General features: G+C 34.2%; 2 protein-coding genes and 2 non-coding genes across 4 annotated transcripts; 3 read left to right on the top strand and 1 right to left on the bottom strand.

Moving 5' to 3' along the window:
* The first annotated feature begins 82,930 nt into the window (after nt 1-82,930).
* On the top strand, nt 82,931-116,190 carry LOC119640512 (cytoplasmic dynein 2 heavy chain 1). The gene is given in 31 exon segments (XM_038038601.1): nt 82,931-82,967; nt 83,054-83,272; nt 83,333-83,439; nt 84,625-84,709; nt 85,163-85,423; nt 87,141-87,829; nt 87,886-88,052; nt 88,109-88,532; nt 88,590-88,822; nt 88,918-89,271; nt 89,333-90,655; nt 91,313-91,529; nt 91,607-91,861; nt 91,946-92,605; nt 92,782-92,964; nt 95,293-96,224; nt 98,530-98,655; nt 98,753-98,884; nt 98,967-99,483; nt 99,577-100,204; nt 100,569-100,738; nt 104,223-104,325; nt 104,400-104,635; nt 104,732-104,954; nt 105,030-105,376; nt 107,304-108,277; nt 108,684-110,014; nt 110,542-111,698; nt 111,758-111,967; nt 112,043-112,360; nt 115,693-116,190. Coding segments are annotated over 31 exon segments (12,915 nt in total). The 3' UTR covers nt 115,990-116,190.
* Nucleotides 116,191-117,135: 945 nt separating this feature from the next.
* Nucleotides 117,136-118,900, top strand: LOC119640511 (AP-2 complex subunit alpha-like). Its single transcript, XM_038038600.1, has 4 exons — nt 117,136-117,256; nt 118,326-118,443; nt 118,543-118,747; nt 118,823-118,900. The coding sequence occupies exons 1-4, from the start codon at nt 117,136-117,138 to the stop codon at nt 118,898-118,900; spliced, it is 522 nt and encodes a 173-aa protein (XP_037894528.1).
* A 9,568-nt stretch (nt 118,901-128,468) lies between these two features.
* Trnah-gug lies at nt 128,469-128,540 on the bottom strand. Its single transcript has one exon. It is a non-coding gene; the product is annotated as a tRNA-His (tRNA).
* A 336-nt stretch (nt 128,541-128,876) lies between these two features.
* On the top strand, nt 128,877-128,948 carry Trnah-gug. The gene has a single exon. It is a non-coding gene; the product is annotated as a tRNA-His (tRNA).
* The last annotated feature ends 15,231 nt before the right edge of the window (nt 128,949-144,179 follow it).

Genomic DNA, 144,179 nt, shown 5'->3' with positions numbered 1-144,179 from the left:
GAAAGTAAGCCCTTTCCCTTTGCTGTTCTAATTCATATACGTCTCCTAATCTCTCTCGCAATTTGGATTTGTTCATTGGACATTGACACACTAAATATCGATGAAGAAACCCCCGATAATAATACAAATACTGACGAATAATAAATGATTGGAAAGCAGTTAATGCATGAAAACTATCTTACACTTTCTATCTTTTATCTCTATTAATCCTGTTTGTATATTAAAAATTGCAAATTCTCTTACAATCACAAGAAGCATGCAGTCTAGTATGGTGAAAAACTTCAGTACATATGGCGCAATGTAAATCTAACGTGCTGATTAATTAATTAATAAGATGGAAGAAAAGAAAGATAATAAAGCATAAATTTGCCAAATCAAGGAAATGAAATATATACGATTCTTATTATTTTTTTAATTCCCCTACGGTCCCCGATAGTTGGCAAAGTTGAGCATTTGAGGGATTATAGACAAATCTATTTTATTTGTAAGTTCAAGATAAGCAAACAAATTTTATCGAAGGTCTAACGAGTGGGTAGCCAACAATGGCGCAATCCTATGGCTGCAAGGATTAGGGGAAATATGAGTCGGCCCATCCAAATGTATTTTATATGTTCATAAATAGGTACGTGCGGGAACAATGAAAATCTCTGATTTATAAAAAAAATTTGAAAGTGGCATCCCTTTTGCCAAGATCTCGATTCTTCCATTAGCTCTTCACAAAAGTTGTTACTGTTTTCTAGTTATGTATGGTCGGAGGACAAAGAGGTCGTTTGTTAAATGCAGATCCGTCTAACGTAAGTTTTATAGTTACAAAACGGGCTCTCCTGCGATTGGGGACTTTGGAGGCAGGCAATTATTATGCCGAAATGAAAGTAGTAGTTGAAACTTTAGATAAGTGGAACGCTTCCAAAGTGAATATTGAAGAGAAAGCCCTAGTTGTGCTATTAACACATTCGGAAAGTCGCGATTTTGGACATCCGGCCGCGATTGATGCTTTGGTGCAAATGGCAAAATCTACGGAAAGAGATAAAATTGAAACCAATGACCGGTAGTTCGCTTGTTTCCGGATCAATTCATTTTAATTTGATGGCATTTTTAAGAAAAATATTTCTATCATATCGCGACGTCCACCTCAATTAATTTAGACTTAACATCCTTAGATTGTCGTATTCTACTCTCCGAATGCTTTTCTTTGATACCCATATCCCCATTTTTAGGCAGACAATATATCATTATTTGAGGAATGTATGTCTTCTTTACCTTATAATTAACAATTATAAGACCTCAAATAGGTGAAAAAATAAAATTGAATCGCAGAGATTTTCGTCAGGTGAACGTGGTAAATGTCAGCCTTCTGTATTTTATAATTTGCGAGTAAAGGGCAGAAACATACAAATTTTTGTTCAGAGAAACGGAGTTGCGTTCAGTTTACGCTTTAATGTGGGCTCGTATTATAAGTCATTTTCAATACCAACCTGCGGGCAAAATTGACGTCGATATCTTCAATTTTGCGACCAGGAGAGTGACCACGCAGGCACACAGACGGACAGATACGGCTTGACCAATTTAGAATTTCATTTTGACCAAGAATATATCTACTTTATAGTGAGTAGAATGAATGAAATCTCGATAATCTTTATAATACTGTTACGAAAATCTCAAATCCAGTTAATTTCAGCTAAGGAATTTTCCCTAATAATAAATTCCCTTAAAAAGGAAAAACCAAATGAGCATTCGCAGGCGCGTCATGCAGGTGCAGGCCGATGAAAACGATTAGAGGAAAAGCAGGCTGAGATTAGAAATAAAACCATAAATTTAGGCATAGTAACACGTTTGTAAAAATGTATATAAATAGAATATTTGTGGAAGGGAGAGTTAGTCAGGCATGAACATACAAGTTGAGAGTACGGCCAAAATAAATTGAAAATATTCCTACATTTAAGGAACATAATTGTAAATAAGTGATCCTACTGTTAAGGAATATAATTGTAAACCAAAGAACTTTGAAGTGTATTTCTCTTGATCAAAATATCCACGATCGAGTGATACGGACTGTATCTTACAAAAGCGAAGTTCATAACAATACATTCAATTTTTGTACACATGTTGTAGAATGTACTTGAAAATATTTGCCGTAGTTTCTGCTGTGAGAGTAATGAACAAAAAAATAACTTGTTTTTGTACCAAGCACAGTGCAAAAAAGTTTTTTTTAAATCTATTTAGATCAGTGTGCAAATCGATCTTAAACACAAATTGAACATCTTCTCATGATGTTTTTTTTTCGTTTCTCTGATCAACTTAGCTTGCGGCTTGAGCCTTAGATTATCAAATCTCTCATACAATCCCGAGTAATAATAATTCACCCATGAAAATGTACCGTATGTCAATGTAAATGCCAATGTATTAGTTTGGGGAAAAAGAAATCCATTATTTTTATATGAAATTCAGGACTTTATTTAACGTGCTTCCGATTGTCCGATTTGGGTCAGATATGCACCGTTTTGTTGTACGACTTGTTGCCATTTTAAAGGTAACTTCAAAATGCCTCTCTCATAGAAGTCCTGGTCTTTACTTGCAAAAAACTCTAGTAGTCGATTTTCACAATCCTCCCTAGATTCCAATTTTTTATCATTAAAGAAATTTTGCAATGCAAGAAAAAGATGATAATCGCTTGGTGTCAAGTCGGGACTGTATGGCGGATGCATTAAAACTTCCCAACCAAGCTCCCGAAGTTTCTGGCGAGTCACTGTAGATGTGTGTGGCCTAGCGTTGTCCTGGTGGAACACGACACCTCTCCTGTTGGCCAATTCTGGCCGTTTCTGGTTAATCGATGCCATGTTTGAACTGATAAGCGGAAGTTACGAGTGGACTAGAATCATTTCTTTATTATAAGAAAATTTTATCTTGAAAAACCTTTATGCACGTTGAGCTCTGCGTAATCCGAAGGGTGTTTGAAAAAAAAGTCTTGCGGGATTTTTTTTTCGTTTTTGTGTTTACCCACTCAGGTTATGCCGCCTATCCCCGAGAGGCATGATGGAGGTCAGAAACGGTTGTCGGTTGAGAAGGATGGAAGGAGAGAACAATGTTTGTATACGTTTGATGTAAACGTGGAAAAATCAAGCGCGGCGGGAGGTAACCCTGCTGATAGATTGTTGCAAAGCCACGAATTGTAATTACAGAATGGCGAGTGGTTGTGGATAATTCTCTAACGAGTGAGCACGAACACGTGCAAAACTTTGTTGAACGACTTATTGGTGGGCAAATCCCTTTAACATCTGTAGAACATTTGCTGTCGATGTACCTGCGCATATATAGCCCACATTAAGCAGATGCTCGAGATTTTTGGACAGGCTTTTGGATACCATGAGCACCTGGGCTCTAGACGCTTGGCTACATCTTTCGAGACTCCGAATGCATGTTCTGTCTAACAAACATAATCCTGAGTTTTCATGGACAGAACATCAAGCCTTGTCCATTCTCCTGCGTTGACACCACCAAAGGAGTACGGTTTTTCGTCACATCCTCTATGCGTAGAAGACAACACTACGTTTTGGTGGTATTAAAAATTGTCTTATTAGGTGAACACCATTATGTTATTCTTATTAAATCTTGATTTAATGTATCATTCACTAGGTAGCCTATGTCGCATTTCGGTGCTGCTGGCTCTGCTGGTAAAAGGGAACGAATGACATAGGGGTTATGTTGTCGCAAAGTTGACGATAGTGTAGTGTGATGATTGCCTGACGCTGCTGGGTTTGTTTACTTTTCTTAGTGCAATAAAACCAAGGGAGAGAGTAATATGGGTGGCTTCTCTGGAAGTATGGAAAATCCAAAACGCAAATGTGAAATTATGAACATAACCACACGCGCTTTCCGATTATTCTAAAGCATGCTAAGACCTATGGAATCCGCGAGAGTCAGGTGGCTCACTCACAAAGTCACGAGTACCCCGCTTAAGCGGCTACAGAGAAGTACTTCATGGGGACGCTTTCACATTGACGTATCATGTGGAAGCTGGTATGTGCAATCACATTTTGAACGCAGCAGATTAACCAATGTATGAAGCCTGACCGTTGGCGCTGCCTTCTGGGGAGCACTCTTGGCGGACGTGGTTATGCCAAAAATGCGAGGGCATTAAATAATTAGAGGTGCTTGATAGTCCTCGCCTCCAAGAGGAGAATGTTTCGACCGCACCTAAACTTTCATTCTGGCACCCAGTGCTTGGAATAGGCCCTCTCTCTTGCAGGGTGGTCTTGCCTCAGCTTGCCTCAGGTGTCCAAATCATATATATTAATTGCCAATGGTTCTAGGGCACTCGTCTGATTAAGGCTCCGTGCCAGGTGCAGACGTTAAATATCGACATACCTGATCAAAAATTTATAAAGTTCAAATTTGGGATGAAAATGAACTTGTTCTCCATTCATTTTTATAAGAATTTTAAAAACATTCAGCCTAAACTATTTACTACTTTGCAGAGAATAATTGGGCCATATATTTACAATAAAATGTTTTATGAAAAGTTTCTGTGATATCGCGGCCCAAATAACGCGTAAATTCGCAATCAATGAAAAGAATTTTGCAGTTATATCCGATTGATTGTACTAGAATGAATTTCGCAGGGTAGTAGAACATATTACATATTCAACGAAGTAATCAAGTGTTAGCTTAAGTTAGTAGAAGGGTTACCTCAGGGCAAATATAGTTCTGTTAGTTTTATGAACCCATAATTAGGCACTTCACGGTGAAATAAATGCTCTCCAGCTGGAACACTACCCGTTTCTTGTAAATATATTTCCCAACTAAATGTATTAATGCCATAGCCATTAGGGGGCGTTAAAGGAATACTGTTTGAGGCACAAAAACCAACTGGAAAAATAACAAAACCTGACAATCATAAAAAGATGACATATGTTAGAAAGGCGGAAGCTTTTAATATCAAACCAACAGTTACTTACCAATCCGAACCTGTAGCGTCTGGTTGGTAGGAGTCGATGCGTATCATTATGTAAACAGCCATTACAGGTGCTGCACATATCGAAGAAAGATTTAAAAGGTCCAACGCTTCTAATTTGATACCTTCCATAAATCCATTGATTTTGCCATCCAAATAGTATTCCTCGAAGGTGAAATTCATGTTAAAAAGCTCAATGGTCGTAACCTTCTTCATGCACTTCAATCATGGCTTCGCGACCAGCTATATGAAGACGCAAAAAAAAACAAATAAGAAACCTACATTCGACTATGTCCGAATCTTCTATATCCTATTAGAAAGAGAAATTCGATACTACGTAACATTGTGTGAGTATGGGTGGTTTTTTCCATTCTTCTACAGGTTCTGCAGGATCATCCAAAGAATATATGGGAAAATTTTTATTGTTGGGCCTGCTGTAGCTTATAAGTAACAATGAGCAAAACGCGGCAAAGTAATTGGAACGACACTGGTAAAGAATGTGTGTTCTTTGAAGCTTTCTTCCGAGTGTCGCAAACGTTTTGGGAAAATGAATGTACCTCCAAACTTTCATGGTGGATATAAGAAATATTTATTATCGACCTTAAAGTATATTTTGGATGTACTCAAAGTATAATCCAATTCTGAATTTAATTCGTCATATGTATGAAATAAACTGAAGCAGCCTTAGTTTCTTCAGATTTTGGTTTCAAGAAAACCTACACCAAAAATTTCTAAGAAAAATTTCTCTGATTTTCGTTTGAAGAAACCCTACTCAATGGAGTATTGAATTAAAGAATGGTATGTGAGTATTTATATTTATGGTTTCGCAGGATCTCGGCCTATTTTAGTGGATGCCTAATTGCAACACTGCACAGGTATATCCAATATATCCAATATATGAAATCTTTCCAATCTTCTTACCTCATTGGATTCATGTAGTGCAAATATGTACATGATTACTAAGTTGGATAAGGTCTTGGGAAAATGTGTTGTCGAAAGTGTGAAAATGTGGATTTTTGTTGAATGGAAAATCTAGTCCAAATGCTTTCGTTTATTGTCTTCAAAAAGTATTTAGGAGAAAATTTATCTTTCCCTTTTTCTTCATTAAAACGCACTGTTGAGAAAAATTAATTTACCACTTCGTGACGTGGTCAATTCACAATTAACATAGCTTATCGCATTCTTTTCCCCAATCCCTTCAAGCCTTTCAACCGAAGGTCAAGATTATTTGAAAGCAATAGCCTTTCGCCTGGGTCAACCGCAATTTTAAGTCATTTTTAAACCGGCAAGTGTTTGCGAAATGTTTCGAACTATACGTGAAGATCTGGATATGCATGACGAAATGAATTGAATTTAGATTCAATTGAGCATAATTAAAGCAGCGAGTCTGTATTTGCTGACAATTAAAAATAACTGAAGGAGCGAGTTTGAAGTTTTGGTCAAATCTGAGAATAAGTCAAGGAGCCCGTCCAAATTTAGTAACATCTGAGAGTAATAAAATGAGCGAGCCCGAATTTGGTGACATCTGAGAGTAATTAAGTGAGCGACCCCGAATTTGGTCACATCAGAGAATAATTGAAACAGCTAATCTGTATTTGTTGACAATTGAGAAAATATTGGAAAAGTTGGTCTGCATTTGTTGACAATTGAGAATAATCGAAGGAGCAAGTCTGAATTTGGTCACATCTCAGAATAGTTCAAAGAGCCTGTTCGAATTTGGTAACATCTGAAAATAATTGAAGGAGCAAGTCTGAATTTGGTCAGCTGAAATCTTTTGTGTCCATTTTCCTGATAACATCGTTCAAAAACGCCTGATGATTGTTCACTAACTTGTTATATTTAGTAAATGAAAATGTATAAGAACGAAATAGATTCTTAAGTAAACTCGAACAACAATTTTTTAGTATTGTTTACAGTGCTTTTCAATCACTTTTTTAGGTCTGGAACCAATCCACTATTTTTTCATTTAGCCAATATCTTTTTTGCACGAATTTTTATATATTTTTAGTTGGAAAAATAGTGCATTAAATTAACCCAATTGAGTGAATAAACTGATGCTGATTTCAAGTGAGGTACGATTTAAGAAATCGTGTGGTATCGCATAAATAAGTAGGTTTGGTTAAAATGCAAAGCTTAAAGTATACCTGTCGTTAAATTCTATTCATCCGACAATATGATGTACGTTTCATAACAAATTTAGCGTTAACGAATAATAAATATCACGTTGTGTTTGCCAAATTTTTTCAAAATCATTTGAGGAGAAAAAGGAAATTAATTTTTAAATCAGTTCTCGGAAAACAGTGCTTTACTACATGGAACTTATTGTAACTCTATGGACCGCAAACATCTCGCCGAGAGAATATAGAGGCCATTTTGTAAATGTAAGACTTGAAAGCTACGAAAAAATGGTGACAACTGCGTTCTTTCTAAGAAAAGATTATAGAATCGACCATGTTTAATCTATCGAAAACGTTCTTCGATTTTTTATCATTGTTACCCGCGGTTTAATTTTAAAAAAAATCAAATCTTTTTAAATGATGTCTTGTTTGCGAGTTACATTCAAAACTGCGTTCTTGCGCTAAGGGAAGAAGGTTTAAATCAAAGTAAAATCAGGAAAACGCCACTAGAGTATTTCCGGGTTAGACGATGAAACTCAAAGTCAGTTTATTAAATTAAAGGGTTTTCTATTGTTATCTCTGCTTCTGGTAGATAAATGCGATATGCTCTAAATTAAAATGAAAGCTGCAAATGTATGCGATATTTCCCGACAAGAAACAACACGAGGCATTGAAAGGGCGAATACACAATAACTACATATACAGATTTTACAGAATTCTTTTGAACTAACGCGAAGTGAAATTTATCCGATATCTATTGAATGAGATAAATGAGAGAAATGTATGTAAATTTCTTGGTAAAAAAAAGTTTACACATTAAATCTTAAACCTAAAAGTCGAATAAAAACTTTATATCACATAATCTACTAAGCATAAAAGAAAGATTAAATAAATTTGTGCAAAAACTTTTCTAAACCTATTATTCACGTCATTGATATTCATGAAAATATTTATGAAAAAAAGAGGGAAAGAAAAAAAACCTTTCTTAAAGCAATTTTCTTTATTAGAATCCAAACAATACAAGAGTAAGTCACCGTTCAATAAGGAATGGGGAAGAAAGAGATGTTGTTTACTCAAGTGAAACCTGCCAGTAACCATATGCTTCTAATGCCCTTCAATCTCTCTTCCTCTCTCTCTTTCCCTCTCTCATTCACGTTTTATTTCCTTCTCCCCGCCTTATCTTTCGGCAATATCTTCTACACATCATTCAAAAACGATTAATTGAATTGTTTGAACACATGTTCGAGCACATATTGCAAAACGGGAAAAGAAAATACTTAACCGAATCACTGTTTAAACATCAATATCAAATATAAGAAAGATGTAAGATGTGGTTTTTGGCAAAACAAAAACAAACAATAAATTGGAAAAAAAAAAAAAACAAAGCTTTGAACAAAGTACGTTCGATGTGAGAGATATGGGGAAAAGAAAAAACTTTTGCCGATAACCGCATACAATACGTGACAATTTTAAATTGTCAAATAAAAAAAATAAATTTAGAAAGCAAAGCGATACGTTTTTGATAAAATTTGGAACAATTTTTAATAATGCATGTCTGGTTTCAGAGATGCGGACGCAAATGGGAAAAGAAATTAAAAAAAGTCACATCTGCACAATATGTTTACTGCATTTGGTCAGTTGTCAGATTAAAAGTTATTTGGTGAAGAGGTTCAATTTTGTATGAAGCAACACTGTTATAGTTTGGCAGAAAGCCATCACATTTTCTTTTAGTTATTCCGACTAATGTGTGTCCTTAAATACTTGTAATTAGAGAAGATAAGAGAAAGAAAAGCTTAACTTGATACGAATTACTTTATAGTCATCATAAGATGATTTCTCCGACTTTTTTATAAGTACAGCGCTTCTTTTAAAGCTTGCGAAAGAAGAAAGGAGCCAGTCGGCTAGTTTACAAATGCAACATAACGAGAACGTTTCTTCTCATAAGTAGTCTATTTTTGCTCAAAATAACATACTCAATACATATCACACCTACGTCAGAGAGGAACGTAATTGCTACAGCACATCTGATCTTGTGCTGGAAACAATATGAGGGGATTAAAGCTAACCTCGCCGAAAATTTTCAAGCATAATGTAAGCCACGGTAGAGTAACTGAATTATCATACTACTCTGAGAAGAATATTTATCTAGTTAAGATAATGAATTAATAAAAAAATTTTTGAAGAGCAGAAGGCGGATTACATCAGTAGATTTAAAAAAGCGATATTTAATTGGCATTTCTTAGAGAGCACAATTTAGGTCAATTTTGAGCGTGACTTGACACCAGAAAAAAAAAATATTTGCCATTGTAAGCACATGATTTTATAAAGAGAATGAACAAACCAGCTATAAATTAAACAAGTCAACAGTTCGAATATTTAATATAAAAAAAAGTTAATAAAAATCGTGAATTTTATTAAATGATGAAAGTTTTTAGTACATCGCGTCGAAAACTCAAAACGATGCCGGCCAAATTTAGCGTGCTGAAGTTGTTTTGTCAAAATACATTTTATTCTTCACTTGTTTCAAGAGAGCTCTTGCATGGAAAAGGGGTCCTACAAAAAAAAGGTGTGCAGTCCTTGTATGACATAACTTTTATGTGAAATTGATATTATGTATTATGTAAGATACTAAAAATAAGTGTTTGTTGCGGAGAAAAAAATTCCATCCGGTTAAAATTTTACGCAACCGTTTAAGGTGCCAAAGTGCAATTTTTCATCGATTTCTATTGAGAAATAGTAAAAATCGCAAATTTATTTTTTCAGATAAGGATTTTTCCAAAATGGATGTAAAGTGTTTTCATAGTTTTCATAGTTTATCAACTTCCGTCAAAGTATCTCGAAAATTGCGGCTACCAGGATGAACAGATTATGGGTCTTGCATTTGACCGGGCAAGCTTAACATGCCTTTTTTGTGTTAAATGTTCTAGGATGCAATAATTTTGTTTTCCACGGCACATATGCATCGTGTGGTATATCTAGTACGCGCTTTCTGACGTTAGGAGCGTAGTCTAATTTCTATTTCTATACGCTCTCACATTAACGTATTTTTTGCTATGGTATCAGAATTTCACACTGAACATTCGATTTTAGTAGTTATACTTTACAAAAATGCTCACCAGAAATATGTTCGAATGGGCCGTATTTGATTTTATTCGACGAAACACCGTAAGGTTTGATCTGAGTATAAGAAATGATCTTGGATGTTGCCAATTTTACTTGAATTTTCTGGAAACGTGTTTTGTATGCGGAATAAAAATACATTGGACCTGTGTATCTCACAAATTGTTTATCAGCTTGGTTGATCTCTTCTGGATATGGCTTAATCTGACTTGTATAAGCGACTTCAATATAAAAAACGTGAGATGGAGCTGCTTCGGGTAACGTTATAATAAAGTTCGTGTTTCCAGCCGACATTTTTCGCTTTGTCAATTTCTTAGATGTGTGCTTTGCAGATACAAAGGATACATGTTGAGCCAAATCGTGATGATAGATGCGCTGTTCGTATTCGTACTAGTGCCTTGATTGACCACAGTGTGTGGTGGCTATGGCATGGTAAATAAGTCTATAGGTTAATGAGCACAAATTTCCAAACAGACCTATATAAAAGAAAAGTAACTATAAAACGATTTTCAACATGCTAATGTCAGGCAGATTGTCTTACTTGCGCACAGTATCGCATTAAGTCCTGAGTAGCCCAAATTAGGGTGAACCAGAGTAATCATAAAATATTGATTAAGGAACAATAGACCCGGACCCAAAACAGAACAATCCAAACCAAACATTTCAGCTTTAGTCCTATGAGCAATCTTTTTAATGATACGAAAATTATGATAAGAAAGTTAACACATTTACAAAAACTATAGAAATTTTTTGTATTTTCTTTGCTTACTACTAATTTATTGGTCACTTTGGTCATATGAGCTTAAACCATGTAAAACAAAAACTTACCTTTTTTTTAATGAGTAATTGTGCGAACCTATGTGGCCCAAACTGTAGCCAAGGCACTTCTCCAATAAAATCGAAGGCATCCGCATCGTTCATACATCCGCATCAGCGTCATAGCCATATATCCTAATCAGTTTATTATCCAAGATATTACCGCAACCGGTGTATGACTTAATACTTTTACAAGTAAGAAAATTGTACTCAGCTCTAAACTAATCTTCTATACATTACATTAACGTAGAATATGCAAATATTTATTTACGAGTAACAAGCAAAACATCATTTTTTTTTCCTTTTGAAGATAAATGTGCTCTCACTTTATGTTTTCACTTTGTATAGTACGTTGCACTACGGCGCTTCCTTTAACCTATTTGGGAAATTATCGGCACCAAATGTATGCGAATAAATAAAGGAAATCGGATAGACGGACGGGCAAACATGCCTAGATAGATTAAAAATTCCACACTGATCTATATATATATTTTATATTTATATTTTATAAGATATAGAAATGTTTTTTATCCTATTGGAGTGTTGGGACCACTTGCTTTTGGAATGGAAAGAACATTTCTTGGCAATGAATTGTGTATCATCAAAGAGTGACTCTTCAAGCCCTGCGCAGTTTTTTAGATTTTGCCACAATGACACTTATACCGTTTGCGTACTTTTCCATTATTATTTTTATGCCCCTTTTTTGACTGATACTTAATTCCATTAAAACTATCCGATGCTATTAAATAAAAACATCTGTAGAATGTTTACAAATCAATAAGTGGTGTATTTGTGTACGCATGAAGGAAACACTTAAAATTTTTTCTGTTATCATTTTTAATTTAAATAGAAAAAAAAAACGGCATTTGCGGAAAACTCCACGAAGGATGTTCCCATTAAATATTTAAGAGCGATAAACAGAATATATTAAGATACCTAAGGCCAAAATAATCACGATTCACGATATTAACTATTCACGTCGATTATAAAACTGAATTTACATGGCGATTTACAGGTTGTGTTCATGGAAAACTATTAACAACACTGATGCACTTGGGATAGAAAGCCGCAGCAATATACCAAGAGTTATAATATCGTGAGTTTTTAATATGGAGAAGACCCTCTACGGCAAAATTGGCTGCAGATATTTTTGCATTTCGAAGGTGGCATCTACTGCCCTTTCTGCTGTTGTTCGTAGGCATTACCCATTTCGATTAACGCTGCGTTAAATAGACGATTTGTTGTCTCTTCGAGCGATACTTCCATTCTTATGACGATGCCCAAATATGGGTCCTTTTTTGATAGCCTTAAAGGACCAGATGTACGTTTTGCACCTTATTCATATTATATAAAATTGTTGGACAATACATCAGATACATCAAAGAGAGTAACTCTTAACATTTTTTTAAATACTCCCTCAATTTTATTAAAAACAATCGAGTCGACACCGATTCCCATATCTAATATGATATGCTGATTATTATTGTTTTTACAATAAAATTTTTGTGATATATGATAGAAGCATAGAAAAAATCATAAATTGAGGGAAAATGTATCTTCACAATATGCAATGGGTGCATTTTACACTGCAAGTTACACTAAGTCATCATCAAGTAAATGTTATAAAAGCTGCTATCACTACTTGAAAGTTAAGTAGTTAAATATGGAAATATTTATGTATAATAATAAGATTTTCCTTCTTATTATTCATGCACTATTCCTATGATGATAAATTAATATTGTCTCTAACACTCTTAACTATCAGAAGATTCCAAAGAGCGCTCAAAAAATATATTACACCGATGATCATAAAATAAAATGAATAAATAGTGTGTTAATCCAAAAAAAAAAAACCGAGACTGTCTTCCTCCAAGTGACGGGCTACTTCAGCACTAAAAATTTATAAAAGAAATTATTTTAAAAAGCTTCAGAACCATTTCAGTCTACCTACCTTGCTACTTGATTGTTCTCCTGCCTTTTTGTTATGGTAAAAGCGAACAAAGCACCAAAGTCTACAAAACTTACGTAGGAAAGGAAGGTGTTATCGCTTCGACAGCGTAATAAAATGGCTCCAACGATAACAAGACGGCTTTAAAAGTCGAGTATGCATGTAATCAGCTCCTAAAGCGAAAATTGCAGATAGAGCAGGAAGCATAACATCCACTGCTCCATTGCAAGCAATCTTCATATATATTAGAAATATAATACTTCACACTTGTAGTCTAATGAATTGAGAGCAACTTACTGAGGAGTCTGGTTGTATATCTTTCCACAAGACTTCTATATAGGAAATAACTTGGAGATAGTCACATAAAACCATTGCATACCATAAGGACGATTGAAGCAATTTTATGTTAGTGTAGGCATTGTCAAAATGCGACCATAACAAGATGGTGGTGGCTTTGAGAGGCATTAAGCGTTCATTAGCTTGGCTTTGTGACTTTGCATCACCGGCATATGTCGTACCATGATTTCGACTCTCTGTTGGAAACTGGCCGTCAAGATATTCATGTGATGAAAATAAAAACTATTAATTTTACTTCAATTTGCCCATAAAAAATAATAAAAATACTTAATTAACTTAAACTTTCTCATTCGTTTAACGCTTTCAATATAATTTTCAAGTATAATTATGCATTATTACTATTATTATAATGAAATCAGCTAGAGAGGTTTTTTGGTGTAGGTTTTTAGTTCCTTGGTGTAGGTTTAAGGAAGGATTAAACAGTTATAATTGTAATATTTTCTTATTGCTTCAATAAAATGCGTATTTTTGTGATATCATACACGCAACGTAAAGTGTGTACTATATTCTTCAAATATCTTAACATTCATCAATCGTACAATAAGATTTCACAAAAAATAATTCAGGAGCTCGATAAATTGATCATGTTTGTTTATATTACAACTTTTATTTAAACAATACTCCTTCCTTCTCTTTCCGAAAGAGAAATTTATTTATTTAGGATCGACGACCTGATCAGGTGGTGTGTTTTCTGAAATTTCGAAGGAGAATCGCACTCGATATGTAAATCATTTAGATAATAATTTTAATGATAACACATTGAATTTTATTGAAAATATTTTTATTGAATTTTATTGAAATATCTACCGTAGAATATCGTTTAAAAAATCACCAATATATCTTGTTGGTAATGACGCGTCTGCTTCTAGAGCCTTCGGGACTTCTACGCCCACGTCAGCTTCTCCGCTCCTCGCAATATTTTCTGTATTCCAATGGTGAATTTGAATTTATCTTTACTGATTGGCATTTATAACTTAGTTATTTATTTCTATTTAATTTCAGATTAAGACACAAAATGCGTCGGCACCAGAACATAGCAGCGAATATCCTGATTGGGACGTTTAACGCGGTAAATTTCTGATGCAATTGTATAATTTAATGCAATGCCCATTAGAAAAATTTATGAATGCACATTAACGATATACTAGTGCATGTTGGAGCTAAAGTTGTACAAATATGGCAACAAAGCCATAGTCTTAATTGAAAATGACGGAGTTCCTTTTAACCCACTTCATTTCCATAATTGGTTATATGGCTTTGAAGGAAATGATATTTCTTGACATAGATGTTTACATGAAACACCGCCAAGAGTTAACAGAGTGTAAATAGAAAAAAAGCCAGTCACCTAATCGTTGAAGCGTTTAAAAAGCGCGGCAGCCAACAGCAGAAGGTTAGTTTCCAAAAAATTGGAAATGAAAAGTAAGAATACTTATAAGATGCTTCTTTTTTACAGCCTGACGAAGACTTAGTAGAGACGAATAATGAATTTGCCACAATTTTTAATGCTCACTCTTTTGGGTTCGACAACGATTCTCTATTTAGTAGTGAAAGCAGCTTTCAGTTGTTGGAAATATCGTGATATACTGATGCTAAACCCAAGTGTTGGAAGTAAACTAAATATAGCTGATGTTTTGCGACGTTTCTACACCGTCTATAGTGGACAAGCACCATTTATCGGTTTTTACGCTTGGCTAAAACCGATAGTATTAATGTTGGGTCTTGATGCTATTCGTCAAATTTTGGTAGTAAATCTTGATCATTTACAAGATTGCGGTTTATACAATAATGTAAGCACCGATCCGTTAACACAAAATCTTATTCAATTAGGTGGAACAGCATGGAAAGAATTACATGATAAAACTAAACATTTATGGTTAAAAGATGTAAGTTGCGGCGGTAATTAAAAGTTATTTGGATGATCCCTTCTGGACTGGACCATCGCCAGTTAATGGCATAATTCACATTGACGAATATTCAGAATTTCATCGTTTATTGTTGGCTTTGCAATTTGTTTATTGTATGCTGATAAGAGGCACTGAGTATACCATAGAAGAACTTTTCGACGAAGGTCTCAATTGGGCCGGTTGTGCAATGATTGTTCTATTGGGTTAACAAAGACGATTTGAAGCTTTACACTTTTGTTATCACATCTTAAGAATGCAGCGTGTTGATGACAGAGATGACTATGTCAAAGGGATTGTAAACCTTAGTCTTTTAACATTTACATTAATTTTCTATACTATATTATCTATATCCCTATTTATAGAAGATATACCATTGGTATTGATAGCGAATAAAAGTGATTTGGAGGCTTTAAGAAGAGCTTCCACCGAGGAAGGTAAAAATCTAGCCAATCAGTTTGGTTGTCCATCTTTGGAGACTTCGGCGGCTTTAAAGCTTTATATTGACTACGCATTTTACGCTTTGGTCCGTGAGATTAGACGCAAAGACAAGGAAAGAGCTTCAGGCAACGAATATGAAAACAAAACACAAATGTACACTTATTTGCCAATTTACAAAAAAAAGTCACACCAGAAGGAAAGTTGAAGTAATTATCTATAGACTTATTGTTTCCCTTCAAAAGCATTCTACTCGTAAACGTAAATTAATTCGAATTAACTTATAATATATATAATATTTAATACAATAATATATGAAATTTTATAAATCATATTTAGCTTATGTTCGATTGAAGCTCAGATATATATATATATATATATATATATATATATATATTGCAGTCATTGTTAAAGTTTTGATGTTGCTCGTGGCTATTGGTTTCTTATTCCATTTGTCGTATCTTTGCTTTTTTTCACCTTTTCCGTTTCAGTGCGTCTTTTTTGTCTACATCGACAATCCTATAGTTCTCGATCTTCGCAGTTCGATGCAGAAGAAAACGCTTCGCTTATTGAAGGCAAAAGTATTACTGCTGTTGTGCTGTTGTGACATAGCAATTCGTTCCTTTAGTTTGACCTTTCTATTCGCTTAACATTCACGCTTTATACAACATGTCATCTCAGCAAACGGCAGCTGATAATTTTTGTGTTTTACTGGTGTTATTAAAAAAGAAAAAAAAATTTTACGAGAATTTAAATAAGTTTAAAAAAAGAAGGAGGGAGCGAAAAAAAAGGAAAAGAGGTTTAAGCAAGTAACCAAATTGTTTTAAAAAAATTTAAAGGAAGAGAAGGAAGAAGAAGAAACTGAGAGAAAAAATAAAAAGCAATATATATATTAAATTTTTTTATTTTTTCGTTCTAATTTTTTTTGGTGTTCTCCGTGATAACAACCAAAACAACATCAGCCCGTCTTCCTATGGGAATTGAGTCTGATCTTATAAATACTCATAGAGACTGTCTTGAAGACATGATCGCACCACGAGATTGAGGATGGGTGATAATGTATGTTTGCCGCCATATTAATTTATATGATATGATATTCGCTATTCTTCTTTTTTCTCTTTAAACGTCCATACATATACATAAATAAATATATTTATATTATATATACATACTTATATGAAATATATATATGCACATGTATGTAATATGACAAATAACGGCGTCAAGAGGCTATTTGTTGCAAAATTGAACTAACTGATTTTCATTGAAGTCAGGGTTTCTTCCCCAATTCCTAATGCATCATACTTTTTGATTATAAAACGCTTTAGTTGCTATTATATTCAAAATTAGCATTTTTTAATGGCAATAATACAGGAGATTCATTCGCCAGATCAACGGCGGAATTATCTTTAACAGGTGGATCGTAATAAGAATCGAAGTCCAAATCCGGTAACTGTGTTATAAAAAAGAATACAAATTTAATGCACAAAAACATTTTATAATTGAAAGGTCTTACATCAATTAATTCTTGAACACGTTTTATAGAGATCCACGATTCCACCAAGCCATTCAAGTAAATTTATTAGGGCCCTATAAGTAAATATATTAGGGCCACACTTGCATAAGTGGTAGTGGCGAGGCGAGAGCTTCTCATCCATACGGATGAGTGTCTATAAAGCTAAAGCTACAGCTCAATGTACACAACTACAAGATATGTCATTGCCATGGATAAGTATATGTATAATTCGATTGAAGAACTATTGATGTAACCACATTGTCCCGTAGTATTTCTAGTAATCATTTCCTGCTAATTGCATTTGAGGAATCATGAAAGGATTTGAAGGTCTGCGGTAAACCATGGTGTTCCAGCCAATAATGTCAAAATGCATGGTATTAATATAAAAATCTTCAAAACTGTAATCGGTTTATTAAAAGGTTGTACAATTGAGATCGAATGATTTTGTAAAGGCAGATTAGCAATTTTAACTTTAGACAGCCGAAGAGGAAAAGAATGGACGAAGGGTGAAGTGGGGTCTCTAAGTCTCTAAACAAAGCATGTAATACGGTTGACAATGCTTTAAAGCCTACTCAAGTTATACGACGAACAAGCGGAAAAGACTTCAATGCAGTGGTTGACATGCGACGTGAGAGGAGATTGCACAATAGTATATTTAACTGGAAGAACTGACTAAGAGCTGGCCCAAGACTTGGCATTAAGTGCACACGATCAATGGAATACTATTATATTTTTGTATGCGAGTTGTGAGACCCGGTTCGAGGAAAATAAGCCCTAAATCTTACTTTTGTTAATGCGCAGCCTGTTATGCATGGTCCAAGCTTTAATACCTGCTTAGCCTCGAACGTATGTGAGTCATATATTTAGTAGAGACAACAATATAAGTTTCCTTTTGCTAATGGCTTATTGAACTGAATTTTAACGAGTGAAGCACTGTTAAGTCATTTAGTGCATACTTCTCAAGAATCTTCTGATGCAAGCATTCTACGTCATACGAGTGTCCAGTCTGGAATCCATGTTAGAATCGCGTACTAAACCACCCAATTCAGAGTCAATTGACTGCATGGAAGATACACTGAGCAGCACTATAATACTTGCAGTAGTAAAAATTGCTATCCAATACACATATGAATGACTCCAAAATGTAGCCTGGACGGGTTTAAAAGATGATTGAGCACATACATAGTATATATATGTATATAAATAAGTATGTATATACATAAGCTGACAAACAAAAATTCAAATTTCCGAAGAAATTTGTTTTTTCACACACATACACAAAACAGTAGAATTTTTATAATAAAAACTGCCCGGGATTTGTGTATGAACCAAAAACAGTAAAATTGTTATAAGAAAAACTATCTGGGACTTATATATGAGAATTTTTTTTAAATCCGCGGTATAACACCTTGTAAAAGAAGTATAAGAAATGTAAAGAAGAGAAGGAAAAGGTGAAAGAAAAAGAAAGAAAGATATCATGTACACATAAAAGGCGTGGATGACGTCCTGTAGAAAGCAGGACATGTATAAAATAACAAGTTGATAATGTCATACAAATGTATTCCTCTTAACTCAGTAATAACAGCTGCTGCCATTTACATTCGAAGATTGCGCTTCCGGTAAATTTTTGAACAAAATACCCTGCTTTCTTTCAAACTGTTAAAAGCCTTTGTGTTTTTCTACATGATCCGATGGTACTTTACTTTACTTTCCTATCGGAGCCTGACCTGGGATCCTACAGTGTAATGAGTATTGACGAAGCGCATGAACAATATATACAATTTTTGTAAAATTTGATATTAATTGTTTCCATATATTCATACAAGTGCTTGAAATATAATATATAATCTTGTATATATAAATGTATAAAAAACATGCATTCATCTCCCCTTGTACGTCTCCTGAATAGTTTTATACAATTTTTATAGGTGTGGTATTCAATTTTCCCCTATTTTGAAAAATTTGATGTTAATTCTTTCCATATATTCCATATATATGTGCCGAGCCTTCAGATAAACGAGAGATGTATGTATGTCGGCTATACCTACCGTAAACGGTTGATGGTTACAAAAATACATTTAAGAACTAAGTCAAAGAACGTATAAATTACTTCCTAAAAAGATTCTAAAATTTTATTATGCGAGTCGGAGCTCTGACGGCAAATCGTTTAACTATTGCTGCAATTAAATTTAAATTTCATCAAACTTTATAGAATACCTTTTACATCTTCTTTGCGACAAAGTAATCTTGTTCGGCTTATTTTTATATCCACGACAGAGGATATTCGAGATTCGAGAATATGCAACGCTTTTGCTGTAAATAACTTTATCATTTCAAAACACGCCTAAGTACACAACTTTCTTATCGCCGTCATCAAATAACGTGCGAAAAGCAACTAAACTGATTTCAGGCAGCGACCATGATTATCAAGAAAATAGCAATTGTTCTCTTTATCATGAAACATGGTCCTGATGTTTTTAGGGTAAAGCTTTACGCCAATTCAGGTGAAGTTAGACAAATCAAGGGTCATCATACAAGTACAACGCAGTTTATGGGTATGTAATTTTTAGTTTTGCTACAAAAGTGAGTTAGCATATAAATAATATATGGAATACGGTGTATAATCGATGAGCAATCAACATGGAACAGATGCCATAGTTTGAATCGAATGAATAAATGAATTAATTAAAGTTCGTCAGCAAGCCAATGAAGGGTGTGTCAAAATTCTACTTAAGTCAAATATAATTTTTTCGATGTTTTTTTTGCTAATTTCTAATCTTCTTAACATCTTCACACTTTCTTAACGGAATTATGTTAATTTCTTTTTAAATACCCATTTCGTTTTTCTAGTTATTACGTGGTTTCAAAGGTTTAACATCAAACCTGTTTGCGTACTTACCATACTCGTTAACAATGAGAGAGAGAAAGAAATTGTAGCTTAGCATTGTTATACACAACTATTACAATTATAATCATAATAATAAGCACTTTATGTAGGTACTTTAAAAAAAAAAAAAAAAAAAAAAAAAAAAAAAAAAAAAAAAAAAAAACAGTAACTATAATAACAATAAAAACAACAAGAGGAATGGCATTTTATATAAATGCGGTTATTTAACTAATTTCCTTGTGTAACAATAGCATTAAAATCATGTTATAATAATTACTTAAATAAACCGACAAACCTAACATACGCACGTAAGTAGATATTCCTGCGTATATGCATATGATTATGCGCAACATATATGTATATCTATGAAGGCATATACAAATGTGTATGTGCAAGCGAGTGCCTACATGAGTTTGGTTTAGTCGCGTATTTTATTATTATTGTTATTCCTTTTGTAATGAGTTGCAGCAGGGTAGCAGCGACAACAATAACAACATGTGGGTAAGCAGTATCTGTCAACTCAACGGAACTTTAACAAAATTAACATTCATTTATTCATTCTTTCATTCATACGCTTTTGTTTTCGAACTTTAGTAGAACGAAAGTTACGAATTTGTTGCTGGTTATATACTATTTTATCCTTCCTTAACCAGGCAGCTTACGATTAACGCACAACTAATACTCTATTTATTTTTTGTTTTGTTGTGGCTAATTAAAATTTGATATCTTTCCCTTTCTTTCAACTCCACAGGTGAAGTATGGGTAATGTTTGTCAGATAAACAAAACAACAGCAAAATTAAATAAATGCTAGAAAATTAAAAGTTAATCTAAGCATTAAGGACGGAAGAATACGTTGATGGCTTGTCATCTAATTCCAACAGTTTTCTTTATCTTTCAAGATCTTGAAGGAGAGAGTGTTACATCAGATCACTTAATAAATCTTCGATATAATTTGCCTTCTTTTCTAATTTCGTCATGTAAATGCAGTTGTAATGTTTGGTAATATTCACCCTTGATGCTTTGCCCTTTTTCGAGATAATCGATCAATATTATTGCATTCGTATCCCAAAATACGGACACCATAGCCGTCCATACCCAGACTGCTTATTTTTGGTCGAAACTGAGCAATTGCTTCACCCACTTCAAACAAACCTTTCTTACGGACAAATAATGATGCTCACTATTGGGAAGGCTACCTTTTGGTATCTTTAGAGTATCAGCTATCTCAAGCATCTTTGCTTTCGGTCTTCCAAAACGATTTTGTACAGCTTTTTTATGATTTCTGGAACAAGCGCCAAGGTCGGGTAGCCAGAGCGTTCAACACCGTCGATGTCCACACAACTTTGTGTAAAATAAAAGCGAACCACCCACAAAGATATTTTTTCGACAGTCAAGAATCGCCATAGCATCTTACAATTAACGGTATTTTTTAATGCCAAAGGAAATTCAAAGCTTGGCGTTGTTTTGAAAATAACAAGAGCAGCGTCATTAAAACCACTATAGTCTTTAAACTGATTATCAGAATGTCATAAAATCATATAATGCATTATTCTTAAAGAACAAAGAGTATAAAGATGACTGAACGGCCGGCCAAAGCAGATAGCTTGGCACTCGCTTGTAGATACGTTAAACAAAAATTCGAAAAACTTGAAAAATAGTTAATCATATTTAAAGATAATTTTTCTCTATTTTTAAACGGTTTACATGTGCCGTCATACCATTCTTCTTACGTTCTATTAAGCTATTGATTATGTTATTTTTACAGCTTAATTTTGTTGTTGGTAATGTTGGTAGGAAAAAAAAACAAAGTATAACGCAAGTAAATAACATTGTACATGATGTAATAAAAGTATAGTCTGACCATAAATATGTTATCTGCGTAAACTAAACTAAATGTATGAAAATACGAAAGTATCATGAGTTCGCTTGAACAATAGCGTTATATGCCGCTTAGATGATTTACAATAAATTTTATCACATGTGTAAAATATATCGCATATGTATACTTGGTATATCTATATATATATGTGGCTTTGTGTGTTTTCGATTTATGGCTTTTTATATACGAAAACCATCAAAATTTGACATAAAGCGAGCATACAAATATTCTTATATTTAAACGCTTTTTCGTATACATAATCTGTCTACATACATTTTGTAAATATCCAGCAACCAAAAAAAAAAAAAAAAAAAACAGACTGCTACCTATAAAACTGTGTACACACGATTACATCTATGAGCATAGCGTGATCAGTTACCACAATTTATCGTTACTTTTATCTTAACCACGAAAACAATAACAAAGCACGAAGTATTGTCGTTGTTTATGTATATGCATGATATCATTCATTCATACATTCAATCATATTGTCTGCTCGTTATAACAAGGAATGTTGTTAGCTGTAAGCGACATATCAAACGAAGGGTGAAATAAAAAAAGGGACAGAAAACTGTAATTTAAGAACATTTCTTCCAAATATAAACTTTGTATGCAAATAAGTCAATATTAAAGTTGGAAGAGAACAAAAGTTGCGCTGAACAATCGTCTCAATGTAGAGAATATTAGCGACAATTTTTTTTGCGAAATTTATTTGAATTTTTAAAGAAATTTCTATAAATGTGAACATAAGTTGCTTGTTCTAGCGGGGAAATTGCAGCTAATTTCAAAAGAGGCAAAAATTTTGATGTTATTTCATAATTAATATATAACATAGCTTATAATCGATAGCAATCTTGAATTTCACACACACCATTTATTAAAAATATGTAAGTGAGAACTTGCAAAGCAATCGTCAAGATTTTAAAAAATTAAGTCGGAGCTTTCAAAACACATTTTTTTGAATAGCCGCAGAGCAAGATTAGAAAAGTAGTAGAATGCTCTCTCTTAGTGCGAGCTCTCTAAGTGTGGACACCAAACTTCTAAAAATTTCATGGCTTACAATCAGATTAATTTATTCTCTTATTCTTATGCACTCTTAATTATAGATGGAAATAATTATTAGATTCTTGAATTGTTTCCTTACATCTGCAGCAGTGTAAAATTTACTGAACTCCTTTGACGGCTTCCATATAGAAGAATCGGCAAATCGGCGAAGCGACGCTCGTTGACCATAACGCAATCAAAGGCCAATGTTTTTGAAAGGAACTTTCAAAAGAAAACCGTACTACTTGCGATATACGCAACATTACACCACCAATATTCGTCCAAAATTTCCATAAAATGCGCATGTTCGAGCCGGAGCGAATGCCGAGAGGCACTCACCGCGTACAGCAAAGAGCATGAACGTACAGCGAGCTCTCTTGCGTATTTATGTATGTGTACATCCAGGGGAAGAGTCCCACAGAAGCAAAAAAAGATCCTTCCACCAATCAAATCTTGTAAACCGATTACTCAACTTACGCAATTTTCCCATCAAATCGTCGTGAAATTACCCGCACAGCAATTTACCGTTACTCTTAATGTGTTGGGCGCACAGTCCGTCATTAGAGCAAAATATATTTAGTATTCCTTGCCACCGTTCCAAGTATTTTCACATTTAAGTTCTTCCCCCTTATTTCACTTAGTGTAGTTGCTCATGCGTGACCAAGACCCTACCAGGACGTTTAATGGACATCCCCTGAATGGTTGATCAAAAAAAAAAAAAATAAAAAATAAGCACAATTGGTATACCGTAAGTAGATCATCAACAGACAGTAGAAAGAGTTCATTGAATAAACGGCAATCAAGTCTAGTCACTTCCAGAGCTTTAATAAATAGTGCTGAACGACATAACATTACGATTTAAACAACCATAATATGCAAAATGTATTAAGTGCGCATGGATGTGTGCAAACTCCGGAAAAAATCAGAATCATTTTCTAAATCGTTTTTCTACATTTCCCGTTTTTTTAGACACTTTGCAGAAATTTATTACAGCGACATAGTTTGTTCCAAGCAGAAACACCATTGAACTTTTATTGTGATTATTATTATAGTCACTTATTTTTAGGCAATTGTTACATATTCTATTCTTAAAATATTTTAACCAAAATAATTAAAAGTTACTGAAGACATACGGAAAATTTTTATAAAAAGTAGGGACAATTTACGACATAACGGTTCCCATAAAATATGGATTTAAACGGCACAATTTTTAACACCGGGTGATGCAAACAGTGGACAATTGTGATTTCATGTATCAAATTGCGGTGGTTTTCTATTTGCACCATCTTGGTCTATTTTCACTTCCCCAGGACTCCCTTTGAGAAAAATATTCAAATACAAATGCAAAACGTAATTCGTTCATGACGGCGAATGCTTGAAAAATAATAAATTCTTCTAGGTAATTGTTTAACTTAACTAAATTCGGTTGCCGTTCTGCATTCCCCTCTTTCAAGGGTTCTAGTGGAAATTTTTACAGGGGAACAAGATCTGATTTTTGTTATTTTATAAAAAGAAGTAGAGAGTAATTATTTATTAAAAATTGGTTCCTACTATATTATGCGAAGTAAAATTTTCAAAACATTATACAAATCTTTGCATTAATGAACGATTGTTGAACAAGCATTAAATTGTCCTTGACTTAGTAATATCTGTCCTCTGTACAAGTTCTTTGAGCCTGAAATACACAGCCTAGAATACACGACTCTTTAATACTTTTGTAAATGAATTTCAAGTTGAGAGAAATACTTTTTATTATTATTAATCCCCTAAGATATGTTAAAATTTTTGGCATTTTCTTTAAATTATCCCAAATTTCAATGTTGCTCTAGTAATTTGCAGCAAAATTCAAGTACATTTGCATTTTTTATATCCCACATTACTTACGGTGCATTCTAAGTTAAGTTTCCGCGGACGTATGTAACAATCAAAATCGGAATAATTTTCTGAGTAGATTTCAGAATGCGTGTCCGTCCGCCTTAGGTCTTAGCAAATTTTGGAGATATTTTCACGAGACTTAGTACGTTGACGAGTTTTGGCCCAAGGACGACTGCTATTGGAAGTGGATTGGATCGGACGATTTGCAAGATCCCTTTGTTACCCCAAGGGTTCACGAAAAATTTTGGGGTAACATATAAATGTAGATTTGTAGAGCTTTTAAGTCGTATTGGATAATTTTTGTAACCACATTCCATATAATTGTTCTTTCGAAAATTAAGTCTTTATATGGCAAAAAGCTTAATTTTTGATGTTTTCGAATGAGAATGATTCATGACTGCAATTCGAAAAGTAAAGTTTATCAGATTTGTATCAAATTGGTCTCTAACAAAGATTTCGCAAAAAAATTAGCTATATGAAGTTTGGATTACGTAGCTCCAAAAGTAGGTTTGGATTCTATCGCACATATATTTCTCATGAAAAGCAAGCCTTTACTTGCCAACAAAGTCTAGTTTCTATGTAGCGTAGGCACGCAGCTTTTATTAACATAGGAAAACAGTGGTACGATTTCTGAGGGGAAAGCTAAATTTGTTAAATTTGAACTAAAATAATTTAGGCTTTGGACCCGCTCCCATGTAAAAGCTCCCATGAACCTATTGCTCTATAAGGCAATAAGATATAATTTCTAGTATTTCGGTCTGAAAATAAACAATGAATTGTAATTGGCGCAGCGGAGTAGGGTATTTAATAGTCACCTTTGCCCTTCCGCAACTACCACATCGATGGCTTGAAGAAATCATTTTCCTCCTTATATACGTATATGTATACTTTGTGCATCCGTATGCATAGAGTTATAAAATTTCAAAAGAAATACAAGAATCACCTAAAAATTCTGGTTTGCAATTCAAATGAACAAAAGTAAAACAAAAAAAGGAAAAAAATGAAGAGAAAGTTAAAGAAGAGAAAACTGGGACACAAAATATGACTTGCTAAACAAGAATTGTAAAGAAAGGAAGAAAAAATGTTAATATGATATATTATCTACGTACATAAACACATATCGTTAGCGCAACTGTATCAATGGGTAAACAACATAAACATGCAAAAAAAAAAAAGGAGAAGACGAAATAACTAAAAATTATAGCAATCAGAGACGAAAGCTTTATAGTTATGAGAAAGAGCAAACAAAACTTTAATTAAAAGAAGAAAGCATTACGGGATAATACAACGATTTTGGACATATCCTAAAAGATGACAATACATCATCGTCGTCAATTCAACGACTTAGTTTGGAGAATCATTCCGCTTTCTGCAAATATCATCAAATAGAAGTGTAATTAAAAGCTATCGTGAGTTTTCTATTAAACTTTTTTCAAACTTTTCTGTTGCATTTCTAAGGCTTGCTTTCTGCTCGGCTTAAGTTTCAATTAAAAATGACAAAAAGAAAATGTATGTACTAAAGAATTTAACAGGAAAATAGTGAAAATTACTTAAGCTACGAGGGCGTTTTTAGTTGTTTTTTTTTTGTTTCACATTTAGTCACGTTTTATATAAATACTGACATTTATGGCAACACTTTGACGAAGTCTTCATGAAGCTACATGAGTTAAACTAATTCTAGTTACATTTGGAATTTGGAAATAAAAATGTAAATTTGCCCAAGAGTGCAAGTGAAGCAACGCATTTTACACCGAAGAAATGCGGGGTAAGAGGTTTTCCAAAGTTCATGTGAAATAATTCGAAATCAAAGTCTTTATAATCGAAGTAACATTCTTAGACAACTGTTTGCCCCTTGGGTTTTGTAGCTATTGGTCTCATTCTCAACACATTTAACGTGGCAATATTTTCAATATGAAAAGGAAAAGAAAAAAATTTATTTTTGAAAAATTTAGAAATATGTTAACCCAGTCGAGCCATTCTCTCGGGAGGTATTTACCGACATATAATGATGCAGAACTTCTACGTCTACGAGTTTTTGGTGCAAATCTAAAAGAAAGGAAAAAATTACTTAACCTATACATCTATAGCTAGAGGGTCACACAGAGAAATTTAAGGGCAGTGATTTTTGTGTGATTTGGCGAGCGCACAAATGAAAGAGCTCAATTTTTAATTAAATAAAAACAATCATTTGTAAATGAGAAATGTTAAAATTAACTCCGGGAGAACTATCGACGTCGTATTCCAGAGAATGTTGCTTTGCGGAGATTGAAAAAATACGAATGAAAAGAGAGGACATTGTAGGAGTTTTGAGGTTTTAGAATGTTATTAACGTGTTGTTTTGCTATAGTAAACTAATTAAGCTGTAGACCGGAGCCATAAAAATGCTTCGCGATGTTTAAATATATTCCTCTTCATCGTCTCTCTTCGACGATTTTGTGCTCGAGAGTGCCTGTTGCGCGGCATTTGCCAAAGGGGAAACGATTGGTTTACACGTGACGTGCTGCGAAATGTGGCAGGAAAAAGTATAATTCAATAGCTGAATTCATAATAAACAAAAAAGCTTCATCCTGTAGTTTTTCTTTCGAATCTCTCAGCCTCGGAAGTGCTCCTGGGACGTCTCAATAACATTAACAATTTTTTATTTGAAAATGCTTCTAAGTGTATGTAAATAGTTTTTAGAGACAAACAATAGTTGATTAGAAAACAAATAAGGTGAAGGTAAGTTAAGACCTTATAGAAGAAGACATTTAAAGATTGTTTTAAGTAATGGCTTTGTTTCACATATTCTACAATGTTCAAAAGGTCTAAGAAAAGTTCCGCATGGTTTACTACGACCTCACCTGTTAAAATTTTAAGATATTTTTAAATTGTAGAGTGCACTTAGTCAAGGTCTATCTATTTATTTATACTGGAGAAAGCAGTAAATACGGCCCCTAAACATCCTAAGGCGCTGATTTTTTTGTGTAACGTAAAATGGCCACTATTTTCAACAGGTATCGTCAACTTATCAACGAGCAAAACAAAGATGGGAGTCATTTATACGTCAACATTGATACAAAATCTCCATGATGGTGGACGATTCTTCAATAACGAAACTAATTTGCTTTACTCCAAAACGAAATTTAGTCAATCTGAAAGTAATTGTATTTCTATTGTATTTCTCCAGGTTAATGACTTATGACATCGTTATTAAAGTACATTGCTAGCAGTGATTCATGGATAAATCCAGTCTATCGTAACCTCGATAGTGTTACAGGACATAATGATATATCTGGGTAGCGTATTGGTATATTGGTGTTGGCTGACTTTATTTTAGTCCTCGCTCGCACAACGGTTGAAAAGATATCTCTTGATAACAAATAGATTTTTCAAAGTTCCTTAGAAATATTCGTCGATGTGGTGAGCTTAGGTAGACCTTGGCTCAGAACGTTAACGCAGGACGAGAAGTGCGAATGTGTAAAAGAGCGTAGGAATGGTTAATTGATAACCGGGTCTTCAAGTGAAAGACACAGTTTACTATGTTTTCCCTGCATTGTATTATAATACGTCGAGAACTTAAAGTAATTACTTTAGCGTTTATTTTCATATATTTTTGTACATTCAAAAGTTGTTTTTAATATTGCAATTTTTAAATGCGATAAATGCGATTGCAATGGTTTTGCTATGATATGGCAAGGCGCAATTAGGATAGCTAAAGATAAGTTGACGGTGGGGGGCCAGAAGTTGAACAAAATGGACCGCCACACATACATTATCCTGGGCGGGCACTTTACCAAGGACGGATGTCTGACAAACAATGCTCCTTTTCTTATTTTGTATAATTTTTTTTGTAATCTTTAGCATGGCTTGGTCGGGGTAAACTGAATTAGCCCCTACCTTCTAACATCATTAATGATATTCGCCGGTGGCGAATTTAATTTGAAATAGAATGTGCAAACGATTAGTGTTGCAGCTTATGAACAACAAGGATAATTTGTTTTTGCTTTTGAGGACAAACATGTGCTCACGTTATACTGCGGGCAGCTCCGTTGACTCATTTGGCCCAATATTAAGTGTATACCCTCATTTTTACGATCAAGGGAACTTTTACCACCAAAAGGCAGAGGAATAGCCGAAATGCTTAAATCGGATAAGCATTCCATACTGATCAAGAATATCTATACACCTTATGGGATCTCTAAAGCTTCCTTTTGGGCATTAGAAACGTGTTGGCAAAATGAATATACCCGTTCTTAGTTGGCGGGTATAACAAAGAAGCACATGGTAGATCGAGTGTACTTTCTATAAAAAAAAAAAAATTTGGTTCAAGCCCTCTGATGAGTTTCCCTTCTAGTGCAATAGCAAAATGTTAAAGGATTTGAAGGGTACCCGAGATATTCTCCGCACATAAGTTCTTTCTTGTTCTTTATTATTATTTTGTAGAAATTTTTTCATTTATTCTCAGTTCCGACATAAATGAAGAAAATTATTTTCATTTCCTCACTTATTTCCTTTTAATAGTTTATTTGCGTGCTTGAAATTGCATATGAATTTTTTCTGTCACGTTGGTCATGATGAAAAACAGCACACATACGCTTGTAATCAAAGCCAGGGTGAGAACGCCTTTCATTCAGTTAACCATTCCGCTACTTCCCAAAGGAAACATTTCATATTGAGTAAACTGGCTTATGAGTTGGCACACGTGTTGTAATGTATACATGTATGATGTTTGTATACTCCTCTTAAGCCTGCGCTTAATATCATCATTATCATGAGTTCCACCAGTATGGATGCGTTGAAAGAATAAAAAGGCATTGGTAAGAAAAAATTAAATTGACTTTTTCCACACTTTTATTTTATATAAATAACGAGAGATTTGCAGCTAAATCGAGTTAATTGAACCATTTTCGAAAAGCCAAAGGAAAAATATTACTAAGGTAAAAGTGCATTTTTGTTTACTTGGATATAAGAGTCTTGATTATCTACCACATGGCCACACCTCGTGCAACGTTAAATATTGGTACCGCTACAGTTAGTTTTAGAATTTAGTTATTACTAATTTTACCATATTCCGATTTAAAGTTGAAAACGCCTTCAATCGCTTGTCAATTCACATTTAACATAAGTACGAACAGCTAAGAAGATTATCACGTTGACGAAATGAAATTTTCAGAAAGAAATTTAAAGCAAGAAAATATTGTTAAGCTGACGCATCCAATCATTTTCTTTCCCATAAGAAAACTTACCTAATTTGGTGAAAAACTAGGCAAAAGCATATATTTGCTAAGGACATCGTTTCAGTGTGCTGTGTCTCTATTCAGGTATTGCTTGTGTATAAGAGCTTGAGAATATTCTTTGTTAACGTTTCGCAGTCCAGATTGAACTCCTTGTAATCGATCTGATTTTTATAAGCAGAGTTCAATATAAATTGTTTATTAAATAAATTTATTTGTTCTAAAGATGCGTCGATAACAATGTGCAATACTTACAAAAGCCATTCTACTGAATAAGCTAACAAAATGCATGAAATCAAACTTCGGCCCTTTTTTTTCGATTTAATTTTTTGAACATAGTAGCGTGTTACTTGTGCAAATGATCGCTATTTATTTTCCTTCACTAATTCAATAACTTGGTTATTGGTGTGAATAAATACAAGATCAAATCTCAAATTTTCGTCCAAAAGCAGTTAGTTTGTAAACGTGTGCGGAACCCATAACAAATATTGATTCTCAGACATTTTCAAATATTGATTCTCACATATTAATTTGTGTAAACCTATAATTTATTCCGAAGTGTTATCTGTAGTCGTTTGAGATGGGAAATAATTCATGCATTCGAACCAAGGCAACTTTATCACTTATTTGAAATGCGTTGAAGTCTGCGTGAAGTAGGCACTGATTTCTGATTTTATTCTCTGAGAATCATCATTTACGACTTTATATCACTAAATTCCTCTCCTTTCTTCTTTAAAAATTTTGCTGCCAAAATTGATTATTTCAACATTCTTAGAACTGATGTGCATAGCTTATCCAAAATTCCCTTTGGTTCTGAATACATTCGACCAGTAATTAAGTTCTTTACAGTGAAAAAATCGGCCGCTACTCCGGCAGAGTTACACCAGTGCTAATCGCATTTGGTCAATATCGAAGGGCAGCATTGTTCACTAATATTTACTGATAGATCTAAGGTCGATGTTGCAGGCGGCGGCTTCCGGTTTCCAGATATTAATATGGAAGCTCACTTCTCAAATCATCCATGCGCCATGTTATACTACTATATTTTCGGCTGAATGCCTTGCCAACCTGGAAGCCATCCGCTTAGCGAATACTGAGCCTCAAAACAAATTGCTTATAGTATCAGACAGTAAATCTGGCTTATACGCTTTGCAATAATTTCGCTCAAGTAACATATATTAGAAATAAGATCTTTACTATTAAGTCCCAAATATGATAAATTTAGTTCTCATTTTCCCTGGGTGCCCAGTTATATGGCCATTCCAGGCAACACCACTGCACAGAAGATTGAATCTTCCAGACCGTCTCATTTTAATGATCGTGCTGTGATTCCTGCAGATTTGGGGTCGATCGACAAAAAACATTCAGTTTTTTCTTGGCAACAGTGATGGAATAATTCATCTTATGGTCGTCAATCTCTCTCTTACTCTTTATTTGCACAATACGTGACATTGCATGCCTCATTAACAGGCTGATATTTAATGACACATGTACTACGTTACTTTTTACACAACGGAATTTGCTCCTCCTTGTTCTGTTCTACACTAGATGACGTACGAGTAACATTCACATTTCAATAAGAATTTAAAAAAATAACGTTGGAGACGTATAACACGTAAAATTAAAAAGACTTTCATCAAAATACATAATACTAAAATAAATAATATTATATATAAAATCTAACCGCAACTATACTGGACCCCAAAAAAAACCTCTACGTTCACATTCTGCCTTTTTACGCATCTCAACAAATATTCTGATTAACAGAAGAATGAGAATATTTTAACCTAGCAAAAAAGGGTAAAGATAACACATCCGTCAACAGTTCCTGGGTAAACAATAGAAAATCTTTTTTATTTTTTATATTCGACTCTGCTCATTTATTTGTTCTTTCTGTATATGAGAAGCCGTTCAGGGTATGTTATAAGTAAGAAGGAATGGAAGGAGGGAGTAGTCTGCGTGTACGTTTAACTTGAAAGCGGAAGCATCAGGCACTGACAACTTCTGGTAGACATTTCTAAAGGCCGGCTGTAAGAAAAACGGCATGGAGACAATTCCAAGACGGTTGCATTTGATCCAAATGTTTTTCTCTGGAGCATTATTTTAGACTTGCGAGCAAATAATAGACGCTGGGGACTAGATCTTGCCAATGCAATGATTGAACAACCAGCAATTCCAAATTCAATTCAGTAACTTCTTTTTCCTGGCCGTCGACTTGGGACACAGTACATTCGTTTCATTGTAGGTAACCGCGTGGGTTATTTAGAAAGCAGGCTTACCAAGTCAACATTTTTATGCAAAAGGCTGGATGCACAGTTTTTTGAATTTTTATGATTTTATGTATCACTCACTTTTCGATTGTCGAGTATAATTACTAGAATGTTCTGACGTAATCACTTTTTTGGGGCGTCCAGTTTGCTCAGTGTCATCGACAAATAGTCAAAACTTTGTGTTTGACCGAAAGCCATCACCAACTTCAAGCTGGATATGAACGGTGTTCCTTCTCATCTTAGGAGGATGTTCACTTAATACTCTTAATTCGGATTTGTTCATTGTTTCAAAAAAAAAAGCAAATAGGCGGAATGACATGAAATTCTGTTTGAAGTTTGGCATTTTTCAAAAATGACATGGATTTTTTGTTAGAGACGACGTCGAAGTTTCAACTCGGAGAATTATAAAACCTATCTTTTTTACAGATTCTACAATTCGATTATATGTATGTATGACATTGGAATTCCAAAAGGCTTGCTTTCTGGGCTATAAGTTCGAAGTCTCTCCGTATATTTTTGCATTCTATTTAGACATCCCAATATTCGAAATATTTTATTTAAATTCGGCACATCGATTACTCTCAAGGACGCAAGGAGGATTGCTGCAACAGCAGGCAATTTTTAAAACCACTGCTGTGGGGCGCAGATAACTTACCTGCTAAAATATTTCACTCCACATTCGTTTTTACTTTTTCTTATTTGGTAACGGATATAGTCATTAACGAAATTATTGCGACAATAGCAAGTGGTCTGCTGTCTATCTATAAAACAGATATTCAAATTTAAAAAAAAAATTTTTTTAAACAACAAATAATTACAATATTTTTCCTTTAATTTTACAAGCTTGCGGCAACTAGCTTCCAATTTAATTATTCGCGCAGGTATTTAGCATTAGAACGGGAAAAAAATTGCCGGTCGCGAATGCATTTCTATTCGTCTGCCTGGCTTGTTTTCTTGTGTTCAACCTACAGGCCGCAATTTCTGATATATCTCGATGAAGCTTGGTGCAACGACGTGTTTTTTCGCGTTATTTGTTAGTAAGAAAAATTTTTCAGAAATGCAATGTGAAATAACCCAAAAATTTATGTTTAAGATTCAAATAAGGCTTGAATTGATTTAAGAAATTATTTCAATCATTTTTTATTGAATTATTAAGAGAGCTGCGACATGAGTTGTCCTTTTCATTGTTTTATACATTCTATCTATTTGATGAAGTTATTTGTTTATTAAATATTTTCGTAAAGATTATAGTTATCTTTATGGCTTTGCAGTTAAGTTTAAAATTTATGTAAAACTTGGCATTGATTGTATGTGGTCAGCAAGGTTTGCGGTATTAAAGTGAACGGTAACGGTAAAGTAAACAAATGTGCATATCTTGAGATATAAAAGTGATTATTAATGAGGCAAAATTAAATTATACCACAAGGAATTCCTTTAAATTATTTCCCTCACTTAAACAGTAAAACACATAGTCAGCTTTAAATTAGTCATGAGCATTGCTTGTCATTTATGTTAACTGTGAAGATATCTGCAAATACACTTTCGGCACAAACGAAAAAGGAAGACCGTAGAAGAAGCATTTTCCTGACTTTCATATTTAACTTTCTATGTTTTTTTCAAAATTTTCGACACACAACCGAAAATTACACTCCGTAGAGGGTTTTATTACAAATGCCACAATTAATAGGTTTGCAGCAGAAAAAATAAGTGTTGGAAATCAAAGTGGAACACAAGGGAGTGGAAAGAACAATAAAGGTCACTGAACAACTGAACTCATAGTTTTCCAACTTTTCAATGATAATTTATAATTAATGACAAAGAAAATTCTGTTTAAATGTATAGTATTTAATAAAACGTAAAAAAATTCTATTGCACTAAAAAAAATTTGATTCTCTCCATCTCTCCGCCTATAAAAAAGAAAAACAGAAAAGACAGGAATCTCTGACTTTATTAAAACTATAATAAAGGAGTTGTTTTAAAAAGTGTTTATTACAATTCTTTATATTTATTACAAACCATTTAAGTTTATTTGAATTTTGTGACAAGTTTTACTTAAATCTTAATTAATTAAAAGTAAATAGTCAAATAGAAAGTTGATTTAATTGACTAGCAACTTGAGTATATATACATATTATGATAATATTATTTACCAACTTGTAATAAATATCTTCTTTCCTTAAAAGCGATTCTTAAAAAAGCATTTTTATTAATAATCGCAAATGATGTTTGTTTTATCACATTTACGTGCAATACATTCGCCCATATATATAGGCGTGAGACAACCACCCTCGTAGTCATCAAGACGCTTTCTTGCATAGAGTAGGCTTTGCAACATAACTATAGAATGAAATAGCACACGCCTAGTTAGGTGACAAAAATTGTTATTCTTAAGCTTTTCAACTGTGCTCTGTTCACCAGGAAATCTTCTTCCCTATAAAATTTATTATTTGTATATTCAAAAAGTGCTCAGCCAGCAATATAAATTAAAAACATCCGTCTCTCCCTTCACCTTATATATAAATTTCTATGCACATCTATGAATATTTCTCTGTGGTTCCACAATTGATCACGTTTTTCAATGATTTTGAATGACATTGTTATCGGCCGAATGTCATAAAATGTTTGCTTATGTTTTCTGTAATTTTATATCATACTTCGTAGTCTGAAATAAAAGTGACAACCAGTTTCAGCTTTGCGCTGAAATATGTTTATTAGCTTCTGAAAATCACAAAATGCAATGAATCAACTAAGCTACGGATAACTGCTATCCCTCTGCTGTTGTAGGGAAGAGTTGAGCCCCCAAAACTTTATGTAGCAAAAGTGATTTGAGATCGAAATTTTCAAATAGAACAAGGGAGCTCGAGCAGATAATAACCAAAATCGGTTATGTGTAGAGACACGAAGACTTTCAATCATAAAATAATTGAATAAATTTCATGTACCTTCAAGCATTTTGGAAACGTAGCCGCCGATGACTTTGTTGTACTAGAACTTTGTATACTAAAGATAGCATTGCAATGAGATTTTACATTTATTCACTCGTCTCTTGTCTGTAACATGTTTTACTACTTAACCCTAAGGTTAAACTTAAGAATTTTCCATCGAGGGCGTCGGCCACTGTTCTCCATTTCTCCTTCAGCCTCTCGAGATTTCGCGTCGAAAAAATTTACCATCATTTTTTCAATTTTTTTGGGCAATTATAGCTCAGCATGTCGTGGTGTATGCTTCAAAGAAGCAAACTGAAGGGATCATCACGAAAAAGTACGCGTATGTAGTACACTGGAAGGCACTTACCGTGCATATACATCATTATCAAAATGCATAGAAAACCTAAAAGTATACAGAAGCAGGAAAAAAAAACCGAGCTCGTTACTTTTTTTATTTTTTCCAACAATATGAATTTTAACCAAAATATTAGAAAAGACTAAGCAAATAATTTTCCTAAAGGAAGGAAAAAAAATATTTCTCTTTTAATAAGCTTGTCATAAGGAAATCTGTTTTTCTTTTTGCTATCATTTTCGATTTAATCTTTGCTTCATTCACGTTGCAACATGACCCCTTAATTATAGCTTTTGTTAAAAGAACAAAGCAATTATTGGTGTTTTTTACATTTCACAGTCGGAATATTTTCAATTCTTTGCTATTGTTTTATCTCTTTTCCTACTGCTTTTAAGTGCATCCACTCAAGCTATAACAACATTTTATCACTGTCAATTGTTTGTTGCCAATAGCAGTTTGTGTTATGTTTCAAAACATTTTCATCACTAAACTATGGCAACGAAATAGGTCAGGAAAATAACAACGAAAGTAGTAAAAGGAAAGTGAAAATGTGGAATGAATGCAGCAACTAAGGAAAATCTAAAGACGGAAAAGTTGATTACGTTATCACTAAGATAAACCTGAACATTCTCAAGAAACTTTAAAAAAAAAAGACTTACCCCACGTGATCGGAAGTGAGGCATAAAATGTCGGGAAAGCAAGACGAAGGGATCATCAAGTGAATTTGTACATCGCCTATTTTTTCATTTACCTTATAACGAAAATTAACCTGATAACAGTAAAAAACCAATTTAAAACATTAGAGTACTCTGAGTTTAGTGAGTTTAAAAAGTTAAGTGGATTAATAAGGGTTTCTGCGAACTCATCCGATAATTGAAGGAGAAAATATTTGTTTTTTACAAGCGGGTATGAACTGATCACACTGGAAGATTTACGTGATTTGCGGGGGAAATGAAGCAATCAACAAAATCTTAAGTTTCGAACGTGAACATTGTTAATGTACTTAATGGACTTTCGCTAATTTATTCCTGTAACACAACTCCTTTTCGGACGTTAAACACTAGATGTGTTAAGCGGCACTTACGTGGTTTTCACACGGTATTTTTTAGTTGGGTTTTTGGCGTGCCCACCAACGCGAAAATTAGGGCTCTAGAGGCTTTTATTTTCCATGCTGAATTACGATAATTTTTATACTAAAGTTTTATCTTAAATTCTCTCTATATAGTTGGTTCCAAAATTTATTATTTTTCTATTATATGTTATAGTAAACAAATGGAAAAAGATGAGTGCGCATACAATTCAATAAAATTTAATCTCTACCTAAAACAATCCATGTATTTAATGTATACGAAATTTTCGTTCATGTAAAAAGAATCTAGAAGCAGTCGAACGTCGCGTAGAAAAGAGAGTTAAGTGTTCCTTTGTTATTTTACGCAGCATGGTGTTCAAGAAAATGGAGAATTTTCATATTTTGTCTATTCAACGTTACCTCGCTCTTCGATCATAAGTTTCGAATATGTAATGCATTGAGTGTTACACACAAGCTGGTAGAATTAGTACACGCTGTAATGTTAAGTGCAATAAAAACACATTTATGAAGTGTTTAACACTAACTTTTTATGTTATTATTACATACTTGTTCCCTTATGAAATTGTTAAGCGACCCTTGGTCATATTGTGTGCATGCATGCATAGATATGTTTGAAAAACACATTGAATGCCATTGAGAGGAAATCATTTCGATATTTCCCCCCTCCATTGTCTATTGTCACTTATAGCACAATATTGAATTTTATACAACAATGTATTTCTTTTCGCTTCTCTCATTTTATTTGTTTTTATTTTCATGTTTCACTCTTAACTCTGCTACTGCCAAGGGCACATATATTAACAACGCTTTTTTTTTTCTACTCAATTTAAAGTGCACACGATATCTTATAATGTAACTGTTAGATGTTATCTTGTAAATAATAGAGAATAATAAGAAAAAGTCCACTTTTATGATTGTAAACACACTAGTACTTGTAATGGGGAGAAACAATCATTGTCCTATGCTGTGACATTCTTCAGATGCATTGATTATGTTTAGCTAAGCAGAGGTAATGGAATTATTACAAGAAATGTTTATATGAGACTTTCATAATTTTTTAAAATAAAAATTTAAAAAAGAGAAAAAATCCTCAATCTGGGATCAAAAAATTCCGGAAATAGCTAATCATTTTTTTTCTGACTCTCATATATATGTATATATATATATTTATATCATTTACAATCATTTAGTGCGCGTTGTCTAATGAATCATAAATGAATTTCATCTCTCCATTTTTATGAACTCTTGGGAAGTATCAACATAGAAATATACCATAGTACGAGCACGGACTGTTGCTTATTGCAAAACAGAAAGAGCTTTCGCGGCCCGGTTAATAAATGCCGAAAATGGTTCGCTTGCGTTCTTGAAAACAATCAATCTAAATGTTGCGGATGGAGGCCTATTTCTTGCTTACGTTCAATTTTTGTAAATATAACTATGAGCTTGCTAAGCCCGTGATTATTACCTGCAGATATTCTGCTTGTCTGATTCGTTGCTTAAAATTCAATCCACATTATCTGAACTCTATTAACAACTAACTTTTACTTTGTACTTTGTTTAAATTAACTCGCCACCATGTGTTAGATTAGCTACACTACCTTCACATTGAATATATTTTAATAGAATCTTCAACATGTTGATTAACTTTGCCTTGTACTTATTTTATTGTATATTTTGCGTTAATATTTACCAATTTATTCTTTGGTTCTTAGAATTTGTGTACAAAATTTCAAGTTGTCCACCCAAAGGTCGTGAGTTTCCCCCGTTCATTTACTTCTTTGCTTACCTTATCGTAAAGCAAGTTTAAGTCTATCATCCCACGCGTTGTATGTGAAACGATATAAAATTTATTCATCATAATATTTAGACGATTGAGCATCAACACTCGATGTAAAATTTGCAGCTTAAAGAGTGAATCTTCAAGCAAAAATAATAATAATCCTCATGAAATAAATTAACATTCTTCGTTTTTTTTCCTTTTCTTTGCAGAGTCAACCAACTGTCTCCATTTGAAAGCATACTTTTCATGGGAGCCATTGCAGGGTCAAAACATAAATTGAGGAGCTTTAAATTTAGTCCAACTCGCCTTTTTTCACGAACCTTATTATTACTCGCTTACTTTCGTTGCAAAGTGCTAGAAATTAGACTTTCTTACCATACAAAGACGTACTTTTTTTAGGTATCCTTACAAGGAGTATGACGCGGAAAATAGACGTGGGCGAAACATATATATATAGTCCACTTCTATGTTAAATTGCTACTATGGACCAACTTTCATCATAACATATCAAAAAAAAAAAACCTTTTTGTCGTATAAATTATAATTTTCGTCAGAACAAGTATGCGAGGTTAGGGATCGAAAACAGACCGACATGATCCAAATTTGTTACAGTTGATTATTATGTTAGACTATTATTATGGACCAGTTCCCATGTCGAAATATTAAAAATTATACCGTTTTCCCTATTTAGGGTCAACTCTCCTACGAACACATATTGAAGACATCGGTCCATACAAGTTAAATTTTTCACTAACTTTCGATCGATATTTGTCTGAAATTTTGAAAATAGCAATCTGTTATTGTATCAATTTTGATCAAAACGTCTCAAAAACTGCGACCTGTGGAGCGAAAAAAGAAATAAGTGGGCAGACCACAGACGGACAGGGACACAGATGGACAGATATGCTTAAATCGATTCAGAAAATGATTTTGAATAGCGTAAGTATAGTAACAGGTATATATATCTTACAATTCTTGCGGGATGTTACGTGTATTTGCAGGATATAATTAAGCAAAAGTAAGATTTGTCCTTTTGTTACGTTTCATTTTTTTTAAAAGTGCGATTTATAAAGCCTTGTAAAACGTAAAACGTGTAACACAGGCGACAGCTTTATCAATTTAGAATATGAGTTTTTTTTCGTTTAGTTGTGTATAACATATCGAATAAAGAACACATTGTCAGAAATTGATGAATATAATCCAGTTTTTCATGCAAAATGCACTTCATTTACTTTCAGCAACGACTCGCTCTCTTCGTATATACACAGACAACGGCAATTTTAAAGCATATAGCTAGGGGAAGTGAAAAATGTCCATTTTGATGAATGATCACCAAGAAATTCTTTGGCTCTTGGATTGATTAAACCAGGACGGGAGTTTCTATGTATAGAAACTCAATCACTAAGCGTTGATACGATCCATAAAATATGGGAGAAATGCTTCTCAAGAAATGTCGACAAGCGGCATCTTGAATACTTACAAGAATGTTTAATGAATACTTCTTTACATATTTCGATCAGCGTGCTCTGGTTGATGCATTGCCCTTTAATATAGTTTAGCAAAAGCGTTATATTGATAAAAAAGTATGCAAGAAAAATTCTTTACTTATACCACAGGAAAATTAGAAGAATGATGATGGAGTATATTCTATATATTGTGGCCACTCCGTAGTCATAAAGAGAAATAATAACTCTCTGGTAATAGCTTTTTTGATTTTGCATTAAGTTTGATATCCTGAAGGAATAGTGAAAATAAACCACTTTAATATCGCTTTTGTTGTAAACCAGTGTTATTAGGCGATGCAAACCGCAGATGAAAAAAAACTATCTTGCGACTTGTGACATATTCTCGAAAGTTGAATATGTTCTTAATACGTCGTTTCGGTTGTAAGTCTATAATCAAACTGTCTGCCTTCGCCCGACGGTCCGTCCATGATCACATCCTTATTTTATGATTGCGAAAATTTACATCGCCTCAACGAACCCTATTTCAAATACATGAAATGTACAAAGTAAGTTTGAAAGTGACGACGGTCCGTCACAAACTCCGTTCACAAAATTAAAAAAAAAAAAAACAAAATTTTTATTTTAATTATAAGAACTAATAGGAATTAGCAAGCAAAAATTTGATACCAATATTTACAAGAAGCTTTGCATCAAAACATTTTTTATGGACCAACTCACGCGTTTGCAGTTAAAAAAAATCTCTTTTGCTCTTAAGATGTTAGGTGTTACCGAAATTTTCTGCTTCTCTTATCTGCTTGACGTTGAGCCTGCTTTGCTTGTGAAATCGCAAATTTCTTGGAAATCTTTTCAATTCGTAAATATCTTCCATTGGCATAGATACCTTCGAAGATAAGCACATTGGCATACATTGACATTACCAGAGATAAAGCGTAAATATGGAATAGTATGCTTAAAAGCAAAATTCACACACACGCACACAGACGAACACACAAAAAACGTTTATTTGATCAATTTTCTTAGTTTTAGGGAACGTTTTTACGACTGCTTTCAAAGGGTGAGGGTGCATTAGATTTGATATTCCACAAATAACATCGTTTTTGATTACAACTAAAGATTCTTAGACAATTCAATGTCTCTTCTTTCCTTTTTGCTTGTTGTTTCGCTGGCGGTCGCAGAATTGAGAATTAAAGCTGAGTGTAATTTTTAACTTAGAATCCGTAGCAGGTATTAATGTGAAATTCGATGAGTTTGCGACTAGCTTGTCTATAAACATGTCAAGAGAGAACCGTAATCTGCATATTATAGGATATATTGGTCAAAACTATAGTAGACATATATCTCAAGGGTGGGCTATACAATGACTGATGGCAATGATTAAAAGATAGATTGTGTGAGTGCAATATTTTCCTTTTTGTCACTAATCTTAATCATCAATTTAAGCGATTGCATCAAAATATCATAATTCAAATAATGGAATCCGTAGCAAATTTGTCTCCTTACCTTGGTAATGTCTTAAAATATATGTCGGATACTGTACAAAGACTTTACATTTTGGGTCAGTATAAAATTTCGAGTAATCTAAATCAGGTTCGCTAATCCTTTGAGCGATTGCAATTGGAAAAATTGAGGTGGAGTGCTGGACCGTGGCATAGAAACCACAGCCCGATGCAAACAATGATTTTAAGATCATCTTTAAGGTTAACGGGTTAATGATTCTTATACAATTTGCCATCTATAGCAAATATTGAAGTAAAATACCTATTGCGACTAAGCAAAAACTTCATACAAATAATTCGTGGCGTCGTCTTAAGGGGAGCATAAAAGGTGACTTCTAACATCTAACTGTCACTAACACGCACTCAAGAAAAAATTGCCTAATATTTTTGTATTGGCTAAAATCGTGAACAACAAAGATTGGCCTTGCGAAGCGTTTCATAGCTCTGTTGTTTGTTTATATATAGTATGTATACTTTTTTTGTATGTGTGTTTAAATGAATTATATTTTATTAACTTTATGATATATCCGCCTGAGTAGCCGAAGGCGAGGCATCTTGACTAGCAAGTCAATGGTCGTGGGTTCGAATCTCAAGTGCGGTAGAGTTTTTAATAAAAGCCAATAGCCTTAGATGCTAGTGCTTTTAAGAGTTTAGTCTTAGAATTTCTCTCGCGAAATTACTGATAATAATCATAATAATAACTTTATAATAATATAAAGAAAAATTCTGGGAATAGAAAGTTCAAGTTTGTTATTTTTGACTTAATAGACTTGTTGACATTTTGTATAAAATTTATGCAAGTTTATTAAATGAAACGTTCACACAGGATACTCACATTTATCCCTCACAGTTCATGGTTCTGAAAACTTCTCTCAGTTTACGTTCAAAGTTTTTACCGAAGAAGCTAAAAGAAAAAAAAAGTTAAGATGCGTGAAATTGAAATTGTTTTTGTTGCCAAATTATGCGACAGACATAATTTCTATGAAAATGAAGAAAAACTTAATTAACATGAATTATGAAGCCAGAAAAACAGTTCAGAACTAAAAACCTTTATGAAAGCGTTCATAAATTATAGTTAATATAAGAGCGTTTGCAAAATTGTTTAAGAAAAAACTTTGCTTTAGAGAAAGTTCGTTTTATACGCATCATCGCATTATTTATTTAATAATAAATAAATCTCTTGTTCAGCCTATGTTGTGATTTTTTACTGAGTGCTTTTAACGAAAATCAAATAACATTTTGTTATTATTGTCAAATACACGTAGCCATGTTTACAAATTTATTCACACATATAACATTTAATGCATATGGCACATTTATGCTCATTTATGCTTGCTAGTGACTTGGCTTAGTTAAAAATTCTTTCTCTTTAATCCTACTTTTACTGTTGCCATTACTACTGCTACCACTACTACTACTACTACTAGTACTACTACTACTACTACTACTGCTACTGTTAATGTTGCTAGCACTGTTTTTGTGGGTTTGTTAAATTACAATACATAAATTCTCTCTAAACTGCAACCGCACATGCGAGTGTGTACATATGTACACGTGTGTGTATCCCTGTTCATATTTGTTTGCCACTGACAATGTCATAAATCTTATTCAAGTTTTTGCTGTAAATCATAGATTCGTGTACATATGTGTGTGTACACATACATTAACACAAGCACATCTCTCGTGTAATAAGAACATTACTTTACTGATTTCTATTATAATACCACACTAACATATATGAAAATTGTAAAATGAAAACCAAAAAAAAAAAAAAAGAAGAAGAAGGAAATTAATCAAGCTGAAGAGAAAAAGGACAAAAGTAAATGGATTTTAAGTAAATGTTTACGAAAATAAATTTCGAATAGATATAAAAAGTTAACATAATTAAGATTATACTCATTTTAATCCGAGAAGTTTGATACTTAAGAGCGATTTTTCAATTGCACACCTCGGGCTGAAAATATTTTCTACGTGCACCCACACTCCACTAATTGAACGAAATTATATGTATAAATATATGTAGGTGTATGAAAAAGCAAAAAGAAAATGAAATTTCAGTTTTGTCAAAAGAGGACTGAAGAATATAAAAATAATTAATAACACGAACGGAATGCTTTAGTATAGACGCTCAGGTACACATATACGTAGGTGTAAAGATAAAAATACAGCTTGAGTTGTAGATAGAGCTAGAAGTGGAGATAGGAACAGAAATAGAAATACCAATGGAGATAGACAGTGAGATAAAGAAAGAGAAAGCAATAGCGATAGATAGATAAATAGAGAGAGACTACGATTCGGGGCAATATGGTGTACGTAGCAAAATATTCATTCGCAATAATCTAGCCAACTCTAGTTTATTCGCTATTCTGTTAGAGTGTCTCGCCATGTACTCAATCAAAATGATTGAACAAGGGTTGCACTCACCACAAATGATTCAGTCAGAGTTTTTTTGTTTCAGAAGGTAATATTACCTCTTCAAGAGAAACGTTCCAAGTCAATTGGTACAAAGAAATTTTTCTCAAAACAATACCTTGGTGAACCTACAAAACACATCTACGTAATTACACGGTGAACAAAAGATTCAAATTTGAAGTCAATAATAATAATAATAACTTTTGATAGACAACCTAATTTTTTCATTAACAATTCTTAAGTAAAGTTTTCACAAAACCCTAAATCTTTCTTTTGAACTTTCTATTCATTACTCTGCTTATATTCTTTTATTGATTTAATTAAAACGCAACGACGAGTAGTTGTAAAAGTTTTTCCACTTCCCAGAAAACCTGGAACTTTTTAACAAAATTCAAATAAAGTCTCTCCGTAACAGATCTTAAGACGATTTTTTCCCTCAAAAACTACACTATTTGTAAGAGATACCTTTCGACCTCAGCCAGATGTAATATCGTTCTTGCTTGTTCTTTCTACTCTTCAATATCTCTAAAAAAGTTGAACTCATATCAGTGTTAAAAAATGTTCTTTTTCACAAAACAAAATAAGATAGTTTTAAAGAAAGAAACTTTAAAGTTCGTAATTTGTAATAAATGAAGAAAAAAAACTTGAGCATTTTTCGCTTTTTTCTGTTAAAGCATATATGAAATAAGCGCAAAAACCAACTAAGAAAAAAAATTGGACTTTTATTGTATAAGTACGGATCGAGTTATTTTTTATCTTTTTTTCTTTCTAAAGAAATTGCATAGAAAAACATTTTTAAAAAACTTTTTTATTAAAAACTAACACATTTTTATTGACATATATTTGATTCTGACAGAGAGCAAAAAAAAAAAAAAAAATAGCAATTGATTTGTTTGGTAACAGAAAGTTTTACAATATTGTCAGTTATGCTTTCCCTATGTAATGAATGGTAAAAAATTGAACCAACCGTTAAGTAAGCTATACCATAGTCGTTATTCAGGAATAGAGAGCAGCAGAATATATATGACCAACTGACGTTATTTTCATCTAAGCAGACCATCTAGACCATCTCATATATTTCTCACTTATCCTCACTTATTAAAATTACACACGATTCTGAACGTATATGCTGAATAACTCAAACGGTCGGAAAATGTGCTCGATTCCTAAAGGATATTTATTTCGTATTTATTTATTTACTGCATACACATGATTCATCGGTAGTTTAGATTCACTTTAACTTAGGTTACGCATTAATATTAAAGACTTGATTCAACATTTGGGATAAAAGAGAAAGGAAGTATTGCATCTAATAACAAAAGTGATCACACCGCCGACGCCTCCACAACCGCAGCCGGCCACTGAGATTATATCATGCAGAATGTTATTTCAGTGCAAACATGTCATCACGTGGCAAAGATAAATGACTCGACTTAGTTTAAGTTCGACGTCGGTAATAGGCGCATTTTAATGGGTTAAACAGTAATAGTACTGCAGTAAGTCATAAATTATTTCTATCAGTTGATTAATATTTTGCCACAACTAATTTAAAGATGGCGGGTGTCAGCCAACAAAGGAACAACGTGGTATGGCTACAGCTAGTGGCCTCAACAATTACGATTACCAGACCTTGTCCAGTTTGTCAATAAGCCATAAGCAGTTAAATCAAGTACAGACCATATCCAAAATTTCTATACCACCCGAAATATTAGAACATTTTAAACGTAAGTTTCCAAATAACGAATATTTATTTAATGATAATGTTCATTTATTAATGCAGACATAAAATGCCAGTGCATGATGGGGCTTTCTCCTGAAATTGGACGCACATAGTTGATTATCGATTCTGAGATATACGTAAAGTAAATTTTCACAAGCATAAATAATAAGCAGCAAATTTAAAAATGTCCTATTTTTCCATAGATTTGGACATACGAACAAGTGCGCGATGTTGCCTATTACGATGGATTAAACCATTTAATCGTGAGCGTCGGTTTGGTAAAACCAAAAGCAGGTGTTTTTATACACGATGTTAAGTTCCTTACGATATTAACGACTCCAATAGAAATAATAATTTTGGGTAAGTTTATGTATGGTTTGCCGTTTGCTGTTTTTGACTGAAATTTCTATTTTAGGAGTCACATTTGGCGATGCAACAAAAACTGTTTTATCACCCCCGCGTAGTATACCGAGCAGAACCACATTCCAAGAAATTCAATTGATGATTAAACCAATATTTACACTAGACACTGATAATGTTGCCATTAATGTTTTACAGGGTAGTAACGATGGCCGGATATTTCTTGGAGGTCGCGATGGTAATCTTTACGAAATTGCCTATCAGGCAGAATCGACGTGGTTTGGAAAAAGATGCGAGAAAGTGAATCATTCACAAAGCATTATCTCATACATGGTTCCTAGTTTTTCAAAAGTATTTTCAGTAAGTATTCTTCGTTCAACTACTGTTCCTGCAAAACTGGTTTGACTTTTTCTTTTTTTAAAGAAATTAATCCTATTGTGCATGTGGCTATCGATAATAGTCGCCAATCACTGTATGTTCTAACCGAAAAAGGTTCTATCGAAGCTTGGGATATGGATAGAGACTGCAACACAATGCGACGCATAGCAAAACTCACACAGAATGAAATTGTTCAAAGCGCTAGCAACATTGTCAAATACGTTAGTCAACACTTGAAAATAAGAACAACTTCAAATATAATTCTTTTGTTCTTTTTTCATACAGAACAGTTGACCCCACAGTTTTCAAGGGCATTAAATCTATATGTCCTCTTTCCATAGATGATTGTGCTAATTTGCACTTATTAGCTATTACTCAATGCGGGGTGCGTCTAAGCTTTTCTATAACATTTTTAACACTAACACAAATGCAACGTATGAGTCAAATATTGCCATCGGTACCCCCGATTGCTCAACAACAGTCACGTACTAAAGTACGATCTGGCATGTGCCCAAGTAGTAGTTTGCCACCATCATCTGCCTCGTCTATTAAATGTCCGCTAGATCCGAAGCAGCATTCAGGATTATATCTCATTTATGTCCGTCTTTCTCCGTGCTACGCACCTAACACAACTTTTAACAAACCTAGACAGATTCATTCGGCTCAGTACAGCGAAGGCACATTGCTATTAGCATCAACTCCGCAACAGGATCAAGATATACTTTGGTCGACCTTTTGCTGTGCGTATGGCCGCATTATCATTTTGGAGTATGGCAGCGTCTAGCAGCAATATGTTAACACTAGTAAGAACTGCACTATTGAGGGTGTCGAAATATTCATTCGTAATAATTCGGCCAGCGATGTGAACGAGAAAGACAGCTGAACACCATAATGAGCCATCTATCCATCTACATTATAACGAAACTTGTTTGACTGTAATAAGCAGGTAGTGCGGATGGTAGACTTGTTTTACGATTCTTCACCCATAAAGGCAACCATTTGTAGGAAATAATGTGAAGTATAATTCATCGGACCATACCATATTCTTTCAATCACCAAGTGGTCAGGCTTTGTGATCGTGGCACCGCTTCGCAATTACAGCCCTTCCGCGAATGTTGCCTTTGTCAAGCTCCTATTCAAGTAAGTGTTAACTATTGCTGTCAATCTTGCCGGCGGTAGCTTTGTGATGTCCGGCCACAATCTTTTTTAATGCTCGTCGCTCTCTGTCAATTCATATTGAGTCGTTCAATACTATTCTTCGCCGATGATATTTTACAACGTTGAGTTTACCGCAATTACTGTGGTTTGTCGCTCGAGAAACTTTAAAAAGTTTAGTCGGCTTCGTCAGAGACGTTGCTACTAACTGAGCACCAACAATTTGCTCTCTTTCGAAGTCTGCGAGATCACACTGCAATGATCGGTTGTATTAACCGCCGCAAAACAAAACGTATAACAGTGAAATATTACGAAGACTATATGGCGTGTAAACCGAGCGTCGCTGGGTTCCAACCAAAATATTTTTGCCACCATACGAACGTGGTACTATGCAGCAGTGTTCATATTATCGTGTCCATCCCCTGCATATGAGATGTATTCGATTGAAGGCCGCATCTACCTCATAAACAATCATTTCGAAACTTAAGGGTCGTCGAATTCCCTCTCCCAGCCTAGTAATGATCGTTCTTATTTAACTAAACTGCCTCATGTTTTTAAAAAATCTAACACCAGGAAAAAGTTGGACATTTGAAGCTACTCAAAAATTGTTTAACGAAACTCTTTGTTAGTTTTATTGTTTTTGCTTCCTTTGATTCGATGCGTACCAATAAATTACAACTTTCCAATGCAAACTTTATTTACAAAATTAGTGAAAACATTTATAAAAATTAAAGAATCTTGTTTATAATATTTAAAGATTTATTATTCCACAGCAAATCACTCCACTAGAAGCAGAACAACGTTTGATTGGCTTCTTTTTAGAAATGGCACGATTCAACTGTGCTGGTTTGAATTGACATTTGGCTTACAAACTTTTTGAAGCAAATATCGAACACCACACTTTCTTCCGGCGTCTTCAGGAATCTTATTACCAGCTGCACTTTCGAGTGAATTGATACTAAAGCTTAAGGAAACTTTTCCTTCAAGACGCCAACATCTTTTTTTGTTTTTATTTTATAGCAGTAATGAAATTTGAAAACATAAGTTTCTTTATATCAATCGTCGATCGATAATTCTTAGGACCAACTCATAGCAGAAATCTGTAACAACAAATTCTGCATTATTTTTAAAATTTTGATCATTTGTTTACGGCTTTCAATAGTTTTAGTGACGTTATCTTTCTTTCAAAACAATGAAAACCAAACCAAATTGCGACGGTTAGAATGAACTCTGTTTTTGTGTTGGACATGGCAAGTCTTCGTCGAGGAAAAAAGTAATGGTTTGCTGACTTTTGGTATGGACGTTAGTGACGGTGTTGACACCAGCAAACATCAACTGTTCTTTGGAAATTATTCTCTTAACGAAAAAGCCAAGTTTTAGTAAATAGCTGACATCCTAAAGATATCAAGAGGCAATCTATTCATTATATTACACGAATATTTGGAAATCGGAAAGCTATGTCCCAAATGGGCATCACGTTTACTCGCAGTGGACTAAGAATGTCGTGTCTCAATTTGATGGCTGCGATGGCAAAGGTTTGCAAAAATTGCATTCCGGGTCGCTGCTCCACCCACCAAGCTCTCTAAATCCGATCCCCAGCAAACTGTTTGCAAATCTCAAATTGGAGGTCCAGGAAAAAAGAGTACGATCAAATCATTGCGTTACTTGGCGAAGCTGAAGGGTAATTTTAGAATTTTGCAAACAAATATGCTTTCATTTATTCCGAGGAATTATTGTTCAATGTGTTCCGTGAAAATGTCAAGATTATGATTGACGTTGCAGAAAGCATCATCTTCGCAGTGATTGTCCTATGCAGATTTTGATGGGATTAGTAAAGGCAAGTTTTTAAGAGTTTATGGCAACAGCCGTACGTAGCAGAAACCCGTAAGCAACATATTAATGTGACTTCTATTAAGAAAATTTTATAATGCGGCTCAAGAAATTGTTTCCGCTTTAAACGTAAGCAAGCGCAGGAGATAAACACAAAACTGACATGTAAAGTCGAAAAATATATATATATTTATATCTAGGAGATCAAAAGGAAGTAATGTGAAATTTATATAAAACAGAATATAAAATAAATAAGAATCCGACAAAAAGAGATAAGAATTCGACAATTTTTTTTATTTATCCGTTTCACACCCAACGTTATTTTTATTATTAAATCTATAATCACTTTTTATAATTTCCATTGAATAAGAGTTAATTTTGTCAAAACGTTTGCAATATGCAAAACGAAGGCCATGCCTCCTGCACCCTACGAGCTAGGCAGGATCGTTCTCATCCTGTCTGTCGCTGTTTCTGCTCCTTTTTCAATCCGCCTACTTCCTCGTCGTTTCATCCATATGTCTATCAGGCTGTGTATCCGGTTGACTGCCTGTCGGTGTGTCTGCCTGCCCAATCCTGTGTCCGTCTGTCGGTTTATTTGTTTGCTGTAAATATAATCATGGGCTTCAAATTTTGTAAAAACATTTGAAGTGAGCGTAATGTAAGCTGAGCTTTTCCAAAGCTAAAAAAATTGAATTTTTGCACACAACCTTCAACAGATACAACTGCCACGTCTTTCACGTGTAAAATTGAAAAAATCGACCGCTTGCACCCAAGATCGTGAAGAATCGAAATTCCAATTTTTTGAGTTTGTTTTTGAGATAAGCGTTTTACGGGTAGAAAAGGTTCACACGCAGCCGAATATAATTTCCTCATTTATTAATTAGAAACCGATGTGCTCAAATCATAATTCATCTTATTACCTTTTTACGGATATTTTAAGACAACTTAGACAAAAATGATGCGAGCGGTGAAATTGTATAATATCTATAATGATTATTAGTATTTTTCCTAAGTGTTTGTTCCTAACATATTTAGAGTATATTAAGAGTTAATCGCTTTTAATTAAACGTCTTTACCGCAACTATAACATTACTATAACTCTTTGTTTACGCATGTATAGGTTTGCATTTACAACGTTAGTTATGTTTTCGGTTTTGAATTTTATTCCATGAATCACTGTGCCTACGCTCCAAACCGGATTAAATGCATATGTAAACGGAGATGTGCTTTATGCAAATGGTTTACCGTCACAAATTATTTATACTTGATTCAACAATGACCGTTGATCGCTTGAGGGATATAAACTGAGCATAAATAAGCAAACAAGAATAACTATGTTTATAAGTGCGCATTTAGTTGCTGATTAGAGAAAATCTTGTAAACAATACCTTGATTTTCATAATAAAAGCTTTACTTAAATTACGTTGATAGTCAGCTTATATACAAATATTTACATCAATGGCGCATAAGCAGTTAAGAAAATTTGCACAATATTGCGGTTAAATGTCAAAGTAAATAAACAACCATAACATTAATTACTTTGAAATACAAAAGGTAAAACAAAGCAATTAACTACAAAGAGGAGAAAAAAGATTTTCTCCTTGCACTGCACATTAATACAAACATACCCAAGCATTAACGAAGAGTCCTTAATAGAAACCGCATAAAGTAATAGAAACACTATGTAGTAAAAATTTGTGGTATAAATTAACGGCTTCCCTTCAATCAGTTTAAATAGTCTAAAGGAATAATATTCTTACCACAGTGGCATTAGCACAATACTCAAAATCCAATATAATAGACGTAATTAACTTTACTCTAAGCTAAAATTATATAATTTTGAATTATTTCCGCAAAATATAGTTATATTTATAGTAACCGTATGCAAAAGTTGGTAAAATTCATTTTCGGTAATTTATGTACAAAAGCAACAGCAAACCAGCATCTTAATTAACGACTCGTCTAAGCTGGCTCTTGCTATTCGTAGATTATTCAACGATTTTTTCGCAGTTGTAAGCTCAAATATTATTTAAATTTCATAATTCTCGGTATCATCATTCCGTTATGTAATCAAAACTTTAAATAAACTGAAAATGTGGCAGCGCAAACTTTTAATGCTAATTAAAGTTGTTTTACAAATTCGAAAAAAAAAAAAAATAGAGTTAAATCAAAAAAATTAAAAACTTGAATAAATCTTTCCTGTAAAGAAGAGATGAACGAAATGATACGAGAGAAATACTAAGGTTGAGTTTCATTAAATAATATGCTCAAACAATTTTGTTTTTTCCAAGAAAAGCATTTAAAATGAAATTTTGAAAAATCTTATTTAGTTTTTATCGCATCACTTGAATTGATCAAATTAACAATGTCCACGTCCTCTATTAATGGATACTTACGATTTTTGCAAGAAAAAAATCTATGCTTTATAAAAAGCAAGTCAAGATATTATACTAGAGCAAGGCCGGGTATTAGACACCTTACATAGCTCCGCCTATAGACCCATGTCGGTCACTTCATTTTTATGTCAAATTACTATCGTGAATAAATTTATTCTTATAATATTATTAATAATTGGGTCCTTTTGGCTTATAAGAACCTGCATATCCTGAGAATCCTTATATGCAATGATATATATTATAGAAATTTCTTTGTTGCTTTGCTATTATGGACCAAGTTGCACCGTGAACTATTAAAAATTGTACCTTGTTTCAATCATCAATTTCAGTTTTCCTAGGAATGGTTATATGAGAAAGAGTTGAAAAATAATTGTTTCAGCCGAACCAATTTTTCATACCAATTTAGAAAGATGAAACAGAGCGAATTTGCTCGAAATCCTTTGAAAATTGCAATTTTCAACATAAGGCGTTATAAAGCGATGGGTCGAAGAAGTAGACCGATCCGAACCATTTTCGTTAACGTTCGTCCTTGGGTCACAACACGCCATTGACCCGAATTTCATTTCGTTTCTTCGATCTCAAAAATTGCGAACTGCAGGTTAAACACAAAAATACAAGGGCAGCAGTAAGATGGGAAGACAGGTACACAGACAGACAATATTAAGCCTTCCTGGATATTACGTACGTCCTTAGTGTACTTAGTACCACAGATGGTGTAGGTTATAACATGTATAAAATTTTTATTCGACTACAAACGACTTCTTTAAGCTCACCACTCTTATCCTAATAAAAATTAGGGAAAAAAACTGAGAAATTGAACTTTGAATACGTCATCAACATTTCTTTTGGGTTAGTTCATAACGTTACAGTGTATAATATTATGCCCCACGATTTTTTTAATGAAAAACAAAAAGAAAGAAATCGCCCACAAGCCGAAATTTTTACAAAAATTTCTTAAGTTCTTTTGGAGAAATAATGATAAAAACTAATAGCATAATTTTGCTATGGAAAACTGCGAATACATTTGAAGTCTTCAAATTAATTCAAACAATGTGGTAGCACAATCAAGCATGAAGAATAGGTTGGCCTTGAGAAAAAAGCTAGCACCTGTATATAAGCTGTAGAAAATTGATGCAAAAAGTATATACGAGAAAAAAAAACATTAAACATAGAACGTGTTAGCCAGCTTACTCTGTAAGATAAAACATGTCGTTTCCGATTGTGAGGGCCTTCAACTAATGCGATCACATCGCAATTCATTCTTCCTTTATCTTGTTTCCAAGCATTTCTTTCTGAAGGTAACGATCCTCTTTTTGAAAAAAAAACACAAAAATCATTGGACGAAACATCAAAACGATCTATAAAACTCGATCTAGGAAATGGACTTGTCATATATCTGTTCCTACGAAAACTGAACCATTAAATGGTATAAAGGTCTAATTTTCACTACCTTTTGATGACAAGGATCCTTAGGATATATAGACCCTTATGCGAAATGAAATGAATATACCCCCACCTTCCACCTTCGTTGATGGGAAAAAATAATGGTCGCAGGATAATGCTATCTCACAGAAAACTAAGTAACGAATTTTTTATACAACTAATAGCCGCATCATACATATTTTTTTATCAAACGTCGGCGTTCAGAAGTTTGCTAGGGTTTGTGAGAACGCCAAGTTCGCCTCTAGAAAATGTAACTTTTTTCTCTTTTCATACATATCGTAAATTTTATATAGGAAAGAGTCTTTGTCATATACTTAATAAAAGTTTTTTGTTCTTCTCAGAAATAGTTGCAAAATTAAATGAAATTTAAGTATTTTCGATGCGTAAACTTGAAAACTGTCTTGTCATGCCAAGAGGAGAAAAGAAAATAAAACAAAACAAAAAATAAATAAATAACCTTGAAAATATTAAAATAAGTCTTTGGCAAAAAAAGTCGCAACTTGTAAAACTCGACTCTAACGGCTTAATGCTCTGGTTGCAGTGCACATAATTGTTAGCTATAAGAAAACGACTGTAAAGAACAATGAAAAAGGGCAAATTTTGAAAATACCGAAAAATGCAAAAAGAGAAGCGAGAAAAGAAAAAAGTAAAAACATTAACAAGAAAATTTACGGCTAAGCCTGGAAAAAAGGATAAATGCCACTAATATACTTATATAGTCATCAAGCACAAAAGAATGATAATAAAACAACATGATCTAAAGAGATGTCAAGCAAGTGACCTCTTTTGCTGTCGGAGTTTTTTCTTCTTTCGTTTATTTTTCTTTATTGTTTTCTATAGGACGTTAAAACATACTCAGTATATCACTAAGCAGAAACACAGCCATAAATAAAAGGAAGGAATGCTCTCAAAGAGAAAGAAGATGTTAAACGGCCACAAAAATTCTGCTAAAATTTGTTATTAACAAAAAGGGGGGATATTAATACGAAACGAATAAAAGTAATACATTAAAGGAAACTTTAAAGGAACCCGTATAAATATTGTATGATTACTATTTTTGTTAAAACGTAGAGAACACCATACACATACTAACAATTCTAAAAAAGACGCAGATGATGAGACCCTTCATTACTTTGCACCTAGGAATTCCTAACACCTTTAGAGAGAAGTCCTTTAAAGTTGTTTTGAAATCTATTCCAAATACGCAATAATATTTAAGGAACCTACAAAGAAGTTTTCTATACATCATCGCGTTTCATATATGTTCTATAATTCAGATTAACTCCGTAAAGTATAACATATCACTCAATGAGCCTTGGGTTTCACACGTATATAGCAACACTTGGCGCTATTCAGAAATCATGTAGATCCGTAAAGAGCGTTTTCGGCGACTTATAGAGTGGTATGTCTTATAGTTCTAGGTGGCGTGAGGAGTAGAATTTGCTTTCTCTAAAACAGCAAATTGCACCAAATTTCCCCCTGTCTAGTTAAGTGCACAAATCATTTATCAAGAGTACTAGTAGTCTCTATTTTCTCCAAACTACGACTTTCAAATCATAACATACGCTTTATAACTTCGCAAATTAATAGTTCGATGTCAAATTCGAAAAATCATCTCAATCGAACTAATTGCCGAGAAATTCCGCATATTGCATCAAGGTAGAAACTCGAGCAGCCTTCTCCATTAAACGCGGTTTAAACTTATCTAATTTTGATAATAAAAACACTATCAAGCCGTAGCCAAAGCGCCGTAGCGCGAATTAACATACAGTGCGTAGTAATGACATTGGTTTGAAAATGAAGAAAAGTTCTGAAAAAATTTATTATAAATACTTTGTCATATCGCTTCGACTGAAGCGGTAAAGCTTCTTGAGATAACTATTTACTGCGAAGATGGTTTTCTCGTTTTCTCTCTAGAAATTTCGACGTTAAGAACGGATTGATCGGCTAATCGTATATGGATGCGTTGGAATTCTTTAGAAGATATTTTATAATCTAGCGTTACTGCTTGACTTTGACGTTGACCAATAACCCTTGAATAATGTGAATAATTCAAATATGGCTGGATGAAAAAAACAGCCTGATAATTGGTTCCCAGATTAATTAATCGCGAAAAACTTAATGGCACGAATTTTATTTCTGAAACGAACCTCCATCCTTTAAAAGGCTGATAAAGTTTAACGAAAAGGAACGAGAAAACGGCAATAATCTGCGAAGAGTGGCTGTGGTCCAAAATGGATGAAGCGATAACAAAGCCAGGTAAAACTTTTTGCTGAAGATGGAATTGGAAGATTGTGCATCATTATCTTCTGAGCGAACAGGCGATTGATTCCACTCGCGTAAAGACCTGAAACGGGTGGCGAGTAGGCCGCTAGTTAATATGCGGAGTTATCTCGAATATTTTCTCCAAGGTTAGCTTCCTAAAGAAATATGCCTCTCTAACGGTCCGCATCGATTTGGTTCAGCTTTGTCATAAAATCTTCTTATTCCTTTTCGTATTAAAACACACTTCCTCTAAATTGTCCTCTTCGAGTTATAGCAAAATAAAAGAATGTATCTGTTATCGCTAGCCGATGTGACTACCACGCTAACCGTACGTAAGTCAGTCATCAAGGAATATTCCCATGGCCATTAGAAACGCCTCTTGTCGAACATATTCACACGGATTTTTACGGATTTTCGCGGAAAGCTGACACTCGATCGCTGGTGGATGAACCCAGAAGAACGAAGAAGGGGGATCGCCGTAACTTATATGCAAAACACTCTGGCGATGCCATATCGATTTCAAAGTCGAAAGCTATTGTATACTTGAACGTGACAACTCTTTTTTTTCTTATTTCTGACTGAATATAACTACCCTTGATCGGTTGTAATGAATTTAAACTCTAGTCCGGCAACGAAACAGACGTGAGCCTTTCGTTCTCATAAATTAACGTAATCAAAACGCGCAACTGGGGTAAACCGTCCAAGATCGATCAAGAGGAAAGGCGGCATCTTTCATTGCTCTTAGCGCATCTACTACGTAAAAATCCCAGAAGCAGAAGTTTTGCCAGAAAAGCGGCGAGAGGTTACTAATGCAAATGGCACACGTTTAGCTTAAGAAAGTTTATCGAAGTTATAAGAAAAATATTGAGAATGATAATATTGCAAAAGAAGAAGCACGTGTTAAACAATGTTTTAAAATTTAGATAAAGTAAACGACATGGCATAAGAACGATTGATCGTGTGAAACCATGGTCACTCTATGTTGTAAGCACATATCGTGGGCAAAATACTGGCTGATATTACTATATTTAACACAAGCCGGATATCTTTCTTTCTTTAATCTCCTGTCGAATTCTTCACTACGGACCAAACTAAACTTCATATTAAATGTTCTTCATATTAAATTTTATTTATTGATTTTTCTTTTTCCATATCATCGAGCTAAAAAAAATTTCCTAAAATTTACTCGGAAATGGTCTTGTTTTTTAGTTGTTTCGAAAGTTTATTATTTTCGCAAAAAATTAAGCAAAAAAATCTAAAATAAAATTAATTTTCATAACGACGCAAACCACATGGCTAACCAAAACATTGTTAGCAGCTGCCTAAATGCTTATATTTTATTTTTATTTATTTTTTTTGTTTGCAACTCGACTCAACTTGTTGTTATTTTCTGCAATTTCATACACACATCACTAAGCATATTTAATAGAATATGAAGCAAAAAAACAAAAAATTAAATAATAATATATGATATACTCTGCAAAAAGAAGAGAAGAATAAGCGACCAGCATCAGTTGACATTTATACATTGATTATATATCGATTTATTTTGCATGTGCTGGTGTAAAGGATATTTTCATTTTTCATTGTGTGACAGCATGTTACACTTGTCTCGTTAAGGCAGTTTTTGTAATTGCATACAATCCGGCCAGAGAGCACCTAACTAATGTTTTCTATATAAGTAAAAACATCGCAACAACACAGCAAACGTCGTTACATGCGATTAAGCATTTCTCTTGGATATTATACAGTTGATATGGGTAAAATGGCTTTTTCATTTTTTGTTGTTTTTTATTTTTTTCTTTTTGCAACTTTCAACCGCTGCCAGATTGGCTACTATTACCCTAGTTATTTGCGTTGTTTAAATGTATAGTTATTATGGTGGTGTTAACGTTGACATGTTGATTGTGCTCAGCCATACAGTTTCACTTTTGTTCCTACTCCTACTCCATCTCTCTTGGAGATCGATGATGTGCGACAAGCATTATTAATTGACACTTGCACTTGCTTTACAGTCTGCCGCTTATAGCACTTTAGTGATGTGCTTGTTAAGTAAGTAGGTGCTTAAAAGCATTCCAATACATATACACACAAACTTGAAAATGCTTTGCATACTGGATGTAATGTCTCAACTGTTTATCATATGACCAGTTGTTAAATAATTGAGTGTTAAGAAGGATATCACGTTAATTAGAATTTTGTCAGGCATGTTAAAACAAAGGTAATCGTAGCAATCACAGTCATTTACTTATACGTGTTGTGACATTATTACACATTTCACACAACATTCACGTTTGAAGCGCTATTATCGAAAATTAAGCAAAAGATTTATGATTTCGCCCGTAAAGGCGAACGATAAATATATTTAAATATTTGTGTTTACCTTTTAAATAATTTATATCTGTAATTAATTTATTTTTTTTTGTCTTTTACCTGAAATTATACGTCATTTTTTTAGCATTAAAATGTTATGTTTATAAATTTAAACGAATTCGAACGTTTTTAGAATTTTTGATTTACTTCTCTTTTGCACATGAATGCCGCAATTATTTGCTTTTTTAATTACATTTTATAAATAAATTATCTGTTACAATAATAAAGTTTATTTGAACTTATAATAAATATTCCATTATTATTATCATTTTTAGGTGTAAATCAATACTCTATTATCAAACACGTAAACAAACACGTACGCACCCATACACCGTTGAAATACATGAGATGCATTTAAATCAATTAAACTCATTTATTTTTCGAACAAAATACAATTTATTGAAAGAAAAATTAAATAGAACGGTCAACTAATTTGTTTAACATTCTTTCAAAATAATCGTCATTCAATGGGGTACAGCACAGAGGAATAAAACCGTAATTTCCTTGTACTTTTTAATCCGATAATGGATACATGAAGGTGGAGCGGAAATGCTTTGAATTCATTTAGATAAGTTTATGAGTTTCAATAAATTTTACATCGAAAAATAATTTATTACAAATATACAAGCGCTTCACTTCCCCTCATTTCCTTTTAAAATAGTTAGCCACACCGACCATCATGAATCAGTACAAACCAGATGACCAGACAGGCCGGTCTATGGTAAAGAGGAGGGGCAAGACGAAATAGATCCCCTATCCGAGCTACTTTTAAGAAACAGAACGTCTCTTCTGCCAACTTGTGCCGGGCTTTTTAAACAAATTGTTAGATATATCATTTTAAGTGCATTTTTTTTGGTGCTTTCAATCGATTTGACTGTTTTGTATGCCATTTTTCGCTTCCTTTTTTTAAGCATTTCGTTGCATGCTTTTATGCGCTTTTTTCGTTTTTGTTTTATTTTTAAGGAAGTTAAAAAGATTTCCTAGTGTCTGTCTTTCCGCTAATGAAAACAAAAAAAATATTTTTTTTATAAAAAGCATTGCTTTCCGATTGCTTGCCAACTTGCTCTGTTGGTAATGAACCGAGTAAGATGCATATCCTATTGGATTAGTACTTACGCTTCAGTGTAAGAACGTAGTGTATAGAATTACAATTTATATGAGTACTTATGCTATGCTGTAAGTACTTGCATTATCTTTTATTCACAGCATACAGACTGCGATGTAGGTGCTTAAACTACGATGTAATTTCTTACGGTATCATATTAGTACTTACACAACAGTAAGAATTTACAGTAACCTAGCAATACTTAGGCCTTGATATTAACACTTTCATTACGACAGTAACTTTACATTACGCCTTAGCAGAAATTGATATCGCAGCTTTAGTACTGGCTAAGTACACTGCGGAATAGCCACGTGGGAGTTTGCAATTGCAAGAATCTGCCTCTCTATGTGAGTTACAACTTTTTTCGAACCTAGAACTAGGCCAAATAACACACTGTACACAGCTAATTTAATCCGACGGTAATCCAGCATGAATGGAAGGAAGAGGCGTTAGCCTTACGTCACGACATAAATGCTCACACTAAAATATTAATAGTTACATTACGATATAAAAACTTAAACTTCAGTGTATCTACTTACAATAAATTGGTAGTGTTTACTAATAATTATTTACTAAGTATTAATAATTAAACTACGATACAAGTAATGTAACTACTTACGCTAGGGCGTGTACGCTACAATTCATCCTTTTATACTATAATATTAGTATGCTAAAATATTGACTTTTACGAAAGTATAGCTCTAAGAATTCACCGTTAGAGGTTGATTCAAACTTTGTAGAAGGGGAAAGAATTAACCGTTTTTTATGAGTTACAGGATGGCCTCTTACCTGCGAGTTGTGCCCTTGTTAGAATGCATAAGCAGCAAAACCGTGTAGTGCATATAACCGGCTTGGAGTGATGAAATTGTGCGTAATTGAATATATATATATATATATATAGTTGTTTAGTTTTAGAGAATGTGTATGTTTGTAAAGGCTTGTCAATGATATATAACAAAATACGAAAGTTTCATTACACCTAAACACAGCTAGAGTCGGTAGTAAGCCGTATTACACAAGCTTCTAAACTGATAGACAGACCAGAGAATAAATAATTGAAATAAAACTTAAGGAATAAATTGGCACTAAATACTCATTCAGAGATCATTCGCCACACAAAACATCAAATGACGGCCGGTATCATTATGAAGCATGCATTTACCACGATACAATACGAAAGGAATGTGTGTCTGTGAGCTATTAAAGTGAGTTTGACGTTTGCGCTTGAAGGAATATGAAATTTGAAACTTGATCATTTTTTCAAGAACAAAGCTGTGTTTAAAAAATAAGGTGAATTTATTGACAAAATGAAAACATCTTTATTTATTTTCAAAATCGATTTATACGCCTTGATAACACGCATATAATATACCTTTTTAACAGTTCGGTTTGGTTTGTAAAAGAGATTCATAATGCACAACGCCGCGACGAAGTTGAAGAAATCTGTCAAAACGAAGTTAAACGTTACACAAAAGTCAGTTTGGTATGTATATAAAAAACGTTTATAAGTCTGCAACACCTCTGCTGGATCTAAAATTATACGTAGACGTCGAAGACAGTACTGCCAACCGACAAAAACGGAAAATAATTTAATGACTTTATAGTAAGCGGGAAGTTTAAATGAGAAAAAACTCTATTTTTTCTTCGCAGTGTTCTAGGGAGTTAGATAACTAAAAATTAAAAGGAAGATGGCTTGCAATGCTTTGCTCGTGTTCATGGAGCACATGTTGATCTTATGTTCTGATTCAACAACTTCACTCGAAGGTATAAGGTAGCTGCGACTCTGCGGCACTGAATCAGATGACTTCTTGAAGTTTAATGGAGAGTTGCGAAGTCGTAATAGGGACTTCAGAACACGGACAAAGGACCAAAGATTTGGAAGAAAAGAAATCGATTCCGATAGTCATGTTGGTAGAATATGCATACAGCAGAAGACGCAATGTGCGAAGTCATTTGCAGTAATAATTTTCTACGCAAAAAACATTTTCACGACTTGAAGCCGGTGCAGAACCCAAAAAAAAAAAAAAAAAACAACCAAAACAAAAGTACGTCGCGCAGATTTATTCAGCTAATAGCTTGGCATAGTTGAATGTATTAAAATTTTAATATTCCTCTACAATACATATGCATGTGGTTTTTCGCACAAGGGGTTGAACGAAGGTCACCGCCTTTATTAGAAACTCTACCTATGTCTTCCACAATTGATTGAGAATTCATTTCTATACAGAATTCAATATAGAATCACAGTCAGATTATATATAATATTTAGATAACACATTCTTCTTGCAATAGAGCATGCTAACAATAATAATGAAAATATTGATTTTCAATTGCCGACCGTTCGGCATCATAATATAAGGGAGAATTATTCGATTAACGATTATAAAAATTCACTGATAACAGATACAAGGAGAAATCTGAAATATGCAAGGCGATTAACAAAAATATCACAATCAAATGTCGTAAGCTTGGTAAGTTGTGAAAGGTTTATAAGCAAGGCATTAGCTAAAGGTACGAGAGGCGAATGATAGCCGTCAAGGAAAGAAGTCGAGCAAATATGCTGCTGTGCTTCCAGTAGATTCAAATGCTAAGGAATGACAAAACCCCAGCTGCTTCTCTCAACTTTTTCAACTTGTCTCTCTGCAAGTAGCCGTTTCAATTTTGCATATAAAGTCCTATGCTATTGACAATTCACTTGTGCATATCTCAGGTGAGGATTCATCTAATTTCGGAAATATAAACTTAGGCTTACATAAACAAGCGAAACTGAAAAGGGAAAGGAAACACACGTACCAGTATAACAAATACTTTAATGTCGATTTTTGCTGACAACAAACCAAACCCGATTATGAACATTTTTTTAAATATACAGCATTTAATAGTGCGTGTTTTTATTTTAACTCAGGGTTAACATTTCATTATGTTTCCACTTTAGATAATTTTAATGTAATAATTTTATTAAATGATCAGACATCGAAAAAAACAGTATTTATTCAATATAAAATTGATTTTTAATTAAAGCAGAAATTATTTTACTAAAATTTACTACGTAAACAATTATTTTTTTTTTTATTTGAGACAATAATTCATTAGATCTAGTTTACGTACATTTTAAAATGTTCATTTTTTAATTAAATCCATTTCTAAACCTACAATAAACATTACATGGCATTAATGGATAATTAAAATATAAAATAGCTTAAAACTAAATTTATGAAAATAAATTTACAGGAAATTATAAAATATGTGCACAATATTGTTGAATAAATAGCACAACAATTATAACGTGTATTATAATAAACATAGATTTTGATAGGAATGAAATAATTTTATCTTGTATTTCTCTTTCTGGATCACAGTTAATTTTGTTGCATTTAGGCATCTCGTCTGTTAATGAAATACTCATAGCCATAAAAGTCAAAATAAAAATATTTTTGGTTAACATTTATCTGGTCTGTAAAGCAAGATGTGCTTCATTGCGTTCCCAGTAAACGGTCGCAAAATAAATGATAAATTTATGAGTTACTGTAGATATCGGTCAACAATCTATGATAAATATTTAAGATATACGATTCCTAAATGATTCTAACAAACAACAAGCTCATCGTTAACAAGTTGTTTTTGCTTCCATTCAACTCGAACTTATCGAAAAGTCCCTACAACATCCTAATTTAGTGTCATTTCACATTTTCATTAATTCATATTTTTCATTAATTATATCCTATAGATGTATGACCATCCGATCCGTGGAGAATCCTCAATCAATCAACTGATGTAAGAAATTTATAGCAAATGGGTCAATTTAAACCTTCCTATAAAAAGCAGCCTTCTATACGACAACAACGTCTTTTTTTAAGTTTTACGATTAATATCCTACCCTCCTTTACGTTTTTTGAGAAATTTTCGTCGAAATAAAGTTTATATATAAATTATAAATTATAAATATTACAATTGACTTATCAAAAGTAGCTAACTCGTTTATTGTCTGAAGAATCTCAATACCGATCACAAAATATGACCAAGAGCCAGATTCATTAAATTCAAGACAGACAGCTGTCAGCAGAACTCAATGAAATTTTCATTAGAAAGCACAAAAAACAAAAGCGTAATTTTAAGAAATCTATAAAAAAGTACAGCAGTAAAAAGTAAAGCAGTCGTCAGCGCTTGTCACAATAGGATATATAATTAATAATTAGGAAATTTCAATTTTTCCATGCTTACTTTTCAACCGGATGCCACTCTTGTGACTTACGTCTTTATGGAAAAAAAAAATTGCGAGAATTCTTAAACTCCCAAGTTCGGTTTTCGCTGGGCCCTATTGGCGTTTGTATTAGGTACAAATTATATAGTTGTTTGAGACGTTGCTTACATATCGGGGTAATGTAAGACCAAAAACTCCGCAATATTCTAACATATTTTTTACCACCCGCCGTAAGTCTTTTGTTTTTGCTTGCATAATTGCTTGAACTATGTTATGTTCGCATGTTATCGCAACTGGCTCACATTTGCCCTCTCCGCTCTAAAGTAAACCTTGTATGCGGTATGCATCGCTCTGACAATATCTGGTCTTTTAATACGAGCAGGTTCTGATAAGGTTACTAATGGTCACTTGTCGTAAAATCTGTGTTTTTGCGAAAAAAGCAAAGAAACGAAGCCTGCTCTAAATACTAAACACACAAACGTTGTTTCATTCCTTTTAAATCAGACACGATAATCAACGAACTTTGCACCGTATACGGGGACCTTTTCCGGCAATACAGTCGCGAAGAAATCCGAACAACTGATAAAAGTTCTCCTAAATATTTTTTTGTATATATTTTATGTGTACACTCAATCTCTTCATATGAGGTTTGCTAAGACTTAACTGATCTTTTCTAATAAAGATATCTTCTCCTTTCACCAAAGCGCACGATTTGCAACAAATATTGACTTGAAATTTTACACAAATTTTTCTCAAAAGGTTTTAGCTCCACAAAATTTGAAAGATTTCCATGACCTAGGAAAACCTTGCGTAAACTCCATACTTATTTCTATTAATTAATTTTTTTTTTTTAACTTTTATTGTTAACACACACTTGTTAACATACATGCGTATGCATAGCATGTGCTTATATGCATTATAATCAATCATTTTGAGGTTTCTTTCTTTTATGAACATTCGGTCAGAAAAGATTACTTGTGTGTCTGTGTTCATGCGGTCTGTGTGTGTTTGTGTGTTTTTGTGCTGTGTTATTTATTTATAATTACACTTTATGGTAATAAATCAATGTTACGTTTTAATTTGTTTTATTTAACCTCTTTTTTAACACAATATTTAAAACATTTTGTCTCGCAAAAAACATGACAGAAGTGAAATGCACTTCAATGTTCTAGAAAATTCAATGAAGAGCCCATTACTTCCCTCCAGAAAACCTTTTACGTAATTTATATTAATTAACGGAAGGATTATTTTACGTATTCTTTATTACTGCATTAAATACATTGAGAATTTTATTGAAGACAATATTTAACGGAAATTGAAATCCAGTGAAGCTGAATTAAGTATTAATAATAATTTCCTTAAATATAAAAGCGACATCAATAAAACACTTATTTTATACATTTACGAAAAGAAAGGCAAGCATTTTATGCGGTTCTCATCTTTTTTCTTCGTTTTGTATTTTTGAAATAAGGAAAACTCTTCAATAATAAATACATGCTTATTGCATCATCATCATCATACCATACATGTTGCCGGCTATAGATATCTAGATGAAAGCTATTCGGGACTATTAATGAAATTAAAATTTATTTTGTCAGCTTAGTCTGCTTAATTCAGATGAACGTAAAATCTTTATAATACGATCGAGATACGACCTCCAGCTGATTCGGCTAATTCTTTTTTGTTTCTTTTCAAATGGGCCTAAAACAACGTGCGCTCGTTACTGATAAATACAACGTCTCGCTAGTTAACTCTGAGCTTAATAATTTTTGATGAGGTTGTACTGTGGTGCTCGTAAACATGTATAAATTGGTTGATAAGTGAGTGCGTAACGTAATCAGCGGAAAATGGGAACTAAATAACTATCGTCCCGAGCAACTCTATTTACATCGTTTGTGTATTACGCACGAACTTATAAATAGACGCTTATTTCAATCACTTGCCAAAGCAGCCTTCTGATCAGAAGAAGGAAAAGAGACCTCATCATGTCCGTTCAATTTAGGATACCAACGGTGTTGCATAGCAAGGTTTTGCTCTATGTGCTGATCGATCTACCACAAACCACCATTCCAAATTCAGTTCCTAAGAATTGAGCGTGCAAAAATGGCAAAGTTTGAGTCCGTCATTAAACAATGTAGCAAGCTGTTTAGTGAAGCAAGCGAGCTTTTTTCTACGCCCAATGCCATTTTGTGTGCCTATGAGCTCTCGCGAACTTATCGTAAGCTAGATGTTAATAACTTGTGTATTTTATCACAAATATTTGTGACTTAATTTTGATATAGCAAATGTACCACTCACTTTGAATATTCTATGGGAACTGCAATGTTGGTAGGACGTGAACAGACTAATTAGAGAGGTGACTTAAAGTTAAGTTAGCATCTGTCAAAACTGCAAGATTAAAACTTCATTTGCTAGAGCAAACATAGCTATGTGCTCGTATAGGCATCGCAGACGCGAACAGAGGCTATTGTTAGTTTTCTTAATAAAAGAATATAAAAAAATTAACGAGTTGACTTCTACATAAGCACTTACCACTTAAACTTTATTATCCGCAAGTTTCGAACACTTGTTGAAGTAATCCGTTTACAAAAAAAAAGAAAGAAACAAAAGAAGAGTTGAAAAGCCTATGTTGGCCTATCGGATGTCGCCCTGTCGTACATACGCGGTGTCCGCTTAATTGTAGTCCTCCCAACCATCCCTAAATATCACATCGATTCCTTAAGTTCACACGCTATAATATTGATATTGTTGTAGTACTATATATAAATTCGAATGAAGAATTCAATGAGACCGACATAAAATTCATGAAGGATTAACATTTCTGATCTGACCTGACTTTTGCCAAAGATATAATTTCTTCCGATTCAAAACAACGGTAAGTAAAACAAAGTACATTCTTATTTTCCTAATAAAAAAAAAAATAAATTCAGATTCGCTAAATAAGTATATGATATAAATGTTTATTGCTTTTTTTCATTTATTGTTAGAATGTTGAGTTCTTATTTGTCTTGTTCTAGCGTTCTCTCCGTGAGTTTTTCATAACTTCCTTTATCCTACACTCTTCTCTTATAACAATTATTCGTGAAGCAAAACTTGGTCTCATTGGCGCAGAATTATGTACACAATTTTAGTTATTCTGTATGCAATCTGATCAGAGAGAACTAAGCAATAAGCGTGACTGAAAAGTTTTTCATAACAAAGGATAGATTGCCCTTAGTGAACTCCCGCCCGGTTATGAAAGCCAAACATTTTTCGTAGCATACTTTTTTGAGAACTTATGCACATATAGTATATTTTGACAAAAAACCTCTACGTCTGCTCTTCCTCTTTGAATGGTTTGATATAAACATTTCCGATGTACCTGTTTCATGATCGCATTTATTTTCCTAATGGAGATCGAAATTTTTGCGAAAAATTAGCCAAGCGATCTGGCTTAAATGGCCGGTTTATCATTACAAAATGTTCAGATGTTTTCTTAACCTTGCGTCCTTCGCAATACTCCTTCCTGTGTTTCTAATAATTTTGATTGCTTTTTAGTTATAGTTTCACCAGAAACCTTCCAAGCAACTGTTTTGTTTATTTTTAAACATTTAGTTCCTCAAAAAGTTGCAAGGAAGCATTTTGCTTCCGAAAGAAACATGCGAGTGGTTTATGGAGATTTTTCTTTTGGAGTTAACAAACTTAGAAAAATGTAGGATTAGCAATTAGTGAGGATTTTATAAACCAAAGGTATTTGCAATAACATAGGTGTTGAGAAAATTAAATCTATGTGTTGCGGCTGAATAAGCGAAATAGTCCAAAGCAGAGATTTTCGAAAATTTTTTTAAAAAATTGTTTTTTCTATTCTTGTAATATTTAATTGCATTATTAAATCACGGAGGATAACTGCTTCGAGGTCGGGACTGCTTGATCGGAACGGATGCAGACACAGTTAGATTTAATATATTATAGAACGATGACAGTAAGCTTTCAATACTTCCGTCTGAAAAATAAGCATAATATGCGACAGATGAGATTTTATGAAAATCAGAAAGTTTATTTGAAATAGTTGGATTTCGAATATTAGAGAAGTTCAACGAACCATCGCCATTATGATGAAGAGAAGTGCACATTGCTGAATGATAAGGACCCTCGGGCAAATTAAAAAGTGGACATCGATGTACACTAACCTCGGAGAAATAGGCAAAGCAAATATTAAACAGTCTGCCATTACAAATAGGAGTACGGTTGTATTGAACTAAATTATGATCAAATAATTCGTTTAAGAACTAAACAGCTCCATCAGATGTTGAAATAGGAATCCAACAGCCAGAATTATCACTGTAACAAAAAGTGACTTGAGACAAATTGAAGTCACCTAACGGGATGACTATATCGGTACGTTTAGACTGCTTGGCCACTTCACAAATGAGGGCAGACTGTTTCTTACATATGGAGATATCCGAATTTGAGGGAATATAGGCGCAGGTTACATATAGGTGTTTATTAGGAATTTTCACTCGAATGGCAACAAATTCAACGTTTGGAATTGTAGGAATCTCAGTTAAATAGGACGGAAGTTCCGAAGATATGGCAATTAAAACACCAATGCGATTCAATCGATCCTTTCTGAAAACCTGGAACAAATAATGGAAACTTTCCGGCGAATGTAGATCAGGCTTTAGCTGAAGGTCAAACAGGAAAACTCCGTGCCCACTGAATTTAAGAAAATGGAACGTATTTTTAAATTTAAGCCCCTTACGTTTTGATAAGTGAGAGTTAATTAGCCTGAAGAAACATTTATTTTTCAAGGGAGGAAGGGCTACTGCAATAGTATTACGGGGTCGATCACGAGGAATATATTCCTTAATTAAGGATCCAACTGGCCACAATGGTTTATTTAACAATATTTCCATGCTTTCAGTCGGAATTAACGCTTTAAAAGACAAGATTGCTCTAGATTGAGATGGTGCCAATTTAAAAATGCTAACACGCTTTAAATTGTGGAGATGGAGGTGACGTACCACATGCCACGCTACGAGTTGTAACTTTACCAGCTGGGGAAGAAGATGAGTGCTCAATATAATGACAGTCATCAAACATAGTCTTATCGTACGAGGAGCCAAGATTTTTGCTCAAAACTGAGAAACTATTCCTCGTCTCAACGTCCCGATTCCCTCAGTCAGGACATGACCATAGCAATTCTCTAGAGGGATCCAGAACTGCATATGCAGCACGGCCATTGATACCAGCACACTTTGCATGGCAAAAGCGTTCGCAGGGTCAGCACGGGATGAATCGTTGAGATTCTGGGTCTGTTTTTACATGACATGGTGTAAATAAACAATCCATGTCCAGTGAAACACGACAGAAGGAGATTATGAAGAAAAAAAGAATAAAAAAGTAAAAGATTCCGCGACACAAAAATTGTCAGGAAATTAAACCAAACTTCACACTTTCGTTGACACTGTAAACATAGAGCGAAAGCAAAGCAAAACTCTTAACACTGATTAACAGAAAAGAGAAAGGCTTTTATCAAGGGGTCTTATTGTTGATTGCACAAAACTAAGTTGAATTTCACGTAAAAGATTAAAATATTTCATATAAATTAAATTACACGCCTTACTCTTTAAAGATTTTCATACTTTAGACTCGAATAAAGCAAAAATGCTAAGAGATACACTAAGCAATTGAAATATTTCTTACAAAGAATTAAAACTCGACTACAACGCGCGCGCAGAGTTGCCAAAATGCGAAATATCAATGTTCACATTACACATCCATTTAGTATTAGTAAGTTGTTCAGGATATACAGACGCTAGTCATGGAATGCACAAAATTGCATTTTCCAAAAAGTTCGAAGAAAATTAATTGACAAGACTTATAGGACGAAATCCCTGAGCAAACTCTCCAAGAACTTTCGAGCAGCTTAGTAGTAGATGAAAAAACTGTTTCTAGACATTTACAAGAGATGGAAGAGATCCGATGTGAGTAAAAATGGTGTTGCTGTGTTGCCCAAAAGATGGGAGAAAATTTTAAAAAATTATGGAAAGTATTTTGATTAATACCTATTGCACCTATTTTTCTCAATAAATGCCTTTTTCAAGTGAAAAAAATGATCAAAATGGATGCAAGCACCTATTGCCTGCTTTATACATGGCTATAGTAATTACGGACGAATGTTATCCCTACAATCTATAAGGAGCAGAGCTCTATAAGTTGTAACATATTTACATGCTATAATTTTCAATATATATTAGTTTGGGGAAAAAGAAATTATTTTTTCGGTAGATGGCTGCACTGATAGATTTCTCGTAAAGTATCGATCAAACAATTTCAGATTTATGCTCGTTGGAAAGGTGACATTTCGCAGTAAAAAAAATTCTTTTGCTGTTTTTTGTTCGGTGCATTCAGTTGTGACTTATAGCGTGTTAAAAATGGAAGTGAACAAAGAGAAAATTCGGTACATTTTACAGTTTTTCTTTGACAAAGGCGAAAATGCAAGCCAGGCGGCTAAAATTGTGAATGGTGTTTATGGTTCCGATACTGTAACAGCCAATTATGTGCAGTTTTGGTTTCGTAGATTCCGTTCAGGAATTTTTGATGTTAAAGATGCACCTCGCACAGGTAGGCCGGTCGTCGAAAATGTCGATAAAATCGGAGAAATGATCGAAGTTGACTGGCATGTTAGCAGTCGTAACATCGCCCAGGAGCTAAAAATCGACCCTGAAACAGTTTTAAACCATTTCCACAAAGCTGGATTCAAAAAGAAGCTCGATGTTTGGATGCCACACCAATTAACAGAAAAAAACATGATGGATCGAATTTCCATCTGCGAAGCCTTGGCCAAACGGAATGAGATAGACCCATTTCTTAAACGAGATGAGAAATGGATCACATACGATAACCCTGTGCGAAAACGATCGTGGTCAAAGAGCGGTGAAGCATCTCAAACGGTGGTCAAACCAGGACTAACGGCCAGGAAGGTTTTGCTATGCATTTCGTGGGACTGGAAGGGGATTATTTACTATGAGTTGCTTCCATATGACCAAACGCTAAATTCTGATCTCTACTGTCAACAACTGGACCGTTTGAAGATAGCGATTGACCAGAAACAGCCAGAATTGGCCAACAGGTGAGGTGTCATGTTCCACCAGGACAACGCTAGGCCACACACATCTACAGTGACTCGCCAGAAACTTCGGGAGCTTGGTTGGGAAGTTTTAATGCATCCGCCATACAGTCCGGACTTGGCACCAAGCGATTGTCATCTTTTTCTTGCATTGCAAAATTTCTTTAATGATAAAAAATGGGACAATCCGAAGCACGTTAAATAAAGTCCTGAAGTTCATATAAAAATAATGGATTTCTTTTTCCCCAAACTAATATTTAAGATTGTAACAGCTCAAGAGGATGGTTATGAACGGGTCTTGCCTACTTTTGAATATCATGAGTGCTTTCTAAATGAAAATGCATATCTCAAGTTTCAATGTTAAGAATTCCAATAAAAGCCAGACAGATGTAGGCACAACTGCTTAATTGAAAGACTTCCGCTGATAAGTAGTATGTAGTCCATGCCCAAAACATCGTATGACGTAACCTGAATTTAGCAAACTTAATTCATTTTCGAAAAATGTTACTATTTTTCAGTCAAAAATTAAAAATAAATAAAAAAATAGAAATGCCATTTTCCCTCCATGTAAGGGCTTGATTTTCATAATAACTCCTATATTTTTGGGGCCTAGAAGATTAACTCATTTCTCTACCGTTAATTTTTTTGCTAAATTGCTACTACGGACCAATTTTCACCATAAAATATTAAAAATTAAACTTACTGTAAGGTTTTCATAAGAAATAGACCTGTACGGATCAAATTTGATCCCCTTAGTTTATATGTCAAATTATTATCATCGTTAAACTCTAACAATCTTTTTGGCGTATAAGGAATAACGTTTCATGAGAATCCTTAAATGCGATGGTAGCCGAAACACAGATTCTCGTAGTCCGAATTCGGTAAAGTGGATTTCAATGTCACTTATTTGACGTATCATTATGAACTAATTCTCACCATGAAATATTGAAAATTAAATATTTTCACCATATAAAGATTCAGCGTTCATAGGCTATGAGAGGGTGTTCAAACAATTGTCCTAGCTAAACCAAATTTTTCATAGTAATTTAGAATGTCGAAATACTATTACTCAGCGACTTTTGTCGAGAAATTTTTAAAATTAGCAATTTTTTGTACCGCAAGTTGTGTAGGGTATAAAAATTCACATACAACTCATCATTTTTCTCAACAAGCTGAAGGTTGGCAAGATTAAAGATACCCTTTAACATTTTTGCTTCAATATTAAGCGGATTAATAAGCTTTTTATGTAACATAATCTATTGTGAGTTACTATCTATATATTTAGAAAAACAGAGATAGAATAATATCTATATTATTCTCTCTTGGAGAGAGTTAAACAAATCAATAAAAAAATGAACAATGCTGAAACAGTAAATGTTTTGTATTTAAGTCGAACCGGCAATTCCACTCTTCCTATGGAAAAGAAGAACAACGGTCAAAGGGCGAGCACAGTAAGTTTCTGCGGCTAGATGCAATACCCACCAAAAGGACTTGAGATAGAAAGTGATTATGAAGTGATTCTGAATCAATACAACCTTTTATGTCCGTCTAGTTCTCTCGTCTTCAAACCACAGGTCGGAACTATTGAAATATATTGATAGAGTTTGGTACATTGACATTCATTTTGCTCAAGTATGAATGCTATTGAAATTATTCGGATCGGGCTACTTCTTGAACACTTCCACTTATAAGCTCTTATTTTTAAGAATCGTGAGGTGATGTAGAGCATTTAATGGCCGATCGTAGCTTAGTTTAGTGTTTTTACCTGCTTTGATGTAGATAAGTGATCGATAGGGGAAAAAGCCACATATTTAAATTGACATCTCTAGCATTTGTCCATAAATTTTTTAACGTAAACTTTTATTATTTATATTTCAAATTTATTATCTTCGATTTCCAAGTGCACACTTCTCAGGCCATCATATTCTCCTACTGTTCTTTATTTATTCGAACTTTTGTAAATGCTCTTAGAAAGCCATTGTTTAGGCGATGTTTTGTTTTTCTTTTTCACTAGTTTTTTTAATTTTCCTAAACCATTTTTTTTGCAAACGGAATGCCAGCATTGGTATACCCTTTTAGCGGTATTCATAATAAATACAGACAAGAATTGATATATTAAGTGTCATGTATATTATAACAAACACTCATGAGAAATTTAATGGTTTTTTTTACAAAATTGTTATAAACGTGGAAGGGAAGACGAAAGAAGAGTGAGGACAAAAGAGAGTTATAGTTGAATAAATCATTTTAGTGAGTTTCAAGAGAGAAAATGATGAATATGTTATTTGAAATTGCTCAAGCTGGTTTGCGTTAGTCAATTTCGAACGTTGTTTAAGGTATAAAAGCTTTCTGTTAGAAGGAAAAAATAAAAACTTTTATTGAATGCGGAGAGTGGAAGAAGCCGATGTGGTTGTTTTTAACAAAATTTCTTCTGTGGGAAATAAGGTAATAGAATAATAGCTTTTGAGGATGCTATTAAACATATGTCTTTAAATATTAGAAAAAAAGTTAGGCTAGAAAAAAAGGCATGCAAATCTAAAGGGGCTCGGCGGAATGCGCTGTAATTTGTCTAAATCTGAATCTAAAATATAGAAAGGAAATAGTTTTCATCTGTATTCCTCTATCCAGCAAAATTGTAACACGCAATGTATCGAGTACGGCATGCATCTGTTCCGGCTTCGCTCGTCGGCCAGTGGGTGGTACGACATTCGGCTACCTTTAGTCATACCTGTTCAATTATTTTTGTATCACTGCGTGTTCAGGAAAGAGACAAATAATCTTAAGTAGGAAAGTTGAAAAGACACGATGAAAAGGGATTACGAACAGCAGATACTTCACGGCGAAGGGGGTGAGGGAGGCATCTCACCTATTATGTTTCCGCTTTCTGCGACATCACTCTACCTGGTTTCTAGTTTTAGAAATAACTCATTTAATAACTAAGAGGAATACATATTTTATTTGTTTTTTTTTTTTTTTTTTTTTTTTTGCAAGGAGTATATGTTATTATATTAAAAAGCATTTAAAACAAATTTAAGTTTAATGTCTGTTAAGCTGCGGAAAAAAATTTTAATTAGTTTAGCTTTAAGATACACACAAAAATGTTTGCAAACTGTGAGATATAGTTTGTATAATATTAGATTATTGTTTTTCATTTTTTTTTTTTTTTTCATATTACGGTAGTTTAAGTTAAAGTAAAATTTCACGCTATTCTGGTTTTATGTTGAACCTCGAAAAAGTTTTCCTTGTTTCTTTATCAATCAATTTCGAAGAGATTTGAAGCTGCTTGCTGTGTGTACCTAAAGACGACAATTTTCAAAAATTTTTTTATGACATTGTTATACCGTCAGCCCGAAACCTGTTCGCCGTGTACCCATTTTGAAAAAGTGGTGATATGAAAATATTTTCTGTTTCTCAGCAAAAATCTATGCTCCTCAAACCAGGTAAAAATACATGAATGTGATAGATGAACTTGGACGAGATGGTGTCATTTTTTGAGCTTTCCTTCATGTTATTGTTCTTAAGAAAAACAAGCCTTTGTATGGGAACAAAGTCTAGTCGTTAGTATGTGATCATGAAGGTTTGCCCAAAAACATTCCACAAAACATTCATTCAAAGTGTCAGGATTGACAGCATATTGATTTCCCCAAACACCTATCTCTTGTCAAATTTTTTGTAGCAGTTTATAATATGTACTTTGGCGAGTTATAATATGTACTTTATTTCGACATTTCCGAAAAACTTTATAACTAACTGCATTGTACTACTACTACTTTCTACTACTTTACTAATTTCATAGGCCCTGTCCCAACCTCCAATTCCACAGTTACGTGCTCGTAGAACAATTTTAACAAATTGGAAGACAAACAGAAGAACTTATTGTTAAAATCACCAAGGTATTACACATTGAGTCAGCCTATTTTTGATGAAGCTTTTGAGAAAGCTTACAAGCCCTTAAGTCCTTACGTAATATCGAGATACCATTGACTTATTCAATATTATGCATTATAAATTGAATCTCATGGTCAGACAAATCAGTTATAGTAAGTTAATTATAACGTAGCATAAGGGAGCTATCGGATATACATGGGATATCTAAAAGTGCAGGTATTTCATTAGGGAGCAAACTCTCATAAAAATTCATCCTGAGGGCAATATTATGTCAAGCAAACGTTTTGCTCGCAGATCATTTAAGAGTTTGTCAACATTACAGTCACCACACGATGTTTATTTACAATGCAAAGTTTATAGAAGCACGCAATTAAACACTTGTCATTATTATCAGAAATATCAACTGCGAAATAAGTTATCTATAACCCAAATACTGTATAATGACGGTTCGCGTCTTTTACAGACGGATGTCACTAAGTCTTATATGCCGCCCACGGTAGATACAAGAACAAGTTCTGCTTATTCAAACCCCTCAGCAAAGTGTTTGGACTTTTACAACTGAAGCCAGAGCTATCCTTCAAGCTATAAACCTTGCTTGTAAAAACAATACGTTCAAGTAACTTATGTCTACCTTGACATTTCATGACATGAAAGCCATCGGTTTTTACTTAAAGATGTTAATGCTGCAATATTCGAAGATAAAGTATATGTTGAGCTTAAGCGAAGGCTTTTGCGCATGAACAGGAAAAGAGAGAAAAAGAACAGAAAAGAAGAGAAAATAAAAGAAAAGAAAAGAAAAGAAAAGAAAAGAAAAAAAAAGAAAAGGAAAGAAAAGGAAAGAAAGCAAACAAGAATAATTATAAAAATTACTTTCTATAGCACACGTTTGTGGGCCAGATTTGGCTTCACCTGCACCTATTCAAGTTCATTTACTACTATATATCTCCAGCATTGTGTTGGAAAGTGTCCTTTCACATGAAACTTATTATTCCCACCACTATAAGATGGTATTATACTCATTTCGTTTTTTTCCATAATGTATGTCACAACCAAAAGTGAGCCTCAGAGACTCTGCAAAGTATGCATATTCTTGATCAGCGTGAAATTCCGAGTTGATTTAGCCATCTCTGTCCGCCAGTGTCTGTGTAGTGTGTGTTGTTGGCACACTCTTGATCGCAAAGACGATAACATAGACTTCAAATTTAGTAGAATCATTGGAAGTTTCTTCACGCAGCTTGGTATTGAGAATGAGTCAAATCAGTCGGAGCGGAAGCGCGCAATGGAGCTTAAACTGAACGCAATTAAGTTTTTCTTCTATTTTTTCACTTTTTTGAGGATTTATGCTCATTTATCGTAGAGCAAACAAGACCAAGTGGTTAAAACTATTTTGCACACTCCTTAAATAAAGATTTATTATCTGCCTAAAAGGAGGTGCATTTTAAAATGAATATGGTAGATACCGCAATTAGTTTTTTCTTAATAACACCAGTGATATGGGTATCAATTAAAGGAATGCGAAGAACATAGTAGTGGCCCACGCCGAATGTAACTTTCTTAATTGTTTATTTTGGTTTTATCTTGAAATAAGAAGAAATTTTTCGAAATATAAAAGTCGTGCATCCATTACATATACATTTCTCTGCTGATTTAATAAAGTTCTTTTGAACAAGAAACCAATAAAGTACTGGTGTTTGGCATAACGATAACAAAAATGGAAAAAATTTATCAAACAACCCAGAAATATTCTGGTCATACACTGGTTTATATGCTTACGTGACTCTTACAAAAAGCATTGCGAACAAATTTATGCTATTGTGGTCAAAATATGTCATTAGTTTCAATATATCGTACATATAAAAACAGTTTTTTTAGGGATTTTATTATGAACGAGAAAAAATAAATACATATAGATAGATTTATAAATTACAGTACATAAGTAAAGTATTAATTACGTGGTCGTATATAGCAATAATAGAAATAACAACAAATTCATGATAAAAGAAATTATTTAAAAATTGAAAGATGCACTTTTAATCATAACATCACATCCCTTATACTCCTCAACTTATTTCGCGTACGCACATGAATGCTGTAGTGTGGAGGGTTAAAAAATGTGATCCTGTTTAGCAAGATCCCGCAGTGTGCTACGAGCTTCTGCTTGCAGAGATCTTGGGTGTGTCGAAAGGAACAGCCAGAGTTTAATCCATCCAAAATAATGTTGATCATCTAAATCGGATTCAGACATTGTAGCCAGTGTCGCTGTTATTTATACCAAAAATTATACACTCTAATATAATTCATCGTTTTAATTTGTCTTTCGTTCATTCAACTACTCTTATTGTACCGATCGCTTGACATTGGCATAGTCCCATATGACGAACTTTTGTCTACTAAAGAATTGTCCAAAACAAGGCTCCGGGTATCGTACTTTTGGATGACTCGTGCAAAGGAGTGTGGCCACATGCTGGAACTGGAAACCGAGAGTTCTAGACAGTTGAATATCCTTTAGGTGGTCTGATTAATTTTGTTTTGATCAAGAGTGTATGCATAGCATTTAAGTAGTTGAATAAATGTTTTGATCGTTTTTAAATTTGAGTATGTGAGTTGACAGTATTGTCCGAAATCTGAATGCATTACAAGTGTTTTTGTTCCCCAAACTACATCGCAAACAAATATAAATAACCATTTAAAAGAAAAAATTAAAATTTATTCGCACAAAACAATAACAAAAAAAAAAAAAGAAATGTACGTGAGAATGTGTAGAAAATAATTTAAATATATTCTTAAATCTCATACCTTAAGAATGTGTGAGAACGTTTGCTATTCGACAGGTGAATATTGCTTGAAAAATTTCCGGCAATCCTTCTGTGCTAAAAGTATCTGGAATAGTCAAAAAGAAACAAAAAATAATACTAATAATTTGTCCATTGGACTGCCTTTGCCCCCTTCAAAACAAACGGCAAAATTTGCTATAGAACGACGCCAGTGCCTCATTTCTGCAGCATTTTGTGCTTTTAATCGAATCAAGTAGCTGTTGCACAAGCGAGACCGCAGCTTCGGAAATACGAGGAGAGCAGATTGAGCCACACCAGTTAAGTGCGATGCGATAACAAAATACAAAATTCTTTCGCATTACGCAAATCACGTTTCATGCCCAAAATATCACTCAGAATTAATTACTTAAAAGTTAACCGCTTCAGTCATTTTTAAAAACTTTTTACAAAGAGGGGACCACTCAAGGCTGCCAAAGTTTTTTCATTTAAAAGTCACTGAGTATGGAGAATTTTTTATCTGTTTGCAAATTTTCAAAAAGCAGGAAATAATATCCCGTCACTTAAAATCTTCTTCAAAAAGTAGATTTTTTATTTCAAAAATATGCGCGCTTCTAATATTGATTTAAACCCCCTTTGGGTACAACCCAGTTTTGATACAACTGTCGTTAGCATGTGAAAGAAGTTGTGTATGCTTCAAACCGTTAAGCTATAAATTAGGTGAATCTTTTTAGTATAGATTTCGAAGTAACGATCGAACTCTTTTCAATGATTATCAACGACTTAAACTGGCTAACCCGAAGTCGTCGCACTACACATCAAATTGTCATCTAAGCAATGATTTATTTATTAGCTCGGCCAATGCAGGGAGCAATGGATTCGATACAGAGCTTCTTCCTTGCGCTTCGGCAAAAAATTCAAAATTCGACTTTTCGTAGCCCCGATGGACTGCTCGAAATATTTCTAAAAGATTCGATTCTCTCCACCACCATTGCTACAAGTCAGCATAAATATTTTCAGATTCTTTATGATATGTAAGTTGCATTTAAGGAGGAAGCATTGTAGTAAAGTTTTGAATAGAACTAGTTTATTCGTTAAGCATTAAAAATTCTTCCCTGTCATAATAGGCGTACATTAAAACATTCGATTCAAGCTAAACAGAATTTCCCTCCTTTTTTCTTTAATACAACAGAAATGAAATTAAAATAAATAAAAATTATATTAAATGATACTCTTCAGTTGATTGCTCATTAATTATGGCTGAGTATTTTATCACCACATTATTATATCTTATTGATGGGTTGCATAATAATGACATTAACATCCATATAAACGACATATGTGGATAAGTGATAAAAGCTTCAATAATAAGCAAATTTTCAATTCAACTCTTATACGAAGGCGTATGAGTGTTCTTATTTACATTATTATTCATAGTAGTTATAATGGAAATCACAAATTCCCTTTCCGCCTCGCTCACGGCAATAAATAACGCTTGACGCAATGAATATTCGAAGATAAAATAATGGACATCCCGATAAAATTGAAAAAAGAAAGTATTAATACCTAAAATAGAAAACAAGAACTCAACTAATAGGTGAAATTCAAATTTGAGAAAAGCATCGAAATACTGTGGAAAGACGAAGAAAAGATAGCAATTGTCTATTTTGAAAGGGAAGTCCCGAAAAAGTTTTTGCATTTTTGTTTATGAGATAATACGATGAGCTTATTTACAGCCGACAGTCGATTCATTCGAGTGTTCCAGCGATCTACCCACAAGAAAATTTATTTTTCCAGAAACGAGTGGACAAACGTTAATGGGAGTCCCACCTATTTTAGCTTTGTGTTCATCAACGAGTCAAAACCATCCCATAGTCTTTATTGTTTAAGAGATAACTTAGGATGAAAGATCTTCTTATTCATCTAGTGTAATGAAGGCTGCAGCTTTTATTTATTTAAAACAAAAGTAATGATTACTTATGAATTGTTATGGGATGAATATCATTTAGTCGTTTGAAGAATTTATTTTAATAAATACTAGCCCTTAGAAAAAGGCAACGATCTTAATCGCACGTCTTATTAAAAAAAAATAGTCTCTCAACTCACAAGCCGCCATGTAATTTCCATTAATGGTTAACATGTCCAACCTTATCGGATTTTAGCTGACAAAAGATGTTTTCATATAGGACGCCCCATAACTTGTTATCTGTATAGACTACTTACAGCTCACTTAGTGCTAGTTGCTGCTACCTAACCAAACTGAATCCTGGTAACCCCTACCCAAATAAAAGAATATGCAAAGTCAAATCGAGGGTCGACTTTGATTTTATTTACTTATTTCCACTTATTTCAACCAATGATCGCATAAGAAATTCTTCACAAAATGTTTGTCAGCTTTAATATATATCATTTTCTTTAATATGACCAAACACTCAGGGGATGTCTCCTAAAAATGTGTAACACGTGGACATTCGTAAAGAAGTTGGGCAAGAGAGAAGGAGTGGTCGCTGTCTGGTGAATTTGGGCCCAACATGTTATATCTTTGCCGTCCGAGCTATAGCAAGATCAAACCGTAAGTGACATTTGAAGCGGCGAATACCGCCCGACACCGACTCCCTGCGACTCCTCTCTACTCAGCTACGCTTTAGGATTGGTGGTGAAAATCTTAAATACGTTCGAAAGCCGAATTTAGAGTTTGTGGGAATTTACAAAAGGGGCAACTCTTATCAGCATTTAGCTGATTGTCAAATCTTTTATAGGTTTACTCGACCGAAATCAATGTTTAGTTCGAATATTTTCTGCTGGAGCTGCACCTAAGTACTATTCAACTCCGGCTGGGAACGTCTGACGTTTCCGACATATTCCACAAATCGGTCGCCTATTGATTAGCACTGACTCAAATCACATTTAGGACATCAAAGATTCTGCAAACTTGAAGATCCCGGATATTGATGTCTATGTCGCCTCGAATCTAAAAATTTTCTACTGCAAGCCCATCCACTAGATACCCCACAAGAGCCAAAAACTTCCATATAATGAGAAAATATATTTCGATTATTACGCATTAGAACAAGGTTAATAAATTTGTAACAGATTTTCTTCTTAACAATCGCCTTGATATAGGCATCATATAAAGGGACTGTACAAAGTTACCTGCTAAGAAACCTTATAATAATGATGAAGCTATCACAAAACAAGGAGACTTTTACGAAATAAATAATTCGATTTTCTTTAAAGGAAAGGAATAAACGATGAAAAACAAATTTTTCCCCAGCCGATTTATACATGAAAGTCTGTGGCGTTTAGAAAAAATTGAATTTATTAAGCATGAAAATAGTTAGCGCTTGTGTTGTCACAGGTCAGAAAAAAATAATTTTCGCTTTTTAGTTCACTTAAATAAAAAATTGTTTCTCTTATTTAAACCAATGTAGCTTTAATCTCGGACCAAATTCGGACAGAATTCTTGATAAAAATAAGAAGAAATAAGTGCTTCCAATTTCTATTCTATTCAATTTCTATTTCTATTTCTGCAAAGCCTGTACTAGTATCTCCAGGCAATGAAATAATATATAACAATAAAAGGCGGTAAAAGCACTTTTACACCTTTAAAGAGAGAGTTAGGGAAAGATCGGTCGAAATGACAAAAAAATAAGGTGGTAGTTGCATACACCCATCAGCACTCAACAGGTACTTGTACCAGAAGTTAAATTAAAATTTTTGTCTCTTATGTGTAATTAGGTTTTGCATCGAAATTATGAACGATCTTAAAAAAATACTTGCTCTGGAATTTACGTTAACGACTGCTATGAATTACAGGTTTCATACGTTTGTCACTTGTGAACATGTACATGCTGGTACCAGTCCATTTTAAATATGGTAACAGATTCAGAATATAGTTGTCGCCCTAAGAACAGAACTTGTCAAACGGGCAGGCAGGCAGACAGACGAGCACGATTTATATGTTCATTCACATACATGCAGTCACAGTAGATATTTCTCTGAATTGAGCAAAACTTGAGATTAAAAGCTTAAGTTATGACATAAAAAAGTGTAGCGGAAAAGTGAAGAGGAAAAAAGTTTAAAACTACAGAAATACATATATGAGCAAATAAATAGATACATACATACGATAGTAAAAAAATAAAAAAAAAGTATGCATACATCTTGCCCAGAACCACACTCACAAAGAATATATGTGAAACTAAGTGCGTACCACTTAAAAGCGCAAACGCAGCCGACCATAGCGGCATCATTTAGTGTATTAATGGATGATAATACGACATTGAAAGTGAAGAGTTTTAGTTTAAGTATGACAACACCGATGCGATATATAAGAAATGCGTTACTTATAAAGATGCATACTTTTATAGAGAACAAACAGTAAATGGTTTGAATAGATCATAACATAATCATAAATAAGTAAAAACACTATGGCGAGTCAAGGCCCACCTTTAAACATCCTACATCACCCTAAAGTAATTCATATATTGACTTGTCGAATTAAGGTGTTCTATAGAAATTGGTCGAAAAAGAGATCCGAAACGATCTCAACTTAGAAACAGACGATTTCTCGACGTAATGCTTAACGGTTCTTCTTTGAGGAATACACCGTCAGGAGGAAGTTTTAGTTCCGCATTTGCCTTAGCCTTTTCGTCCCTTAAAAAAAAAACCCTTATTGTACACATTACAAACGTATTGGTTGCTGAATTATATAGGCCTTGCACCGTTATAGCTTGTATGTAAGGATTGTTCAGTATGTACACTAAATCAAAGTTTACGGTCCATCAAAGAAAGGGTCCATAGCCTCTATTTGGTGCGAAACTATAGTGTATTTAGTAGCGAACAAAGCTAATCTTAGAAGTTTTTATATATCTTAGCCAAGTAACTACATTTTATAAATCAGCCATGAGTGAACGTATATTAAGATATTGGATGGAACAGATAGAATAGATTCTAAGTCACTCCGTTCATTAAACCAACTCTTATGCTAATGACGAATTTACATCTACTATGGACTTTCTAGTTCATATTTTGTATCACAAACACAAAGCCATATTTAGTATGTGCTTACTTTTTGATGGTATGACACATTCTGTTATCAACAGTTTTATAAAATCTAACAATGCCGCTATATATGTTGTATCATAAAATTCAACAGGTAGGTTTGCGCATGCTTAAGTTTACTTGGAATGTTTACTGTTCACGAGAATCCTTATGTGGACAGGCGTAAACTTCTGTAGACCAAGCTTACCGGACCAAAACTTATTTGTCAAATAAGTGTTTTTTTCTAACTCTTATCATAAAGCAAGAAAAATTAAGAGATTACTACTCTACTAAATTTTTACATTTATTTTCCATGACCTTTGGGAACTTTTTCTCATGTAACGGTATTTTTAAAATGTCTCTTTCTAAAGAGAGCGATCGTAAAGAATGATCTGACCCAATTCATTTCCAATAGCACTCGTCCTTGTCAGAGCACGAAATTTTACCGAAAAATTAAATATAAAATAATTAAACAGACATAAGAACGGCAAAGGAACAGGCACACTTAAGTTGACTAAATTGATTGTGGCCTGATTAGTTTAATAAAAGTACATCTCCATTCCTTGCGGACGTTGCACAATCCACTTTAATACAAAACTCAAAAAATTCAGCATAAGTAAAACTCTTCTTATATGTGTATATACATATATATGTATTTATATATGTATACATGCATATATATTTCCAATGCATTTAAGTTTTGTTGTACAGAAGCTTTAAATTACATAGCACCTTGTGTTTTAAACTAATGTTCAGCCGAGCTAGCGAAACGGAATCCATAGGTAAATAAGCAAGCACTATTTTTAAATGGCAGTAAACACATGACTGATACCATGCTAAGGAAGAAAAAAAATAGCAAAACACATTCGCATGCGTGCGATAATAGCTGAACGAACCTTTGAAACCATAGCAACTATAGCAACATATGCAAGCCGGTAACTAAGAGCAACTGGGTTTTCCAAAAATTTTAATAAAAACGCATAAACCAATTTTTATTTAGTTAGACATTGTTTAGTTCCATAAAGAATTTTAATAATGTCGTTTAAATGTAAATTCATTTTAAATATCTCAGGTAGAGTAACAAGCGCTTCTAAGGAACATTAAAAAAAATGTTTTTTAATTGAACATATTTATATGTATTTCCTCTCTCACACTTAGTGGAATATTTTGCGACTCATAATCTTAGTGGTGCGGAATTGGATGAGCAAACAGCAACGATTTTAGAATTTCTAGAAAACGATGATTTAACTGTAATCTCAGCCGTGCATAATAAAGCACAAAATAAAATTAAATTTCAACATGGCTTGCCCGCTGATAAGGATGAATACTGTTTACTTTTCTATAAAATACCACATGTTGGAAATAAAGCCAGTCCTGGTCAGGCAACATCGGCAACAACAGCAGCAGCAGCAAAAACAGCAATCACAACGAATGTAGAGCAACGGCAGCCAGCACTTGGCATTTTGACGCTTGAGGGCGGTCTGGTTAAATCCATTTATAATTCTATTTCTCGTGTATTTTCTCCACATTCTACAGCTGCACGGGTAAGTAGTACATCCATATAGATTTTCGTTTAGATGTATGCTTAACAAACACAATATGGATATGCACTTAATCGCTCATTTATTCCCCAACATACATTACATGTAAAAGAAAAATATTGTATATGTTTACTTGCCCTGATTAGTTGGCTAGCCACGTGTCTTACCCCTCTGTTACCTTCAACATCATCGTCATTATTAACAAAATAATTATAAATTTCAAAGTATTGTTGCCTTTTAAAGTTTTTCACTCTTAATTAAATTACTTCCCGCTTTTTTCCAAACACCATTTTTGTTGTCATTTTATAGATATGTTTTATCTTTACAAACAAAGATTAGATTTGCGTTTTGATTCCATTCACCGAAGAATGGAGATGTATTCAATTTGTCCTTTCATTTGCATCGTCGTCCACCAGAACCCCAATAAAGAGTATATATTGTTGATGAGAATCAGATGGCAAGTCGACATGACAATGTTCGCCTTTACTTGCGTTCATTATACTGGTTCTTTTTTCTTCTGCTGGAACATTAAAGTAGGCAAACATTGAATTAGAAAACTGAAACTTGACTCGTGAGCTATATATAAATATATATATGTATATACATATATGTCTCATATATACATAAATATACCTCATACATATATCTCTCTCTAATCTTGACAAGCTTGAGATTCGGAGATAGTTTGATTAAACGGTATTTAACCCGTTTGTCTAGCACCGACAATATCTGAAAATATTGAAATAAAAAGCTAAAAAGTTCTTAGCTTAAGTTTACAATTCAAATCCCACGTCTTCCCAACAACAACACTAACGCCTATAAACATTAAAATAAAAGGCTGAGATGTTCCAACTTTCCATTTCACAAGTTAAGTATTGTGCACTTCGAAACAAACATGCAATCAAGTAGCGGTCAGTCCCGAGGCGAATATAATTTTCTTATTTGTTTTCTTTTTTTAACACAATTTCATGCCCATGCAGCAATGTAAATACACTAAAGGTGTTGAACTAAATTATGTTTTTTTCTTTTTTCAACATATTTCCAAAGATAAGAGATTTTTGAAAAATCTTTTTCATCATTTATAATTTATAATTGCATACATATTTTAAAGCACCCATGCACACGTATGTATATATATATATATCTATATCTTGTTATGTATTTACATGTAGTTTTCTTTGATTACAGAAAACCGACTATAGTCCAGAGTTAAGTGGTTTACTTGAAAATTTGCATGTTTCTCTCAGCTCAACATTGGGTTTGCCTCAGACGGGTAAGCTTTGTAATGATATGTAAACTTATTTTTCTCCATAAACTTTCTCATGTGGACTGGTATACACCATGCTATAAAATCATATAAAATGCATAGACACTCAACACATACAGCATTCTATTATATAAGTTCACATATATACTAGCCATATGCATATGTTGCTGTATACATACACATTATGTGCATTACTGTCTATTTTTTCACAGATGCTGACATACTTACATAAATGCATAAATTTTTTCTTCTTTTATGTTTACAAATGATAAATGAATTTAACAAAAAAAAAATTTTGCATGTGTATGCATGTGTGAATGCTTATTTGTATGGTTGGATGGATGCCGAGTCATCAGAACAGCAACGAAAAAAGCGATAGGAATAAATATTCAAACATATCATTTTTACCCTGGTTTATATTTTTTGTTTTTGCTTTTGGTTTTTTTTTTTTTTTTGAAGGCATTATAACCATTAAGGATGAAATCAAGTATTGGCGGCAAAAAGCTAATCAAAAATCTAATTCGCGCTCTGAACGTGAATCGACTCAAACCTTTCTTCATATCTTACACAACATCGATCAGCTAATTGATAATATTGATTATGAGAAAACAGGTAGCATTGAAGAATTTTTAAATTCTTCTCATAATAATTTGGATGAATTATGGCGTTCCCCTTATCAATATCCTCAGCAGAGAATGGCCGGTTTAATGGATGTATTAGGTAAGTGATAAGTGAAAAAAAGCAATTAAAATAAGTAAGCACATTATATAACATACCGAAGGGAAGAACGCCTCGCAATTGTTCTATTGTGAAAAGTCGTTTTATGGAGGTGGTCGAAAAAGTGTACCAATCCGAGCTATTTTCAATAGCGTTTGTCCTTGAGCCAAAGCATGTCTATGCACCAAGTTAAGTTTGCGCGGATGCATGCGACATCCAGAAGAAATTGAGATAGACCTTTTACTACACCGGTCATTATACCCTACACCACTTGCGGTACATATTAACTTAGAGCGGACGTATGTAGCACGGCGAATGGCTTAAGATGGGCCCGCTTTTAACACACCCGTATAAATTGATCTAGGCCTGTCTGGCCGTCTGTCCGTCCGATGTTTGTCCATGTAAATTTGTGTTCAAGGTAAAGGTCGCGATTTTTGACATATTTGGATGAAATTTGGTATAGTGGCGTGTTTTGGCCCACGGGCGAACGCTATTAAAAATAGCTCAGATCGGAGCGCTTTCCATATAAGACCTTTTTTTTGAAAAGCTGTTATATGAGTACCTGCAAGGACGTGTAGGATATTTAATGGCGGACCGTGGACGATGCAGTGCTTTTATGCCTTCTCTTTTCAAAAAGACAAAACTACACTACTAATTAAGTAAACGAAGAGGTACGTGGAAAACTTTTATAAATATCGGCTGCGTAGATCTCGATTTGCGCAGTCCTCCTCGTTCTAATCGCAGAGTTATCATGAAAGTCAATCAGATCATGGTTTTAATTCACTTGGCCAATTATCGGCAAGGCAGGAAATCTTGGTTTTCACCGCTCATTTAAAAGGCAATAGAAAAACTTCTTCAGTTAACCTTAGAAACACTTTTGCTACATGCACAATAAAAGCTAAGATTAGCAGCCTCACTCTGGCATTTTCATTCTTAAAACGGACACAAAATTAGTCATTGTGTTTATTTATCATTATTTCTGTCACGTTCTATCAAAGCTTTTATTCTGACGCCAAAAAAAAATTTGCGCTAGAGCACTGTTGTTAAGTTTGAAAATCTTAATGTGGAAAGCAAAAAAAACGTCGTAGGTTGAGAGTAGGGAGCAAACAGCAGAAGGTCAATTAATAATACATAATTTTAAAATGATAACACGGCCCTTATTTTAATGGTTCAGCAACATTTTACTCTGCAATATAATAAAATTGATTAATAAGTGAATTAAAAAAAATAAATTAAATTTCATTCCATAGCCCTATTTTGTAACTGCTATTATAATTGAAATGTTTAGCGACATGCCAAAGAACAGAACGCAAATGTGTCATGTTTTTTATAATCCCCACACTTATGCGTCAACGTCAGAAAAACAAAAAACACAAACAGAGAACAAGATCGGCTTTGCCGCCGGTTTACAGAAATATACGGTTGATCTACAAACGACTGCGCTCAGAATAAGGGGATTGATGTACAAGACCCTTCTTCTTCTTTCTTTTCTTCTGTTATTGGCATCGTTCATAATAAATCCGCACATTGTTCAAGCTCTTAGTCGTTATAGTAATCGTGTGCAAGTTTTAAAAACCTTTCTTCTTAAAAAACGTCGGAATTCAATGACATGTAAACCATTTGTCCAACAGCATTACGTTCAATAGTCTGCTAAGACATTTTCCCGTTGACGGCCGATACTAGATACATCATTACACTTATTTGTTTTTGTTTAATTTAGGCGATCAACTTATGCACATATGTTTGGATCCATTGCCCAAAGACGATGTCTGGAATATAAACAACTGCCATGTGACAAATTTAATGAGTCAATTACTAGACACTGCGGACTCATGGCTGCAGCTTTGTGATTCTTTGACACGCCTATTTTGGCCAAACTATGCTAAGCATCCTTGGATTGGAGAAACTCATCTACCTAAAGGCGTCCAATTACTAAAGGAACGCATTTTGGATATGCGCAATATTAAAAATCTTTATAAACAAATCTCATTTTTGCTCAACGACTATGAGATGGAAGATATAATGCGCACGGAGTCACCCTTTAAGAATTTTAATATTTTCGAAACTTCAGTTTCGGGTCAGACTAAATGGAATAAGGCTTTGCAACGATTTGAGGAATTGCTAGAGCCAATAGATGAACGCATCGGGAATGCATTAAAGGTGCAGCTAAGTCAGCATTTGAGTAATCCTCGACAGATCATATTTATATTCTCTAAATATGAGACGCTAATACAGAGACCAACGGTTTTAGAATTGTTAACTATTGAGCGGGAACAATTTGTGCAATCCTTGCATATATTACTACAGGATTTACGTAAAGCCATGATAGATACTAATATGGAGCCCGACACGGCTCATTTGTCAGTTATATGTAATGAATGCCGTTGGCTAAAAGTAGTACAACATGAGGTACTGATAGTTTATAACGTACCATGTCAACAGTACCATATTATTATAAATTTCAGATACAAGAAGTTGAAAAAGTTAGTCATTTGATTAACGACCGTGAAGGTTTTGATATAATCAATAAGGCCACACAGGAGATCAAAGAGGAGACCGAATCTTTGTTGAGAACTAATTTTGAGATATGGTGCGGCCAGTGCACTACCGCAGTGAAAAGTGGTGAACTTAAGTATGGATTCGGATAAATCCGTAAATTTTTAATATGTCTGTAAAACTTAATTTCAGTTTACGAGACGATCAGCCTGTTGTGAAATTCGAAAAAGAAGGTCGGCAACTAATGAGTGTCACTTTTAATCCACAGTTAATCACTTTCTGCCAAGATGTTAGCGAATTCACAAATCTGCACTTTAATGTTCCTTCCGAACTACGCACGGCAGCCAAGCATGCCTCTAAATATATCTGTTTTGCTCGTCGATTACAACAAATAGCTACATTCCATAATACTATTGGAGACCGAATGATACCTTGCCAGCGACCCATAATGCTTAAGAACGCTGTGGAACTTGCGAAACTGGTGCACAGTGAAACTGTAGCATGGATCGATGAAGACGCGGTGCAACGTTATGTAAGCACCTTGCAAGAAGCAGTGTCGAAATTATCTTCTGACAACGCGTTATTAGTAGGCTATCACGAGCAAGCGAAAAGAACGGTTTGTAACCTAAGCCTAGATCCATCCAATTAATTCTGACAAGGGATAATTATGCAGGTCGTAAAACTGATGAATACGGATCTAATAAACCAAAGCCAAATTTGGAAAGAAGAAATGCGACATTTGCGTGAACTAATCGCTTGCTTGGAACGTCAAGGTTTTACAAATCTAGAGGCATTTAAACTTCACTGGGATCATCAGCTTTATAAGGTTTTAGAGTATCAATATATTTTGGGCTTGGTCGAGATGAACAACAAACTACCGGACATACATGTTAAGATAGCTTTTCGGTAAATTATTTGTTTTTCGAAGAGTCTGGTTTCATTCTATTACCGTGAAATCTATGAACTCTTTAACAGTCCTTTTCGATTGACTTTTTCTTTAGACAAAGGCAACTCTGTTTTATACCTCCCGAAGAGGAGATACAGGAAAAATACTTTTCCCAACTCTCGCGATTCATTGAACGACCATGCGGTTTTCGCGGCCTTTCCGATAAGAGTTCTGAACTATTTAAAGCCATGGTGGAGAACAACCGGCAATATCTTGGTCCTCTGTACAAAAGAGCTGGCGCGTTATTTGAAAAGTTGGATAAGTTTAAGCAACTGTGGTTGTCTTGGGTAGCGTTGGGTTCTGTAGATATTGAAGAACTGTGCGGCATACATTTGCAAGCAGCTAAAGATTGGGATCGAAATTTTCATCAATGCAAACATTACGGTCAAAAAATTGCAAAAATTCAAAAGTAAATCGAAATATTTCTCTATTGTTGAACAAACAAATACTCATTTCGCTTGCATTTCCAGCACGGAGGAATCTATTGATTGTATAGTAATCGATATTTTACCTTTACGTTGTGATATAGAGCTGCTAAGTCGACGTTATTGGGAAGCTTTATCGGGGAGTTTGAAAACATCTATACTTGCTGATGTATCCGTGATCAAAGAATTTCTGCAAAGCGCTTCACAGTTTGTACAAAATGTCGCTATCGACGAGGCCTCGATCACGGAGTCGAGCATACGATATGAAAACATTATGACAGAATTGCCTAAAATCTCCGAAATTTTAGAATTGGTCAAAGCCAAGGACAAATGTCTAGCAGGTTGGTGTAAAGAACGTGTTACTTCTTTGGTTAACATATTGGTGGAATGGGAAAAATTGCAACCTATGCTAAGTAATCATTCAGCGATATTACAACGTCAAGTGGAAATGATTAAGGATCAAGCTCAGACTCAAATGGAAAATTTGAGAAATGAAGCTGAAAAGTTTAAACTAAGATGGGAATATACTGTGGCAGAATTGGCAGCCAACGACGAAGCTTCTTTAGACATGTTTAAAGAACGTCGGAACTATTGGCAGCAAATATTAGATAAGAAGACCCGTTTGGAGGAGGAATGTAAAAAATTTAATATGATTTTTACAGAAGGGCAATTAAAAGTGTTCCATGATATTGATAACATCGTCAATGAACAATCCAAAGAATGGCTGACTTACAATGAATATCTCAATGAATTGCACGATATTTTAAAAGAAGAGTGGTCAATATATAGGCATCGTCCTTACGTTCTCAATGAATTTATTACAAAATGGGAGGGATGCGTACAAAATTCCATTGATTTGTCTTCAAAACGGATCAGACAAAACGTAGAGCTGTTGCAAAGTTGTCTACCTCTATTACAACAGCTACAGGCCGATTCGCTGACCGAAAGACATTGGTTGCAGATATTTGCTTTAACAAAACAAGGAAACCACGAATCTGTGCACAGTTTTACTTTAAAAGAGCTCCTCAGGGACCCAATGCTGTTACTGCAAAATGCCAATGAAATTTCGCAAATAGTTAGGCAAGCTTCTTCAGAGCAGATAGTACGGCAAGCGTTAAATGAATTGGATCAATGGTCTGTAATTAGTAATTTGAAATTGATCTCGCATCAAGATACCTTCGGCAACTCCTTGAACTTGATCAAAGACTATCAAGAAATATTAAATAAAATTTGTGACAATCAGTCATTATTGCAATCGGCTAAAAATTCATCAGCCTTTGGAGCTTTCTCAGACCAAGCCGAACTGTGGGAGAGTAGACTTAATTCATTGGAAGTTATATTGACGAGTTTAAATCAAGCACAAAGAAGGTAAGCAAGACTTCTTTTATTTATTATCGAAGAAGGCCTGCGAAGTATTTTTGATCCTTTGTGAAAGAAAAGGCACAAAAAGGAAACCAAAACTTAAGCCACGGTCGTCTGCCGATGATTGAATAAGAAAATACGCGTGGTGCGCCTACCCCAATAAGCTACGAACTTTAACTGATACCACACTTAAGAAGTATTGAACTAAAGCTGGATATAAATATTTTCTAGAATTATTCAGAAAATCAATAATGTCCTGATAATTCATTTGGCTGTAGAGATTGAGTTCCACCATACCCGATAACGCATGCCAATTGTGTTAAGCGTCAAGTGAATGCTTACACATATAGTCACAGCCTCCTCTCGGAGAAGCATTAGGCCCCATCAATAAATTCTTATTTAAAGATTTTTGGTAACAATAGCCATGACGAAACTCCCTGTAGGTCTGCGTTAAACCTCAAACTTCCTTATAAGAATACGATTACGGGTAAAAGAAAACTATGGGACCCCGTTATTAGGCATTGCTTTTACTTAACGGACGTCAAAAAATTCGTAGCATTTGAAAGTTAAAAAATATTTTTTACTGTTTTTTATTGTACACATATCGTACTTCGCTGTTTGTTATATTTTTTTGTTTTTGTTAACCATTTGTGTACCGTTCAGATGGGTCTATCTGGAGCCTGTGTTTGGTTCGGGTACCTTACGCAACGAGGAAGCTTTGTTTAAACGTATTGACAAAGATTTTCGTTATATAATGCGTGAAATAAAAATGGATCCAAAAATCATGTCATTAATAAAGATCAACAACATAACTACTATTGTAAAATCGTTGGAATCTCAACTTACACGGTGTCAGAACAATTTAATGTCCTATATAATGGTAAACAAAAAGAAAAGAAAGAATGTTTTCTCACATATATATATATATAATATATATAAATTCAAAATTTCCTTTAGGAGAAACGCAATAGTTTTCCACGTTTTTACTTTCTGGGTGATGACGATTTACTGGAAATATTGGGTCAGGCCTCGAAAGATCCCGAAATCATACAGAAACATATAAAGAAACTTTTTCCCGGTTGTCATAGTTTGCAAATTGTCCAAGGATCCAAAACTGTTGGTAAAACATCTTATGTCATACAAGCACTGCAAAGCGCTGAAGGAGATTTTATAACACTTAAGCAACCAGTAGAAATGACTGGATCCATAGAGGTATCGAAGATAATGAAATATTCAATGAGATAATACTCAAAAAAAATTATTGAACTTATTCTTCTCTTCTTTCAATTTTATCAGAATTGGTTAAATAATTTGGTAACAAACATTCAGCATACACTTAAAAGGCAAATGATCGAATGCATGAATTCATATCCCATTGATGGGTTTAATGAAAAGCTGCTACAGCAATACGTAATGCAAGTTTTATCAACTACACGAGCCATAGAGTTTACGAAACAAACTGAAAAGTCAATACAGTCAATGTCTTTACAAAAATTGCAAAAACAATTGAATGCTGAAATCTCTAAATATGTTGAATGGAAACGTGAGAGCAAGGACAACTTATTACAGATAAAATTACGTTGCATACTATTCGATTTGGTGCACTATGTAACCGTTGTGGAGCAACTAATACAACAACAAGTGATGCAATTGAACGATTGGCATTGGTTGGCACAGTTGAGATTCTATATGAGCGATGAGAGTGTCAACAGCAATGGTAGGGTATTGGTGCGAATGGTTTATGCAGAATTTGAATATTCATATGAGTATCTGGGTAATCCTAATAAACTTGTTAGTACACGTCTAACGCACAAATGTTATCTCATACTGACACAGGCCATGAATATGGGTTTGGGTGGTAATCCCTTTGGACCGGCTGGCACCGGTAAAACTGAATGTGTTAAAGCCTTAGGTGCGTTACTAGGACGTTTGGTATTAGTATTCAATTGTGATGAGGTATGTGGCCAAGTATGTCTAAAAGTACCTGCATTTGCTCGTAGATACAAACATGTTTTCAATTTTATGCAAATTTTATATATATGCTAGAAAAACATCTTTACATACAACAACAATTTTTTTGTCTCTCGGTACTCGCACTTAAAAATGATTTTGAATTTTATGCATTTTTATAGAATATCGATACAGATTCAATGGCTTTAATACTGACTGGTTTGGCTCGTTGTGGTGCCTGGGGCTGTTTTGATGAATTCAATCGCCTGCAAGAAGCCACACTCTCAACCATTTCTATGCTAATACAACCCATACAAAGTGCTTTAAAAGAGAAATCAGATTCAGTACAAATTGCCGAAAAGAATGTAAGTGTTTTTTAATTAATCGAACCGTTTTGCATGCGCACTTAAAGGTATATTTTTAAAATTCAGTTACGTTCATATTAAGCAACCCGAGATATTTTGTTATTTCAATTAAAAATAATTGAATTGAAATTTATATCGTACTAGCTATGGATATGCATACATTCCGGTCCGAATGAGAAATGCCATAAGTTATTTCGAAACGCGTACGTAAATGCAGCGGAATTGAACTCATTACAGTTCAGTATCTTTAGGAAAACTTGCAAATAAATTGCTTTCTGCCCATATCCACAATGACCAGGTTGCTTTCAACGTTTCTTTCGCCAACGAAAAGTTTTTATGTTTATAACTCAACTAAGAAAAAATTGAAGAAAAATATCACAACCAATAAGCGTAAGATTAAACCACGATTCATAACCTCGAAGTTTACGCACATATATTAAACAATCAATAAGCCTAATAAAATTAAGAAGAATTAATGCAAAGGATCAACAAACAATAAAAACCCATCATATATTGACCTTATCGCCAATATAAACAAACGAAACAACTTTAATTTAAGCTTAAAATGGCAACTTCTCCTACAAACAAGGCGATTGTTTTTTGTAGGCAAGGAATATTTGTTCCTTGATAACTAACTCTAGTTTAACGCTTCACAACATAGGAACTCATCGTCTGGCTAAAAAAACTTGTACAGGAAAACCTTTATACAGGAAAATCTGTTATAGTACCGATCTCTTGTTAGAATTTGTTTTTACGCAAATTTACCGCTTACTTCCTTTCCCATTTTGTTCAGTTGCTTGCTTAGTTTTTATAATGCCTTACATTTAACCGAATAATTTTCACTCTCCGACGAGTTTGGTTAGTTAATCAACTCCATTTCAGTTATGTGCTCTCAAGTTAGATCAAATGAAATTCTGCACCGTTCGATTCTCTCGATTGTTTTCGCTTTTCCGTACTCTGCAACATTTATGGTGAGATTGCAAGAATATGCCGACCTATGTGACACTCATAACGATCTGAGACAGAAAACCGTCCTTTATTGTAACAATCACGTCAGAATCACTTTCGAAACCTTACTGAGTTTGTCTTCCCGTCTGTCAATGCAACTCGCCCTATGCAAAACAAATCAAAATCGATAGAAATAAATATTTGTACATGCTGGATGAATGTCCGTCCCCTACGAACGTCCTTACAAAAGGTAAGCGTTTATATGGCAGCAAAGTCGACTTTATAGTAGTTTACAATAAAAACGTGCCACGATAGCGGCTTTAAATATAAATTTACTGCACTGAATTCGGACCTCTTCCTTATCGATGAAAAGTAATCAACAACAAACGTGTCTAATTCTTGTTTTTTGCGACGAAATTCGAAATGTTAGGCAAAACTAAGTTCTATGACAAAAAAAGGTAGCTTTATAAGCTTGGATATCCCGCATAAAAGGACCCTATGAAAAGTCCTTATTCTAGATAAAGTTATGTAGACTGTTTGAAGGTTGGCCTTGGGCGAATTTAACACTTTAACGTGTTTACTAATAATTGTTTATCCGAGTTCAATCGCTGTCAGCAGGGAAACTTGCGACCGATATTTCGGGTACTTCGGAAATTTTGAATGAAAATTTTGCACACTGTGACTTAAAATGACCATGCAATGTGGTAAATAAAGTAAAATTTTTTTCTATATTCAAAATGGCGACCACTAATGTTTTTTTTTTTTACAATCGGCTTGATATGGATATCAAATAAACGTACTTGGAAAATAGAGTGCTTAGATAAAAACATTATAGCCGAGCAACGTTGAGCGTCAAGTATTTCCACGGTATCGCCTAAGAGAATTTCTGTTTTATTTTCGCGATAAAAATCAAGAATTATAGCCTGCTGTCATGTAAAGGCTTACTTCTCGTAAGAATCGGTATATTAGGACGGTTTCAAAAAATATATTTACGTGGTCTAAATTTGGTACAGTTAGTTTATGCGTCAAATTACTCTGTTGAAACAAATAACTGTTATGTGGAAGGGCATAAAAAAAATTGGGCGATCCGATCTAAATTTTATACATCAGCTACAGTGTCCAAATATTAACATTCGTCGCGAAATTTTAATGTTTGCAATTTTTTCATATAACGAGGAGTGGCGTCGGATGAGGAGGGGTCGTAAAAGTGGTTCAATTCAATCAATTCCTATAGTGTTCGCTTTGTAGTTAATTGTTTCGACCTTACTTTTAAGCACAGTTGTCTTTACACAGCCGGAACATAACTCTACTAGTTGAAGTTATTTGTACTTTAACTGCTATCACTTTTCTTTTTATTCTATTTGTTCCACAAAACTTTAGATTAAATTAAATAACCATTGCGGAATTTTTGTTACTCTAAATCCAGCGGGAGCCGACTATGGCGGCCGTCAGAAATTACCAGGGAATATACAAGCGTTATTTCGGCCGATTGTAATGCAACAACCAGAACCGCAAGAAATTGCTCGTGTTATGCTGTTTGTAGAGGGCTATCAGCAGGCCGACGAAATTGCCGAACGTTGCGTGGAGTTGTTTAATATGTGCGCTAAGATATTAACAAACCAACGACACTATGACTGGGGATTACGAGAGTTGAAAACCATACTTTTGGCTTGCGGCAAAGAGCTGCGCGAACATTCAGCAACAGCAACATCAAAAACAACTGATGTTGTCGGAGACAGGGAAATGTTGTTGGTCGTGCGATGTTTACGGACATCAATTATATCTAAGCTGACGCGACAAGATGTGACGCGCTACGATATGTTGTTGCAAAACGTATTTCCAGAAATTAAAGACAGCGTGAGTAAAACAAATATTGTTTCAACGGCATCGTGCATACAACAGGCAATCAGAGATGCTTTCAACCCATTGCATCTATGCATTAATGAACAACAAGTGTTGAAAGCTGTACAATTACACGAACAATTGCAAAAGCGTATGGGTGTAGTGGTGATGGGTCCGCCCGGTTGTGGCAAGTCTACATTATTGACCTTGTTGCGTTATGCATTAACAAGCATCAGTTTTGATGGCCATAAGCAAGTGCGTGTCCACACTATTAGCCCTAAGTCGATGACGCGTCTACAATTGCTGGGTCATCTTGATGCTGATACACGTCAGTGGTATGATGGCGTATTAACACAAACAGCAGTTACTGTTAATATAGAAGCCAAACACATACACTCATGGATTGTTTGCGACGGCAGCGTCGATCCCGAGTGGATAGAAGCTTTAAATTCGGTATTGGATGATAATAAGTGAGTAAAATTTGAGCGAATGAAACCTTCTTTTGCTTTTATAATAATTAATATACGTGTTTTTGTTTTTATTGGCATAAATTCGTTTTCTTAACATAGAATTACTATTATTATTGCGTGTGTTTGCATGTGTGGGTATGTGTGCACATGCGATATTAATGTGACGAATTAAAGAGAATTAATGTGTTGCATTTTATTAGGTAATAATTATCTGCTTATATTCCTTCCGCAGTTCTCCTCCAATAACTGCATATAACTGGATTGTGTGTGTGTGCGTATGTGTCCGTTTTTATAAAAAAGAAATATATTATCTTGCGCAGTGACAATTCGGTTACGGTTTAACTAAAACTAAAACAAATTAAAAGTAAATCACTTGAAGAAGGCAGTCATTCATGTACGATAAAACAAAAGTACTCGAAACAAATAATGGGGCACCACGGGCTTGTGAGCTTTAATAATAAAAAAGTTTAAACATTTAAAAATTATAGTCAAACAGAACTCTACTGCCTTATTAATTCCTACCATGTGGAAATAATGATCTGATGAGTTCTGATCATGTGATGGCTTAACAGTTAATTTTTTAACCTAACTATTAATGCTAGTGATAAGGTTTATTTCTTAATCTTTTTTTTTTTGTTTTCGTTTCTTTATCTTGCAAAATTTTAATCAAAACTTTAAAGAAATGAAAAATCGCGCTTATTGCGCTTTAAACACATAAATCACTGGTTAGTGTTGCTGAGTTATAGGATTGTGTGCCTGCCTGGAAGTTTGTGAAGGATTGTTAGTTGGTCCTGTGGGCGGTGGGGGAGGCGGTATGGCTGCTGCATGCGCGCGCATGTGCGCCGTCATATGAGCTGGTGGCGTCATATGTTGAAACATATTACACTGTTGCTGATGCAAATGATGCGAATGCGCATGACTGTTAAAGTGATGCGGAGCCGCTATTATCTCTGGTGATGTTTGCAAAATAATTTCTGGCTCAATCATAGGCATTTCATGATCGTCGTTATTATTGCCAGCACCCGGCATACCGCCTCCACTTCCCATGGTTTGATTGTTTTGTGTATTGCTTGGGCCTTCGCTGCCCGGATTGTACTCTTGTTTAATGCCATTTTGCGGATACAAGGACGCACTCAAATTTTGATGTAATATAGGATGGCACAGTGAAGGCATTAGAGCTGGTATAGGCAGTGGATGATGAGGAAAACTTGGTGCCGGATATAACAGGCCTTTATTCAATTGAGGCAAATGAGCGGTTGCAGGCATTACGGCGACACTTGAAGAATTATTAATATTACCCATATTGGCGCTAGGATTTCCGGTGCCTGAATTATTGGAGTTTGTTATATTATTCAAATTGCCATTGTTGTGTATTCTGCGCCTGTGATTATCGGGTGGATGATGCTGCTGTTGTTGCTGCTGATGTCCATGATTTTGTTGTTGTCTACTTTGTTGGTGCTGTTGTTGTTGTGGCTGTTGTTGTGCCGCTAATTCCGGTGGTGGCAAAGGGTCTGATATAATAATTTCTGGTTCCACTGGTGTCGGAGCTATTAAATTAAATTGCTGTGCTATCGCTGCTTCGTCCACTATAATGCCCTTTTTGCGTTCTTTACGTATTTTTTCACGTAGTTTCTCCAATTGTCGAAATGCTTCATTGGCTCTACGAGCTTTTTTCCGATCCCGATCACGTTCTTGCTCTAAACGGCGATATTCGGGATTCATGCGTTTTATACGTTTACGTTCACGGTCTCTTTCACGTAATAAGTCTTTATATCGTATTTCCTCCTCGGGTGTCAACTAAAATGAAATACGATAAACAAAGCTGCTTAGTTATATAAATTTATATTTTTAAAACTTTAGTTAAAATTGAAAAAATAAGAAAAAAATCGTAAACGTACGCTTACCGTTCACTACCAGAAAACGACAATTTTATCAAATAAACCGGTTTAATCGGGAAAGAAAACAGTGATCAATTTATGCCTAAAAAAGTTTGCTAGATTGATTGTTATATGACGGATGGGTGAATGTTTTTTCAAAATTCACTCCCATATTCCAGGCGGCGACTTTTGTATATATTAATGGGAGATAAGATCGTTCTAAAATTTTTTTTAATGCCGAATGCTTTCAGGAAGCAAATGCTAATCCGGCTTTACTCCTTGTCCATTGATTTCAAAATGTAGAAGTCAATTCAGTTTTCTTCTTTCGCGAAATCACTCTGTTTAATGCGCTCAGAAAGGCTTCCTACTCTAACATACGATGCAATTCAAGTTTACTTATAAGATTCTGATTTGTTATACAATTTCAGATTATTAACTCTACCCTCCGGTTGGCGCATACAATTCGGTAATAACGTTAATTTTATATTCGAAACTGACGATTTACGGCACGCTTCACCAGCTACCATATCACGTATGGGCATAGTAAATATGAAGTAGGTTTCTAAAACTCCTCAAAAACTATCTATGATTGCATTTTCTTTTCTTTTCTTTTCCTTTAATTTTTTTTTTTTTTTTTTTTTTGTGAATCAGCTACGAGGATTACCCACTTAAATCTATTATGAATTACAATGTAAAAAAATTTGAATTTCCGGACTTGTTGCAAAGTTTCATAGAAGAGATCTACGAACCGGCGATATTATGGATAGAAAAAGAATATTTGCAGTAATGTCATAAAGAAAAGTTATAATTAAAAAACCACTATCAACTATAACTAATTATAAATTTTTGCATTTATTTCTAATAGCATTCCAGCGCTAGCACGCGCAGGTATGATGCGAACTTTAATGTTGAAATTACGTGCCTGCGGTGGCCCTGATTTATGCATACAAAGTCGCGAACAGTTTACGGTAAATGCTTGTCAAGCGGCTTTAGGATTCTTACCCAATGAACGGCACAATGAATTCGCTAATTGGCTTTTCGAAAAGGCCAACATCTACATAACAGCTAACGCCAACCACAAGGCAGAAATGTGCTACTTTAGCAAAGCAAATAACTCCATACAAATGTACGAAAGTGATGAGCAGCACAACGAGCACGAAGAACTTGTGCAAACAGCCGCCGTGAAAATGTATTTAGATAACATACATGTTTTACTAGAAGCACCTGCCGCCAGCAACAGTTTCCTATTAGTCGGTCCTGCGGGAGCAGCCAAGACCTAGTTAATGCGTTATGCGGTACAAGAGATGAACGGTTATGATTTGGTTGTCATTAATTGTTCCGCCCAAATGACTCCGGCCTATGTGTTGCGTTGTGTAAAACAAGTAAATGAATATCTTTCATATGTAAAATACTTCCAACACATTTTAATTTTAAAAAATTTAAATTTTGTTGCTTCTTTTATATAATTTTTCTAGAACTGCATTGCAGTAAGCGGTGTACGTGGTCGAGAATATAAACCCAGGCAGCAGCGTTTAGTTGTGTTTTTAAAAAATTTAGATCTTTGTTATTTGGATACGTGGCAATGCAATGCAGTCGTTGAATTATTGCAACAAATAGTGCAGCGCCAAGGCTTTTATAACGTTACCGACTATACTACTGCTCCCACTACTAATACTACTACTTCTACCGCCGCCGCCACCACCACCACCACCACTATCAGCAGCAGCACCATTGCTGATAAGGCGGCAAACAACGCCAGCAGCCTTTCTAATAGAGGCTCTGGCAATATCAACAATAACAACAGCTTGGAATGGATAAATGTAAGTGGTTTGCAAATATGTGGTTCCATTTCGGAGACGATAGCATCTGCGACAGCTAATGCAACTTTACTGAAAATTGCACCGCGTTATTTGGCTATAAATCATCAAGTGCGCATAGCCAATCCCAGCCCAACGGATATGTTAACCGTATTGCAGCATAACTTGGAACCATTGTTGGTGGGGCGAAGTGGCAACGGTCGATCGGTAGCGCACTTCAAAGGCTTCACTTCACAAACTGTACAATATATTGCCGAAGGATTAATGGATTTCTATACGAAGGTTTGTAAACAGTAACTACTTTCTCGATATTAATATTTTAAAAGCTCTTGCGTTTGTCTTTAAATATGTGCAAACACACAAGCACAGTTGCAAATGGCTTTTGTCTCAATCACTACGAGGACGGCCTCTGCTACAACGAGCTCAACTCATTGCCAAACACTCTATCAATTTTCTCCAAAATTTCTACTAAAAACGTTGGAAAATCTCAAATATTATCCAGGGCAATCTTTCTATGAGGTAAGTATACTTTATTTTAATCACTGAGATAACCAGGTGTGTGTGTGTGTATACGAACGAGCACATATACACACACATATACATACGCTCTTAAAGTGTCTTAAATTGCATCCAACAATAAATTTTAATAGTCTTTGTTTATGTTATACTACAATTACTTTACTTATTTATTCCCTTACTTATCAAGGCCTTGCATTGCGAATTGTTATCTATATTTAGGGACCGTTTGTCCACAACAGAAGATATTGAAAGGTTTGATGCTGTTTTAAAACAAACATTGCGTAAAATTAAGAGCAACGAGGTAAGAGCGGATAACATTTATACATTTTATTTAAAATGGCTTTAAATTTGCATGTTGGTGACCTAAAACGAATCGAAAAATGCTGAATGACTATTTAGCAATTTAAATTAACTCTTCAGACATTCTATTTATCAATTAATTAACTCGGGTAAAAAGTTACACTGAGCAAAGCGAAGTTAAAGCCAAGTTGCTCAATATTCTTTTAAAATAAACTGATTTATTCGATATTATTGAAATTGTGCTAAGTTCTTAACTAGTTAACTGGCTAGGGTGAGCATATACATCATGATCCGTCCGGCGATCTTAGACTGTTATCTTGCGAGATAAGCTTAGACAATGCACTCAACAATCAATTTTTTATATAAATTATTATTTGCTCCTCAGTTTATATTATGATATTATGATATTTTCTCTCCTTAAACTTTTTCCTTTGATTTTGTTTTAACAAAAAAAAGCCAATCCGGCACTTCGTGCATTCCGCCCTATTTAACGTGCAATGACAACGCATAGCTTGGCGGACTCTACAGTACAAGCCCTTCAATTTGACATCCATAACAAGAGGATTGTCAAAAAACAAAAGATAATCCACGGTTTTGTGGCGGCCGTCATACTGAATATACGAAAAAATAGGTTGCATTGCCATCGGAATTAAAGGTGTGTGAACACTTTCAATGTGAACAAACGTACAAAGGTGCTCAAAACACAACAATTGACGATTTTCTCTTGTTTCGCCCTCGGTTTTTGTACGTTTCCAACGCCTGCAAGGAACTTTCAGAGACCCCGCAAAGCGTACATATGCTTGATCAGCAACAAATTCTGAATCGGTTTAAGCATGTCGGTCTACACGGCTGTGCAAGGTCTATTGTAACATTCTCTTGACCGTAAAAATCAAGCAGTCGAGTCAAACTTGGCAAAGGCATTAGAAGTTTTGCGCGTAAGTTGGAATTGAAAACGTTTCGCGTCCGTCGAAAAACACGCACCTATAGTAAACTGAGAACACCTTTTCCTTGTTATTCTATGGGCGATTCCGTAAAAGCTGCACAAAAATGGGAAACATTGACCGCGTCGACCCAATATAATCAATATAATATAATAGTAAAACCCCAATTATAATTTATCAATCCGCCTGGGTGGAGTTTAGTCTTAGAATTTATTTCTCTGGCGAAATTTATAATAATAATAATAATAATAATAATAATAATAATAATAATAATTTATCAAAATTTATTTTTTTTGTTAATGCTTTTACCGCGCAAAAGCAGCGTTCAAAAATCCCATATCCATAAAGCATATATATTCTTGATCAGCATCAAATTCGAAATGAACCGAAACTTGTCCGCCTACCAAACTATGTAGTATCTATCGCAAACATTCTCCCTTGAGCAATAATAAAGACATGGCCTATCAATTTGGATAAACATCTGAGAATGACCCAAACCGCTCAAAGGACACATCTATAACGCTCACACGTCTCTGAGACAAGAATTTCAAACACCTTTTCTCTCCGTGTTTATTACTTGTTACTCATGAAGTGCAACACATACACCATACAAGTATTCACGTTTACTCTGAAAATAGAAAAAAATATCCACGCCCACCCAATATTAAAGATTATGAAAACTTAGTCAATAAGTAATTAATTTACTTGATTGTCAGCTAAAAAATTCTTGGTTAGTTACCAAGAAAAAAATAAGGTGACGCGGTACCCTGGCATAGTCGAAATTTGACTAAGTTTCCTCTAAAAAAAAATAATTCCGACGATATATAAGCTATACACTTTAGTAACAAGTTAAATTGTTACAATTAAAGGGCAAAACCGATCTGAAATAGATACTTACGACACTATAACCGTAACAAGATTGATAACAAAATAGTGGGAACTACGCTATATGCCAATTAATAAAAGAAAATTTCTCGTAAGAACTTTTAGATGAAAGAGGTTCAAATATGTCCCCGACCTATTCAAATTTTCCATATCCATTTAGTATGTCGAAAACAAAGTGTAATTTTACTTTTTCCAAAAATACTTTGAATAGATAACAATTTTTATCGAAATAATTCGGAAATTTCAGCGCATTAGTAATACGCAAAAATACACACATCGGGGACACATACGGAGAGACCTGCTTAAAACAATTGAAGAAATTGACTCTGAATCCTTCGATTCAGAGAACGTTCGAATTATTAAAATTCGCTTCAAAACAGGTATAAATTTTTTGATCGAAAAATTCCAGTCATTGTGGGTATAAAAACTCTTATCTAAAAGCTCTTTCTGCTGTTAAATATCCACATCCATCTATAGCTTAATTAAACGAAGTTGGATTCCTTGCGGGCTAAATCCAGGCAATTGTCGGCAGTCTACTGTGAGTAGGACAATCTTATACCACTTAGAATGCTTCTAGTACACCGAACCTGCCAGTTCGGACTATAATGCTTTTGGCTTGTCAGCGTTAAACCACCTCTCACTCAATACGAGAAGTAACAGGACAGCAACGCCAAGCACTCAACCATGCTAGTACTTCCCACATCCGAGTGCACCTTAGATCTCCATGGTCAGTAGGTAACTTCTAATAACTTCGTTAGCTTCTCGGTGGAGAAGCCGCCAGTAACCTATGTCGAACAACTGATCAAAGGACTTTGAACGAGGTGTATCATTTTCTCTTATTTGTTTGCAAATTATGCGGCAAATGAAGAAAGCCTGCTGTATTTCAGGCCGAAGAGAATCAGCCATCGCTTCACTGGTGTTGTCATAGTTGGAAAAGTTCTGTGACTATTTGTCCACAGTGTCTCGACAGTGGCAGCTGTAGGCCGATGAAAGCGGTTCTCATCACTTATAATAAATTTGCTCTAAAAAGTGAATTTTCAATATTTTAAAGCGCTAGTGCGCCGATTCATATTTAAAAAACTTCTCTCTGGTTCTTAGTTGTCGTAATGAAAATTACATGTTCCCAATTTAAACAGGGCGAGAAATTTAGAGCGATCTCCTTTGTTAAAGGACGGTCATCTTGTTTGGCGAAGAAAAAAAGGAATAGTAATGAATGATCAGAAAATAAAGATTTCTGTGTCTGAACTCAGTTGTTTTTAAAAAATGTATATATAAAGTCTGTCTCGACGCTGGTACTAAGTAAATGTGGTTGATTAGAAAAGCCAATACGTTGTCCATAGCAATATGTGCTCTAGTTATGCTAAGTCAGATATATTAACCCGTTTTTTTAATTTCCCTAAGATTTTTGATAAGTTCCCGATGACTCTTTGTATTGACCGTAAATAGAAGTTCATTTATAAATCAGTTTATCCTTTGGCACAAGTTGCGACTCGTCATCGATTAGGCTCCTTTGAACAAAATAAAAGTAAATCCGAAATTATGTTCTAGAAGGGCATCTGTTAAGCAAAACTGCCCGCGTGTGCATTATTAAGTTTAAACAACTGTAATAGGAAACAATTGTAAATTATTGTTTGCTCTTCTTTCATTTGCCGATGGCAGAAGATTTACTTTGTACCGAAATCATTACAAATTGGCAATAGATTGCAAGCATTGCAACATGATGAATGGCTGGAAGAGGTACAAAAGCAAATTACGATATGCAGTAAGTACCAAACAAACAAGCATACATAAGTAAGCAAACACATATACGTCAAAGTAACTTATCAATTTTCACAGATTCGGAAAGTTTAGTCATCGATGCACCACTGACCACAGAATTGTTAGAGCAGACAGCCAAGGTTGTACGTTTGTTGGCTCGTCCTCAAACACATGTGTTGCTGGTGGGGTCAGCGGGGAGTCGCCAGTTCGATAGCATATACATAGCTGCCACAATGCAACAGGCTAAAGTACATTTGCTGCAAGCAAACAGCGCCCGTTACGGGTTACACGAATTTTGCAATGATTTCAAGCTGGTAAGGGTTTGATAATGCATGCCTCACAAGGACACTTATATACACGCACAGTATGCGTGTCATGGTATCGCTATACAATTAATTAATTTCGCTTAGGCAATGCAAACGGCTGCTTTAGATAATCAATGCACCTGCTTAGTGGTCGAACATTTTTGGTTAAATTATGCCCCGGAAATATTGAAACCGATTGAAGCTTTACTAGAGGAAAGTGAGACGTTGGATTTGTTTGACGATGATTTAGAATCACTAGCCAGTTCGTTAAAACCAAACGCCCAATTAGAGGGTTATCAAGAATCAATGGCATCATATTTTATGAAACGTATGTATTGCTATTACATTTAGGAAAATTATTACAAAGCAAATAAGAAAATTTAATTGTTATCATTTAATTTAGGTGTTCATCGGAATCTACATATAATCATTTGCTTAGATTCTGCGAGTCCTAAAATTAATGAATATTTCAATAATTATCCTGCATTGCAGCGTAAAATGGAATTGCTGTTCATTAAACCAACCTCTCAGAGCACTTACGCTTCTTTGCCCAAAAAATACATTGAAATTTTAAGCGACACGTCTACAACGGCGAATAATAAAATTTCAATTCCCCGTCATTTCAATGAGATTTTAGATAATTTTCTCAATCAAGGGCCGCCTTTAAGATTTTATCAATTAATCAAGTCTTACTACTTCATCTACGGAAAATTCTCTGCAGACATCAACAAACGATTAGAAAAGTTGCAGGTATGAAATTGAATGTGCTTTATTTACGAAAGAAAAAAAAAACATAACAAGGAAAAGTCGAACACATGAATTGAGTTTGCTGTTTTGTTTAACAATGCGAACACTTGAGCTTTTATCAATAAGGGGCCAGAAGTTTTGCAGTAACTAGTTCGTCCATCGGTGGATGACAAAACTGAACTAAGTAACCCCAAAACCCTAAGCAGTCATATTATTTTTCATTGATCGAAAGTAATTAGAAGAAGGAAGAGAAAGGAGATTGTCGGTATAGCACGCCAGGAGTAAATGAAATTCGCACTCAAGCGATTGAAAAGTTGTTGAAAAGGCACTTTTTTTTAATATCTCTCTCTCTCTGCATATTATGTTCATATGGTAGTTAAATGGCAAAAATTGCTTCTCATATTGGTCGTCAGCGAGTGTTTTAATAAGATTACGATCTTCAAACTTTTTCTAGGAGAACACGGCTACCGCTTTCGCCACAGTAATTCGGAACACTAATCCTAATATTAAAACTGTTTTGTTGTTGTTGCTGGTATTAAGATTATTCAACCTTACTATTTATTACTATTTATTCAACAAAATCGGCTTCTTTTTTTTTGCTCATCCTACTTTTTTTATTCTAGAATTTATTCCATTGGTCTAACTAAATTATAATAATAATATTTTTTTAATGAAATCTTCATTGAAAAATTAGGAAAACATTCATTCATAAATAAAAAAAATTTATGGCAAACAATAAAGAGGGCAAATGATAAAAGACTTTTAGTAAACGGATCAGAGACCGTTTATTTTGAAAACAAGGGGTTACGAAAGGGGCCTTGAATAGCAGGTCAAAATTATGCTTGCATGTAAACAACGCACAAGGGAAGGCAAACAAACAAGCAAAGCTGACTGAAGAAATATATTCTATAATCTACACACACAAATCTCACAGTATGCACACACATCTTTACCTTTATTACTTATATAAATTAATTTGAAATAGTTTTACTATCGTAAGACTCTAAACATAAATATTAAATGTTGTTTCAATATGAAATTGAAAAGAAATATAATAGAACAAGTGATTAGTGGGATGGTGGACGTTGTGTGCGGCAGTCCAGGACGGTAATTCCTCAAGCGGGTGCGGTTAATCTCTTTAATCTTATAAGTCTTTCGTTTTGCATTCTCTTGTATTTTGTTTTAAATATTTGCACTTTTTATTGTTACAAGCGTTACTATAAAAAAAACTAAATATATTTATATACATGTTTTCGCGGCCTTCTGTATGTTTTACCAATTTGTGAATGAAGATTTTATTGAAAACAATGTTCTTATTACGATCTAATTGAACTGAAGACATAAATTTCAGGACTAAAGAGTAGGATGAGCCAATAAGCAAACAAATAAATAAATAAAAAATCCAACTGAAAGTTGAATAAATAATAACAAATAAAAAGGCTGAACAAGATCAAAAGTGTATAAATACCATATAATTCATCAAGTCGCAAATATATATATATATATATATATACAAAAGATATATGTTTCAATCGAGTACCATAAACAAGGCAGTAATAATATGAAAGGATGTACCGTTACTGAATGCAAATGCTTTCTTGTTGAACACTACAACTACTGGGGATCTCGTTTTGACCCTTTCTAATTTTCGTCGTTCAAAAAAAAGGCTTTCGTATGTACTGCTCCAAAGTTTTCTTATGATTTTTACTGCTACAAAGTGAAAAACAAAAAAAAAAAATTAAGTAAAATGTGAAAGAATTCAAGCAAAGAGAAAATGTCATATGCTATCTAAATGGTTGTAAGCCGCCATATTAAACTATGAATAAAAGGCAATGCTATATTGCATTATGTTCAATGTTTCGGAGCTTTTAATTTCCTCTCTCATAATACACAAGACGCTTACCCACAAATTATACTTTCATTTCTTTAGCTTGGAGTTGATAAATTGTCGGCTGCTTATGCCTTGGTAGATTCTTTGAAATTAAACGCCGCTCAACAGGAAGAAGCTTTGGCTGAAAAACGACAGCTCGCTAATGAGGCTTTAGAAATGATATCTGCCACGATGCGTAACGCTAATGAGCAAAAATCGACTATGCTCGAATTGAAGCAGCAGACACAGATAAGCAATGAAAAGTTAAAACAAAGACAAAAAGAAATACGAGATGAATTGGCTGAAGTGGAGCCGATTTTAGCTGAGGCTAGTGCCGCAGTCGGTCAAATCAAATCGGAAGCTCTGTCAGAAGTCCGTTCACTACGCGCTCCGCCCGATGCTGTGCGAGATATTTTAGAAGGTGTTCTTAGACTGATGGGCATACGAGACACTTCGTGGAATAGCATGAAAACATTTTTGGCGAAAAGGGGCGTCAAAGAAGACATACGATCGCTGGATCCCTCTCGCATTAGCCCCGAAAACAGTGAAGCTGTACAAAAATTGCTAAACGCAAAGGCAGATTCATTTATTATGAAAAATGCAAAGCGAGCTTCAGCTGCTGCTGCGCCCTTGGCTGCCTGGGTAAAAGCTAGCGTACGTTATTCCAAAGTCATACAAAGCATCAAACCGTTGGAACGTGAGCAGGCGGAATTACAGAAAAATCTTCAAGTGGCTGAAAACGAGATGCAATCTTTATTGTCGGGTTTGGATGACGTGGACAATCGTGTGAAACAATTATCGGCCAAACTGAATGCTCACACTCAGGAGGCTGTAATGCTGGAATTGAAACTGGAAGAGGCTCGTAGTCGATTGCAAGCAGCTGAAACGTTAGTACAAGAACTTAGTGCTGAATATAAGACATGGAATAGGCAATTGGAGGAGTACAAAGAAACACAGAAAAATTTAGATACAAAATCCTTAATGGTAGCTTTGGCCTTGAATTATTTATCTCACCTACCATTACAAGAAAGAAGGTTAGTATCGAATTAGTAAAGCCATCCATCTTAGCTTTTTATTGCTAGCAAAACACACCTCCCACTATAACACTTTTAAGTGCAAATGTGATTCGGCCGTGTCTGTTCCTCAGTCCGTTAATCGTTAAAACTTAAACGTTCGCGGAAATTGAGAAAGAATACCTACAATTAAAAGAGCTTACCATTGCTGGAAGACTGAAAATTTCAGAAACTTCTTTTCGGTAACCTACAACCTAGAATGGTAGGCAGTGGTCTTAAACATCGGTGGCCTGCATATTTATTTACGCATATTGAATAAATCGTGAAAAAATGTTTTCGCTTGGCCTTGGAAGAGCTTACGATTATGATTTTCATTCTAATTAGCCTAATAAATCGTTTGTGTTTATTACCTATACTTTGCCAATAGCTGCACTTTAAATGAAATAACGTCAGAATTGCAACTGAAAGAAATTTTTGACCTACGTAAAAGCCTTATTACCGAGCAAGAACAAATAATTTGGGAAAGTATGGGCTTAGCTCGAGATGCTCAAATTTTAGAAAACGCTGCACTGCTCATGGAAATTCTTGATTTACCATATACCAGCTTATCAGCACCATTGCTTATTGACCCCACCGGCACCGCCGTTACTTGGTTAAAAGAATATTTGCAATCACAAGAACTGGCTCACGAGTTGACAACTCAGAATAATCCTCGTTTAATGTATACTTTGGAGTTGGCCATACGTTTCGGAAAAATATTGATCATACAAGATTGCCAAGAACTTAGACCAACTTTATTGCAAGTTATTATGAATAGAATTTATATGAAATTTAATAAGCGTCAGTTGGAACTTGGCGGCAAGCTAATCGACTTGCATCAAAGCTTTCAATTGGTGTTGGTGGCAACAAACCCTAAACTGAACATACCTGCTGAAACTAAGGCATATATAACTTGCTTACCATTCACGGTAACGGCAGTTGGTTTGACCGATCAGCTAATGTCCGATGCTATTGTTAAGAAGGATCCTTCGCTAGAAGAGAAGAGAATCGGATTGTTACGCAATGAAGGCACTCTCTTAAAACAGCGCATAGAGTTAGAGGATAAGCTATTGGAGGAGTTATCCAATGCCCACGATGATATTCTAAAAAATGAGAAACTCTTGAAAACTCTCAAAGAAGTCAAAGAGAGTAGTAACTTTATCGATAAATCTCTGGGAGAGAGTGCCGCCCTTAAAGAAATTCTCTTAGCTGATTATACTGAACTCAGAGAGCTGTGCAAAAAAGCAGCCGATTTCTACATAGAGTTAACTGCAATTTATGATATGAGTTCCACGAGATTTATTCAACTCTTTTCAAACGTTTTAGAGTTATACGATCTTCATGATGTGAAAAATGCAAAGAAAATTAAAGATAATTTTTTCGGACAGTTGGTACGTGAGATATTTGAGTACTTGGCACGAGCAATAGCTAGAGATCGTCATTTAACTTTGGCTTTATTCATAAGTCGCACAGCTTTTAAGCAACGCATACGAGCTCAGGATTGGGAGCTATTCGTTACAAATTTTGCAGCTGCCGCCGATTTTAAGGCTAGTTTTGAAAATCAAAGGTCCCAGATAATCGCAGATGTATTTAACAAGGAAGCTGTAGCAAAGTTAGAAGCCTGGCTCCAAGTTCAACCCGAATTGGAAGGGAAATTACAATTACATAATACGAATAAGTGGCGAAATTTCGTCGAGGCTAAAAGCGAGGAAATTCCAGGTATGTTCCGCGAACGATTAAACAAAATTTCAGAGAGAGGAGAAAATTGAAAATATGAAAATATTTTCCTCGTCTGTTATAAGCTTTAGTCAAGCCTTTGTATCCTTAATGTTTTTTCCCTTCTTTTTATGTTAACATTTGTATTCAACCCTTGGCCGAGTTATTAACTTCCGAAGCACTTCTTGCTTTAAACCATCCACAGCTAACTACGTCTTGCGCTCATTGGATCGTTTGTATCCTAAAATAGTCTGAATTGACCAAACAAGACATATTGTGCCCATAACCTTTGACTGATCAAAGTTTGGTTTGCTTGCATAATGATATACAAGAACACTGGTCAATCGTTGATCAAACTTATTACGAATGACGTCTTCAAATTCCGGGATTAGTTCAATGCCACTATTAAATGTTAGTAGTGACGGAAGACACATGGAATACATTTGGTCCATGTTAACTTACAAAACGTTGACTAAAGCTTATAAAGACCACAAAAGCTCACAACAACTTAATGAAATTATTCTTTTTAGTGGACAATTTAACCAACTTCGACAAGTTGCTGTTGGTGCAAATTTTACGATCTGACTTAATTACTCGTTACATGCGTTTAACGACAGAAGAACTCCTAGGCCTATCTCTTGAAGCCATACAACAACCGACCGTCGAACAATTAGTAGCTGAGAGTTCAAGTAATAAACCCATAATAATGGTAACACAAACGGAAAACGATCCATCTTTTGAAATAATCGCCTTAGTTTCACGTTTAAGAGGGAAAGATAAATATGAAGAGATTTCGATAGGCAGGGGTATGGAAAAAAAAGCATTAGAAATTGTTAAGCGAGCGGCTGAATTGGGGCAGTGGGTTTGCATAAAAAATGTTCATCTGGTGCCAGATTGGCTACTTGAACTGGACAAAGAACTGGATGACTTTAAGAAATCTGAAGATTTTCGTTTATGGCTTATTTGTGAATCAATACAAGGTTTTAATGAAGCCATTATTTACAAATACGTTAGGGTTTTATATGAATGCCCTTCAAGTATTAAACAAAAAGCGAAAAAAATGCTACAAAATTACGCGATAGCCGAGCAAGATCGATCCATACTTAAAAATGGTAAACTCATGAAAATTCGTGTGGTGTTATTTTTATTACTGGCTGCGCTGCAGGAGAGGCGCCGCTTCATTCCACAAGGCTGGTCGCAGCGTTACGAATTTGGAGAGTCAGACTTGAATACTGCTCTGACTTTGTTAAAGTGGTTAGACTCTGCAACAGTTAACAATAGATACGATTGGCGCATAATACAAAAATTAATTGAGAATACAGCCTTCGGCGGGCGTATTAATGACTCAAGAGATTTGAAAGTATTACAAAAATATTTAGAGGAATTCTTGAAAAATGATGCATTAAGCAGTCGTTGGGCTCCTTTTGATGGCACAGTAATTATACCTACAAGCCAGCAGTGGGCGGATTATGGCAATGCTTTGGCCAAACTGCCCGCACAAGATGAGCCACACATATTTAAACTTTCGAGGAAATCAAACACAAGTCGGGAGATGGATTACGCCAAAGGTGTATTGAAAGAATTAAGGGTATTTCATTTTGGAGCAGCAAGCACCGATGGAGAGAATCTACAAAAAATTGAACAGCAAATCAAACCGTTATTGAATCTATGGAAAAAACTAGCTGAGGTAATAAGAGAAAGAACATTGCTTACCAGGAGAAAAAACTAAATTCTCGCATATTTTAGAACAATACCTTAAAGAAAACTGTAGAGGAATTTCATGAAATCATCGAAAAATCTTCGCAACCTTGGTTGGTATTTATAAGCACAGAGCTGAAGCTGGCAGCTAGTGGTTATCATTCAATACATAGCACTTTGGGACAAGTTTACAATGACCTTAAGAGCAGACAACTATATTCTAATAACTTTACACTGCGAACTTTAGCCAATAATCAGGTTAATTTATTTATCATTTAAATTGAATATTTGTAACAAATTTTTTTTTCTTTCTTTCTTATGTTTTTGTATAAGGTGCCTCTGTCTTGGCAACGTATATGGTCAGGACCGTCTACTGCTTTGGATTACTTAAAAGCCTTCATGTTGAGAGCTCAAGCTAGCGAGTCTCGTTTCAAAACTAAACAGAATTCGCAATTTATTGGCGAAATTGATTTAGCCACTGTTTACAATTGTGATACTCTACTCGCTGCCTTAAAATTGAAAATTTCCAAATCATTGAACAAGTCCTGCAAGCATCTTATAATGGAGTCTTTAGTTTTATCGCCCAGCTACGCCCCAACAAATAGATCAGAATCCTCACATGCCCAACACTTGCTTATAAAACCTCTGTTGGTAAGTTTCTATTATAAACTTAAAAGTTCATTTTACTTAAATTATGCTTAAAAACTAAAAAAAAAAAACGAAAGAAAAATCTATAATTTTAGGCGAACGTTATGTGATTTCGTTTTTCGTACCTTTTTATTCCTACATACCTTTCCCATTTTGGCCATAAATTCTAACACAACACTTTTTACTTTGTTTTACTTTTATTTTATTTTAATTGTATCCAACAAAAATATACGTTTTTTTTTCAAATTATCTGCAGCAATATTTCGGTTTCTCGTCTGGGTTTTTTTCCACAATTTTTTTTCTTTTTGTTGTTTTTGATTGACATCAGTAAAGTATTTGACAGTAAATGTAAGAGATGATGTTTAGAGGCCAGTGGCAGGGTTACCATTTGCCTCGGTTTCTATGAAAAGGAAAGATTGCTTATCATGCAAAATTAAATCCATCTTTTACAAAGTTAATAAAAGCATAGTTTTAATGAACATATTCAGTAGATAACAAGCGATTTAATTAGTACTTTCAATAGTAGCGATTAAGTTTTAATACAAAGAACTGGTCTAATTTTTTCACATTCTGATTCCCATAAACGTTTTTTTAGAAAGGATATATAGAATATATAATATTCAAAAAGAGACGTAATTGGGCGAATAAAAAATGTGATCTGAATAAAAAAAAATGTCAATTTCTTAGGTTGTAAGATATTTGAACAAATAAATTGCAAATAAATTCGCGTCGAGAATTCATTTATAAATTGTATATAAGATCATCACACATAAAAGGCTACAAAGTGTCATGCTTTTCTAATTAATATAAAATTCTTAATGGAATCAAACATATTTATTCTTGACTGTTGCTGAAAAAATTGTTGCAAGCTTTTAAAATTTTTATTAACGTGACCTCCGCTTCGTTTACCTATTATAACGTTCACAATATATGTTCCCAAACCACTGCAAAATGCTTTTAATATGCTATCTTCTCCTTGAGCAAAAACAGCACCAGCAAAAATATTCAAATGTAAACTTCCGAATATATATAGTGCTCGATTTTTGTTGAGTTCATTATCCCATATTTTATCTACAATCTCTTTTGAACCAAAAATGATGTAATGGCCTTGTTTCTATATGGTTTACGTGTAATGTTGTAGTAATTAATCCTAAATTGCTTAATTAAACCAAATATTGTTTGAAAATGATGAAAGTATTAGACATCAAAAACAAGTATAAAGTTCAAGTAAAAGATTAGAAAAATTATATTCATTTTATATTAAATAAATGCATATAAAAATAAAATATATATAAAAGAATGATTAAATGATTGCTTTTGCTTTGAATTTCACATAAAGCATTAGTTTATATAAACCGCCCAGATTCCACAAGTTAAACCGCGCGAGCTCCACATATACGATAAATAACCGCCCGAGTTCCACATATAGGGTAATTAAACCGCCCGAGTTCCACAAATACGTTAAATAAACCGCCGAGTTCCGCAATAGCATTACCGTTATAACGGTTAAGACTATATCTCTTTTAGAGTTGCATTTGGCAAAAAATTATAAACAGCTGTTAGCAAATGAATTATTAATTCAAGTATTTAAAGTTTCACATGTATGTTTTTAAGCTGTATTGGTGTGTAAGCGTATGCCTCCTTTTAAAGTAGAAATTTTATTCAACTTTAGATCCAAGGCTGTGAAAAGTGTGGTTTATTTATTTCATGAATTTGACTGACAGTGAAAGCAATGTCTGCAAAAGCTTAATATTAAAACCTGTATAATTTTCGATCATCATTAAAAGGAGTTCACAACTAAACTAATGTTTAAATCAATCGATAATCAATTCCTTTTTTTCTTTTAATGTACGATTTAACATTTAATGACGTTCACCACCACAATTTTAATTCGATGTCAAACCACTTTATACCCTGTATTCAAAACATATCCGCGTGTACTATTGATGGGCATGAAAATGGTTTTATTACAGATTTGTTGTCATATACAACAGGATTCATAATTAATTAAATACTAAAAAAAAACATTTAAGTTTTTATATATTTATTTATATATTATTATTATTATATTTATTTATATATTCAGTCGATGAGATTTCAGTTTTCGAATATCTGTAACGGGATCTTTTTGCAGCTGACGCTTCTTTTCTTCTATAATAAAATCCATCATTTCAGTTCGCTTCATATATTATAAATAAACATTAGTTACTAAATATCCCAAAGTTTTCCTTTGTTTTGCCGACGGCATTTGCTAATTCTTCTTAGATAATTTGGTCCGTTAGATAATTTGGTCCGTTAGATAATTTGGTCCGTTGTTTTGCCGACGGCATTTGCTAATTTTTCTTAGATAATTTGGTCCGTTGTTTTGCCGACGGCATTTGCTAATTTTCTTAGATAATTTGGTCCGTTAGATAATTTGGTCCGTTGTTTTGCCGACGGCTTTTGCTAATTTTTCTTAGATAATTTTTAGATAATTTCACAGAGTTGAATCTTAACATTTAAGTTAAGTTAGTTGGGCACTCAACCATTTATAAGCGACTCTGTGCTTTGAACAGGGAATTTAGCGAGGACTTCGTTTAAAAATTATGACGGTTTAATTCTAAGCGAACTTGTAAAATACGAGAAATTTTAAATGCCCAGGGTATGATATTCCTCATATTTCATTATGCTTATTATTTCACTATTAAAATCCGCGATGAGACAATATTTAAATTAATTCAAATTTTAATCAGCGTAAAACTGAGATAAGCAACGATTGGGATGATGACATTTTTGCTTCCATAAGCACTCAGGAAAGTTCAAGCGATGTGCAAAGAAGTAAAATTGGACGAAGCTCCCAGCACCAGCAAATTTACAGCACGTAGATACCTATCACCTTAAGAAAATATATATATGTTGCTGCACACGTCGCTCACTATATTTATATACATTTTTGATCAATGTGACTTAATTGGATACGCTCAGGCAGCTTATGATTAGGTTGAAAGTTTCCAGCTTCCATGCTACTACGCCTTCTAAAAGCGACTTTTTTACGCATCTACTTCTGTTTTATTTTGCAAATAGATATAATAATATCTACTAAATATATGTTATAGAAACTTTTCGCAGTATGCGTTGTAAATAAGATTTTCCTCTTTAACGGCTCCATGCGTTCTTTCTAGCGGTACACTTTCTTCTCAAGTCAAGCACAGCATTCCTAGCTTTTTACTCCTTTCAGTATCTGTTAATATAGAGAGAAACAATACATAGTTATAGAGATAACAATTAATTATATTGCATCAAAAACACTCAGGTATTTCCTTATTTCAGTCACATGTTCTGATTTTATATTATAGGTTAATGGTGCCGTTTTCATCAACGACAGTTTAGTTATTGGCTCTTCGTCAAACAGCAAGCAGCGCGAAAGTGAACAATCACCTGAATTTTTAATATCCTTCAAAGAAAATAAGGAAAATGAAGAAAATTTAAGTTACTCTTCCAGAGCTCAGATGAATAAAGCCGGTTTTATAAAATTGCCTCTGTACAACAATGCAAGGCGAGAGACGCTTTTAGGTGAACTGGACGTGCCCACTAACGAATCAGCGGACACTGTGCTACTTTCTGGGGCAGCTTTAATCGTGGCTGACTATTAAAAGAAAATAAACAGAAACGCATAAGCGAATTACTAAAAATGTGTAAAACTAAAAAATATCAGGAAGTAGTCATGTAAGCAGCCGACAATGAACTAGGCAGCAATCGCCAAGAGAATCTAATCTCGTTAGCAAACTTGCTGGCGATTGCCGCCAAATACGCTCTCTCAGTTACGTCAAATCTGGCGACAACAAAATCTCGTTGAGATCAAAGTTGAACTAGTGTTCAGAATACATCACAAATCTCTCTTTTAGACTTGCGTTAAAAAAAAACACCTGCAGAAGAAAAGTGTAATAAGTTAGAAAATGCATTATTAATTTAAAAAAAAATAAAAATAAGCTGTGACCGAAATTACATTTGTAACGAAAAAGAAAAAAATTTGATAAAAGTATCATTTTTTGTAATTTTTTTTGCAAATTACACAACGTTGAGCAACGTGTACATTGCCAGCACAATGTGTCGTAAATTCCTTTTATGCTCGTTCATCAGACAGCAGAACAATGACAGCCGCGATGCAGAAGAAAAAATAACCATGAGACAGGCGAGAAAGGTTTGTGGAATGCGTCCGACCCCCTAACGCTATCTTAAAACGAGTAAATAAATTGTTTTAAATTGTTTTAGATTAATTGTTTTAAAAATGACCTTTAAGTACATGTTATATTGTTGTACGTAGATTTATGCAGAACTTCCACGTTTCCAAAGCGCCTTTTCATTGTAGAAGGGATGGTATGGGACTGGATACAAACCGCCGGAGTTGTGCTTAGCCACGAGTTAGAGTTGTTAGCTACAGGAGGTTGCCAATGGTTGGCCTGCAGCGACCATACCGCAAGTGTTGCATAAAGCCCGTTATCAACCCTTGTGTCGCAAGTGTTAAAAGAGTTGGAAACGAAACTATGTGCGGAGTGAATCTAAGCGGCCGTATTAAATCAACGACCATTATAATGTTTTTATTACTTATTGCAGTGATTGGATGTGTTGATCGAACTACCTATGCTTTTTAAGGCCAGCGGAATTCGTTAACTGAAAAGGAGAACATAGAATAAACGGGTGGATAGTGACTAATCTGAATATTTGTGTAGTAACAGCTTATTTTTATTTACATAAATATAAGCATTTTCTTCCAGATTTGCGACGAAGCAATGAAAATCATGGCAGCCAATTTTAAATTTTCCGAATCTCCTCACGATTCGCATTTGTGGAAACGCTCCGGTCAAAGAGCTTACCTGGAAAGCGGTTGGTGTGGACGTGAAAGCAATGTTTGGCTGCTCCGTAAGCAGTAAAAAAAAAAAATTAAAGCCCAAAAAACTATCCACTGCAATGGATGCATTGTTGTATATAAAGGTTAGTATTACAGTATTTAGTGTTTCGAAAACATAACTATAGTTATTGAACATTTCTCTATGTCGCTGGCATATTATGCAGGAAGAGCGAAAAAGCTGCTGCAGCCCAAAGAAGCTGTGAAGAATCGCAAACGGTTGTGCGGCGCTGCACATTTACAAAGCCGTACATAGTGGTTGAGGATTCCTGGTACTAAATTTGTAAACATAACATTCTAAAAAATATAAATCATTTTTAAAGTTGTAACTCGCATAAAAATTTACACAAAAATCAAATAAATATTGAAAGTATTACCCCTTGTTTTGATTTTTATGTACTGGATCTTGTCTTTACTTGTTCGTATGTGAACGTAAAAAAAACAAAAGATTTGGCATACAGGGGTGGAAGGAACAACCTAATATAATGATAGTGAAGACATCATTGATATGAGTTAATCACTAGCAATATATTAAAACAGAAATGTTAAAAAGTCTGCTATGAAAAATCTGTAAAAACGAATACAAAGTAATTAACTTTTTATGCAATAAGAAATTTAAAAATTGAAACATTGGACTTGCACGCTTGTTATTGTTTACCGTACATAGTTTGTTTATACATACATACATACATACAAAACAAATAAACGTCAATTTGGCGCTAATTTTTTACATTTGTCTCAGTTATTAATACATTGTAATGGAAAATTTGAGGGTAATTATTTTTTAGTTTCTTGGCCACAATCAATTGTCTCCTCAAAACCCAGGCGATAACACGGCGAATACTGAATACCCATAGAAAAGCATTCGAATTTCTATTTTGAATGTGCCCCCTTTTGTTAGCAAATCTAAAATTTACATAGAAGAATATTTAATATATATTTGAATAGCATTTCATTGGTACTATTTGTAAACGCCTATATGTAAAATGGATGTAAAATGGAAAAAATATGAGACCTCCTCACTATCTGCAAAGCAATATACATTTATTTGCGTAGGCATGGTCGTTTATATCCTATTTTAAGATAAAAAATCTACACAACAAGCAATGCTCCTTTCGCCGTTGAAAACTATAAATAAATTTTTTGAGCCAACGGAAATGAATGCAGATTCGTTCTTTGCCAGATGGAAAAATCTAAGTGGGTTAAAAAAAAAAAAATAAATAAATAAATAAAAATAAATAAACACATCATGCTCTTACACATCATGTTTGCATTATAATGTTTTTTTTTAACACGTCAGCGATCAACAAAGGGCTCAGAAAGTATTCAAAGCTCAACAGCCTTTAGATTTACCCGGTGCACGTAATAAGCTAACGGGCTTTGGTATGCAATTATTAGATAATGTAGATCCTAATCCAGATAATATGGTATGTGCCGGCATTATACACACTCAAACGCAACAAGTAGGCTGTCTATTACGATTAGAACCCAACAAGCAAGCACAGGTTAGTGATATTAAATAAAACACCGATTTTTGGAAAAATCGCTTACGTTTCTCACATCATTTATTGTTTGCTTAGATGTTCCGTTTAACAATAAGGGCCAGCAAGGAGAGTGTTACACGACAGATATGTGAATTACTTACAGACCAATTTTAAGTGCATAAAGAAATTATTAAGAATAATGAGGAAAAAAAAAAACGCGAAAAATTAAACCAACTAAGCTTTGTTATTTGATAATAATGAATCGATCGATTCAGGAATTGTTTATATAGTTTAGTATATAGAGTAACTGACGCTACGTGTTCGTTGTTGCAAACATCACGTCCATCCTATCCTTACGATAATGAGTTTAAAGATTCATATAAACAACAACGATTTCTTCCTTACATTTTGAATTTAAGTAGAATTATTTTATTAGCCATTACTTTATTTTTCTGTTTTAAAGAATCCTTGTAAAGGCATTTACAAAACCTTTGGTACATTTTTTGGGCCTTTACATTAATCTTTGATCTGGCGTACAAAGTAATAAACAAACAGAAAAAGATATGAAAACTATTTTCAGTGTCCAGTGTTTAGATTTATCGAGTCTTTTTCACCTAGATGGGAAAAAAAGTAATTGAAAGTTCTAATTTGCCTAGACATTTGCCTAAAGATTCAAAACTTTACAGCATTATCCGTTAACTTTGCATTTTCGGGAGTTTTCACAGTACATAACTGAAATCGCTTTCGTTTGCTTAAACACAAATATTTCTTTTTTTTAATAAACACACCACCGTACTCTCTACATATACGTACATCTTCGAAAAAAAATGCATACGTTACTTGTCAAAAAGATTTGTAATGGAATCAAAGTAATCTTCAGTTTTTCCGAAACCACCATCGATCGCGCCTTACGTGTCTGTTGTAGACTATGAGCAACCAGCAATTTCTTTTTTTTTTTTGTTGAGAGAATGTGAGAATGTGTACCATACATACTGCACAGTTTAGCATAGGGACACATACACAAACAAACTGGCCAAGAATTTATATATTTTGTGGGGTCTTTGAAGCTTCTTTTTGCGCGCTATGAAGCAATTGAAAAAAAATCCAAATTTTGATACACTACAATATTAAGTAGGCGTGGTAAATTTCTCCTACTTTTCTACAGGTGCTACAGCATCGCCTATAAAATACGTGCAATTTCTTGTACATTGGGTTACTGTAGTTTTTAAGTAGTGAAAGACTGTACTGTAGGCGTTATCTTCAATTAATTTGGCACATTGATGGGTTCATTTTTCCGGTCCAAAGAACGTTTACAACAGGCATTGGAAAGACGGACAGGCGAACATGCGGAATGATGTACATACTTGAATAAATTTAGAATTTCATGCTGATCAAGGGTACACATGCCTTTTGGGATCTTTGCAACTTCCTTCTGGGCGTTGCCAATGTTTCCACAAAATGAATATAGCCCTTATACTTCGATGATGAACGATTTATTCAGATGGATGTAGTCATATTTAGCAATTCTGCGGTTCACAAAAATTGAAGATGCGCGAAAATGGATCGGTGCTCGTTTTCGCGTCGGCAATCTTTATATTGCGAGGGTACGGATAAATGTCAAAAGGCTATAGATAATGAGGGTGCATATTTCGGTTTATTTGTAACAAGTAAGTTTTAAATAAAGGTGAATTATGTCAATGGAATTAATGGAACTTTATGAAAAAACAATATGAAAGCTTCCTCTTGCTATAATATCGTATAAAATATTTCTGTTTCCCATTTGCATTGTAAGTATCGTAAATAAGACCAATGGCAGAAATGGAAATGTTGCCAGCAGCAAAATGAATAAGGAGCTTGGTTTGTTTCCAAAATACTAAAAGTATATATGAACATTAAAAAATCAAATTTCACATATGCATACATACGTGTATGTTGCTATTATTTTTGTCGTAAGCGTTATTATCTTTATTTAACAGCAAAAAACCAAAACAACAAAAAAAAGCTCATTTACGTGGTGTAATTACCTTCTTAAAAAATTTTTCTTAGCTCATAAATTTTTATGTGAAAAATGAACAAAACTCTTTTACCATGATGATGGCCTGCATGATTAGGTTCTCAGAATTTATAAAAAAAGCGGGTATTTTTACACTTTCTCTTATTTAAAACAAAAGCTGGACGTTTTAAGCTACAGTTTTCAATATGGCGCACTCGTGCTCACAAGTTACTTTTTTAAGTTGTTTTATCGTAAACTGTTCGTGCACTTGCTAACGTACAGATTTAATCTTTTACAATATAGTTTTGTGCAACTTTTCGCTTCCGCACCAAATGCAAGCAACGTATCGCAAAAGTGGAAAAGTGACGTGACTTTAAAATAAACAAATTTGTAATTAATTTGAAACCGTGGGATTAGCAAATTAGTACCTTTTCAAAAAGGCGAATATGTTTTGTGAGTTGTATAGGGACGCATAACGTTCTTAAGACTGGGTACGCTTATTTAAACTGATAACAAATATCTGCTTTTACTTCCATCACCAAAGACGTACAAATCTGTAAATTGCAAGCATGGTTCATACACACTTAAGAATGCAATTTTTTTTTTCTTCTTCGCTTCTTCTATTTGCTATTATTGACAAGTTCGTTTGCGTCTTTGCTAAGTAATAAAGAGACGTAAATAAAGCAAGACATAAGCATACAAAGAAGGTATGTAAATAAAGCAAGGCATAGCTTGTTGTGTGCTTATATGCGTGACTGTTGTAGAAAAATAAAATGCATTGTTGGGAAATTAAAGGTTTTAAAATGCTGCTGCTTGGCTGTAAATATAAAAATTTAGGGCAGAAATTTTCAAATGTACAAAATGACAAAACTACTTTTCTTGTATTGCATAAACTCTGTATCCATTATGTGTTTTATCATTTTGTATATTAAAAGATTGTGCTTCTGCTAAATTTTATACTTTTGTGATATCGTAACCGCCTCGTTTTTACATTTCTTTAACAATTATTAAGGTTCGGCTCCGAGATATTTTGTGTTTTTGCTAAGTTTCCAATCAGCGTATTTTTGCAAATGGTATTTTCAATTGTAAACAAATACAGGCGCTTACACTCAGATGTTGCTGAATTATTTTTGAATTACTCTCAGATGTTACTGAATTTATAGTCGTTTCTTCAATGCAACAGCTGTTAAAAAATATATATGTATATATATTTCGCGAGAGTCTAATTGTCGCTTATAAATTGTAAATTGAGTATAAAAATTAAAATGTGTGGAATGGTTAATTTTCTTTATGAAGATCTACGTCTGTAGAGTCGCCTTACATAAAAATGATATTTCCTTGTGAAAATTGGAGTTAATAGATTAGGATTTTTTAGGAATCCAAGCGTATATCAAAATTGCAAATGAAAGAAAGGGTTTCTAATGTTTATGCAAAATGTTGCATATAGAGAGCTGAAAATTTATAAAGTGGCGGTGGGGTAAGTGAAAAAAGGATATTTTTCTTAGCATTTCTTTTGAATCCAAAGGTTTGATCAAATTAATATTGGCGAAATGTTTTAACACAGCGGCCCGAGAAAGTTTTATCGGTGAACCATTGTTCCGCTGCGCTCTGTTCTGTGCTGAAGGCGGTAGCTATTTAATTTAATATGGTTTTCTCATCTTTCATTCATTTTATTCGAAATACGAATTAACTTATTTCTCTTGGCTCTTAACAGACTTGGAAATAAAACATAAGGTTCCCCGTATATATTTGTTTGTAAAAAGCTTTGTAATAATAATAAGACACATTTGATGTGTTCACCTCAGTTAGGACTCAAAATTTCAGTCTTTAATATATATGTCACAAGACTTTATACGTTTGTAAAAGACTTACTATTTTAGCTTGACTTTTGGTAAGAGAACTAATATTGCTTATATAACGTGCTTTTTGGAGAAGGTTGTTTAGCGTGAACTTGTGTGAGATGATATCATAAACAACTCTTTCGTGCAGAGCTTCGCCATTTAAGACATTTTTTGTTTTGGTTTAGGAGCTGGAAACGTTTAACATGCCCCACAGAAACGATGACGAAGTAATTTTTCAGGATACAAGTCCAAGTGCTCCGCAAGAGAACATTTCCATTTTCTTTCTTCATTATGTTCACTATGATTAAATTCCGAAGGTGTTTCAGTGCAGGCGATTGTTTGCATCGTATATAGAACGACATCACTGACCTAATTTTTGTTGAATCAATCCACTTTGGACAACTTTCGGTAACTACTCAAACCTGTCTGTACGACGTTTGCTCGAGTATTTTCCTCTTGATGCTAAAAGTCGGTATTTTCGAACTTCACTATAAATGGTCTAAATCGGACCACTTTTGCGGTCACTCTTATATAACATGCCATTTCCAGAAATTTCTCTTGTTTTTAATATTTTTCGCAAAAACTGGTGCAAAGTTGCATAGGACATGTCAAAGAGATTGTGAGTCTTAAACCCTTATATGGTCGTCTTTAGAATAACTAAGCCTTAGGATATATGTATATACTTATATATATCGCGCGTAATTTTTACGCATCTCGGCGAATATCGCTCAAAGAACGACCAACAAATTATTTGAATTGTATACAACGTAGCACGAATACTTGAGTAACTATTAGTTGTTCGTTTTCTCTAAAAGGAGAAAACAAATCAAAACCGCTCTCTGCAGGAATAATGCATCAAAATTTAAGGGAATAATTTCAAATTGAAGGGAATCTTCTGCTAAAGCATTAAACGTTCATCATACGTTTTCCACCCAATCGGGCGAATTTCTTATCGCTTTTTATAGATTGTATCCATCAAAACTGGCCAGAGATGTAATATTACAGCGTTTCGTATTTCGTATCCCAAGAAAACAATAAGTCTAACAACTCAGGCAATGTCACAGAATATTCTGCAGATATTTTTGTTGGGGGAGCAATGTCTTACTCTGTCTCGATTAAGTCGCTTTGCTTGCATCTATTAACCTACCAAATAAATGTAAATACATTGGGGGAGAGAATTGTTTACATTTATGAAAAATTGTTAAAATCGCTTCGTCAAGGGTTTAAGTCTTGCGCGAGCGTAACATACGAACTGGTACGAAATAAGGCTAGTCGCAGTTAATCTGCTCATGACATTAAAGGCTTTTAAGGCGAATAAACGTAGTGTGCACACTCTATATCGTCTCAATGCTATATTTTCGCCATAGTAAGTGGCGGGATTATCCAATAATTGCATTCTCATGCACTGATATTAAAAGGCCAAGGAGGATAAGCAGAAGACGAAAAGTCGAGGAAGACCGCGAAACATTAAAACGCCCGTTCACTAAGCAATTTCCGCCTACAGACGAATCTAAGGCATCTAAGGCATGAAACATGCCTTAACATGTTAAGCATGTTACATAACCATTTGCTAAAGAAATGCAGAATATATAAGTAGTTGTAACTAGTAATGCCGATATATATTAGAGGTGAATAGTCTTGATTTTTTAGTCGAAATGATGAAATCAATGGGACTTTGTTTGTTGTGTCTTTGTTAAACAATACGACGTTTAAAGATAAGAAAGTACAAAGGCTCATAAGCTTTAAAATTACAAGCAAAAATAGAAAAGTGCAGCTTGTCCATTTGTTTTTCAAACTAACTAAGATCAGAATAGATGCAAAAGTAATGAGTAATCTTAAGAGCGTCAAGCCATCAGGAGATCATGTATCCTACAAATGCGAATAACTACTGCAATTACATGAAAAGTGCAAACAAACATATACGCCTATTTTCTAAAGTGCCCAATTTTTATGCGCTTACTCTCTAAAGAACCCAATTTTTATACATGCGACAGCTGTTAATAAACAAACACATTTACGATTATTGAGGAGTGTAAACAAATGTGGACGCTAATTGAGATTTGGGTGTTACATGTGTTATGAAAAAGCAAAATGAGTAGACCGCCTTCCTTCAGTGGTAGGTATAAAAAAAAAATTATTTTATATTAAAATAAAAAAATGTTTTGTTTATTAAATAATCTGTGAATACATATGAAAATCTCAAAAAGGAAATATTAATAACTGCATTCTTATGTAGAGCGAATATACATAAACACTAAAAAATCTATAACAATATAAGTCTTTGAATAGCAAAAAGATACAAGAAACCTTTTTTTAACCAAGGATAAGAAAAACACAACCAAATGTCATTAATTCAACAAAATGCGAAAAAATAGCAAAACTAATATAAACTTGCGTGGAGTTGAAGAGCCTTGAAGCATATGTGTACATAGGTATTTTATATGTTATGTAAATATAATAAAATGATCATTCCTCGCATCTTTAGCATATATCATCCGGCGAATTAGTATTTACAGCGATAGATGGCCACACCAGCAACGCAACGAGTATCGAACCCATTAAATAGCCTAGCAATTTCTGCTGAAAGATGGGTAATCAATTTATAAAATTTTATTCACAAGAGATAGGTTTTTATAATTCTTTTACTAAATTTCTAATGCGTTTGGGATTTCGTTTAGTACCAATGCTTGAAGCCAGGGAATATTTGAAATAGATTTCGAAAACCGATTTTTAATAACAATGTGATCTACAAGAAACCCATCCGCGATGCCGAAAATTGTACTCTGCGCACAGAAGAAGATTCTAACATTCAAGAGACGAGCCAAAGATTTCTTCCTAATACCTTGCAAATGCAAGTCCTAGTTCAATAAGATACCCATTAGTCGTTTCAGGTGAAAAATTCGAAAATTCGCTTTAGGAAGCGAATCTAATTTTCTAACTCTACAAACATTTGATTTATTTCGCTATACCTTAGAGCTTTCCACAATTTGCTGCTTTGGGCTTGTTCGCATTTCAGTTCTAAATTTTTAGGAATTTTTAAATTTTTACGTGTAACGAACATCTTCTGAAACATTTCTTTTTCATTGCGGTATTCATGTCGAGCTTTAATAATAGGCAAATCCTAAAAACATTTTAGATGATTTCAAAAAGAGTTTGGATTTTTATATTAAAGCGTCAAAACCTGCACATTGAAGTAGGCATCATTATCGACGCAGTACTTTATAATCATGCGCCAATGAGGATCCAACAAGAATATGTCGGGGTTGCCGTATATCATAAGCAGACAACCAGGCCGAGAAATTGCGAGTTTGGCTGATCTTCCGTTTCGTATGAATCCTAATCCCTGGTGCATATCGTCACGTATATGCTCCTTGCTTGATCTCACTCCTGAGATTAATATTATATCGCGTTCCTAAAAACAACCAAGCGAAATCAACATTAGTATTAACTCAAACATTAGTGTAATTTTGCGAAAGTTATACCTGTCCTTGCAAGTCCTCCACAATACCAATTTTAGGCATTGCTACGTCGCCCTGTATAAAGAGTTTGCGCAAATCTTCAACTTGCTTTACAAACGGAGATTTGATGCCAATGGATTCCGGTTTAATGTTCTTATCACACAATTTAACTGTCATTAGGAACACCTTTAAACAAGAAATAAATGGTATGAAATGCTAAATAGAAGGGATTGTGCTTTTAAACTAAGTACAAAAACTAAGTATAAAAAACTAAGTACAAAAGAATGCAGATATAATTATAATCTTTACAAATTACGTGCTTCGCTTCGTGGCGAGCCTTCTCCCTGCATATCTTTACCTCGCATTTCGCAGAAGAATACACCATGTGTTTTGGCTCGAGTTGGTTATTGCGGCAGTATATCATCAAGTTGTTTCAGCATTTTAGCTTCTCTAGAATCCTCTTCGCTTATCATTGGTACCAATTCCGCATTGTTTGATCTAAATGAACGCTGTAAGTTTAAATTAAGACAAATAAATGAGCTGAAGTATTGTTACTTAATACTACTCTGTCCAGGAGTATGAAACTCGTTTATAGTTTCTAACAAAATTTGGTATTTAGCTATTTTAACTAGTACGTCGCTTCTCCCTGGCATTTGAATAAAGTTAGCAATGGCCGCCGCTCTGCTCTCGTCGTAGTGTTTGAGACGTAAAAAAGATCCCGAGATTAATGTACTTATATGCATTAGCGTCATTGTGAACGTGGCAATTGCCGTTTAAAGGAGGCTTGAAAACATTCATGTGTCCTCCTCTGTTGGCCCAACGCATGTATGTACCGTAGTTGTTTTCTCTGAAAAGCATCCCTTTTCGAACTGATCAGACCACAGACCTTGGCCCATAATTAGTTTAGTTTCATGTACAACTTTCACAATTTATTTTCTCTTCCTTTTCAAATTATTGTCAATTTCATTTTTTCCATTTTGTTGTTTTTGTTGTTGTTGTTGTTGTTTTTGGCTTTTATACTTATACGCGTACGAATAGTTGTATATAAAATTGCGCTGCACATTAACTCAGCATAAGATTAAGGGTCAGTTCAAATATGACATCGTCTTTATGTCTGCCCTTCTGAATATCTCATTTCGTTCCCCCATAATCCCAACAAATCTAGGTCGTAGTCTAGCGAATAAGTATTGACAATTAATATGAGCTAATAACTGTTATTATTAAGATGTGTGCTAAAATGTGTGTTATCTCGGAAGCACACATTTGGTTCCAAATGCTCAAATTTATTGAATGTTAAAAGGCATCTGCACTTAGTCTTCCACCTGATTTAAGGGTGCACAACTAACCACGGACCCTTTAAAGAAAGATGATTTCAAGGCCGAGGATAAGTCGGTGAATAAATAATAATTATGTTAGCGGGAAGAGCTTGCTGAGGAAGCATTAGCGAGGTATTGATGAAGTAGAAATTTCCGTACAGTGAGAAATGTTTCAAAGTGTATTAAAGCCTGGAGACACGTCATACAGCACTGGTTCAATAAGTAAGAAAATTGAAATAAGTGTGAGTAAAATGAAAGTGTTTGAAAACAATTTAAATACATACATTCTGTTCGTATTTCTATAAATATTAAATGTATTGAAAAATTTCATATATATGGAATTTGTGAAATTTTCAATTACTGAACTTTAGGTTTTTTTTTGCTTTTTAACTAAAAATATAAAAAAAAGAAAGTTAAATCTATTTTAAAAATTATTCCTCACAAGCTGTAAGTCATGGAGTACACACCTAAGTATATGTTCGTTCACATTATTGTGGTAAAAAATATATGTTATTTTCAGTTGCCTTTTTTGTAAATTGATGACAGGGAACTGCACACAGACGCACACATGCATATTTAATGTCACCATTTGTGGTTTGCGGTAAGGTTTGACTTCATTTAAATATGTTTACAGAATGTATACATACACAGATATGAACACGGGGATGGACATGGACATGGACATGGACATCCGTGGAGACGTACTTATACATAATTTGTATACTTACTAAGCTATTTTGTATATACACAGTGAGAATACATATGTGTATACATGTTTGTGTAAATGCAAATATTCTCTAGATATTCTCGTTCATTATTTTAACTGCTATGCATAATTACTGCCATGCATTTCGTTTGAACGTCTGCACGCAGATATTTTCGGTGATATACTATGCATGGCACAGGTTTAATATACTGTATTTCTGCTGTTATTGTATTTATATTGATGCTTTTGATTAAAACGAAAGGTTAACGTTAGCCATTCATATGCATATAAGTGGGTAATGTTGGTTTGAACTGAACCATTAAGCTTATAATTAACATTAATATTGCGATGCAAATATATTTAAAGGAAAATGAAAAAAAAAAAGAGAAACGGCTTCACCCGTGACAATGACTCTTGTTCGAAATCATTGCCGTGACCAGGATTCGAACCTGGGTTACTACGGCCACAACGTAGGGTCCTAACCACTAGACGATCACGGCTACGTGAAGCACATACAAGCAGTTTGAAACACTGTCGTCTTAAAGCTTTCAAACAAATATTTACATTTTAATATGAAATGTGCCGAAATTAAAACTAGTTCGGTAGATTGTATATCAGTTCGTTAATAAAAAGAGAAGACTGGTTTAGAAACCCAAAAATTCATTTATATGGCATTGACTTTAAACTTGGATTATTTACTTATTTATATATATATATTTTTTTTGCCTTTCTTGCAATAATAACGGAATTGTATTTCCTTGTGTTTATTTATGCATTAACTTCTTTCTTGACGTTTTGTAGACTTATTAAGAGGGTCTAGCAACAGCTGCCTAGTGGCCGTGATCGTCTAGTGGTTAGGACCCTACGTTGTGGCCGTAGTAACCCAGGTTCGAATCCTGGTCACGGCAGAGCATTCTTGGCAGTGGGATTGCGAAGAGGGCGGTTGGCAGCCTTTTTTTTGGCACAGTTTATTCATAAATACAATAAGCGAAAATCCATAAGACATTCATAAAATCGACGTAACAGTTAAAACCCCGGTATGCGTTCTGCGCCTTGATTTGTAAGCAGTTCAAATTCTTGAAGTCACAATAAATAACATAGAGACTTGAAGTTCATCATATCCAACTTTCATCCAATTCAATACAGATCTCCAGCTTAAGATTAGCGGTTCAAAGATTGTTCTAAAAAACCGAAGTTTGCAACCTTTTTGTTTGTTTGGAGGAAATGCAAAGGAGCTCATCTTAAAGTAATTGTGGAGATGGCCCTCATCATTCGTCGTCAGTACATTTTGCGGATATATAATGTATATATAATCTCTCCTTTTTAACTTGTAAGTTATGTGGTTTGTCAAAATTTCTGCGATGATTAAGAAGTTTTCCATTGTAAATGGATTAAATTTTAAGGTTAGTTAAAATTTTTATTTCAAGACATTTCATTCATTTGTGATTAATGCTATTTTATAGAAAACCGCATTGCTAATAACCAAAGTCTTAAGGGGATTTTGCGGTAGCTTCAGCTTTGACAAGACATGAAAAATTTAAAAGCATACGCTCACCGCCATCACCATACAATAATGACGACATTTACTTGTCATTAGCCACAGTGACATTTGATTAATTAATCTTAGGTGTTAGGCGAAGTAAGTAAAGAATCTTCTAATGATATAATAAAATTAAAAGGACACCAAGGAAAGGATAGATAATATACCAGTTTGTAGGCCAACACTTATCCATTTACACATCAATACATGGTGGAAGTGTAGTGAGCCGCTAATAATGCCCAGGATTTGAAATTAATTAGTTTTGAGAATGTTCAACTAAAGTCAATATATAGATATATATATATACTTGCACATATATATATACATTTGTAAGTGACGGCTCACGTATATTATCACACATCTACCCGCAGCTTTATATAACTTGATTAAATAAACATGGTGGCGCTACTAAAACTTAAAGGTGGCATTAGACAGTAAGCAAACATATATATGTGCAGAAATATGCGCATATTTTATAGATGCAGAATTTCCCAACGATTTTCATCAGCGTGTGCTTGCTGAGGAAATGAAAGGTCTCGAATCTCTTTAGTTGAAATCAATTTCGTTCAAATTTATTGCTTTTCTTTATATGTCTCGCGGCAAAAAATATCTTTGGTAGAAAACACAGAGGATTATGGAGACATTTTATGATTAGAAAAAGTTTGTATAATTCGTTATGCCAAGAGTTTATCTTCCTTTAAGGATTTGCACTCCTTGTAGTATCTCTCTCTCTCACTCTCTCTGTTTTTCAAAAGGGAAATCTCACACACAACGTATCTCTTAAAAACTCATCTTAAGTTCGTCATAGTCGTAGTTACCTGTTGGCAATTAGCGTAATAAAATTCCCGTTCACCTTTAGATAGCCAAACTATCCATGCTGGAGAAAGAAAAACGGCTCTTAGAATTGCAATTCAACAGGAGGAAGAAAACTTACGTGAAGTTAATCAAGAATAATGGAAACTCACAAAAAGGAAATGTTCGTTTCAGAAATCGTTTGCAGAAGGGAGACGCATACATATTGAAATACAGGCTACAGCTAGGATTTAGCTGTATCGCTATATCGCCATAGTATCCGGGGGATTAAACTTACGTTTTAACTGACAGCTAGCGTCCTGAGCGCGTGAAGACATAGTTTAACACATCGGCGTTCGGGTTTGGGTCTTTTGGGTAAATGCGAAACATTCACCTCTTAGCTGTAACGCGAAATCAGAGTAGTTTTGATGCGTCTTGTGCTCAAACTTGTCACAAGCTTGTCTCAGCCGGTAGGTACTAATGATATAATTGGCTTGCAGTACATGCTCCATTTTCTTAAAATTTCTTAAAATGACAGTATCGCTGGCAATTAATGTGTATGTAAAGTACTGTTCAGTTTGTGGTTGTAACTGATTTTACAGCTAAACGTTTATTATAAATCTTTGGGTGATTTGAATGCTAAGTTCTTGGAGCTTGCGATTTCGAAATAAATTAGAGATTTGATTACGTAAGTAAGAGAAAAAATTCTAGTATGCCATAACCTTGATAAGAGCTATCAAGCTGCTCAGATGATCTTGGTGAAGTTTAGGAGCTTCACGATTTTCACGTTTGGGAATCTATAACGTAATCCGTTCATTGTCTAGCGTTGTTGTTATTATTGTTATTGTGATAAAGGTTTGTATATACATCGAGTGTGATATCCGTTGTTTTGCTTTTGACTAGAGGGGATTTTCAGATGTCATGTTGTTGTTTTCCTACCATGTGACTGTATAGTCTTTGCCAGTTGTGAATTGTGCTGCCTGCTCACTTATGAAAATTATGCAATGTTGTTTGCTTTAAAATTAATAAATATATTTTACTTAATTTATTGGTACGATTTACGCAAAACCCTAAAAATTTGTATACATTTTGTTTTGCATTTCGGGCACATTCCTCGACCCCTTCTCTCACTCTCTCTCTCTCTCTCTCTATCTATCTATCTATTGATAGTCAACAATTGTTTCGCTCATGCATATTTGATTGTCTAGTTATGCTTACTTTCCCTATCTCTGCGATATTCAAATATAAATTAATTCTTTCTGCTAAATTTATTTTCAAAAGACTTTCCTTCTCTATACTGTTTGTCGCAAGTTATTTATTATATATTTTTGTATGCTTCTCCCAGCTTTACAAGTTAATATGTTTTAAAAGTTTATTCTGAGTTAATGTGTTTTGAAACTCTTATCTCTCCTATCTATAACAACTTTTACAGTAGTTTTTAATTGTTTCAAATATAGAAATTTTCTGGAAAAGCAAATACACACGTTTAATAACGTAGTATTAAAATAAAATATCATTAGTTCTCCAAATGATTTAGTTAGAGAAATTTCATTTTAGGCTGAACCTGTTACATCCTACCGCACTTGTGGTATAAGAGAATCTGAAGCTCTTGCGGATGAACGCAGCACACAGAGAACTTAAGGGCAGACAGATCACTATTTCGAATATTTCCAAAGTAACAACACATTTTGAAAAATCGTTACTAGAATCATGTAGAGTGCTTAATATTGGACCGTGGCGTACTATAATATTTTTAATTGCTTGTTATTGTTATATTATTGTTTTTCCTAAAACGATGTATTTATACAAAAATATAAATAATATAACATGTAGTAAAATAAATGCCGGGAGGGAAGAACAATCAGCAACTAATTATCTGCTAAAGGAGTGTTATTAACCACATCCTATTAACATTTAAACATATTTACGTCAAATTACTATAGAGTACAAAGTTTCTCGAATTTCGAAAATATTAAAAAAGTTATAAAAAAAAGCTATAAAATATCTTAATATAATAAGATCAGTTTTTAGCTTTGAAATAACAGTTAAGCTAAGGATAGCATGGAGAGCTGGTGGTTAAAACAAATTAAAGCACCGAGGACTTATACACTCTTCGCCGCTTCGTTTGCCATGCTATAACATAGCAAAAATTTAAAAAAAATTGAGAATTTCCGTGATACGAGAGGAAATATAGTCAAATGGAGTCCGACCGCGTCATGTTAAAGTTATGTGACAAATAAAATAATCCGGAATTAATTTTCCTTGCAATATGCTAACAATTACACCAGGTAAAATTACGACCGCTTGGGAGCTGAGGGGGAACAAAAAATCTCCTGTTACATCTCATACGGATTTTCCATATATATTGAGTATGCTTAAAATTGCTTTTTTTATCGAGCAGCATTAAAAATAACATAGTTTTTTATACAACACGTTTTCTAAAAGAAAATTTCACCTATGTACTAATCCATTCCAATTTCAGAGATCAGGTGTCATCTTGTCCACGTGTCAGCGCATAAATATATACTGATAAATACGTGGACAAACATTGATTGGACAGACAGACCGACAGGCAGACTTAAATCGGTTGTGAGAATGATTGCAAGTCAATTGATGTAATAAACCTTGATGTCATCTTAAGGCATTCGGGATTTTGAACACGATCGCACTGCACAAATTTAATAACCAGCTTACTACCTCAAATAGAGCAGGATAAAAAGCGAAAAAAAACTCAATAACCTATATGAGGGAACACTCCGATATCCATTCCTTCGAACCAACACATGACAAGTGAGAAAATTATATTTGGCTTTGATTGAAAAGATAAAAAATAAATTAGATTTCAATATTCTATGTTTACTTGGATGGGCGGGGCTAATATTTCGCATTTTTGTAAAATATACGTCCAAATTCTTGTAGGGTGTCTATGAGCGAAATATTCTGAAAGCAAAAGTTTTCTCAGTTTATGTTGCACTGTAGGCGTGTCTTTCGACCTTTGTGTATTGTGAAACCTCCTTCAGTATGTTGCAGAGGTTTTGACAAAACAAATATCGCACACCTATTCTTCGATGGTAGGTATAAAAATGACAAGGCAGTTTATTAACTGCGACGCAAAGCTTCAACGATATAAGCCTTTCTTTATTTAACAGGATTTGCTTTGGAATATATTACGAGAAAAGGTTGTTATCATGCAGAGGAGATGTTATCTGAATCAAGCTCTTTTTATCCGATTAAATTTTAGGGTAAATTATGGCAGACTTCTTCCTCTCTCTACACAGCGAAGTAATGTTTTCTATTCGCAATGCTTAAAATATTAATTTTTAGGGGGTTTTAGATAGCCATTGTTGCCAATATTCCACTAAATTGAATTAAACAAGACAGACATAGCGAGAGAGAGAGAGAGAGAGAGAGAGAGTGTTAATAAAAACTTTATTGAATACATTTTTTCTTATTATTTTAAATTGTTTTACATACACACTAACTAATACATATCAATTTATATATAAATTATTATATTTTAAAATTGTTGTATCTATTGAAATTGTTATTTTAATTTAATTTAATGCAACTAAAGCATTTTAATCGCACCTTACAGCCTAGGTGCCTATTACCATGCATCGTACCTTTACATATACGCAAACACGAATAGATTTGTGCATATATTTATGCATAATAATGCTTACAAATATTTGTATAATAATTTTCGTGTGTTTTACTGATTAGCTACATGCAATACATCTGCCAGTGTGTATGTACTATTAGAGAATGTATGATGTGTATGTCTGTATATATATTAATATATGAACACATAGGTATGCAAGTATATGGTTTCAGTTATTCCCGCTTTTTCTCCACTTTAATTATAAGCAACGAAGTATTCAACAACGATAGTTTCGCTTCGTTTAGTTGGTTGGTTAGTTAGCTATAGCTTGCTTATCTTCTCTTTCTCTCTCTGGCTGTGTGTGTGTCTCTTTGAAGATAGATTGCTGTATAAATACATATGTCTTTTGTTGTACAAATCGGTTGTTAACTCCGATAAACGCTGCTAAATGTTGTACGTTTGAGTGCAATCAAATGCATAACAATACTCTAAAGTGTATACACATATGTATATATGCATGCATGAATAGGTGCATGCGTGTATACGCCATTTGTATGCTTGTTTGCAAGGACAGAACGGACGTGTACTGTATATACGCGCGTTTAGATAGATTCGTCCATTTAAGCTATAGTTGTATCTGTAATTATGATGCGTGTAATTAGTATCAAGTGCACCTAAATCCATATATGCATACATGCTCATATATGCGTATATAAATAAACGTATATGTATAGTTAAGCATGCCTAATATGCATTGTTTGCTTGTGTCTGTGCGGTTAGCTAGATGTTTATGTTATTAATTTAATTACGGTATTTTTCTAACCATACACGGGTGCGTGTGTGCGTGTTTATGGGCAAGGCAATATAAATTCTTATTTTGAAATTTCTATTAAATTAAATTTAATGAAATTAAAGGAAATTTTACCTAACTAACCTATCATTAACGAATTTCATGGATGACCGAATTATTATTGAAAATTGTTTGTTTCCCAAGAGGGCATTACACACGCAATTTATCGGATATAAACTAATTTTATAAAATTTTATGTTAACGCCTTATTTATTAATATTTTTTGTTTTTATCTAACAGAACTGCTAACCCTTTATTGCTTACGTTCATTTCGTACTTATTTAAAATAAATTTAATTATAATGTACTCAACTTAAACGGTGACATATATATATGTGAAAAAATTATATTAATTTAATCGTCTTGTCGGTAACATTAGAAAATGTACATGTAAATGTAAATACAATGTATTTTTATATAAAATTCATGTTTATCATGCTTAGCAATCGAAATATTGACCATCACTATCTTTACTCCTTTGGTCTCTCTCGGATAGCTTACGGATGTCTCTGAGGCAGAAGGCGCAATAGCCATTTTCTCGTATGTGCAACATCTGCGAACCGCCGATTTGGTCAATGTGATTACATATCGTAATAAGAAGGAGGCCAGAATTGGAGAGTAATCCACAATCGGGGGAAGTTTTTACTCCAAGTTGCAGACTTCAAGGTAAGGCTGAATGTTGGTTTTGCTGCGTGCCAATCTGCGTTGTCATAACGCAATCCTTCGCTTCCTTTTCGATTTCCTTTGCCCGTAATTGGTCTGTATTTCTATAGCGCCGCACTTAACTTGATTAGGTGAGCTTGATATTGTTCAGATATAGCAGTGTCCCCAGACTAAAGACTAGTATTTGCTGCACATCCTAACTGTGTCATGTACGTACTGTATTGCACTCTCATCCAAATAGCTTGCTAACTGCTTCATCGATATAGCTTATCGCATTTTACCCCAACTAAATCATTTCCGTAGCTTGGGCACAATTTCGGGAGGAATGAACGCCTTAGTCATGTTTTATAAAGAACTTCTTTTTCTGAATCAACCAGTTACGACACTGTTTCATTCTTTCCCATTATCTGAATCATAGAGCGCTTCGGGTGCTAAAATTGGGTTAGAAAGTTGAGACTTACAAGTGCTCGTTTAACTTGCACAGACGAAGTTTAAAATGGTTGTTAAATCAACTGTCGAGATGATAGTAACAGCTTCGAAACTGGACAAAAGCAAGGATTTCAAGAAAGTTTTAATGCGTTTCAATTAATTTCTGTTACTTGGATCTATGGATACGAAATTTGGCTTCTATATAGAGTGTATAATATACTGAGGTGAATGCCGTATCTCCGCCTAAGGAAGAGAATGTCTGAAGCTTGTCACTCGAGCTATGTAGCAGTAAGAGCTTAAATCAGTTGATCCATGGCCGTTGTTCTTATGTCATTTAGGGCATACATTCCTAGCTCAGGACCATCAGTCAAATATAGGATGATGTGCGATATATATATGCATCGGAGCCGCTAAACTTAAGCGAAAAAAGCATGAAATTTGGCAAACAGATTTTGCGAAATTGGTCTAGGGCTTGAGACAAACTGTCATAAAACTTTTATATACAAATACACAACGTAGGTTGCTTATCCTGTATTTGTTCTTAGATGTATGTGCTTTGCTTGCTTGACTTTTTGATTTTTACCATAAAGTAAAAATCACATTTAAATAACAATAGTATATCAGCCTTAAGACATAAATATGCGTTTGTTAATTCTGCTCATTAATTAAACATAAACGTACAAAAGTCATTTTAAGTAATTGATTACATACCAAACAATGCGTTATTAAATTTTAAAACACTAATTTTGACCGCAAGCAAAATTAATTGAATGAACATTGAGTGACGGCCTGCTAAGGTTTATTTAAAGAGAGTGAATAGAAAAGAAGGTGGGAAAATGATGAATAATATGAATAAAATTTTTTTTTTTTTAATCTATGTTTATACCTAAAATTTACTTTAAAATCCTAAGTTTTTTATTTAGATTAAATCATTAAATTAGATCCATCAGGCAGACGGACAAACGGACTTGCCGACAAACAGCCTGACGAACAAACAGATAGATGCATAAACAGACGGACAAAGCAAACGGCGAAGCAAATAGATAAGCTGGCAGGAATGAATAGCGTGATTGGTGAGGAGACAAACGCACGCCAAGTTGTTGGAAAAAAACAAAGCTACAGACGGCGCAAATTCCAATGGGTTGTCTAGCGCGAATAAAATGACAAAATGGGTATATTTCGTTTCATGGTGTTATCTACAATGTGAGTGAAGAATTGAACGTCAATTCGTGCGTCGGTCACCTATAATTCAAGAAATTTCAAGTCTTGTTCCCTAAAAGCAGTTCAAAGCAAAGTAAAAGTGCTAGCTGTGCTTATTAATATGTTAAAAGTGAAATGCCTTTTTTTCTACTCAGCTCATATTGTAAGCAAAGGCTCTAGTTTCGCATTCAGTTCGTTCGTACACCCTTTACCACATTCAAGCTTTTAACTAAAATGTATTGAATTTTTTCTCTTCCTATCCTATACCAGTTAGGCGAATAGTATATTATGTATGTATGGGTGTATGTAACAGACCATTCTTTTGTTGCATCGGTCTGTTCAGAGTCATTTGCGGAACCAATTTTGTCCGTGCGTTCGTATATTTGTCCGTCCGCTATCTTTACATTAATTTTTTTTCAAGCTGGAGGTAGCAATTTTCGTGATATTTAAACAAAAATTCGGTATATTGATCGGAATGAACCGGACCATTTTTACGACTATTCCTCATATATTTCCTTTTTTGAAAATTTGCAATATTCAATTTTTTCGACGAAAATATATGGAAAAGAGCATTCCTGCTTAAAAAATAAATACGAAAGATTTGCATCGAACGAAATCATTTTGTTGACTCCTCTCACATGAACGTTCTTATAGAAAATAAGTCTTTGTATGATGAGAACACGAACGAATGTTTAAAGATTTATGGTGAAAATTGATCCACAATATACTGTAGTGTGTTTGTACATATTCGGGGCTACTTCTTACAAAAAAGCCTTTTGACCGGTAAGCCTTTCCACGGTAAAAAAAGTCTTAATTTTAGATGAGTTGCACGAATGGCAATTAACACTAGGGAACTTTCCTTTGCAAGGGCTCTTAAAAAAGCCTACATACGCTGAAGGGATGTAATTTGTCGTATTTTAGAACGAAAATGAATAAAGTATTGTATTAGGCGAAACAGAGTAGCGTATTGGGCGATCGGCCTTGCCAGGCAACGCCGTTTTTATTTGTTTGAAACTAGTTTGGTTTCATGAATTTTCAAGTGAATTTTTTTAGATAGTTTTCTCTTTTGTACTTGCCATCTGAAGGTATATTAACTTCGTCTTTCTTTACGTAATATTGAGAAGGATGCTTTGAATAACATAATGTACACCTAAAGTAGTGTACTTATTAATAATAATTAATTAATAATTAATATACGCGATTGTGAGTTCAAGCAGCTTTGCTGGAGTCGGTTTAAAACAAGACGTTATTGATAACCCTATATATCAAATTGCTCAAAATTGATTGAGGAAATTCTCATTAAAAGTCAGCGAGGATTTTCACGGGTACTGCGAAATAGAAAATAAAAAAAAAAAAAATATTTACGAAATACATTGGAACATGTTTTGAAAAAGATCAGGAAGCATTCTCCCGTTTCGCCTTCAAAAATCGTTCAACATTTGAAAACTGTATCAAAACAAACGTATCTCCAATAAAACGTAGCTTCCACTGAGAGTAGAGAAAATTAAGTAATTTTTTATTTTTTCATGTTCCTACATTCTTGGTTACTAAAGAGATTAAATTGAATCTAAGATAGATGTATAACAGTAAATAAAGGAAAGTTCGTCTCAAGTCGTAGTTTCTTCTTTAAACCCTAACAATCAGAATTTATTTACTTTGCATATTAAATTCCTACAAACTACAAACGCTCAATCATGCGTACAATAGAAAAAAAGAAAGCATAAAACAATGTGGGGTAAAAACAAATCATAATAATAACAGCGTTTAAAAGTTTACGAAGAACGCGTGAGATGCTCTTCCCTACATGTCGGACAATTTCGTTGACACGACGTATGGAATATATAACGTTTGCCAGCTTTGCTCTAAAAGTCTCCATTAGGAACAGTGAGAAAGCGGTCTCCAGTGACTACTGCAGCTTCATTTTATCCATTTAAATCGGTAAAGCTGCTCAATGGCACAACCGGCGCCTAAATTGCGTGAAAGATATTGCTTTTCGGTAGGCACAATTACGTTTCATCGAAAGCTTTGGCTTATTCTCTTCAAGCAAATTAAGTTATTGTTTTAGTTTTTGTTTTCGTTAGAAGGTATTCAGCCAAGTTGAAAAGACACTTAGATGAAGATCGTTGTTGTTTTCGATACGACTAAGTACTTGCACAGCCAATCTACGCCGCGGAGAATAATTATTAGACTTCGGTTGCTGAATCAAAACGGTCTTAGCCGTCTTTACGTCAAATGTGTCGAAAAGCTCCTTTCGTAGATTTAAGAGCATCGGTGCATAATCGGTATGTTCCTATCGGCACTAATCAACTGGCATGTATGGCTGCAATACTTCCTACACTTTTCTCATTTCTATGCCTTATCGGCACATGATTCGCTTATCGAGACCATAATAAAAAAGTTGGTGCTAGTTTAGGCAGCATATACCGCGACCGCAATTAATTTTTGTCAAAAAATACAAAAATTTAATTTACGAAGCAGATCTTGCAGTTATGCTTTTTCCGAGGATGGTAAGCGATTGACCGGTTGCGATTATCCTGAACTTGCCGTGCCAAGTTTTCAATGGGAAGTTAACTTGTTCGCTTAGTGGGACCATCATAACGTTTGTAGATTAACACTAGCGTAAGTGAATATGTCGCGACTGAATGCAAATTTTTGATAAAAAGTTTGCAAAATTACCTTACGCTTGTTGAAGTCCTTACTGTTTTACGATTAAATAAAAGATTCTTTAACTTATTTAGAACAAACACCAAGATATAACCTCAATAGAGGTAACGTTAAACGAGGCCCCTTTGCGAAATGCTTACATTCACTTATATTCAGATAAGTTAAAATGAAGATTATGTTTTTTGTGAAGAACTTTGTTTATCCACGTTTATGTAAGTTCTAAAACAAAATTTTTGCATCTACTTCCACAGTGCGTAGATAGGAATAAATCAACCGAAAATATAAATATATATATATGTATATATTTATGTGTATATACATTTATGTGTATATATAGGTTGAGGAAGATGTAAAGAGGGGATCTATATAAGACGTGTACTCCTGATTGCAGTTCCGTTGAGCGTGACTGCTAAAATAAATAGAAACAGGAAAAAATTCAATGGAGGAACGCATGTACATGCATCCAAGCACAATGCAAATATTTAAAGTGAAAACGAAAAAAAAAAAAAGTAATAATAATTTGTAAGTTTGCATATTTCAATTATCTCTTTGCTGTAGAGCCGAAATAGCGCATGACAATGTATATTTGCGTTTAGGTAATTTTAACACGTAATGCTTGCCTTTTTTTGTTGTTTTCTGCTTCCTTTAACGCCAAACACCAAACGGTAGCGGAAATGTTGGACTAAGAATAATAACGGTAGTGATATGTATATTAAAAAAATATATATATAAAAACGCCCACAGAGGATACTCTTCTGCTTGATTCTTCCTCTTGCTCTTGCGATGATAATTTTTTAGGTTAATTTTCAGGCACGTAGTTAAAATTATATGAAATTTTTCTGTTGAGAATTTTGCGGTGTTTTTGGTCGATTTCTTTCGTTTTTTCTCCATAAAGTATATCAGATTTGCGATTTGTTGTAAAACACGTGGCTTATTTTCGCTTAATTTTTGTTTTTAGTGTGAAAGTAAAATAAAGTTTAAAAAATTCCATATTTTCTGCTTAAAGGAACAAATAAAAAAAGGTTCACCAAGTTTTGCATTTGCTTTAGGGCGAATTTTTTATATCCTTCACGTTAACTTAATGATTTGCTGAATGTAGATCTGTCGCTTTATTCGTATACTTTTATTTTTGCTGATTGTAGCAAATTTCCACTACAGCCTAGCAATAGACCACTAGGACATTTTTACAGGTCAATTGCGCCAATTTTTCTTAATGGTCCTTGTAAGCGTTCGTATATTAATTCGTTCGTATTTTTCTTTGAAACGCAAGACTCTTTGATTATTGCAGGTCATAAATCACGTATTCTTCTCCCGTGATCATAGTCTGAGAATGTTTATATTAAATTTCTTCTTTTAGTCTTTGCTCTTGTAAGCGCTTCGGGAATAGAGAGCATCCACGCGGGGGAACTTGCAGACGAACAGACACGAGAATGTCTGCACAATTATGGCAAGGAGGAGTCGAAGGTGTACTGTAGTGTTACAAACGGCGGTATCAAACTAGCATACCTCCAGCCTGTTATGATGAAAATAGAAGGTGCAGCCATTAAGTTTGCTTATATAAAAAAAAGGTGAAATTTATATTCATGAATATGCTTGCAATGCGTGTTGGCGGAGTTTGCGATCATTACAGCGTTATTTACAACAATGAAAGTTTATATGTAAATATTGTTTGCAAAAACTTATTGTATTTTTTTAAAAAAAGTCTTCTCCAGCCATAACGCACGAGTTCATATGCGTGTTTAGTTCTAGGAAAATTTGTATTTAAATTTAAATATTGAAAAATTATCTACTAAATAAAAATGTCATATAAATTTTTTTAATGATAGGCATATAAAGCTATGGAGGTTTTGCATGCCGTAAATATCCCCTTGTTGTACAAAAATTGCACAGGATTATTAAAACTTTTGTTTGTTTTTTAAACGTAACGACAGCAGAATAAGACGTTATGCCAGGAGTCTTCTATTGTATATAGATAGGATTCGTCGGTCGAAAATGCGATGGTGTATCGAGTTTGATCAAAATGTCTTAAAAATTGTTAGCTTTTAGTGGAACACAAGAATCATAAGCAGATATAAGATAAGCAGACAGACCTAAAAAGGTGGATCTATCTCAAGCCCTTGTGGATATTAGATACATATATAGGTATGGGTTGAGTTAGGAAAACGGTTGACCTAACTAACAGAACGAATTCTCGAAATTGAAACCTTAATCCGCCGAGCCTGATGTGTATACAAATTAGGAAAGGTTCATAAACCTAAATTAAATTGTGTACTGAGTTATTCGACGCCGTACTCGACTCAAATCGATTAAGCGTAATGAACTTTGTCCTATTGTGTTTATTAGGCATCTAATTTATGGTTTGATACTAAACACGTGCGCGGAGAACAAATACTTCAATAAGATGCAAAAAATGACGGTCAATTTATTTTGAAGTTAGTTGTGATATCGGAAATCTGATTGGTTTTCTAAGGGTAGTTCGCAGATCATATTCAGCATTCACCGGAATACAGGCGAAATTTTTCATCTCGGATGACGAGTGCTATAGCATTCATATGAGACAAAACATCAGAGAAAGGGACAATGAGGCAATCTGCTCTCACAGAGATAAAATAAAATGATATGGAAAAGCCTAAAGAGTCAGTTAGTCAATATTTCGCCAAGTACAGTAAGTAGAAAACCCTAGGATTATATAAAACTAAATGAAAACAAATCGGCTTTAAAATTTGAATGTCATAGCGTTCATGTCATTGTGCACTTTGCATTACAATGAAAATAAATGCTATAGCATTCAGATCCGCGAACTTGTGAAAAGCTCTTCCACAAAGAATTGAATATATTAGTTAAGGAAAATTGATGAAACTTCTTCCTCTGGAATAGTTTTAGTGAACAGACATAACGTTTTCAACTTTTGCTTTACCTTCTAAGCATTTTTTTCTCATCCACAAAGCTTGGTAATACTTGTTCGATTTCAGAAAACCGACTGTTAAAAACATGCAATAAGTACTTGCAGTCGGCCTGGCTAGCAGTCTTAATACCGCTGAACGCATAAAAATATTAGAAAGTTACTTGTGCTAGAAAAGGTACTTACTTTTTACATACATTCCTTTAGCTTTGCATTTATTAAAACTGAATATATATCCCGGAACCAAGAAAGGGAGAAACATTTTTATGCCAAATTTTTTGCTTATCAATATCTTCTTTATACACCAATTATTCAGTCATTATCATTATTCAGCCTCTGCCAAAAGTGATATGGACAAGCTTGCTTTTATAAAAGCATCGTTTGGGCCAAATTTTTTTCCTTTTGAAATTTATAAGCAACTAATGGCAGCTGGGGATCACATCGTGTGGTGCGGTAACAAATCGAGCTTCACTTCATGCTATTTTTTTTATTGTAGCCATCGGCTTGCGACATAGCTACTAACCGTACATTTCTTCCGAAGTTTACGGTCGTTAGTATTTCCTGAAAAGCAATATAATAATTGACAATAACCGTTCTTCCCCTTTTAAAGCATGCGATACACAGAATAAATTGAGCATCTCAAAATATAGGTCCATAGCCTGATAGACCGGCTGTTGGCGTTTCGGCCGCTTTCCACAGTTTTCAATAAGTGCTTGCCACTCAGCGTATAGTCGATGGAAACATGCTTCGTCAATTGTCAAGTACTGTACGAAAAAACTCTCTTCCCTGTGGCATCGTAAATCAGTAACATCAGTTGACATTTTCGTACCGTTGTGAGTAAACGCCATATATATTTGGAAAAAAGCGCTTACGTCTCTAAACTTCCTCTCAAAGTATTTGTCTTTTCATACCTTAGGATATTGGCACATATTATCAATTATTGACAATAGTTTCCACGGTACGTTTTTTGGGTAACAATCTTCATTTGACGTCAATGGGGATTGATGTTAACGATATTCGTACAAACTCGTTTAAAACCAACAAATTGTCGACAAACTTTTCTCGACTTTGGATAATTGTTACAAAATTTTTCAAGCTCATCAAAAAGCAATATTTAATCAATACGTAATATGAACTTTTCAACTGTTTTGAAGGCGACAAAGATATCGCCCCCCCTTAAAGTTGTGTAACCCGTAAACAAATTCTCTTAAAAATTCTCTTAAATTCTCTTCTCACTGCTGGTCAATTTGGTAAGCAATAGATTACAAACCCTCTTTGAATCCCTTTGTGCCTGAAGTTATAAGAATGCCGTAGAGATTAAGTGATTTTGTGTATTACGTTTATCATAATCTATAATATTTATAAATATGGAGCTTATGAAATTTTGCTAATTTAATATTTAAAATGCTTCGGTGTTATACGGCTTTACCGGCCATGACCGCAACCCTATACTTATTCCAAGCTTTTTTTCAATTCTCGAAACAGTTGTTATCGTCGAT

The sequence above is a fragment of the Glossina fuscipes genome, unplaced genomic scaffold (assembly GCF_014805625.2).
Source record: "Glossina fuscipes isolate IAEA_lab_2018 unplaced genomic scaffold, Yale_Gfus_2 121, whole genome shotgun sequence".
NCBI lineage: Eukaryota > Metazoa > Arthropoda > Insecta > Diptera > Glossinidae > Glossina > Glossina fuscipes.
This window is presented reverse-complemented; position numbering and strand designations above follow the sequence as displayed.

Bases quoted from the DNA above. Each gene is read 5' to 3' on its own strand.
- LOC119640511 (XM_038038600.1), top strand. From the start codon at position 117,136: ATGGCAGCCAATTTTAAATTTTCCGAATCTCCTCACGATTCGCATTTG. The intron at 117,257-118,325 runs GTAAGCAGTAAA...TCCTATTTTAAG, and splicing joins AAGCAATGTTTGGCTGCTCC to ATAAAAAATCTACACAACAA. The intron at 118,444-118,542 runs GTTAAAAAAAAA...TTAACACGTCAG, and splicing joins AGATGGAAAAATCTAAGTGG to CGATCAACAAAGGGCTCAGA.